Below are 103,713 nucleotides of genomic sequence, written 5' to 3'. Positions count from 1 at the left end.
GCGCCATGGCCTCTGCGTTGGTCGGCGCATCCTGGACAAGGGGAGAAACATTGGAGCTCAGCCGCGTGTACAGAATCTGGAGCTTCTGTGCTTCTGAGATTGGGTCTGGCGCAGACCTGATGTATGCTTCAAAGCAAGCTAGCCAATGTTGGAAGTCATTTTTGGCGTTGTCTGCTTGAGGATGCAGCTGATGCGGAGGTCCATCTCTGAAAAACCTCTGTGTAATAAATTGATGCACTATCAATTCCGATGAGATGAGAGTTGAATGTAATCGAGACTTTATTACACAGAGATGTGTGGCCTCCTACAGCAGCTGATGAAATGGCTGCTGTTCGGAGAGCACACACATTTATACTCCGCCTACTGGGCGTAATACCTTACCGTAATACCCATATATACAATATAATACAACTGTGGTGACTACCACACAAACCACGGCTCTGTTCACGCAAGGACCAGCCTCAATATCCCCCCACTCTGCTCTACCCTAGCCCTCCCCCCCCCCCCCCCCCCCCCCCCCTGCTGACGCTTACTCCTCTGCGGAGAAGTCAATAAATGGCTGCCACCTTCGGGCGAACCCTAATAACGAATCTCTCAAGGCGAACTTGACTTTCTCTCGGCCAAGAAAGCTTGCCATGTCCGATAGCCATACCTGAGCCCTCGGGGGGCCTTGAGTCCCTCCATGTATTCGTATTCGTCGCCGGGCTACCAGGGAAGCAAAAGCCAGAACGTCGGCCTCTCTCTCTTCCTGGACTCCCGGGTCCTCCGAAACCCCAACGATTGCCACCTCAGGACTCATTACCACCCCAGTTTTCAATACCCGGGACATGACATCTGCGAATCCCTGCCAATACCCCCTGAGTTCAGGGCACGACCAGAACATGTGTACATGGTCAGCCGGCCCTCCGGCGCATCTAGCACACTTGTCCTCTTGCCCGAAGAATTTGCTCATCCGGGCCACCGTCATGTGGGCCCGGTGCACGACCTTAAACTGGATCAGGCTGAGCCTGGCGCATGTTGCGGTTGTGTTTACTCTGCTCAGGGCCTCTGCCCAGATACCGTCCTCCATCTTCCCCCCCGAGCTCCTCTTCCCACTTAAGCTTCAAGTCCTCGGTCTGCATATCCTCAGCTCCCATTCGTTCCTTGTAGACATCTGAGACGCTACCCTCTCCGACCTCTCCCCTAGAAACTACCCTGTCCTGCCTCCCCTTCGGCAGGAGACGTGGGAAGGACGGCACCAGTCTGCGTACAAAATCCCGCACCTGTAAGTATCTAAATTCGTTCCCCCTCACCAGCCCAAACTTCTCCAGCGCCCTCACGCTCGGAAAGCTCCCTTCCAGGAACAGATCCCCCATCCTCACAATCCCCGCCCTCCTCCACAGTCGATACCCCCCGTCCATGTTCCCCGGGGCAAATCGGTGGTTGCCGCAGATTGGGGTCCACACCGATGCTCTTACCTCCCCTACATGCCTCCTCCACTGGCCCCAGATCCGAAGAGCCGCCACCACTATTGGGCTGGTGGAGAAGTCAACAGCTTTACATGTAAGAGAGTCACCAATAAATCCAATGGGGGACTTCCGGTGGCGGCCATGGGCTGATTGGTCGCACACAGGGTAGCTCCAATTTGAAGGTTTCGGTTTTGGCCCTTTCTGCTCAATTAATGAGCTCTTTGGTCGGAATATTTGTGGAATAAGTGTTGGGGAGTGAATTCTCTGAGGTGGGATGCTGGCGGGTTACTACACTCAACAGACGTCGAAGAAGGCGACGATGTTAGAGGTGGAGGGTCTGCGTGGCAGAAGGCATGGTGGAGACGGGGGCATCATCACCTTCGTCCACTCCATTGCCAGTGGAACAATTGGTGGGCTGATTAATGGAGAACCTCAGCAGCATTGGCTAGAGATGCAGAAAGATTGGTCGATGCGATTGAGGGAGCGGTTGTCTCTCTTCCGGGCGCTATGGAGCAGGCAGAGAAGTGCCTGGAGCCATAAGGTCCGACAATCCAAGAGGTGGAAAGGTCAGTCACAGACCACAGTGATCAGATTGTGGAGTTGGTGGCAGAAATGGCGATGCTGGGGACGGTCTGCAAGGAGCTGAAAATGAGTGTGGATGATCAGGAGAATCTCTCCAGGCAGCATAGTCTACGCATTGTAAGCCTGCCGGAGGGGGTGGCGGGAACATGTGCCACGGCCTAAGCGTTGAAGTTATTGATGAAGCTGGTGGACGAAGGGTTTGTGAGAAGGCCCCCGGAGGTGGACCGGGCACATCAATTGTTAAGGCAGAGGCCGAGAGCAGGGGAGCCACCGAGTGCCGTGGTGGTGAGAAAGCACTGATTCCAAGTGATGGAGCAGATCTTGAGAAGGGTGAGGACTACGAGAGATTATACTTGGGAGGGCCAGCGGATTCAAATATACAAAGACATTGGTGCTGACCTGGCCAAATAGCAGGCTGGCTTTAATCAGGCTAAGGCTAAATAAGGTGTGGTTTGGCGTGTTGTACCTGGCCAAACATTGGGTGACCTTTAAGGGGAAGGAGCATTATGTTGCGATGCCTGAAGAGGCACACAGCTTTATTAAAGAGCATGGTTTGGAGGAGGGTTAATTCGGCGAATGTTTTCTGATGCTTTCGGTTTTTTGAAATGTGGGTAGGCAATGTGGGGGGAGGGCCTGTTTGGGTGAAATGTGCGGGGACCTTTCTTTTAGTCTTCAGGTGGAAGTTGGAATGCTAACAAGCATGCTGATAAACAGAAACAATGTGGGGGTGGAGGCTGCGACGGGTAGCCAGGGGGGGGCGGGAAGTAGGTGCGGTGGGATTGGTCGGAGGGAAGGGATTTTGGGAGGGGGAGGGTGCTGGTGACGCAGTGGGCTGGATAGTTCATTTGCAAAAGCAGGGCAAAGGGGAGTGAGCGGCCATTTTGCGCGGACTTGGACAAGAAAGGAAAATGTGGGTAGAAATGGTTTGGTGATGGATTGGGATGTCATATGAGGAATGGTTGAGGACTCTGGGTCTGTACTCAGTGGAATTTAGAAGGATGAGGAGGGGATCTCATTGAAACTTACAGGAAACTGAGAGGTCTAGATAGAGTGGACGTAGAGAGGATGTTTCCACTAGTAGGAGAAACTAGAACCCGAGGGCACAATCTCAGACTGAAGGGACAATCCTTTAAAACAGACGTAAGGAGGAATTTCTTCAGCCAGAGGGTGGTGAATCTGTGGAACTCTTTGCCGCAGAAGGCTATGGAGGTCAAGTCATTGAGTGGCTTTAAGACAGAGATAGATATGTTCTTGATTAATAAGGAGATCAGAGGTAATGGGGAGAAGGCAGGAGAATGAGGATGAGAAATATATCAGCCATGATTGAATGGTGGAGCAGACCCGATGGGTCGACTGACCTAACTCTGCTCCAATGTCTTATGGTCTTATAGATTTAAATGTGTGGATGGGGGGGCAGAAACCCCGGGTGAGGAAAATTACTTGAAATGTGCGAGGGGGTTGAATAGGCTGATGAAGTGTTCGAGGGTATTTGCACATTTGAGAAGTCCGACGGTGGACGTGGTGTTTCTTCAGGAGACACACTTGCAGATTAAGGACCAGGTGAAGTTGCGAAAGGGGAGGATGGTGTAGCCACCTGAGTTGGCCAAGTCCCGATTTAAAATGAGGCCATAGAAGAAGTGCTCACCGGGTCAGGGAATGGAAAGCAACGCAGTTATGTGATCCTTCACGCTTCGCGTTAGGATCACAAGGAGGGTGTGTAGCCACCTGAGTTGGCCAAGTCCCGATTTTAAAATGCCGAACGGCAAAGGCTGAAGGGAAATTCAGCCAACACAGGCAGAAACCAGTAGGTGCAGATTTGCTGTGTATTTAACTCTGCAAAAGCCCAGACAGCATCGATACCAGCAACCATCAGCATAATAGTGTAGCAGCCATCTACATACTAATGAGCGATCCCCGGGAACAATAGCAACATTTGGGATGCACAAAACTAAGCCAGACTCCCCGGCGCCAGCAGGAGCCAACACAAAAGAGGTTAACGAACACCTCAAGACCGTCCATCGATCAGGGAACCGCTCCAGTATTGGCGAAATCGAACCAAGCAATTGGAACGAAGTCCAATCACTTGGAACCAGGTACAGGGTCTGCCCCGAAAGGTGGGAAGCCCCTGGGGACTATAAAAGTTAAGCCCCAAGTTCAGATCGTTCTCCTTGACCGGGTCACTCAGCAACGCGAAGCAACCCCTGAGAGTGAACGGTCCAAGCTGCCGCACCTCTGAAGTAAGTCTCAAGTCAACGCTCGCTACGAGATAGGCGCTCCTAGCTACCAGTTCATACCGGCTTTGAATCCCGCAATTGCAGATTCCGAACGAAAGGCCATTTGTTTCCCTGACCTGGTGGGCCAGTCCGAAGTTAGGTATAGGCCTGTTAGTTGTCGAAGTAGCTTAGACGTAGAATTTGTGCATGAGTAGCGATTACAGTGTATAATAAATGTGCTTTGATTTGAATCTTACTAATTGGTGTGTTGAGTTATTGGTCATTACTTGGACTTGAACCTCGTGGCGGTATCATAAAGATACCTGGGTACTCGAGAGCAAAGGTTATAAAACAGAGCCAATTGAACCAACCAAAAGTTAGCAACATATTACTGGCGACATTCTGATGGGACCCGATCTCGAAGTGGCTTAACCACTCCGGGAGAACCCAAAAATTTGAATTAGAAATCCAATTGGGAACAGAAAACCACAAGTGTGAAAGCAGTTCTGATTAATCCTCATAAATCGGAAGTATGTGTATGCATGCGTAACTAACAGGGCTATAAGGTAATACTGATAGATTTTTTGTTGCGACAAAACTGTCGGGAGTTTGTATTTCGGAAATTAGCGAAAGCCGTACCCGTAATTACAGCACCGCCTTAGTCCCCCTGTTCCAAATTTAAAAGAAGCATTCGGATAAGAAAGATGGCAATGCAGGAAATGCAGCGCCTCATGAACCCAGAGGAATTTGCGGTCGCAGCGACCAGCAGCAGTAGAGTAGGACAGTGTCCCATATGGGAGGAAGAAATCAGGAAGTACCTCAAAGGGAAAGGATGGCCCCTTTGGAGCGAATTCTGTAACAACGAGGAAACAGGTTCCTGGAGTATAGGACATACTTGGTGGGAAAACCTGAGCGAGATTCACAAGAAGAGCTTAGGGAAAGCTCGCAAGCTGATGGCAATCGTGTCTTGCTTGGCACAATTGCGAGGCGCAGAGGAAGTCGTTAGAGGTAGAACGAATACATTGAATGAGTAAGGTCGATGTTAGTGAGGTAGAAAGAGAGAACTTAGAGTTGAGGAGGAAGTTGGCTGCAAAAGACGGAGATGTGGACGATGCCAAGAGGGCACACCAGTCTTGTCTGGCGCACTTAACCAGCTTCCAGTCCCAGTATGAAAAGGCCCATCAGGACACGCAACGTGCAGTACTGGTACGAGAAGAAACCGAGAAGCAGGTAGAGACATTGCAGAGGCAGTGTAGTGACCTGAAGGCAGCGTTAAGAGCACTCCATGCTGCCACCACGGAGCAAAGACAAAGCTCGTTAGAACACGCAAAGTGCCGGAAGCAGATTGCACAGCTGCAATCGCTGCTTTCAGTCCAAAAAGGATTCCAGGAAACCTTTGGAGCAAAATTAGATAAGGAAGACGGCCTTGATTGGGAAGAATTAAACGAGACAGCGCAGAGATATGTTCAGGGAAAATGTGCGCAGGGAAAGCCCCAAAAGAGGAAAGCGCCCCAAACCCCCATAGAGCAGATTGTTCAGGCTCCAATGAACCCAGTAACCACCCACCGCACAGCCACATCGGACGACATGGAATTTCTGTACACCACCCCGTTAACAGTGACCCAATTACAGGACGCGTGCGAGAAAATCACACCGTTCCTCCCCACCTCAGACCCCCACCATTTCTTTGCCAGATAACGCAGCAGGCGACCATGTACGGCCTGGATGAGCGAGAGCACGTGAAGCTCACAGTTTTGAGTCTCGACCCTTCAGTCGTAGCAGCCCTTCCCGACCCACAGAATGTAGGAGGAGGCACCCTTGCAGAAATGCATACCGCGATCCTGGATACGATCGGGTATAACCGGGGTGACCCCGTAGATGGCCTCAATAAATGCTGGCAAAAGAAAACAGAGCACCCCACAGCGTTCGCTGGATGCTTGTGGATCCATTTTGCAGCAGTTTTCGGGGACTTAGACCGCGCCCATTTGTCCCCAGACAACATGGCCAAATGGACCTGCACCCTTATCTCCCATGCCACAGAAACAGGACAAAAAGCTTGCGCAAATTATGATCCCTCAGAGGAGGTTCATAACGGGAAATGGGTTGTAAAAAGATTGTCCCGCGCCTGGGAGCAGTCTACAAAACAAACCCGCAGTTAAAAATCCCGAAGAAAAGCAGGCCGACGCAGACATACAAGCAGTTAAAACACACCAGAACCCCGCATGGGTAAATGAAGGAAAGAACAGCCCCCCACAAAAGTCACAGGAGTGTTACAACTGTGGACAGTTGGGACACTTTGCAAGAGAGTGCAATGCCCCACGAAAGCCACAGAGAGTCCAGCAGACGGGCACTCTAAGTAGGAATAAGACAGAGCCCATTCATAGTGTGAGCACCCGTTCAGATCAGACGGACCTGACCGGAACGGACTGACGGTGTTCGGGCTCCCCCAGTTGGGTCTGCGACACCCTTTGGGATAGGTCCCACTGTCACCAGACTCCTAAATGACCCTCTTATGGACTGACCTCGTTAACACTACACCCTGTATGCTTCATCCGATGCCAGTGCTTATGTAGTTACATTGTATATGTTGTGTTGCCCTGTTATGTATTTTCTTTTATTCCCTTTTCTTCTCATGTACTTAATGACCTGTTGAGCTGCTCGCAGAAAAATACTTTTCACTGTACCTCGGTACACGTGACAATAAACAAATCCAATCCAATCCAATCCAGGTCCAGACGACCGGTAGTTGCAGTGAAAATTCGGGGACAGCCCATCGAGTTTCTATGGGAACAGGAGGGTCCCGCACCACAATAAATTCCTCCACCATGTTTCCAAAAGACACGTGGCCCACTACAGCCACTATCACCCTCAGCGGCTTTACAGGCCACTCACAGCAGGGACACATCACAGCCCCTGTACCCATTCAAATCGGCAACATCACCACCAAGCACCCCGTGGTTTTAGTTGACCTGCCCCCCACAGCCGAACACATTCTGGGAATAGACTTCATGAATTCCCACAATCTATCATTTGATCCAGTCAACCAGTGTGTCTGGAAAATGGCAAAGTCTGCAAGAGCCCCCGCAACGCTCACAATAGGTGAAGACGCCAACAAAATCAGCGCAGTCGGCGAATTTTGGTTCAACCCGAACACACTTAGCACGGACAAGAAGGTTAGGCAGTTTTTGAGGTAGCAAGCACAGACCGCACCCTTTCAGCCGTGCTCCTTCAGGAACGGCACGAACAGTTAAGACCCGTGGCTTACGCCTCCAGAGTTTTAGATGCTGTGGAGCAGGGATTTTCAGCCTGTGAGAGGCACCTGCTCGCAGTTTTCTGGGCAGTTCAGTATTTTTCGTACATTACTGGACTGAACCCCATCACAATCCTCACAGAACACACCCCCACCCAACTTTTACTGGACCGACGACTCAAGGACGGTACAGTTAGTCAGATTAGAGCAGCTAGATGGACCCTTTTGCAGGGACGGGGCATCACTGTTAAAAGGACAAAGACCCACACTTTTTTAGCCGACAACCTACAGTACCCCAGAACCCCCCATGAATGTGAAATTATCTCTCCACACCACAACACAGGCCCCTTTATTGCTAAAACACCCCCCAGAAAGATAGGTAGTTCAACCCAGAGCCCAAGCACACAGACACGTGCAAACCCATAAAGATATATGTGGATGGATCTTCCACGATATTGGAAGGGAAGCGCATAACAGGATGCGGTATTTATGTCAGGGACGCGCCCTAGAAGAAATAGCAATAAAACTTCCAGGACACTTAGGCGCGCAGGCAGCAGAACTTGCGGCCATCGCATACATAGTGGAACACCCAGATTCCTTCCCCAGCCCAGCAGACATATACTCGGACAGCCTCTATGTCTGCAACAGCCTTACGGAATTCCTACCCCTGTGGAAAGCAAGAGGATTTGTTTCCGCAGACGGAAAACCCCTCCCTTCAGCTCCATTGCTCCGTCACATCTTAGAGAGAGCACAGAACAGGACTTTTGGTATAGTCAAAGTTCGTAGTCACCATCGTTCCTCCCCCCCCCTGGAAATGTAAAGGCCGATGCACTGGCTAAGGCAGGTTCCAGGCATGGATATTTTTGGACACGCCCCGAAAGCGCACCTGTGAATGCAGTTCAGGTCTCGCTGACTAGTATTGAAGATTTAGTGCAGGCCCAGAAGCAGGACAGCAATCTCAGGGAGATTTTAAAAGGAAACTATCCAGCACCCTACGAGAGATTTAAAAATGCTCTGACCACACATGATGGTGTGGTGTTAAAAGACACCCTTTATGTGGTTCCTGAACAGGACAGGAATCAACTGATTTGTTTATTCCATGACGGTCATGGACATCAGGACATCAGGGAATCGATCCCACTACAGCCCACCTCAGGCAGCTCTGTTGGTGGCCAAGTTTAAAAGAAGACGTAACGCACTACGTTGAGAATTGTCTTATCTGCGCCCAGAATAATCCGGACAGAGATGCCAAAAAAGCTCAACTCAGTCACACCCGACCCGTTAATGGCCCCTGGACTAACTTCCAAATTGATTTTATAGGACCATTGCCCCCTTGCAGGAATGGTTACAAATATGTACTCGTGGTGATAGACACGTTTACAAAATGGGTGGAAGCATTCCCATCCAGAACAAACACGGCAAAGACCACAGCCAAGAGTTTGACCCATCACATCTTTACAAGATGGGGACCCCCCCGCAGCATTGAATCCGACCAAGGTTCCCATTTTACGGGACGTGTCATGAAGAACGTCCTCACGATATTTGGCATTACCCAAAAATTCCACATAGCATACCACCCCCAGTCGAGTGGTATCGTGGAGCGCATGAATCAGACCCTAAAATCCACCCTCAGAAAAATGGTCCAGCAAAACAACACCACTTGGGACTCAGTCCTCCCTTTTGCGCTGATGTTTTTGCGGAATACAGTTTCCACATCCACAGGTTACACCCCACACACTCTCATGACCTGACGCCCCATGAAAGGCACAGAATTTTTATTAGGTTTGACTTGACCAGCCCCGAAGTGATGGCCCTCACACACGAGAATGCAGTCAAACAATTAGTAGAAAATGTAAAAACGGCTCAGCTAGCAGCTGCAGTGAAATTGGGCACAAGAAAGAAACAGAGCAAGGCCTATTTTGATAAGACAGTGCATGCGACTGAGTTCAGTGTAGGACAGCAAGTCATGCTCTCCGTATACAACCGCAGCACGTTCCTGTCACCAAAGTACCCAGGTCCGTACTCCATTGCGGACAAAGTAAGCCCTTCCGTCTACAAAATAAAGTACCCCAATGGAAAGACTGCGTGGTTCCATATCAACCAGCTAAAGGCATATGGAACACAGTCTAACCACGCACACCACGTCATGCTCGACGCAGCACACCACACCCCGCCCACACCCAACGTAACCCTACCGCCCCCCCCCCCAACACGTCCAGCCCAGCCACGGACTCAACCTCGACTCCACCCCCGAAATATACACTCCTCCCCGGAACGCCCACAGACTGCAGCAGCAGCGACAGCGACTGTGACTCGGCCAATAGCCACAGCACACCTCCCATGCAACAGGACCCACACCCAGCGAATCTGACCACGATTCAAGTGATCCCTTCATGATCACTTTCCTAAACAAACCCCACCACCGACCACCGACCTACAATGACGACCCCAATTCCGTCCCCACAGAACTAGACACCACCTATTGGCACAGAGACAATTCGGACAGACACCCAAACCGAGAACCCCTTTGCGACCCTGTTCGCAACCGATAACTGAGGTGTCCCGATGATGTTTTAAAAGGAACGGCTTGGGAGAAACGGTGTCCTTTCTGATGGAACCTGCAGCATGTTTTATGTTGTTTGTAGTGTTTTGTTAAATGTTGTATGTCAGACCGGAAAAAGTTTTTCCCACGGCCTCAAGACACCCACTGGCAGTCAGAGAAACTGGTTTGGCCAGAGGCTAGTTCAGAGGAACTAGTTTGTCTGCAGAGACTTGTAAATGTCCCAGACTCCAGTTCAGCGGAACTCATCTGTCGACAGAAACACAGACCCCCGTTCATAACTGCTCTTCTGGTTCGAGGAAGGAACCAATACGGCAACCCCCCACAATGACTACATTTCTTGCCCGTTCTTGTCGGTTGCTCAGGCAGTGGAGAAACGGCTTGGAACCCGCCCTGCCTGGGAACCCCCCTCTGGTCAGCTACGCTCGGGTAGGGCACACACGGCATTGGTTGCCGTCCTACCCGGGGACTCCCATACCCGTCGCGGCCCATACGCACCTCATTTCGGAAAGTTTGGTTCAAAAAGTTTTGTTTTGTTTCAGGTAACCCTTAGGTTGCCAACCCTCTGTTATTTACATCCTCAATCATTTGGATGGTAAACCGCACAGCCTGCGAGACGGCTCGCACTGGTTCAGTATTTGTAAGTGTGTCTTATCCTGAAATTCGGTTTTTGAAAAAAAAATGAGAGAGTCACACATAGTGACCAATTATAAAGGGAGTAATTGGCACTAAAGGACAGACAGACTATCGTACGAGATGTTAAACCAAGATAGTAACAGACACTATGCTTGATCCCACAGAACTCCAGAAGCTCCAGAGAAGAGAAGAGAAGTGAAAGAAGAAGAACCATGAGGCCATCCTCCGCGTGGTTCATCGTTATAATGGACATTTGGTTGCGTGCGAACGCGAACCCCCTGACCTCAACCCCCCCCAGCCGTTAATGATTCACGTCCCCACAGTACCCAGAGCCCAGTCACAAGCGACACCACACTATCTTGGTGTGACAGGTTTCTAACCTGGTATTCCCTGTCCTACGTGATAGAACCCTTATTGGTATTGGCGATACTCTGCTGCATCGTGCAGACCGTCCGTCTGAGAAAATGGAGAAGGAGAGTTACCGCGCTCGCACCACGGTATATAGGATCAGATCCCCTATTTTTGGAAATGACCAGACCCCCGACCCCCGCGATCTATAATAAAGAGCATTCATTTGCGATTTGTTGTAAATAAAGAAATGTTCATGAGCAATTGTACAGCCCTGAGCTTGACTGCCAAGCCAGGAAAATGTGTATAAAACTGCTATGATTTTGTTTGTATGGTTGAGGACGTTAGAGTGATGAAATGTTTAAGTGAGTGTAGTTTATTAAGGATAGTTAGAGGTTCCTATTTTCTTGTTTTGTAATGCATGTCCCTGTTTGACATAGCGCCCCTCATAATTGTTAGTTAAAATTTTTTTGCATAGTTATGGTCAGTGTAGAGGCCATAGAAGAAGTGCTCACCGGGTCAGGGAATGGAAAGCAACGCAGTTATGTGATCCTTCACGCTTTGCGTTAGGATCACAAGGAGGGAGTGCAGCCACTTGAGTTGGCCAAGTCCCGATTTAAAATGCCGAACGGCAAAGGCTGAAGGGAAATTCAGCCAACACAGGCAGAAACCAGCAGGTGTAGGTTTGCTGTGTATTTAACTCTGCAAAAGCCCAGACAGCATCGATACCAGCGACCATCAGCATAATAATGTAGCAGCCATCTACATGCTAATGAGCAATCCCCAGGAACAATAGCAACATTTGGGACACACAAAACTAAGCCAGACTCCCCGGAGCCAGCAGGAGCCAACACAAAAGAGATTAACGAACACCTCAAGACCGCCCATCGATCAGGGAACCGCTCCAGTATTGGAGAAATCGAACCAAGCGATTGGAACGAAGTCCAATCACCTAGAACCAGGTACAGGGTCTGCCCCGAAAGGCGGGAAGACCCTGGGGACTATAAAAGTTAAGCCCCAAGTTCAAATCGTTCTCCTTGACCGGGTCACTCAGCAACGCGAAGCAACCCCTGAGAGTGAACGGTCCAAGCTGCCGCATCTCTGAAGTAAGTCTCAAGTCAACGCTCACTACGAGATAGGCGCTCCTAGCTACCAGTCCATACCGGCTTTGAATCCCGCAGTTGCAGATTCCGAACGAAAGGCCATTTGTTTCCCTGACCTGGTGGGCCAGTCCGAAGTTACGTATAGGCCTGTTAATTGTCGAAGTAGCTTAGACGTAGAATTTGTGCATGAGTAGCGATTACTGTGTATAATAAATGTGCTTTGATTTGAATCTTACTAATTGGTGTGTTGAGTTATTGGTCATTACTTGGACTTGAACCTCGTGGCTGTATCATAAAGATACCTGGGTACTCGAGAGCAAAGGTTATAAAACAGAGCTAATTGAACCAACCAAAAGTTAGCAACAATGGTCAGACATTCCATTCAGGATTTGACTCCAAGTCGAGACAGGTTCCTATTCTCTTTAGTAAGAGAGGGACATTTGTGACGACTAGGGAGGTGCAGGAACTGTGAGGTAGGTTTGTACTGGTCAGTGGTCTTTTGGAGGGTGCCCTGGTAGTGCTAATAAATGTTTATGTTTATATTGGGATGGCGGGGAATTTGTTAAGCAGATGGTGGCAGACGTCTCAGATCCGGACTCGCATAAATTAATACTAGGTGATGATTTAAACTGTGATGGAGCCTCAGTTGGACCGACCGAGGTCAAGGACACTGGTTAGGTCGGGAATGGTGAAGGGACTAGGGGTGTTTATGGACCAAATGGGGAAGGAGGGGGGTTTCAGCATCCGGGAAGGAGGGAGGTCTCATTTCTCCCATGTGCATCGGGTGTACCTCCGTATGGAGTTTCTCGTGGTGGGCATCTCGATTCTCCCAGGGATAGTGGGGGTGGCATATGGGTATATCGGACCATGCACTGCATTTTATGGATGTGAGGTTGGGTGTGGGCCAATCACAGGGTCGCCCCATGGAGGATGGACTTGGCGCTACTGGCGGATGAAACATTTTACGGAAAGATGGCTTTGGTAATTAAGGAGTATAGAGAGTTCAATCAGAACCGGGAGGGCTCATCCTCCCATGTTTTGGGAGGTGTTGAAGGTGGTGGTGCGGCGGGAGGTGATTTTCTACAAGGTCCATTGGGAGAAGGTGGAGAGGCGGTGATTGGTGGTGCTATTTTGGAGGCGGATCGGCGGTACTCTATGGCCCTGACCAGGGAACTCTTGGTGGAGCAGAAGAAGCTGCAAGGGGAATTTGATTTGTTCGTGACAGGGAAGGCAGTGGGTCTGCCTCGGAGAGCGAGGCAAGCCCTGTTTGAGTATGTGGAGAAGGCCAGCCACCTGCTCGCACACCAACTGAAGCGACAGCTGCCGCACGGGAGACAGTACAAGTGAGGGAGGAAGGGGGTGAGTTGGTGACGGCGCCAGAGTGCATTAATAAAGTATGGCAGGGATTGGAGGCTCAGCTGGGGCTACAAGAGGTGATGGTTGGTACAGTCAGGGGAGGTGCCAGAACCTGACGGTTTCCCGGTTGATTTTAAAAAACGGATTGCGATGGAATTGTCCCCAAATCTGCTGGAAATTTTTTCCAACTCCTTGGCACGGGGGGGCTGCCAGCCATGCTGGCTCAGACATTTATTTTGTTAATCCCCAAGAAGGATAAGGACCTGGTGGAGTGTGGGTTGTGTCGGCCCACCTCCATATTAAATATGGATGTGAAGCTGCTGGCTAAGGTAGTCGCGAGGCGGCTCGAGGGGTCAGACGTGTTTTGTGAAGGGACGGCAGCTGTATAGTAATGTTAGACGTTTATTGAATGTGGTCATGATGCTGCCTAAGACCAGGGTGCTGGAGATTGTTGTGGTTATGGATGCGATAGGGTAGAGTGGAGATATTTGGTTTTAGGGAGGTTTGGGTTAAGACCCATGTTTATCTCATGGATGAGGTTGTAATATCCAGCCCCCACGACTAGTGTTAGGATGAATCCGATTAGCTTGGGAGGTATCCAGCTGTACAGGGGTACGAGGCAGGGGTGCCCATTATCCTCACTTCCATTCACGTTGGCTACTGAGCCCTTGGCTATTGCCCTCTGGGCATCAGTGGAGTGGTCAGGTATTGTAAGGGGAGGCAGGGAACATAGAGTCTCGCTGTATGCAGATGACTTGTTGCTTTATGTTTCTAACCCGTTGGATTGTGTGGATAGTATTAATAATAAACTTTTATTGTCACAAGTATGAAGTTACTGTGAAACGCCCATAGTCACCACATTCCGGCACCTGTTCGGGTAAGCCAGTACGGGAATTGCACCCGCGCTGCTGCCCTTGTTCTGCATTACAAATCGGCTGTCTAGCCCACTGAGCTAAACCGGCTATTATGGGCATATTGGAGAGATTTGGCACTTTTTCAGGCTACAAATCGAATATGACCAAAAGTGAAGTGTTTGCGGTGAATTCCCTGGGGAGGGGGGCAGATCTGAGTGTCCTACCATGCAAGCTGGCTACAAGTAGGTTCGGGTCTTTGGGTATTCAGGTGGCTCATGATTGGGCCACGATGTATCAATGGAAGCTGGCCTGCTTGGTAGAGGGGGTGAAAGGGATCTGAAGGCCTCCCACTTTCCTTAGCTGGGTAGGTGCAGACGGTCAAGATGAACGTCCTGCCAAGATTTCTGTTTGTGTTTCAATCCCTCCTGATATTCTTGCCAAAGGTGTTCTTTTGTACGGTGGACAGGTTAATTTTGGCTTTTGTATGGGCTGGGAAGACGCCGCGGATTCGACGGATGTTTTTTTACAAAGGAATTAAATGAAATGAAAATCGCTTATTGTCACAAGTAGGCTTCAATGAAGTTACTGTGAAAAGCCAATCCACCTATCCTGTACATCTTTGGGTTGTGGGGGCGAAACCCACGCAAACACGCGGAGAATGTGCAAACTCCACAAAGACAGTGTCCCAGAGCCAGGATCGAACCTGGGACCTCGGTGCCGTGAGGCAGCAATGCTATCCACTGTGCCACCGTGCTGCCCCGGCTTCATCCTTAAAGGTTTGGAATCGGCATTTTGATGTGGGGGGCATGTCAGTGCTAGTCCCTATATCTGGGAATTACCGGTTTGCCCCCGGAGGGATGGATGCGACACATAAGTGGTGATGGATGGAAGGGGTGGAACGGGGGAGGGTCTTGGTTGTGGAAGGAAGGTTTTCAAGCTTGGGGGAGGGGGAGGTTCAGATATATACAAAATACAAGAGATTCTGTGCGGAAGGAGGTGCCCTCGGTCCCTCAGTATCGGAGCACACTCTGTTGAACAGGTTGTTATCGCCAGGTGAGTTGGGCGACGGGTGGATTGTGGGCATCTACGGATGGCTGGTGGGCACAGGGAAAGCGCCAATTGAGGATGAGCTGGGCATGGAGATGGGATGGGGGTGTGGAGTGAGATTCTGCACCAGGTCAATGCAACATCATCCTGTGCCAGGATGAACTTGGTACAGTTCAAGCTGGTGCATATGATATGGGTGTGGATCAGTGGGTTATTTGCAGAGGCAGAGGATAAGTGTGAGAGATGTGGAGGGGGGGCCGGCTAATCATGTCCACATGTTTTGGTCATGTCTGTGATTGGTGGAGTTCTGGGGCTCAATATTTGAAACATTATTCAAAATTTTGGTGATGGAGATGTCGCCGGGCCCTCTGGTGGCGATCTTTGGGATGTCGGAGCTGCTGGAGTTGAGGGGAGGGGATATAATGATCTGCATAAGCAATTCTGTATGTTAATATTTCAGACCTCCAAACAGCAGGTGGCAGAAGAACTAGACCATGTGACACTGCAACCTCAGGGAGTCTGAGTGAGGAGTCGTCGTGGATAGTCGTGATGAATGAAAAATAGCATTGATGCTCACTGTAGGAGGTCCACAGGCAATCAAAATCTTTCACATGTTTGTATTTGAGCGAGAGGCAGATAGTGAGAACTTTGATGCCATAGTTAAAAAGTTTCATTAGCATTGTACCCCGAAGAAGAACAAAACATTTGAAAGGTACATTTTCAGAACGCTCACGTGGTGGACAAGCGAGTTGTTGAACAGTTTTCGCACGGATCTAAAATTAAAGGCACAGACTTGTAATTTTGCCACATTAAAATCATCAATGATCAGGGATCAGATCGTATTTGGCATAAAAAACGAGGGAGAATGAGCTCCAGCTCTAAGACGCAATAAAAATTTGCCACGCCAGCAAGTTAGCTGTGCAGCAATGAACACGTTAAATATGAGAAGTTTCGGCATGAAAATTGGGAATAAAGCTGGCGCCAAAGATGTGGTGATGCACCCAAAAGTATAACGTGGGCTCAACAGTGGTGCCCATTTTAAACGATTACCAGACGCCACCATTTTGTCTAAGCGGTGTGGAAATAGGCATTTACAGAGGCAATGTCCAATGGGAAAATTTGTGCAAAGTGCAAAGCAAAAACCACTTTGCCAAGCAATGTTTTTCCAACAAAAAAGTCGACTCACAAAAACCTATAAACATTGTTAAACAAATTAATTTAGAGGATACATTCTTCATTGATGTTGTTATTAATGAACAGTAAGAAATCTTACAACACCAGGTTAACGTCCAAGAGGTTTGTTTCAAACACTAGCTTTCGGAGCACTGCTCCTTCCTCAGGTGAGCAGGAGCAGTGCTCCGAAAGCTAGTGTTTGAAACAAACCTGTTGGACTTTAACTTGGTGTTGTAAGACATTTTACTGAGCTCACCCCAGTCCAACGCCGGCATCTCCACATCATGGTTACTAATGAAGATAGGGCAAACGTCGCCAAGCAAATTGAAATGTCTTTGACGAGCATAAGAAGTAGTAATAATGAAGAATGAACTGTAAATAAAGATAACTGGACAGTTTCTTTACTCATAAATCAAATGTTTATAAATGTCAAACTCGACACAGGAGCGAGAGCGCATCTCTTCAGTATCACGGATATTGAAGCGATGAGAATCAAGCCCAAGATTTTGAACAGACCTGTATTTTTAAAAGATTATAATGGTCAAAGGATTAATTCTTTAGCCGTGTGTGAGCTTGAAGTTCAAGTCAAAGATAGAATCCATAAAGTGAAATTTTCAGTTGTAGCCACAGATCGTGAATCGTTACTAGGTGTGGAAGCTTGTGAAGCTCTTCAGTTAGTCAAGAGAGTATATAGTGCTGACTATGCTTTGAATGTGCACGGTGGATTCAATAGTACAAGCATTTCCAGAGATTTTTCGAGGTTTCGGTGTCTTGCCATTTACTTAGCGAATTCAACTAAAGGATAATACGTACCCCACAATACATGCTTTGGGGAGTACCAGCACCATTAAGGGGTCGGTTGAAAGCTGAACTTGATAGAATGATGAATTTGGTGGTCATTAAGAAAATTGAAGAACCAACAGATTTTGTAAATTCAATGGTGTGTGTTAAGAAACGCAATAACGATTTAAGAATATGCATGGATCCTAAAGACCTCAATGCCAACTTCAAGCGAGAACACTATCCAATACCAAAACGTGAAGAAATAACGAACAAAATGTCAGGTGCTTCAGTAAACTGGATGCATCGCAGGGTTTTTGGCAACCCAAATTGGATGAAGAGAGTACAAAGTATTGGATGTTTAACGCTCCATTTGGGCGCTTCTGTTTTCTTCGAATGCCTTTTAGGATAATATGCGCATCTGAAATCTTTCACAGGGCAATGGAGCACATTGTGGAAGGTATTCAAGGGGTTTGTGTGTATGTTGACAATATAATAGTATGGAGTTCTACGAAGGGAGAACACAACGACCGACTCATCAAAGTACTACAGATGTTAAGAAGTATGGGCTATGGTTGAACAAAGCCAAATGTCAATTTGGCGTTAGCAAAATCATGTTTCTGGGGGGCAAGTTGTCTCGGTACAACCCGATCAAATGAAAATACAGGCAATAATGAATATGCCATGACCATCAGACAAGAAAGGAGTTCTGAGGATATTAGGAATGATCAACTTTATAGGCAAATTTATTCTGAATTTGTCAGCCAAGACAACATGTCTGAGAGAACTTATCAAGATGATGAATACTTTTGAATGGACAGATAAGCATGAGCAAGAATGGCTTACTCTCCAGACAGCTTTGACAACAGCTTCAGTGCTAGCATTTTTCGACCCAAGAAAACAAAAATCTCGACTGATGCGTCGAAGGATGGGTCAGGTGCAGTTTTGTTACAGCAGGGAGATGGAGAGTCAGTTGCCTATGCGTCTAGGTCCATGACCGACTTTCAGTGTCGATACGCACAAATTGAAAAGGACTGTCTTGGACTAGTTAATGGCTTAGAAATGTTTCATAGCTAAGTGTATGGCCTACCTGGCCTTTCTGGTAGAAACGGATCACAGACCATTGGTAGCAATTGGGGAAAAAAACCTAAGTGAGATGTAACCACGCATCCAGGGAATGATGATGAAGGTCCAGCAGTACGATTTTGATCTAATATACACTCCAGGCAAGCACATTGCAGTTGCAGATGCGCTATTAAGAGCTACAGCTGTGCTGGAAGACAATCAAATGGAAGAAGATGTGCAAGTGCATGTTGATATGATAACGGAGACATTGCTGGTGTTTGATGAAAAATCAAAACTAATAGTGGCAGAAACCAAAAAGGATGGAGCTCTGCGGATGGTAATCAAGAATCTCAATGAGGGATGGCCAAAAGGGTCATGTTCAAAGTACCGCAGCATCAGAGTAGAACTAAGTGTAGCCAATGGATTCCTACTAAGGCAACAAAGAATAATAATACCACAGTCTTTGTGAGCCAAAATTTTACAAAAACGTCATGAAGGTCACCTCGGAATTGAAAAGTGTAAAAGGAGAGCATGAGACACGGTATATTGGCCAGGGATCAACAAGGATATTCAGAGGATGGTAGAGGAATGTGCGACATGTTAAATATTCCAACATACACAAATTCAAGAAACAATACAGGTGGGTGAAATAGTGACACTCCATGGCAGAAAGTAGGGATAGACTTGTTTTATCTCGAAGGGAAAGAGTAGTTACTGGTCGTAGATTACTTTTTCAATTTCCCTGAACTGGCACAGTTATCCTGCTCATCAGCCAAATGTGTTATAATGCACACTAAAGCTATCTTTGCTCGTCATGGCATTCCACAGGTTGTCATGAGTGACAATGGTCCATGTATCAGTTGTCAGGAATAGAGGAAATTTGCGCAGAAGTACGACTTCAAGCATGTCACATCCAGTCCTTTATGTCCACAGTCAAATGGAAAGGCAGAGAAAGGTATACAAATAGTATAACAATTATTTAAAAAAACGACGGACAGCCAGGCTGATCGATATCTGATCAGTTATCGAGCATCACCTTTGAGCAATGGTTTGTCACCATCATAACTATTGATGGGCATGAAGATAAGAACAAAGTTGCCATGTCTTTCAAATCAACAAGCAAGTCACAAAATAACACATCAACTGCAGTCTCCAAAGAGGAAGCAGAAGAGATACTATGACAGGTCAACCAAGTTTCTATGGGCTGGTTTAGCTCAGTGGGCTAGACAGCTGGTTTGTAATGCAGAACAAGGCCAGCAGCATGGGTTCAATTCCCGTACCGGCTTACCCGAACAGGTGCCGGAATGTGGCGACTAGGGGTTTTTCACAGTAACTTCATACTTGTGACAATAAAAGATTATTATTATTACAACCTTTAGAACATAATGATGTCGTAAGGCTGGAGGATCCTGATGGCTGGTCAAAGTGTGTGAAAGTGATACAGAAGATAGGTCTGAGATCCTACACAGTCATCACAGAACAAGGACAGGTACTCAGAAGGGATGGAAGAGCTTTGTTAAAATTTCAGCAACCTTTTACTTCACTGTCAGCAGATTATGTGTGAAAACTTCTGTCTATCTAAACTAACACAACCTGAACAAGAATCAAGTGTACAACCTGATGATGCACAGAGTAATGGAGTTCCAACAGAGGCATCTTCAAAGCCACTAGAATGTCAAGCAGATTCAACGGATCAACAAAAGCTCAGAAGGTCAACGCGACATCGAAAGAAGCCTGACAGACTGGATCTGTAGTGGACACTGTAATTGTAAATAATCTGAATTGTTATGCTATAGAACATACAGTGCAGAAGGAGGCCATTCGGCTCATCGAGTCTGCACCGACTCATTTAAGCCCTCACTTCCACCCTATCCCAGTAACCCAATAACCCCGCCCACCCTTTTTGGACACGAAGGGCAATTTAGCATGCCCAATCCATCTAACCTGCACATCTTGGGACTGTGTGAGGAAACCGGAGCGCCCAGAGGAAACCCATGCAGACACGGGGAGAACGTGCAGACTCCACACAAACAGTAACACAGCGGGGAATCAAACCTGGGACCCTATGCTCGGGCTGGTTTAGCACAGGGCTAAATAGTTGGCATTTAAAGCAGACCAAGGCAGGCCAGCAGCACGGGTTCAATTCCCGTACCAGCCTCCCCAAACAGGCGCCGGAATGTGGCGACTAGGGGCTTTTCACAGTAACTTCATTTGAAGCCTACTTGTGACAATAGGCAATTTTCATTTAATTTTTTTTCATTTCATTTAATTTCATTTTCTATGCATATCATATGTATGATAACTGGTTGAAATGATGTATATTATATTTTTGTTAATATGTAAAGGAAAGGGGATGTAATGATATGCACAAGCACTTCTGTATGTTAATATTTTAGACTTCCAACCAGCAGGTGGCAGTAGAACTACATCACATGACACTGCAACCTCGAGGAGTCTGAGTGAGGAGTCGTCGTGGATAGTTGTGTTTAGTATTAGCTCTCGTATTCCAGTTGTTAACAGTTTACAGTTCATTAGCAGTATTAGTATTGTTTTCTACCCACGTTATTGCAATTTAATAAATCTTAACTAGTCATGAACTAGACATTCTTTGGTGTACTGACTCAATCATTGCAAAGCACTAGAACATGACAGGGGGATGATGTAGTGGTTTTTGCCACTCTGATGGCCCAGTGGTGAATTCTACTGGAGTGGAGCCCCCGAGAGTGTTGGTGTGGTTGGAAGATGTTGTAGAATTCCTTAAACTGGAGAAGATTAAGCTCACACTTCGGGGCTCGGAGGGGGTGTTCTGGGTGAGATGGAGGTTGGTTTTGTCCCTGTTTGAGGACCTGTTCAATGCCAGAAGATGGGGAGTGGGGGGTATTAAGGGGTGAAAATGACGGACGGTGTGGATTGTGTTAGGATTTTTCATTGATTATCTGTTTATGTGTGCCCTCGTTTGAATAAAAATATTAATTCAAAAAAGATCCAATAGGAAAGTCAGGAGAAACCCTTTTACCCAGAGAGTGCTGAGAATGTGGAAATTGCCACAAGGAGATGGAGTATATGGGGATAGAGAGATGGAATTCCATTCAGGTACAGTGTTGTTTAAATAATTAATCAGCCCCGGCCTGCTCTCAGTGGAGAGGGATGGTTTGGAAATGGTCTCTGATTCCCCACGAGTATCATTCCCCTGCTTCTTCTCTGGCATTCCTGATGTCGGAGGTCCTTCTCGCTGAGCCATTTATATTCAAATTAATCTACTCATGTTGCCCTTCCAGCACTGCAAATGTCCAGTGCTGCCACCCCACCTCCCTCTGTTACCTTTTGATAAGTGGGGACATTTGCAAGCAAAGCATTGTAACTATGGAAGTACATTAAATTATCGCTAGTCAGCAACACTATCAATCTGAGAGTGAATCATACAAATAACAAAAACCCAAGTATAAGGAGAGGAACATCGCCATGGTGGAGAGCGTTTGAAACCATAGGCCCAAAGGCACCTGTCACCTGCTACCCCTCGCCCACTCCCCCAAAAGCAAACCAGATCACACGCAAGTTCTCAAAGAACATACCCCTCAAATTGTTATTCTCTAAAACAATTTCTTGTTTTGATTGGAAAATACAATTGGCATCAACATTTCCCAAAGGAATCTACTCACTATATCACTAAAGCTCTCTTTCCCCAAAATCTTTAGCCAATTGGGAAAGTCTGGAGGAAACTGAAGGACAATGAGGATAACCTAAGAGGAGAGTGGGAGTCATTGGACAGCTCATTTCACAGAGCTAGCAGAGGCAATGTGGGCCGAATGATCACCTTTTGTGTTGTAAAACTGTGAACCCTGTGCTATCTGAGTGAATTTAACTTGGATTCACTCAAGGTCTTGGGATTCCCAGTGAACTGACCTCAAACTTCCCTAAATCTGTAGCCTCACCAAGTCCTGCAGCTCTCGGAGATATCTCTGCTCCTCTAATTCCAACCTCTTTCCCACATCTGGGGCTGGATTCTCCGGTCGCCTATCCGTGTGTTTCTCAGCGGCGCGCCGTTCGCTGGCAGCGGGAATCTCTATTCCTGCCACTTGTCATTGGGATTCCCATTGAAGCCACTCTACGCCGCTGGGAAACGCACGGGCGGGAGTCCGATGCCGGCAGGGACAGAGAATCCCGACGGCTTGAGAATTCCGGCCTCGATTTCAGTTGCTCCACCTTTGGCGACCATTCCTTTAGCTCCTAAGGCCCTGAACTCTGGAATCCCCATGTGAACGTCTCCGTCTTTCTCTCCTCCTTTACAAGTCGAATTAAACCTTCCACTTTGGCCAAGCTTTAGTCACTTGTCCCTAATATCTGCTGATGTGACTCAGTGTTAGATTGTGTTGATAACATTCCTGTGAAGTGCCTCTGGGTGTTTTACTATGTGACAGGTGCTCTATAAACACAAGTTGTTGTAAATAATGAAAGAAAGTCTGACTTGTCGCAATACAGATTCTGATAACAAATGAGACACAGAACGGATGTTAAAGAGATTCCTTTATTATTGATCCAAAATTAAAAGATTAGGAAATAATGAAGCACAGACCAAAAATTGTTGATTCCACAATCCTGACATTAACCCTTAAACAGCCTGAACTATGACAGTACAATGGCCTGACCCAGATTGCACAGTGAGTGATAGTGATGCCCAGCTCTCAGGAGCCCAGATTGACATTGGGATATTTAATCTCCTTCAGATCCGGAAGATGTCTCAACAGAGATGATAAGGGATCAGCCTGAGGATATCTCGGAGGAGAGCAGTGGTGATCTTTGTGAGGTTGACTTCAGGATGAAAAGCGTAGTTTTCACAAAGACACTTGAAGCTCTTTCCATGAACAAAACTAAACTTATTTACATTACTTGATTTAGAGTTTGATACTTATTCCTATGGGAAACAAATAGATTATTACATTGCACTTACTAACACTATCTCTCATTCTAACTATAAGAGTCATGAACATTCATGCAACTTTCCCGAGAGAGTTTTTCGGAGCATCTATTTTTGGTTAGTTTCTTTTCTCTGAGCATTTTTGTTTTACGCAGGTTTTCATTTATGTGAGGCTCACAGGGATGATTACATTTTTCAATTACCACATCAAGGCTATTATTATCATCTTCATTTTCAAAGTTAAATGAATTAAACAAGTCCAGAGCTTGTGGTCCAGCTAGATTTAGGAGGATCGCGATTTTATGCCGATCAGGAGCTGATTCTTGCACGTAGGCAGATCGAAAAACTTCAAATTGTTTCTTCCAATTCTTCCAATTTAAGCTTAGTTTACCGGACATTTTGAAGTGTTCTGGTTTCTTCAGATCTTCCATGTTGCTCTCGGTATTTTCTTGCTGATTAAGAGATTTATGTAGCGGTGTGATGATTTTTCTTTCTTCTTGTCTTGAATTTCCTCTCTATTCTTACTGCTTACTATCTAAGAATACACTTCCTGGTACCATGTTGTGATTGTTTAAATTTCCACACCTGGTAGCATGTGATGATCTTTGTGAGGTTGACTTCAGGATGGAAAGCGTAGTTTTCACAAAGACATTTGAAGCTCTTCTCATGAACTCTACTAATTTTATTTACACTACTTGATTTTGAGTTCAACTTATTCTTATGTTAAACAAATAGATTATTAAACTACACTCACTAACACTATCTCTATATTATAACTGTAACTATATTCTATCTTCTCTAGCTTTACAATGCACTTTACTCCAGTCTCTTCTATCTCTATTCCACTCTCTCCTCTAATCCACTTTCTCCTCCAGAAGCCTAAGTGTCAGTGCCTTTTATAGTACTGTCCCTAGCTCCATCTAGTGGCTAATTGTAACTTGACATTAACTATTCACATGCTCTATAATGTCACAAGAGCGAGTACTCTGAAGATGCACCATGATGTGAATCCTACTCACTATCTACCGGTGTAGATTCACACAGCTTAGTGGGTCCTTCATTAGAAATACTGGGGCTGTCATCTGGTGAGAAACATATCACATGAACTTGTGACAGGAACAGCAGTGCTTGAGACAGGAACAGCAGTGGACACTTCCCATCAGAGCACGCTGAAAAATCCAAGTTCAACTGGATCCAGAGAATGACTCTCAGTTTTCGACAACGAGAAAGTATCTTGCAAAGCAGCAACGAGAAATGTGTGTGCTACTGTCAGCATTTCGAGGGGAGGTGCATATCCTTGAGGAAGAATGGAGGAGTCTGTGTAAGACATGAGTGTCTTTATGTGTCACACACATGCCAGGATGTCTGCTTCCGTGGAAAGAGTAGCTACTTGCAGGAGAGTCAGTCAGAGCCGGGCATTGAGTGTATCGAGACCAATGACCTTCACAATTAGATTACCACTTTACAGTGGATTGAGCAGAGCCTCACCTTGATGGTTCAACACCACACTGAAATATATCCAATCACATCCCAGTCTTGACTAGCGAGGAAGTGCAGCTGGGTCCGATGATGAAAATGGAGTAATGGCATGTGGCAGTGTGACTGTTCTCAGTGTGCTCCCACTTCTGAACACTTGTGCCCCTCCCACTGTCAGACCTGTGCAAGCTGCCTCCTGTCACAATGACCAAGTCTCTCTAACACACTACTGCCTCACAGTGCCGAGGACCTGGGTTCGATCCCGGCCTCGGGTCACTGTCCGACTCTAATTTGCACATTCTCCCCGTGACTGTGTGGGTTCCACCCTCAAAACCCAAAGATGTGCAGGATAGGTGGATTGGCCACGCTAAATTGCCTGTTAATTGGAAAAATTTTAAAAATGTCTCTCAAACATTCTTCAACTCCTTCAGCGGTCCATGTCTCTGTCACTATCCCCAGCTCTTACAACCCTCCCCATCACTGTAACATGATACAGAGCCAACGATCCTCAACAACTGTGTCAGCTTCTTCAGCCCTCATTACACTTCCTGGGTTGCATTCTCCAACTTTAAGACTAAGTGCTGACGCCGGCATGGAAACAGTGGTGTTTTATGACAGCAAAAACAGCGCAACAGGTGCACCGATTCAGCAACTCTAAATGCACATCGCCACGTGGAACGCAACCAGTTCCAAGTGAAACGGCGCCGGATTTGCCGGGTCCGTGATTGGTGCACATGAGACTCGTACGCCGCAGCCGCACTTAAACGATCCATCCCCCCCACACACAGCGTCCCAGCCAACAAGATATCTGGAAGGAGAGCAGTGCCACGGTCAGGGACGCTGAGCTGGACACCCTCATGGACGGCATGGAGGAGAGAAGGATGACCCTGTACCCTGGCCAGGGAGGAAGGCCACCAGGCCGCGCCGTTCGCTGTGCCTGGGCGCAGGTGGCAGAGGCGGTCAGCGCCGTGGGCAACGTCGTCCAGACTGGCCAGCAGTGCAGGGAGAGATTGTGCGACCGCCTCAGCGCGGCCAGGGTGAGTCGGCTGCTCCGTGCCCCTGGCACTAACCCTGCACCGCCTCCCCCACACACCCGTAACTCGGCCCCTCCCTCCCCGCCCAAGAGAAGGCCACGCACAACCACCGCCAGCGGGAGATGACAGGAGGGGGACCAGCAGATCTGCGGCCCCTCACAGTATACGGTGGACAGATGACCACAAGTTGTTCAATGCGGTAATAGTTTATTACACGCACATATAGTCAACACACACATACAAGTTGCACTCTAAACTAACACAGAAGAACGACCCTAACTTCACATCCAGGTGACTGGCAAGTACAGAGCACATATGGCCTTGTCTGGAACCTGTCGTCTGGCAGTGCTGGATGTCTGTTGTTGGTCGTCTGTGTCCCCGGCTCTGCTCCCTCTGTGGATTGCGTGGATGTTCCCCTCCCCAGCTGGTGAAGGTATCACCGCTGTTGCCGTTGGTGTTCGCGAGAGAGCGAATGGCAGAGCAGACTCAAGGGTCCGAATCGCCCCCTCCTGCGTTCAACCGCTATGTCCCGAGGCATCATCTGGCCTGCAGCCTTTGTACATTTGCAAGATGCAGCCCGTCCGTGTCCATGTGGTGCCCAGTATCTTTGCGGGCGGCCATTTCAGAAGTCCACAGATCCCCCTCCTGATCCTTAAGGCGCAGTGTGGTGGATCACACACTCGGACCAATACATGCCCTGTCTTAGGGCAGCATGGCAGTACACGTGGTTAGCACTGTGGCTTCACAGCGCCAGGGTCCCAAGTTCGATTCCCCACTGGGTCACTGTCTGTGCGGAATCTGCACGTTCTCCCCTTGTCTGTGTGGGTTTCCTCCGGGTGCTCTGGTTTCCTCCCACAGTCCAAAGACATGCAGGTTAGGTGGATTGGCCATGATAAATTGCCCTTCGTGTCCAAAAAGGTTAGGAGGGGTTATTGGGTTATGGGGATAGGGTGGAAGTGAGGGCTTAAGTGGGTCGGTGCAGACTCGATGGGCCGAATGGCCTCCTTCTGCATTGTATGTTCTATGTATCTATGTATCCCCAGTCACCTGTCCATCAGGTAAGACCCTAACTCTACCTGAACAACTCCCTAATACAGAATACACGAATAACAAAGACAAATATAAATATACCTTCCATAACGGACCTAATACGGTCAAAGAAATGGAAGTGTCCGTACTGTAAGATACAATTGGCAGTCTAATGCAGAGGTGGGACAATATTGAAAACCTGATACAGAAGTGGAGGAATACTGTCCGGTACAAACTGCAGACATACAGACGGTGCAGATCAATGTAAACAGGCTGGCCTTAGGAATTTACAGTTCTACAAAGGTCATATACTAGACAACCTGGATACTCAGTGCAAAGCAAGTACCAGTTCTCAGGGATCGTTGGTCTGGCTGGGTTAATGGGGCAGTGCAGTAAACATGAGTCCAATGTCCTGGCGCTCCGTGATCTCTGCTGTTCACCTACGGAATTGGACCGTGAGGATGATGAGGTAGATCAAGGCAAACAGGATCATCATGACAGCCAGGTGGGAGAGGAGTCGAACAATGGGGTGTCTCTGAAGGTTGGAGCCCCAAACCCACGAATCATCCCACCAAGTTCTGGCCTTGCGATCTGCATCTGCCGAGTGACATCCTGGGGTTGCTGTCTCCAGGCGTCCTGGGGGACCAAGCACAGTTTCTGTTATTCTCTCACACCTAATGCCTGCATTTATTCGATCACATTGTCACCACCCGTGCCCCCCCCCCCCTTTCCACATTCCACCTAAACATGTTCAAACCCAACACAGTCTCCTCTTGGCTGAGGCCTGGAATGGTCGGATCCTGACTTCGACCACCTCCTTCTTAACACAACTGTGGTTGTCACCACTAGTTGTATTACATGTATTACGGCACTGCCCGTATAGTAGAGGTACATGGGTAAATCCCTGCCTGCTGGCTCCGCCCAGTAGGCGGAGTATAAATGTGTGTGCTCGCCGGTGCTGCAGCCATTCTGGTTCCAGCTACAGGAGGCACAACATCTTTGCTCAATAAAGCCTCGATTATTCCACTACTCCCGTCTTTGTGGTAATTGATAGTGCATCAATTTATTGAGCAAAGATTTTTAAACGATGGATCTCCGCATCAAGCCTGATCGCCTGCAGCTGAGCCCTCAAGCAGCCAACGCTACGTCTGCCTTTGACCACTGGCTAGCCTGCTTCGAAAGCTACCTCCGAACATCCGCTGAGGAACCCTCGGACTCGCAGAAGCTCCAAGTTCTTTATTCATGGGTGAGTCCTGACATTTTTCCTCTCATCCGGGATGCGCCCACTTATTCCGAAGCGATGGAGCTCCTGAAGGGACATTACGTTCAACCAGTAAATCAACAATAAGCCAGGCACCTTCTGGCCACGAGACAGCAACTCCCCAGGGAGTCTCTGGACAATTTCCGGCATGCCCTGCACATCCTAGGTAGGAACTGTGACTGCCAGGCAGTTTCGGCAGTCCAGCACACAGAACGTTTAATTCAAGACACTTTTGTTACGGGCATGACGTCTGCGTACGTCCGCCAGCGGCTACTGGAAGGGGGTACGCTTGATCTTGCGGAACTAGGCAGCTCGCTAACCCGTTAGAAGTGGCCTTCCGTAACGTTCAGGCATACGCCCCCTACCGCGCGGCACCCTCGTAGGCATCGTGGGCCCCACCAGCTGCTGATTCCAGCTCACCACAAGCCTGCGCCGCACGGCAGCCAACCATCCCTGGGGGGTCAAAGTGCTATTTTTGCGGGCAGAACAAACACCCCAGGCAGCGCTGCCCGGCGCGGAGCGCGACCTACAACGGATGTGGGAAGAAAGGACACTTTGTTTCTGTTTGCCAGGCCCGGTCGGTCGCCGCTGTTTCCAGGCCCGGCGTTCCTGCACAAACCACGTGCGACCCAGGGGCGCCGCCATCTTCCTCATCGCCAGCCACGTGCGGCCCGTGGGCGCCGCCATCTTTGATGCCCCCCGCCATTTGCGCCCCATGGGCGCCACCACCTTCGGCGCCATTTTGGACGCCGCCTCAGGACCCCTGCTCATCTGGCCGTTCATCGCCTGCCGCTACCTGCACCACCGCTGACCAGCCCGGGGCCTCCCAGCCTCTGCCGTAGCTCGCCTCGATCACTCTGGACTAGTCCCGGCCCTGCAACCTCGTGACCGCAACAACGACAGTGAAGATCGATGGGCACGAGACGACCTGCCTTATTGACTCCGGGAGCACAGAGAGGTTCATCCACCCCACTACGGTAAGTCGACGACACCCAGTCACCCAGAAAATCTCCCTGGCCTCGGGATCCCATTCCGTGGAAATAAGACCACAAGACGATAAGACATAGGAGCGGAAGTAAGGCCATTCGGCCCATCGAGTCCACTCCACCATTCAATCATGGCTGATTTCAACTCCATTTACCCGCTCTCTCTCCAGAGCCCTTAATTCCTCGAGAAATCAAGAATTCATCAACTTCTGTCTTAAAGACACTCAACGTCCCGGCCTCCACCACCCTCTTGTGGTGTTGGGTGCTCTGGTGCGCAGATGAGCCAACACAGTTGTATGTGGTACAACTCTATTTTATTTGAACTCTTATATACAGTTCGTTCTGGATACTCTGCACGTGCTGTCTCCCTGAGTGTGTCGTGTAACAGGTCTGTCCTGGTCCTCGTCTCCAGCTAATACTGACCACCAGGTGTCGTGTTTGTGCTTTTATATCTTTCTGTGATTGGTTGTGGTGTTGTGTGTTCTGATTTGTCTGTTGGTGTGTCTATCATGATATGTGTGTTTGAATATCATGACATCCCCCCTTTTTACAAAGATATGTGCCTACGTGGTTATAAATATAATCGTGTCGTGAGTGCATCTAAGAGTGTGTGTGTGTGTTGTGTACAGCGTGTGTTTATGACGTAACTATTTACATGGGGCGATGTCGGGTGCGTCACACTAACAAGGTTGTACCATAACAAAACATGAATGCGAGAAAAAAAAACAACTTGAACAGTGGTCCGGTCAGACGAAAGCTGGAACGATAAACAACAACAAGTTATAATACAGAAGTGTTTGACTTTTTGAACGTATGAACAGCGTTATAAGTCCAGTCTAATGGGTGACCGCCTCAAGAATAGGCTGGTCCTCAAGCCGATTCAGCTGTGGAGATTTGGGGTCACACTGGTTCACCTTGGACTGTTGGAGGTGATGCTGCTGCCGAAGTCTCTACTTTTCCATTTGTTGTACTTCGTGCAGTGCTTGGTTTTTCATTCGTGCAAATATAACATTCAACATCTTTGTTAGTGTTGCCTTGGCTGTGGTTTGGTTCTGGTGGCGATGGAAGGGGCATGATCCGTGGCATCTCCACGAAGTCATCCTTGGGAACCAGTGGAGGATCCGGCGTGTGCGTACGGTTCAATTGCGAGCGTGGAAGGCGGCGCAAAGCTTGCTGATTGCTCCTACGCACCAATCCATCCGCCCTGCATGCCAGGAACAAGGTGGAGTCTTTTTTCTTTTTATGTTTGTGGTGGACGGCATCTTGTAGCCGATGGGTCGTTGCCATCGAAGAAGCACCATCACTAATATCATGCAAGGCGATGACTGTGCCAGATGTGGAAGTTGGCCGAGACCGTGCACGCTGGTTCGGGCCACCTGCTGTGCCGGAAGGGCGACTCCGCAGAGAAACGTCGAAGCATGTCGCCTTGGAGAGAGAATTGTTGCTCGCATCAACGTCTGGCGATGGCGCGAATTGGTGTGTCCGTCTTGGACCGTCGGTGCTGGTCGCCACTGCCGACCCAGTGGGACTGCCACGCGATCCATTCCCTGTCGCCGTGGCATCCGCCGTCACCCTGAGCGTGCCATCACCGAGGCCGCGACACCGCCCGTCCGGAGCAAGGTCTGGCGTGCGTGAATCAGAGTCGGCGCTTGGCTGCTCCCCATCTGGAGTCCGGTCTGCCTTCCGTCGATGCTCCCCGTCCGGAGTCCCAACAGGTTCACTGGAGGCAGCCGAGATTCCCTGAAGCTGCACTTCTGGAGTCGGAAAATGCAGGAATGCACCGACCAGTGGAGAGGCTCGAGCCATCGAGGGTGGAAGCGGTGCGCCGCCACCGCAGTCGTCAGTGGTCCCACCGTGATCGTCGAGTGCCTCGGTACGCACTAGGCGAGGTCTGTCACCTTGCACCTTTTGCATGGGAAGTGGGATGCTGTCGTCACTCGTCTCACATCCCGTGGATAGATCCTCATTAGCAGCTTGCTGTTCACTAGGGTTGGGTAAATTGTCAGAGTTTTCATCTAGTGGTGCACACCATGTCGGTGGACTGTCATTGTCTTGCCGTTGTCCTTCATTTGGGCTTTTCTTCTTTGGAATTTTAAATCTTCCCCCAGACATTGCAGAACCTTGTTTATTACCCCCAAATTCTCCCATATGTATGGTCTCGAATATAGGATCCAATGTTTCTATCGACATTGTACTATTTTCCAAAGAACATTCCGTTTCACTTTTCTTCTCAGGTACCTCATATGTATCTTTGTCTAATGTACATGCCTTCATGGTCTCTGGGTCGGATTTTGCTGGGACTGGCATGGTCACAGTCTCTCTTTTACTGTTCTCAATTGCCCACATTATACTCCCCAGACATAACTGCTTAATCTCTGGGGTTAGTGTGGTACAATGGATAATCGGGTCGACCTTATCTGCATCTTCACCATTAGTGGAAAGCACACTTGGTTCACTTGAAACTGCTGCGGGTTTTAAATTTGTTATCTGGCTACTCGATGTCGGTGTCCTCAGGATTCTTGCTCCAATGTTCTGCTCATTTATCAGTGGAGTGTGTATAGGTTCAATGCAATTAATGTTCCCCTCAAGGTTTGAAGAGTCATTACTGACTCACTGCTGGTCTCCGAAGTTGGGACTTTGCGGCGTTGTGTTGAAGGGAGACATTTGTCCCTGCTGTAGATATGATTCAGGTTGTGTTATTTCCATTACCTGAGGATCAATGTCTTGTCCATTTTTTCGATCCGTACTAAAACACTGGCAATTCTCAGTCTGCTCCTTGCAAGTTAAACATTCAATTAATTTCTTTAGCAAATCCTCAGCATCCTTCTGTGACCGTGCAGCATTATTAATCTCTGTTCGGCTATAATGATCCTGAAGGTCAGCGCATAAACCTTTTTTCTTCGGGCTTGGAAGAGGCGATTCCTTTGGCTTGTCTTCAGTTGGGCTGGAACAGTCTTCAGCGCTGTGCCCTTCATTGTAGCATGAGAGACCGTCATGGTCATGCTGCTGTGTAGTGGAGCATGGTAGGCTGTTATAGCCTTCTTGCTGTTCACGTGAGCATGGCAGACTTGCATCGTCTGCCGCTGGTTGGTCAGGAGAGGTTGCTAGACCCTCATGGTCTTGTTCCTGCAAGGACCGCACATTGGAGTCTTGCGTTGCTTCTATCGTGGAGGCTGTCCACGAGCTCTCTGTGGAGGCTTGTGACACTGGAGTCACTTCTTGTTCGTGCAAGGACTGCGCTCTGGAGTCTTGCGTTGCTTCTATCGTGGAGGCTGTCCACGAGCTCTCTGTGGAGGCTTGTGACACTGGAGTCACTTCTTGTTCGTGCAAGGACTGCGCTCTGGAGTCTTGCGTTTCTGCAATTGTGGAGTCTGTCCACGAGCTCTGTGTGGAGGCTTGTGACTCTGGAGTCACTTCTTGTTCATGCAAGGACTGCGCTCTGGAGTCTTGCGTTGCTTCTATCGTGGAGGCTGTCCACGAGCTCTCTGTGGAGGCTTGTGACACTGGAGTCACTTCTTGTTCGTGCAAGGACTACGCTCTGGAGTCTTGCGTTTCTGCAATTGTGGAGTCTGCCCACGAGCTTGCTGTGGAGGCTTGTGACTCTGGAGTCACTTCTGGTTCATGCGAGGACTGCGCTCTGGAGTCTTGCATGTCTTCTTTCATAGAGTCGGGAACGTTGAGCGGGACGTGGACCACGCTCTGTGTGGCAGCAGGGCGCTCTCCGCGTGCTTGCACCGCTCCCTGTCTGTTAATGTCAGGCTGCAGCATCATCCGGCACTGATAAGTTGGGACGTCATATCTGCTGGGTTGAAGATCCTCAAATCCGAAAAATGAATCCGCATCTGTGTCGGATTCAATGTGGGGGCCGCCAATGTGCAACACGAAAGGTTCGTCCGAGTCATAGTCGTATAGGACCACGGAGCTATCATTGGGCTCGCGAGGCCCGGAAACACTGTAAAGATCGTCATCGAAGTATTCGAGGTCGGAATCATCAGCTTGTGCGTAGGTAACTGCTTGTCGGAGGGTTCTTCGGAGGTCAAATTCATCTCCTGGGTCAATTTGCGGCAATGTGCTGTCATTCCAGGTGAGGGAAGGTTGTTTTACAGCTTTAACAGATTTTTGTTTTTTTGATTTGGGACGTTTCCCTTTTAAATTGGATTTGGGACGTTTCCCCTTTAAATTGGTGCGGTCTGGGGCCTCTGACATCCTGACGCTCGGTATGTAGCACGTAGGAAGTGACTGCGCATGCTCAGATCGCTGTTCCTTTACCGATGGCCGTTTTCTTGACTGCGCATGCGCAGCATCTCGCGCATGCGCAAACTAAACTTCCGGTTCTGCGCACTGCTCGCGAAACTGTGCTAGCGTGATACCTTTAGCAAGATGGCCGCTGACCTCGACCCAGCCCTCTCTCAGGCCCGGGATTTCGGCCCCTGGGAATTCGGGCTCCGGGATCCCGGCCACGAGGTGAGTACTGCCGCTTTTCTTACCTTTACTTGCCGATTGGATTGCGTTTTCTTCACAGTACTTGGAGAATTTGTCCAGGACTGCCTGGTAATCGTACCTTTGCTGCCTCCTGAAGAACCTGAACCTTGTGAACATTTCTCTTGCCCTTGCACCGGCGATGGTGAGGAGAAATTCAATTTTTTCGCTATCATCCAGGTCTTGGAGTTCAGCTGCCACCAGGAACAATTCGAACACTTGCCGGAATCGCCGCCAGTTTTCGCGGAGATCGCCGTGGCACTGGAGCAGCTGCGGAACCGGGAGCTCTATCATTTTGCCTGGGCACTGCTGGTTGTCTGTGTACACTGAGGTATGCCGGCAGGTATCGATCCACTCCTGTACCATGTGGTGTTGGGTGCTCTGGTGCACAGATGAGCCAACACAGTTGTATGTGGTACAACTCTATTTTATTTTAACTCCTATATACAGTTCGTTCTGGATACTCTGCACGTGCTGTCTCCCTGAGTGTATCGTGTAGCAGGTCTGTCCTGGTCCTCGTCTCCAGCTAATACTGACCACCAGGTGTCGTGTTTGTGCTTTTATATCTTTCTGTGATTGGTTGTGGTGTTGTGTGTTCTGATTTGTCTGTTGGTGTGTCTATCATGATGTGTGTGTTTGAATATCATGACACCTCTGTGGCAATGAATTCCACAGACCAACCACTCTCTGGCTGAAGAAATTTCTCCTCATCTCTGTTCTGAAGTGACTCCCATTTATTCTAAGGCTGTGCCCCCGGGTCCTAGTCTCCCCTGCTAATGGAAACAACTTCCCTACATCCACCCTATCTAATCCATTCATTATCTTGTAAATTTCTATTAGATCTCCCCTCAATCTCCTAAACTCCAATGAATATAATCCCAGGATCCTCAGATGTTCATCGTATGTTCGGCCTACCATTCCTGGGATCATCCGTGTGAATCTCCGCTGGACCCGCTCCAGTGCCAGTATATCCTTCCTGAGGTGTGGGGCCCAAAATTGCTCACAGTATTCTAAATGGGGCCTAACTAATGCTTTATAAAGCTTCAGAAGTACATCCCTGCTTTTATATTCCAAGCCTCTTGAGATAAATGACAACATTGCATTTGCTTTCTTAATTACGGACTCAACCTGCAAGTTTACCTTTAGAGAATCCTGGACTTGGACTCCCAAGTCCCTTTGCACTTCAGCATTATGAATTTTGTCACAGTTTAGGAAATAGTCCATGCCCCTATTCTTTTTTCCAAAGTGCAAGACCTCGCACTTGCCCACGTTGAATTTCATCAGCCATTTCTTGGACCACTCTCCTAAACTGTCTAAATCTTTCTGCAGCTTCCCCACCTCCTCCATACTACCGGCCCCTCCACTTATCTTTGTATCATCGGCAAACCTAGCCAGAATACCTCCAGTCATAGATCATAGATCACAGATCATAGAATTTACAGTGCAGAAGGAGGCCATTCAGCCCATCGAGTCTGCACCGGCTCTTGGAAAGAGCACCCTACCCAAGGTCAACACCTCCACCCTATCCCCATAACCCAGTAACCCCACCCAACACTAAGGGCAATTTTGGACATTAAGGGCAATTTATCATAGCCTATCCACCTAACCTGCACATCTTTGGACTGTGGGAGGAAACCGGAGCACCCGGAGGAAACCCATGCACACACGGGGAGGATGTGCAGACTCCTCACAGACAGTGATCCAAGCCGGAATCGAACCTGGGACCCTGGAGCTGTGAAGCAATTGTGCTATCCACAATGCTACCGTGCTGCCCCGTCATCTAGATCGTTAATATATAAAGAGAACAGCTGTGGCCCCAACACTGAACCCTGCGGGACACCACTCATCACCGGTTGCCATTCCGAAAAAGAACCTTTTATCCCAACACTCTGCCTTCTGCCTGACAGCCAATCATCAATCCATGTTAGTACCTTGCCTCGAATACCATGGGCCCTTATTTTACTCAGCAGTCTCTCGTGAGGCACCTTATCAAAGGCCTTTTGGAAGTCAAGATAGATAACATCCATTGTCTCTCCTTGGTCTAACCTATTTGTTATCTCTTCAAAGAACTCTAACAGGTTTGTCAGGCACGACCTCCCCTTACTAAATCCATGCTGACTTGTCCTAATCCGACCCTGCACTTCCAAGAATTTAGAAATCTCATCCTTAACAATGGATTCTAGAATCTTGCCAACAACCAAGGTTAGGCTAATTGGCCTATAGTTTTCCATCTTTTTCCTTGTTCCCTTCTTGAACAGGGGGGTTACAACAGCGATTTCCCAATTCTCTGGGACTTTCCATGACTCCAGTGACTTTTGAAAGATCATAACTAACGCCTCCACTATTTCTTCAGCTATCTCCTTGAGAACTCTAGGATGTAGCCCATCTGGGCCCGGAGATTTATCAATTTTTAGACCTCTTAGTTTCTCTTGCACTTTCTCCTTTGTGATGGCTACCATATTCAACTCTGCCCCCTGACTCTCCTGAATTGTTGGGATATTACTCATGTCTTCTACTGTGAAGACTGACGCAAAATACTTATTTAGTTCCTCAGCTATTTCCTTGTCTCCCATCACTAGATTACCAGCGTCATTTTGGAGCGGCCCAATGCCTACTTTTGCCTCCCGTTTGTTTTTAATGTATTTAAAGAAACTTTTACTATCATTCCTAATGTTACTGGCTAGCCTACCTTCATAATTTATCCTCTCTTTCCTTATTTCTCTCTTTGTTATCCTCTGTTTGTTTTTGTAGCCTTCCCAATCTTCTGACTTCCCACTACTCTTTGCCACATTATAGGCTTTTTCTTTTGCTTTGATGCATTCCCTACCTTCCTTTGTCAGCCATGGCTGCCTAATCCCCCCCTCTGATAACCTTTCTTTTCTTTGGGATGAACCTCTGTACTGTGTCCTCAATAGCTCCCAGAAACTCCTGCCATTGCTGTTCTACTGTCTTTCCCACTAGGCTCTGCTCCCAGTCGATTTTCGTCAGTTCCTCCCTCATGCCCCTGTAGTTATAGAATCATAGAATCATAGAAGTTTACAGCATGGAAACAGGCCCTTCGGACCAACCAGTCCATGCTGCCCAGTTTTTACCATTAAGCTAGTCCCAGTTGCCCGCACTTGGCCCATAACCCTCTATACCCATCTTACCCATGTAACTATCTAAATGTTTTTTAAAAGACACAATTGTACCCGCCTCTACTACTACCTCTGGCAGCCCGTTCCAGACACTCACTACCCTCTAAGTGAAGAAATTGCCCCTCTGGGCCCTTCTGAATCTCTCCCCTCTCACCTTAAACCTATGCCCTCTAGTTTTAGACTCCCCTACCTTTGGGAAAAGATGTTGACTATCTACCTTATCTATGCCCCTCATTATTTTATAGACCTCTATAAGATCGCCCCTAAGCCTCCTACGCTCCAGGGAAAAAAGTCCTAGTCTATCCAGCCTCTCCTCATAACTCAAACCATCAAGTCCCGGCAACATCCTAGTAAATCTTTTCTGCACTCTTTCCAGTTTAATAATACCCTTTCTATAATAGGGTGACCAGAACTGCACACAGTATTCCAAGTGTGGCCGTACCAATGTCTTGTACAACTTCAACAAGACGTCCCAACTCCTGTATTCAATGTTCTGACCAATGAAACCAAGCATGCCGAATGCCTTCTTCACCACCCTGTCCACCTGCGACTCCACCTTCAAGGAGCTATGAACCTGTACTCCTAGATCTCTTTGTTCTATAACTCTCCCCAACGCCATACCATTAACTGAGTATGTCCTGGCCTGGTTCGATCTGCCAATTTCATCACCTCACGTTTATCTAAATTAAACTCCATCTGCCATTCGTCGGCCCACTGGCCTAATTGATCAAGATCCCGTTGCAATCCTAGATAACCTTCTTCACTATCCACTGTGCCACCAATCTTGGTGTCATCTGCAAACTTACTAACCATGCCTCCTAAATTCTCATCCAAATCATTAATATAAATCACAAATAACAGTGGACCCAGCACCGATCCCTGAGGCACACCACTGGTCACAGGCCTCCAGTTTGAAAAACAACCCTCTACAACCACCCTCTGTCTTCTGTCGTCCAGCCAATTTTGAATCCAATTGGCAACCTCACCCTGGATCCCGTGAGCTTTAACCTTCTGCAACAACCTACCATGCGGTACCTTGTCAAAGGCTTTGCTAAAGTCCATGTAGACAACGTCTACTGCACTGCCCTCATCTACCTTCTTGGTCACCCCCTCAAAAAACGCAATCAAATTTGTGAGACATGATTTTCCACGCACAAAGCCATGCTGACTGCCCCGAATCAGTCCTTGCCTCTCTAAATGCTTGTAGATCCTGTCTCTCAGAATACCTTCTAGCAACTTACCTACTACAGACGTTAGGCTCACCGGTCTGTAGTTCCCAGGCTTTTCCCTACTGCCCTTCTTAAACAAGGGCACAACATTCGCCACTCTCCAATCTTCAGGCACCTCACCTGTGGCTGCCGATGATTCAAATATCTCTGTTAGGGGACACGCAATTTCCTCCCTAGCCTCCCACAACATCCTGGGATACATTTCATCAGGTCCCGGGGATTTATCTACCTTGATGCGCTTTAAGACTTCCAGCACCTCCTCCTCTGTAATATGCACACTTCTCAAGACATCACTATTTATTTCCCTTAGTTTCCTAACATCCATGCCTTTCTCCACCGTGAATACCGATGAGAAATATTCATTCAGGATCTCACCCAACTCTTGTGGCTCTGCACATAGATGCCCTTGTTGATCCTTAAGAGACCCTACTCTGTCCCTAGTTACTCTTTTCCCCTTTATGTATCTGTAGAATCTCTTTGGATTCTCCCTTGCATTATTTGCCAAAGCAATTTCATGTCCCCTTTTTGCCCTCCTGATTTCCCTCTTAACTCTATTTCGACAATCTCTATACTCTTCAAGGGATCCACTTGATCCCAGTTGCTTATGTACGTCATATGCCTCCTTCTTCTTTTTGACCAGAGTCTCAATATCTCGAGTCATCCAGGGTTCCCTACTTCTACCAGCCTTGCCCTTCACTCTAAAGGGAATGTGCTTACCCTGCACCCTGGTTAACACATTTTTAAAAGCCTCCCATTTACCAGCCGTCCCTTTGCCTGCCAACAGTCTACCCCAATCTACCTCTGCAAGTTCCTGTCTGATACCATCAAAATTGGCCTTGTCCCAATTAAGAATTTTAACTCTTGGGCCAGACCTATCATTCTCCATAGCTATCTTAAAACTAATGGAGTTATGGTCACTTGTCCCAAAGTGATCTCTCACTAGCACTTCTGTCACTTTCCCTTCCTTATTTCCCAAGACGAGGTCAAGTTTTGCCCCCTCTCTAGTCGGTCCATCCACATACTGAATGAGAAATTCCTCCTGAAAACACTCAACAAATTTCCCTCCATCCAAGCCCCTAATGCTATGGCTGTCCCAGTCAATGTTAGGAAAGTTAAAGTCCCCTACTACTACCACCCTATTATTCTTGCAGCTATCTGTAATCTCCTTACATATTTGCTCCTCAATTTCCCGCTGACTATTTGGGGGCCTGTAGTACTGTCCTACCAAGGTGATCTCTCCCTTCTTATTTTTCAGTTCCACCCATATAGACTCAGTGGGCGAACCCTCGGATATATCCCCTCTAAGTACTGCCGTGATGTTCTCCCTAATCAAAAACGCCACTCCCCCTCCTCTCTTACCTCCTGTTCTATCCTTTCTATAGCATCTGTACCCCGGAACATTGAGCTGCCAGTCCTGCCCCTCCCTTAGCCATGTTTCAGTCATAGCTATAATATCCCAGTCCCATGTGCCCGTCCATGCCCTGAGTTCATCCGCTTTGCCCGTCAGGCCCCTTGCATTGAAATAAATGCAGTTTAATGTAGACCTTCCTTGCTCTCTGCCCTACTTTCTCTGGTCATGCTTTACACACTCTCTCTTCCTGCCTTTTGTTTCTTTCCCCACTGACTTCCTACATCGGTTCCCATCCCCCTGCCACATTAGTTTAAACCCTCCCCAACTGCACTAGCAAACACACCCCCGAGAACATTGGTTCCGGTCCCACCCAGATGCAGACCGTCCGATTTGTACAGGTCCCACCTCCCCCAGAACCGGTCCCAATGTCCCAGGAATTTGAAACCCTCCCTCTTGCACCATCTCTCAAGCCACGTATTCATCCTAGCTATCCTGTCATTCCTACTCTGACTATCACGTGGCACTGGTAGCAATCCTGAGATTACTACCTTTGAGGTCCTACTTTTTAGTTTAACTCCTAACTCCCTAAATTCAGCTTGTAGGACCTCATCCCGTTTTTTACCTATATCGTTGGTGCCTATATGCACCACGACAGCTGGCTGTTCACCCTCCCCCTCCAGAATGCCCTGCAGCCGCTCCGAGACATCCTTGACCCTTGCACCAGGGAGGCAACATACCAACCTGGATTCTCGTTTGCGTCCACAGAAACACCCCTTACAATTGAATCCCCTATCACTATAGCTCTGCCACTCTTTTTCCCGCCCTTCTGTGCAGCAGAGCCAGCCACGGTGCCATGAACCTGGCTGCTGCCACCTTCCCCTGGTGAGCCATCTCCCCCAACAGTTTCCAAAACGGTAAATCTGTTTTGGAGGGAGATGACCGCAGGGGATCCCTGCACTGCCTTCCTACTCTTCCTCTGTCTGTTGGTCACCCATTCCCTATCTGCCTCAGTCATTTTAATCTGCGGTGTGACCAACTCACTGAATGTGCTATCCACAACTTCCTCAGCATCGCGGATGCTCCAAAGTGAGTCCATCCGCAGCTCCAGAGCCGTCAAGCGGTCTAACAGGAGCTGCAGTTGGACACACTTCTTGCAGATGAAGGAATCAGGGACACCAGAAGGGTCCCTGACTTGCCACATCTCACAAGAGGAGCATGACACGGGTCTGAGCTCTCCTGCCATGACTTAAACCTGAAGTTAAATTTGAACTACACTACACAGCTAAGAGAAAGTCAAAGAGAGAGAAATCACTTACCAGTTACAAGCCAATCACTTACCTGCTGGCTGTGATGTAATCGCTCCCGAGGCTCCCTCACAGGTCTGCTTCTCTGCACCTCCTTAAGATGAGCACCAAATTCCCTTAACCAGTTAATTAATTTACTTAATTAATTGGATTTTTTTTTTTTGGGAGGGGGAAACTCAACCCCAAACACCAAACTCCAAAAAACAAACACAGCCCTCACTCACCTCTTACCCGAACTCAGCCTTACCCAAACTTAGATACACTCTGTTTGCCTCCAGCACTCCTTTTCTATAGGCACTTCAGCCACACCCTTTGTATCCTTCCTGATTTACAGTCAGCCAATAGGCCTGCTCCCGAAACTGATCTCCCGAAACTAACAGCTGACCTGCAAGGTAAGGCAGTGGTTAAGCAGTACTTACCTCACCCACGCCGCGACCTTTTAAACTGTCCCCTCTGCCTCGCAGGTCCCACGCTTTTTCAAACTCCCGCGCTGTTTCCAAGGTCCCGGCTCTCTCTCTCCCGAACAGCTGACCTGCAAGGTAAGGAAGTGGTTAAGCAGTACTTACCTCACCCACGCCGCGACCTTTTAAACTGTCCCCTCTGCCTCGCAGCTCCCGCGCTTTTTCAAACTCCCGCGCTGTTTCCAAGGTTCCGGCTCTCTCTCTCTCCCGAACAGCTGACCTGCAAGGTAAGGAAGTGGTTAAGCAGTACTTATCTCACCCACGCCGCGACCTTTTAAACTGTCCCCTCTGCCTCGCAGCTCCCGCGCTTTTTCAAACTCCCGCGCTGTTTCCAAGGTCCCGGCTCTCTCTCTCTCCCGAACAGCTGACCTGCAAGGAAAGGAAGTGGTTACCTTTATTTAACTGTAACACCTTTACATCTGATTCTACCTTCTTTCTTTCAAATTGGAGATTGAATTCTACCATATTATGATCACTGCCTCCGAAGTGTTCCCTTACTTTAAGATCTTTAATCAAGTCTGGCTCATTACATAACACTAAGTCCAGAATGGCCTGTTCCCTCGTGGACTCCATCACAAGCTGTTCCAAAAAGCCCTCCTGTAAACATTCAATGAATTCCCTTCCCTTGGGTTCACTGGCAGCATTATTTACCCAGTCCACCTGCATATTGAAGTCCCCCATGATCACTGTGACCTTGCCTTTCTGACATGCCCTTTCTATCTCGTGGTGCATTTTGTGCCCCTGGTCCTGACCACTGTTAGGAGGCCTGTACATAACTCCCATTATTGTTTTTTTGCATTTGTAGTTCCTCAACTCTACCCACACAGACTCCACATCATCTGACCCTATGTCGTTTAGTGCTATTGATTTAATTTTATTCCTAATTAACAAGGCAACCCCGCCCCCTCTGCCCACCTCTCTGTCTTTTCGGTAGGTTGTGAATCCCTGGATGTTTAAATGCCAGTCCTGAACCCCCTGCAACCACGCCTCTGTGATGCCTACCACATCATACCTGCCAGTCACAATCTGGCCCACAAGCTCATCTACCTTGTTCCGTACACTGCGTGCATTTAAATATAGCACCTTTAATTCTCTATTGACCGTCCCTTTTGCTTTTCTCAGTGCGGTGGACCTTGGTTTACTGAGCCTTTCCATACACTGTGTCATATTTTGTGGGATGGGGACTATCGTAACCTCTCCTGAGTTCTGTCTTTTCATGCTTTTTTGTATTCCTAAGCAGCTATGCTTCCCACTGATTACTTCACCTCTTGGTTCCCTGACTTTCCCTTCCCCCCCCAATCTCTAGTTTAAAGTCCTATTAACCACCCTATTTACTCTTTTCGCCAGAACACTGGTTCCAGCTCGGTTCAGGTGGAGACCATCCCAACGGTATAGGTCCCCCCTGTCCCAAAACTGATGCCAGTGTCCCATGAAAAGGAACCCCTCTTTCCCACACCACTCTTTCAGCCACGTGTTAACTTCCCTTATTCTTGCCTCCCTCTGCTAATTTGCACGTGGCTCGTGCAGTAATCCGGAGATTGTGACCCTTGAGGACCTGTTTTTTAATTTGAATCCTATATCTTTATAATCTCTAAACAGGTCCTCTTTTCTAGACTTGCCTATGTTGTTGGTACTGACATGGACCACAACAACTGGATCCTCCCCCTCCCTCTCCAGTATCCTTTCAAGCCGGCTAGAGATGTCCCGCACCCTAGCACCGGGCAGGCAACGTACCATGCGGGACTCTTTATCCTGCTCACAAAGGATACTATCTATCCCCCTGATAATAGAATCCCCTACAACTACAACTTGCCTATTTACTCCCTCCCCTTGAATGGCCTGCTGAACCATGGTGCCTTGGTCAGCTGACTCATCGTTCCTGCAGCCCTGTTCGCCATCCACACAGGGAAATCCGGCGTTACTGCATCGCGACCCTCACTGTCCAGGGCGTAGAGTTTAGCAACTTCCGGCTCTACATCCTCCCCCACCTCTGCGCTGCCCTGTTACTCGGCCTTGATTTTTAATGCCACCTCCAAAGCTTAACCTTAAAATTCGGCGGACACCTACCCCCCTCACTGTGTGCGGCCTCACATCCCTTAAGGTCGACCAACCTTCCCTGTTTGCGAACCTCACCCCGGATTGCAAACCCGTTGCCACCAAGAGCAGACGATGCAGTGCCTAGGACAGGACCTTCATCAGGTCGGAGGTCCAATGGCTTCTGCGGGAAGGGGTCATTGAGGCCAGCAACAGCCCCTGGAGAGCTCAAGTGGTAGTAGTAAATGGCCACCTCTATCACTTCCTTAGAGTACCCTTCGGCGTCACTAATGGGTCTCGGTCTTCCAGTGAGAGATGGACCGAATGGCTGACCGGTACGGACAGCGGGCCACCATCCCGTACCTAGATAATGTCACCATCTGCGGCCACGATCAGCAGGACCACGATGCAAACCTTCAAAACTTCCTCCAGACCACCAAACTCCTAAATCCCACGTACAATAAGGAGAAATGCGTGTTCCGCACCAAACGCTTAGCCATCCTTGGCTATGTCGTGGAAAATGGAGTTCTAGGGCCCGACCCCGACCGCATGCGCCCCCTCATGGAGCTCCCACTTCCCCACTGCCCCTAGGCCCTGAAACGATGCCTGGGGTTTTTCTCCTACTCTGCCCAGTGGGTCCCTAATTATGCGGACAAGGCACGCCCACTCATTCAGTCTACAGTTTTTCCCCTGACGGCTGAGGCCCGCCAGGCCTTCAACCGCATCAAGGCAGACATCGCCAAGGCCACGATGCATGCGGTCGACAAGTCCCTCCCCTTTCAGGTCGAGAGCGATGCATCGGATGTAGCTCTGGCCGCCACCCTCAACCGGGCGGGCAGGCCCGTGGCCTTCTTCTCCCGCACCCTCCATGCCACCGAAATTCGGCACTCCTCTTTCGAAAATGAGGCCCATGCCATGTGGAAGCTGTGAGATATTGGAGGCATTACCTCGCCGGCAGGAGATTCACTCTCCTCACTGACCAATGGTCGGTTGCCTTCCTGTTCAATAACACACAGTGGGGCAAGATCAAAAACGACAAGGTCCTGAGGTGGAGGATCGAGCTCTCCACCTATAATTACGAGATTTTGTATCGCCTGGGGAAGCTCAACGAGCCACCTGATGCCCTATCCCGCGGTACATGTGCCAGTGCACAAGTGGACCGACTCCGGGCTCTCCACTATGACCTCTGCCACCCGGGGGTCACCCGGTTCTTCCATTCCGACAAGGCCCGCAACCTGCCCTACTCCATTGAGGTGGTCAGGACTGTCACCAGAGACTGACAGGTCTACGCAGAGTGCGTGCCCACTTCTACCGGCCAGATCGAGTGCACCTGGTGAAGGCTCCCACCCTTTTGAACGCCTCAGCGTGGACTTCAAAGACCCCCTCCCCTCACCGACCGCAACACGTACTTTCTGAACGTGATTGACGAGTACCCCCGGTTCCCTTTCGCCATCCCATGCCCCGATAAGACTGCTGCCACGGTCATTAAAGCCCTCCACAGTATCTTCACTCTGTTCGGTTTCCTCACCTATATCCACAGTGATTGGGGATCCTCTTTTATGAGTGATGAGCTGCGTCAGTTCCTGCTCAGCAAGGGCATTGCCCAGCTACAACCCCCGAGGAAACGGGCAGGTGGAGAGGGAGAACGGGACGGTCTGGAAGGCCGTCCTGCTGGCCCTGTGGTCTAAAAATCTCCCGGTCTCCTGCTGGCAGGAGGTCCTCCCCGACACGCTCCACTCCCATCTGTTTGCTCCTCTGCACCGCGACTAACGAGACCCCTCACGAACGTGTGGTTGCCTTCCCCAGGAAGTCCACCTCTGGGTTCTCACTCCCAACATGGCTGACAGTTCCTGGACCCATCCTCCTTCGCAAGCATGTGCAGACCCATAAGTCGGACTCCTTGGTCGAAAGAGTCCACATCCTACACGCGAACCCACAGTACGCCTACATGGCACACCTCGACGGGCGGCAGGACACAGTCTCCCTCCGGGACCTGGCACCCGCTGGATCCCCACCCACAGCCCCCGACCTGGCACCGCCCCCCCCCCCCCCCCCCCCTCCACCCCGGTTGCCTCATTCACCCCTGCGCCACTCACCCTCCCTCCAGCGAACCTCACCGCTGCCCCCGCCCCAGTAGGATCCGTCCTCCCACTGGTTCCACTCAGGGGCGATGAAGACGACGACAACACGCTCCCGGAGTCACAGGTGACCACGTCGGTGCCCACATCAGCACCAGGACTGAGGCGATCGCAGAGGAGGATCAAAGCCCCCAACAGACTGAACTTGTAATGTTTTTCCACCACCCCCGCCGGACTCTTTTTTAACAGGGGGTGAATGTGGTAGTCACCACTAAGTAGTATTACATGTATTACGGCACTGCCCGTATAGTAGAGGTACAAGGGTAACTCCCTGCCTGCTGGCTCCGCCCAGTAGGCGGCGTATAAATGTGTGTGCTTGCCGGTGCTGCAGCCATTCTGGTTCCAGCTACAGGAAGCACAACATCTTTGCTCAATAAAGCCTTGATTATTCCACTACTCTCGTCTTTGTGGTAATTGATAGTGCATAAACAACCATATATTGGTTGTGGTCTGGCTTAACCAGCGGAACTTCAAGGTGGCCAGCTGTATAGTTTCGTCCCAGGAGCACAGAGGTCTGACCTGAGTGGGGAGAGGGGGTGAATTGTAGGGCAGCCCGATTCCTTCACAGCAGCAATCATCATAGGGTTGCTAAGCGTAAATAGGGTGTGGGATTCTCCCCTACCCGGCAGGAATCCTCCGCACCTTCAGGGACTAGGCTGGCGCCGGCAGGGTTGGCGCCGTGCCAACTGGCACGGAAGGGGCTTGGTGCCGCACCAACAGGCGGCGAAGGGCCTCCGCCGGCCGGCGCAGGTTGGCGCATGCGCGAGAGCGCCAGCGTGTGCTGGCGTCATCCCAGCGCATGCACAGGGGTGGTTCATCTCCGCACCGGCCATGGCGGAGGTCCACAGCAGCCGGTGCGATGGGAAAGAGTGCCCCCACGGCACAGGCCCGCCCGTGGATCTGTGGGCCCCGATCGCGGGCCAGGCCACCGTGGGGGCACCCCCCGGGGCCAGATCCCCCCGCACCTCTCGAGGACCCCGGAGGCCGCCCGCAGAGCCAGGTCCCGCCGGTAGGTACCAGGTCTAATTTACGCCGGCGGGACCGGCCTAAAACGGGCGGCCGCTCGGCCCACCACGGGCCGGAGAATCGCCGGGGCAGCCGCTATTAGCGGCTGCCGACTGGCGCGGCGCGATTCCCGCATCCACAAAAACCCCGGCGCCGGAGAATTCGGCAGCCAGTGGGGGGGGATTCACGCCGCCCCCCCGCCTATTCTCCGACCCGGCGGGGGTCGGAGAATCCCGCCCAGGATGTGGGATCAGTCCAAAGGGACCTCTGCAGGAGAGTGAAGAAGAGGATGAGTTGTGACCTGAGTCACTGAATACATTGTCCGTCCCACAACCAAACGGTGGGATGTGGGGCAACGGTTTTGGTCTGAGACCTGTGTTTGGTGTGTAAGTAGCCGTTCCAGATAGTGGGGGTTGGAGGGAAGGCGAGGTTAGTGATGAGAGAGGTGCGTATGATCCTCAGCGGGCGAAGAATGTGTGGGAAATGCCGTTACTCCACTACCCGAGTGTGTTGAACAACAGGATGAGTGTGTATTCTGGGGATGGGGCTACTCCCTAGGTCTGGATAGACTGGTGGGTTAGAACCAGCAACAACAGATACGGCAATATGTTGGGTGTCCAAGGACTGATGACAGGACGAGGATGTGTGGTTGGTGAGGGGCCACCCCCTATTCTGTGGAAGGTGGGCTGATCTTCACGCACAGCGACGGTGAAGATCGGACTCTGGTCGAGTGGGGGGGGGAGAGAAGATGGTCAGGGGGTGAATATAATAATTGCTCTGAGTACTGGGGTCAATCGTGGGGTTGTGTGGTGGGCACACAATGTAGTATTGGTTGGTAGTCTGTCATCGATGGGCGGAGAGATGGCTCAGCGTGAGCCCTGATGATGAAGGTGCTCTCAGAGTCTGATCAGTGAGAGGTGAGGGACAGTTCGAATTGCAAATAACATTCAGGGAGGAGAAGAAGGGATGGGGAGATGAGGATGAAACAATGCACAAACAAAGAAGACTAGCGTGCGTGGAGCACACATGATGGTGCAGGTTCCATCAGAAACCGTGTACCATGCTTATTGGGAGGCGTCCGATTGTCATCATCTGGGCACCTCAGAATGTTTGTGCTCCACACACCTCAGAACACTGCGCTCCTCAGTTGTTCTTGTAATACCCCCATGGGAGGTTCATCCATGGAATCATCTACCTCCGCTGGTCGCCAGACCCGCGTCTGCCCGTTGCTTGCTTTCATTGGGTTCAGGGTTACCGTGTCCTGGTCCTTGAATCATTCGGCTAGTCTGACCAACCGTCCAGCGTGGCTCCACGTCCAATAAGGGGACTGGGGAGTTTGAGTGGTTGTGGGGCGGTCGCGTTGCGGGTGGGAACTGCTTCGTGAAGGTGTCATCCTTAAATGCATTTCTGCATGGTGAGGGTGGGCCGATGCAATCCACATGGGGATTCATCCAGGGGCCCTCCGCAGGACTGGCGTGTCTCATATGTCCTTCACTGGCATCACCGCCGGGAATATTCTGGGCACAAATGAGGCAATCCTTAATGTAGTGAGTGACATCCTCCTTTAGTTCCGGCCACCAACATAATGGTGGTCTGGAGTGGTCTCCATACCCTGGTGTCCGTGTCCGTCATGAGATTGGTATCTGAGCTGGTTTCGGTACTGGGTAGGGACACACATCATTCCCATCCTTTAAACAAATCCGTCCTGTATGGTTAGCCTATCCTCCCATGTTTCGTAGGGGGCCGGGAATCGCCGTTCAGAATCTGTCCTGGGGAATCGTCTGTGTATTGAGACTGAGTTACGTCAGGTACGTTAGTCTGGGAGATGCCAATCACATTCATCGGCTCACCTCTGGGTGGCTGTCACAGATGTCCGTAACGGGCACTGGCCCTGGCTAGGGCGTCGGCCGTGCCGTTGCCACCCGGTGCGGGGCTGGCTCTTCACCGCAATGATGCTGTTGGTGCAGCAAGTGGTTACCTTTAGTTCGGCGGATGTTTCTGTGCACTGTGCTCACGTCCTCCCACCAAGTGTGCCCTGCCGCTCCGGGGCCTGTCTCGGTACCTGATAAAGTCTGATCACATGGGCCATCCTCTCCCTTTGATATATCCCATACCACCCTCTCTCATATGGGACATCTCTCTGCTTCTGTCTTCTGCGCCTCTACATCTCTCCCTGCTGTCTGAGCTGTCATATTGACTTTGAGGGGCAGAGGGCCGATTGGACAGCAGGTACGGCTTGTGGCTGTTTTCCGGCCCTAATCCCTCAGAAGCTGCGCGCAAATCTGCTGGGTTGACCCTATCGTTCCTTGTTCGGCACGCATGCAGTTAGTTACACTTCCAAAATTTAGTGATTTGTCCAATACAGAGTTCACACCTGTGGTTTATGTTTGATCTGTGAATAATCCTCAAGAATAGGGACCTATATATCTCGTTTTGGTGAAATTGGAATACTGACCATTACGTGGGTTGTTTGCCTCCCTAAGTCGGGCTCATGCGGAATCTCCAAGACTGCCCTGTGGGATCTTTCGGAGCAACAATTGTAACTCCCAGCCGAATAGTACCGGGGTCGCCAGATTTGTTGTACTTTCTGAACCACAGTGTGTCTCCAACCCGTATACGATGGACAAATGACCACACAAGCTGCATGCGATAATACTAGATCAATACACACACAGAGTTAATATTAGTCAATCACACACACATACAGGTTGGACTCTAAACTAACACACATGAAAGACCAACTTAACTTCCAGGTGACTGGCATGTGCAGAGCAGATATGGCCTCATCAGGAATCCATCGTCTGGCAGTGCTGGATGTCTGTTGCTGGTCATCACTATCCCCGGCTCGGGTCCCTCTGTGGATGGCGTGGATGGTCCCCTCCTTGGCTGGTGCAGGTATCACCACTGTTGTCCTCGGTGGTCGAGTGAGCGAGTGGAGGGCTGTGCAGCACCTTTTATCCCTTGCAGGCTTTGCATGCTTTTGGGCAGTCCCAGATAGATATCCAATAGATTGATCAGGCTCGATCACCCTGATCGATCCCAAACAATTGGTGGTGGACAACCCGATGGCGGGGTGGGTCCCAGTCAGCCAGGGGCGTTAATGTCCGAGGCACGTAGGTCTTCCCAAATAAGGAAACCAACACCACCAAGTCTGCCACATATTCTTACTCTATACCTGGAGCCCATTGTCCCTGGTTGTCCTTTCAACAGCCTTTTCCCTGTGTTGGTTTCTGCAAGGTCTGGGCTGCAGCCCTTGTGTATTTGCAAGCTGCAGCCTGTCTGCGCCTCTGTGTTGACCAATTTCCCATCGATCAATGCCGGCGGCCATTTTGGATGCCCACACCCCTCATCCTCACCCCTACACCCCTCACCTCCGGCCTTTATCCGCCGGTGCCCCAGATCCTGCTCCCCCCCCCCTGCTGCCAGGAGCACAGTTGGCTGGCATTGCCCTCACTGGGGGTTACCGTTGGTGTGCCCTGGGTGGCCCCCTGGTGGGTGGCTGCTGGTTGGGCGGGGTGTTCGGTGCCGGGTGGGAGGGTGGTGAGGGGGTGGGTGCACCCATATGGCTGGTGCCACTGTGTAGAACTAGGGGCCGGGGTGGGTGGTCGGTCAGTGGGTGTTCAGCAGGATGGCGGTCGGAGCCTGGGCACTGTCCCAGTCCTGTGGAGGGGGGGACCCCGGCTGCTCGGCCTGTCCCCCTCCAGCAGCCCGCAGTCACTCGCGTCATTTCGTTCCGTCGCTCTCTCGCTCAGCAGCCAGGACGCCAGGTTCATGATTTGTGAGAGCAGAAGTGAACCACGTTGTCGGGAAATCCGCCCATCAGAGGCACTGAATCGCGGAGGCCCTGGAGCATCGGGCATCAGGCCTGCCAATGATATGCCCACTGTACTTTCAGCCTGCGCAGCGAGCGCCGCATTTATGTCATTTTGGGGGTGCCGGGGCATCTCGATTTGGCGTCAAATCAGTGTCTATCATGATTTCGGAGTCGGAAGCTATTCTCTGCTTCGTCAAATCGTGTTTCACGATTTCGGCGTAGGCAAACGGAGAATCCAGCCCCTATCTCTATTATAACCTCCAGACCATTGTGGCTACTCACCAGAACTGACTTTATATTAAATCATGTGTTAACTCTATATTAAAAACTGATGAAGTGTATTAATTCTATATTAAAAGCTGATGAAGCCATGTATTTCTTGTAAACCATCAAAATGATGCTACTTATCGCAATAATGTCTTTCACCAAGTACTGCAGACATTACCTTTGTAGATGCCCAGCTTCAGTGAGCTTATTAGTCTAGTGGCCTTGTCTAGTGGCCTTGTCAACTACGGGAGGCTTCTGTTTGTCTAGAAATGGCTGTTGGTGTTAATCTCGTATCTTCAGAAGCTGAGGTCTGCTAAAATCTCTCTAGAATTCCCGAAGTAAAAATCCTATAAAAGTTTAAGTAAAAAGCTGCAGAGGCAATCGCTTCAAGAGCTGTTTAGAAGATTGCTGAGCATTTACCTGACCAAGCCGCTGCCTCTATCTCGACTCGTAGAGTTCTGCTCTTGGTTGAGTATTGAATTCCGAGACTACTAGCCGTTGTAAGTATGAATTGTTCATAGCTTAAGTAACTATGTAGTTAGGGAATTCAAGGGCTAACTCATCTTAGATCTTTGGTAGAATACTCCTCGACTGTCACACCATCTAACTCTCCCTATCTCTGTTACCAACTCCAACCACTGCAACCCTCCCAATCAATCAATATTTTCCACCATTGAGCCCTCCATTTCTCTTTAAGATTCACCAAACCTATGGCCCTTCTGATCTGCGTTTGACATTCAGAGCCTACAACCTATATCCTCCAGCTCCTCTCTCTGTAAAATCCTTCAATCCCTACAACTGTCCCTATTTCTGTAACCTCATTCAGAGACTATAACCCTCTCTATCTTTGTAATATTCTACAGCTCCTACAACCGTTACAACATCTGTAACACAGAAGAAAACCCCCAGTTGTTTTAAGATCTTCCAGCTTGCTATGTGTATTTTCTGATAGCTCTCCTCTGAGATAGTACATCCTGTCTCAGCAATCTCCTTCAGACCCTACAACCCTCCAGCCCCTCTAACCTTCTCTATCTCCCATAAAATCCTCGATTCCCCCACAATGCACACAGTGCTGTAATCTTCCCCAACCTCTAAAAATACTCACTATTGTTGTGTCTCCTCAATTGCTTCCAAATGCTCCCCTTTGTCTGAAATCCCCAATAGCCATAAAACTCTCTCCATTCCAGTAACTGTCTTGAGACTCTTAATACCACCCCATGTCTGTAACCTTCTCCCAACTGTACAATTCTCCCTGTCTCTGTAACATCCTCCAGCCCCAACAATTCTCTTCATCTCTGTGGCTTCCCCCCCATCCCTACAACGCTTCCTATCTTTGAAACCTCCTACAGGTGTTACACCCCACCTGAACTTTCAAACATCATACAGCCCCAACAACCTTCCCCATCTCTGTAATAGTTCCCTCCTCTACAGTAAAATAAGTAAAGTCACAATAGTTCCCGATGACCAAAGGCTACTTTCCCCTTTGAGGGGGAGAGCTGACTGGTGGTGAATTAACCTGAGGATCATGCAGTAGACGAAGAAAGAGACTTTATGGAACACACAGGAGACTGGATATGAACAAGGTGCATTTACACTGTACACAATGAGCACAAGTGCAACAACTCCTCACCCAGAAGGGACACCCTCCCCGACCTGTATCCAGGCCGGGGTTTATACACTGTGAAGCTCCTCCCAGTCAGGGGGAGGCTCCGTCTACTCAATTACTGGGCGTTCATATTCCATGGTGTAGGAGGGGAATCGGATACAATAAAGGGCTTGGCCCCTGAGTGGGTCGTGACAGATCACCAAACCTCAAGCAAGGGGCAAGGTTGAATGAAGAGCTTAAAATTCTGAAAATGTTTTCAAACGTATGTATCAAGAAGATGTTTTATTTTGATGCAGTGTGGGGATGATCCGGGGAGTTCATCAGAGAAAACTAATACTAAATAATAATAATCTTTATTAGTGTCACAAGTAGGCTTACATTAACACAGCAATGAAGTTACTATGAAAAGCCCCTAGTCGCCACACTCCACCGCCTGTTCGGGTACACTGTGCGAGAATTCAGAATGTCCAATTCACCTAACAAGCATATCTTTCGGGACTTGTGAGAGGAAACCGGAGCACCGGGAGGAAACACACGCAGACACGGGGAGAACGTGCAGACTCCGCACAGACAGTGACCCAAGCCTGGAATTGAACCCGGGTCCCTGACACTGCGAAGTGACAGTGCTAACCACTGTGCTACCATGACGACCAGACATTCGCTATTAAATCCAATAAGAATTGAAAAAGTTGTGATCAGCCAAGATGAAGGTGGGAGGGAGGAGGCTCGTGTGGATCATAGAGGCCAGCACAGATTAGTTGGGTCCAATGGCATGTTTCTATGCTGTAAATGTAAAACAACAGGCGTGGTGAAAATGCAACCCAGACTCTGGTGAAAAATTCCAGAGACTATCGGGCAAGACATGATATAGCAAGAGTAGAGAAAAAGAATATTAAATATAATCCCAGAACAACCAAGATTACAATCAAGCTCAGAGTTCTTGCCTTGGCCAATATTCCTCTCTCAGGTAATGCTCCCCAAAATGTTTACAATACCTATACAAACGCAATAAATTGAGAGTAAAGAAGAGACATTAGAAATTAAAAATTACGTTAACTTCCCTCTGTTGGGCTTTTAGCTTTTCCAATCTGGGCCAGTGGTCTGTTTAATCTGATGGTCCTTTTCCCTGCCACTTGTGTAATGTAGTTTGAATTCCTGTCTTCCAGGTTTTGAAGTGAGTGGAGATAATGGCTGATTACTCTAATTGGCAGGAAGTGACTAGCGGTGTACCATAGAGATTTGTGTTATTCATTAATGACTTAGATGATGACATAGAAAGTCATATATCCAAATTTGCTGATGATACAAAGTTAGATGGCATTGTAGACAGGTGACAGCATGAAATTGCAAGGAGATATCGACAGATTAGGTAAACGGGCAAAATTGTGCCAGATGGCATTCAATGTAAGCAAGTGTGAGGTTATACATTTTGGACCAAAAAAGGATAGAGCAGAGTACTTTCTAAATGGGAAGATGTTAGCTACAGTGGATGTCCAAAGAGATTTGGGGGTTCAGCTGCATAGGTCCTTTAAATGCCACAAACGAGTGCAGAACATAATTAAAAAGGCTAATGGAATGCTAGCCTTTAACATAGAATCATAGAATACTTACATTGCAGAAGGAGACCATTCGGCCCATCAAGTCTTTACCGATCCACTCTGCCCTATTCTCATAACCCTGCAACATAACCTGCACATCTCTGGACACTAAGGGACAATTTAGCAAAGCCAGTTCACCTAACTTACACATCTTTGGACTGTGAGAGAAAACCGGAGCACCCAGAGGAAACTCACGGAGACAGGGGAAGAACATACAAACTCCACACAGACAGTCACCCAAGGCTGGAATTGAACCCCATGGCCCTGGCGCTGTGAGGCAGCAGTGCTAACCACTGTGCCACCATTTCACTCTTATATCTGGAGGATTCAAGTATAAAGACACCAACGTTATGCTGCAGCTCTACAAAACCCTGGTTAGACTCCACTGGAGCAGTTCTGGGCACCACATTTAGGAAGGATATTTTGAGCTTGGAAGGAGTGCAGCGTAGGTTTACAATAATGATACCTGGATTACAGGTGTTACGTTATGAGGAGAGATTACAAATTAGGCCTGATTTCACCAGAATTTAAAAGGTTAACGGATGATCTGATCAAAGTATTTAAGATAATAACAGGGCAAGACAGCGTAGATAAAGATAAACAATTTCCACCGGTTGGAGATTCTAAAACTAGGGGGCATAGTCTAAAAATTATACTCTGGGTATACCATGATGCAGCCAAGGGTATTCAGGGTGTAACTCCCTGCAGCCGTCTCTACCCTGGGGTATAACTCATTGCAGTCCAGTCTATGTGGGTGTAACTCACTGCACGCATGCTTACCTCAGCTATAAATCATTGCCGTCCAACCAATCTGGGTATAAAAAACCTTGGGCTGGATTCTCCGTCCGGTGACGGCGAAATCGCGAAACGCGATCGACCAGAGAATTGGCTCTGACGCCAAAAGCGGGCTTGATGCTGGTTTTGTGCCAATTCAGCATACTCCGGACCCCTCAACTCGACAGAATCGCGGCGCCTGCCGCGTGGCCCCGAAATACAGTGTACATTTCATTATCTGCCCTGACGACCGATTCTCCGGGGCGTCAGCCATTCTGCGCCCCAGATGGGTCGATTTCCCGACGGCTTGTTTCTAACCGGGATGGGGGTTGCTCGGCAGGGGCATGGACACCACAGTACCACACACCTTCACAACCGAACACCATCATCTCGCACCACCGAACACCCTCACCTCCCACACCACCAAACCACCCCCATGCACCCCCCCCCTCTGTTATATATACCTGCGGCACTACGAGCCGGGGGCATTGGGTTGGCAGTGACAGCGGACCTGGTCCATGGGATGGAGGATGATGACAGGCCGCTCTGCGATGAACTCCATGCTCAATATCGTTAGACAATGTCTGACCCATGCCCACAGTAGCACCTTCCACCTGGGTGATCCCTGCATGCGAGCTGGCCAGTCCATCACATGGCTCTGTTGAATAGCTGGGGACAGGGTGATGGGGACAGTCAGGGGAGGGGGTGCTGCACGGTCCACCCACTGGGCCTCACTCGTCCACCACCTCTCACTCCCAGTGGCCATCTGTTATAACCTGCCTGCTTACCATTGGCTGGGGACTAATGACAATCCCACAATCCTGTGGGAGTATGAGCTTCCCCAAAGGGGGCAGAGAAACCATTAGTAAACTCCAAGTATAAATAAAGCTGGCCAGTTTAGGAACCAGCAGGAAGGAGTGTGCAGCAAGGGAAGTTGCTGCTGCTGTTATATATATATATGTTAGAGTAAATAAATGTTATTACTTTGTATCCTTAAAACTCGTGCTGGATTCTTCGTGGCCCTCACAAAACTGGCGACGAGGGTTAAAGTGAATAGCTGTCTACACTGCTGAAGTCACCTCCCTGGAATTTTGTTGGATACAGGTTGTAAGTTGTTTTCTATTATACCATGCCTCTGTACGGACGTTTGGATGTTTTTGATGCTGCGCTGGAAAGCTGGAACCAGTATGCACAACGGATGCGTTACTATTTCCGGGCAAACAATATCACCGAAAACGAGCGCCAGGTGGTCATATTGCTCACCGCCTGCGTCCCGCATACGTTTGGGGTGATTAGGAGCCTTACGTACCCAGCTGCGCCGGACACCAAAACGTTTAATGAACTTGTGAATATAGTGGGGCAACAAATTAACCCAACCCCGTCCACGATAGTCCAGCGTTACCGGTTTAATACCGCTGAGAGGACCCCTGGAGAATCCCTTGCCGATTTTCTATCCAGGCTACGCAGGATTGCGGAGTACTGTGACTATGGTGAGACCTTGTCAGAAATGTTACGCGACCATTTGGTTTGCGGTATTAACAATGCGGCCACCCAGAGAAAGTTGTTAGCTGAGCCAACATTGACTTTTCAACAGGCCATTCAAATAGTATTGTCCCGAGAGAGCGCAGAACGAGGAATGCAGGAGCTACAGGGAATGGAAGTGCATGCCTTGGGGCGCAACCCCTTCCGTCCGAAAACGTCCCCCCGCACTCCTGCGGTACCTTGGGCGAGGCGACGTCCGGACCGACGCCAGTGGCTGTCGGACATTCCTCCCCGAAGGGAGCCTTCTCCAGAACCAATGGATGAGGAGCCATGTCCGTGTCAGACTTGTAGGCGCCGACCCCGTCGTGGACGCCGGTCCTGGGGGCGCCAGCCGTCGTTCCGACCGAAACTGGGACCAGCCCAGGGGCCGTACCTTCCATGTGGATGAACCTGCGGCGACTACTCCTGAGGACATGGAGATGGAGGACGACTGCCTTCAGCTGCAATGTGTGGCAGCTCCCCGTGTGGCCCCCATTAAGGTGACAGTACGGGTCAATGGTCACCTGCTTGAGATGGAGTTGGACACTGGCGCAGCGGTCTCCGTGATCGCCCAGAGGACATTCGACCGCATCAAGCAGGGTATACAGACCCTTACATTAACCGACTCACAGGCCAGGTTGGCCACCTACACGGGGGAACCACTGGACATTGCAGGAACTACAATGACCCCTGTTGTTTATGGCTGCCATTTCACTATTGTGACTGATCACAAGCCTCTGCTGGGACTTTTCAGAGAGGATAAGCCAATACCGCCCATTGCTTCCGCACGGATCCAGCGCTGGGCTTTGTTGCTTGCTGCATACGAGTATTCTCTGGAGCACAAACCAGGAACGCAGATAGCAAATGCCGACGCACTGAGCCGATTGCCTTTATCGAACGGCCCCATGTCGACCCCCATGACTGGTGAGGTGGTTGCAACCCTACATTTTATGGACACCTTGCCTGTCACGGCATCACAGATCCGTGAATGGACCCAGACGGAGCCAGTCCTGTCAAAGGTTCGGCACATAGTCCTGTATGGTGGGCAGCATAGACAGCTCCCAGGCGAGTTGCGGGCATTTTCCTCCAAGCTGTCAGAATTCAGCGTGGAAGACGGCATCCTCTTGTGGGGGACGAGTGTGATTGTCCCGGAAAAAGGCCAGGAGCTGATACTAAGAGACTTGCACAATGGGCATCCAGGTGTGACCAAAATGAAAATGTTGGCCCGGAGTTATGTCTGGTGGCCAGGCACCGACATTGAGAAGGTGGCCCAAAACTGCTCCATTTGCCAGGAGCATCAGAAGCTTCCGCCGGCCGCACCCCTACATCACTGGGAATGGCCAGGGTGGCCTTGGGCACGCTTGCATGCAGATTTGGCAGGCCCTTTTCAAGGATCCATGTTCCTTCTATTAATCGACGCCCAGTCTAAATGGCTGGAGGTGCATAAGATGCAGGGGACAACGTCCTGCGCAACAATTGAAAAGATGCGTTTGTCCTTTAGCACGCATGGCCTCCCCGAGGTGCTGGTCACGGATAACGGCACTCCATTCACGAGTGAGGAGTTTGCGAGGTTCATGAAGATGAACGGCATACACCATATCCTCACTGCCCCTTACCACCCGGCTTCAAATGGGTTGGCGGAGCGCGCAGTGCAGACATTCAAAAGAGGCCTAAAGAAGCAGTCGTCAGGATCAATGGACAGGAGACTGGCTCGCTTTTTGTTTACGTATAGGACCACCCCCCTTGCGGTGACTGGGGTAGCTCCCGCAGAACTCCTAATGGGCCGGAGACTTCGCACCCGCCTTAGTATGGTTTTCCCGGACATTGGCGCAAATGTATGCTGCACACAAGAACGGCAGGGACAGGGATTTTCTAGGCATCGGCCGATTCGGCAGTTTGCGCCCGGTGACCCAGTGTTCGTTCGGAATTTTGCTGGTGGTGCCCAGTGGGTTCCTGGCGTAATCTTTCACCAAACGGGCCCTATATCTTACCAGGTGCAAGCCCAGGGTCATCTCCAGCTCAAACACGTAGACCACGTTCGGTCCAGAAGACTATCCCCTCCAAGGATTCCCAGCCCCCGGAGCTCATTTCTACAGCCGCAGAGACCAGAGACAAGGGAAGGTAGTCCTCACAATCTTCCACTGGTGCCTCACTCAAAGCCTGTGCAGGTCGTTACAGAACCGAATGGAGATAGAGACGCTGACATGACGGAGGCAGCAGACTCTGACTCCGAGATGGAGATACAGGACGCATCAGAGGGGGAATCCTCGGGTCCATGGGCCGTGGATGTACAACCGTTACGCCGTTCATCACGGAAGCGCCGGTCTCCATCTCGTTACATGCCGCCTGATCCAGCGCCGCGTGCAAATGGTATCCGGCCTGCGGCACAACGAGCCCGACGCCCTCCTTCGCCAGGTTTTTCGGTGGATTCCTTGGACTTTGGGGGGGAGGGATGTTATAACCTGCCTGCTTACCATTGGCTGGGGACTAATGACAATCCCACAATCCTGTGGGAGTATGAGCTTCCCCAATGAGGGGGGCGGAGAAACCATTAGTAAACTCCAAGTATAAATAAAGCTGGCCAGTTTGGAACCAGCAGGAAGGAGTGTGCAGCAAGGGAAGTTGCTGCTGCTGTTATATATATATGTTATTGTAAATAAATGTTATTACTTTGTATCCTTAAAACTCGTGCTGATTCTTCGTGGCCCTCACAAAACCATCACTGACCGCTCACCCCCACACCCATCAGACAGAGCACAGAGGCAGGTTTCAACGGTGTTAACAGGTGTTTAACGTAAAGAGTGTGGTAGTATGCATTAGGGGTCATGTGGGACTGTGAAGCCGTGATGTCATTGGCTGACAGATCCCGGGTCCTGGTTGGCTGTTGACCTCTAGCTCCGCCCGGAAGGCGTAGTATAAGAACCTGGAATTCTCCCCCACAGGCCAGTCAGCTACTGAACTGCGGGGAACTAAGTCACGCTTAATAAAGCCTCATCGACTTCATCTCTATTCGTCTCTCGTGAGTCTTTGTGCGCTACAATTTATTAAGCGTGCTTAAAAGAACTATGGAGCTCAGGATCATCCCGGAATGCCTGAGGATCAGCCCCAACGCAGTGAACTCAGCAGCAGTTTTCAAACACTGGCAGACTTGTTTTGAGGCCTACCTCAGAACGGCCCCCGGCCGGGTCACAGAAGACCAGAAACTACAGGTCCTGCACTCGAGGGTAAGCCCGGAAATTTTCCCTCTCATCGAAGACGCAGAGGATTACCAGACGGCGTTCGCAGCACTAAAAAGCATCTACGTTCGCCCAGTGAACCAGATCTACGCACGCTACCAACTCGCAACGAGACGGCAAAGTCCCGGAGAATCGATAGATGATTTCTACGCCGCGCTACTAATTTTGGGACGGGCCTGCGGCTGCCCGCCGGTAAACGCGATGGAACACACGGACATGTTGATGCGTGATGCTTTTGTGGCTGGTATGAACTCTTCCCAAATCCGCCAAAGACTTTTAGAAAACGAGTCGCTAGGACTCAGAGGCACGGGCCCTTGCAGCCTCACTAGATGTGGCCACGCGAAACGCCCGCGCCTACGGCCCCGACCGCGCGGCAGCCCCTTGGGCTCCGTGGACCCCCGTCGCGACAAACCCCCCCCTCCCCCCACCCCACAGGCTTGCGCGGTTCAGACGCCAAGTCGTCCCGGGGGAGCCCGCTGCTATTTCTGTGGCCAGGCGAAACACCCCCGGCAGCGATGCCCGGCCCGCGCAGCGACTTGTAAGAGCTGCGGGAAAAAGGGCCATTTCGCGGCTGTGTGCCGGTCCCGGGAGGTCGCCGCGGTCCCCGGCGAACAAGGATTCTTGCGCGCTTCTAACGCGGGAGCATGTAAAGCTCACAGTTTTAAGATTAGACCCTTCAGTAGCAGCAGCCCTGCCCGACCCACAGAATGTAGGAGGAGGCACCCTTGCAGAAATGCATACCGCGATCCTGGATGCGATCGGGTATAACCGGGGTGACCCCGTAGATGGCCTCAACAAATGTAGGCAAAAGAAATCCGAGCACCCCACAGCGTTTGCTGGATGCCTGTGGATCCACTTTGCAGCAGTCTTTGGAGACTTAGACTGTGCCCATTTGTCCCCAGACAACATGGCCAAATGGACCCGCACCCTTATCTCCCATGCCACAGAAACAGGACAGAAAGCTTGCACGAGTTATGATCCCTCAGAGGAGGCCCATAACGAGAAGTGGGTAGTGAAAACATCGTCCCGTGCTTGGGAGCAATCTGTTCAAAGTAAACCCGCAGTCAAGAATCCCGAGGAAAAGCAGGCCGGAGCAGATATGCAGGCAGTAAAAACACACCAGAATCCCGCATGGGTGAATGTGGGAAAGAACAGCCCCCCACCCAAGTCACAGGAGTGTTACAACTGCGGACAGTTGGGACACTTCGCAAGAGAGTGCAATGCCCCTAAAAAACCACAGAGAGCCCAGCAGACGGGCACTCTGAGTAAGAAAAAGACAGAGCCCATTCATAGCATTAGCGCCCGTTCAGATCAGACGGACTTGACCGGAATGGACTGACGGTGTAAGGGCTCCCCTAGTTGGGTCTGCGACACCCTTTGGGATAGGTCCGGACGACCGGTAGTTGCAGCGAAAATTCGGGGACAGCCCATCGAATTTCTATGGGACACAGGAGGGTCCCGCACCACGATAAATTCCTCCACCCTGTTTCAAAAAGACACGTGGCCCACTACAGCCACTATCACCCTTAGCGGCTTTACAGGCCACTCACAGCAGGGACACATCACAGCCCCTGTATCCATTCAAATCGGTACCATCACCACCAAGCACCCTGTAGTTTTAGTTGACCTGCCCCACACAGCAGAACACATTCTGGGAATCGATTTCATGAATTCCCATAATCTTTCATTCGATCCAGTCAACCAGTGTGTCTGGAAGATGGCAAAATCCGCAAGAGCCCCCGCAACGCTCAACATAGGAGAGTACGTGAACACAATTAGCGCCGTAGGTGACTTTTGGTTCAACCCAACCACGCTTAGCACGGACAAGCAGGTTAAGGCAGTTCTGCAAAAAACAGGGCAGCATTCGCGACCCACAAGCACGACTGTGGACAGATGACTGGCTCCGTACAAATAACAGGACCTGACCCTAGACCCCAAAAGCAGTATGGATTTCCCCAAGAGGCAGAGGGAGAAATCTCCAAGGTAACAGAAAGCTTATTAGAGTAGGGTGTACTTAGACCTCCACTAATAATGCCCCGATTTGGCCAGTGAGAAAGCCCGATGGATCATGGTGACTGACCATCGATTACCGGGAACTCAACAAAATCACCCCCGCAGCAGCCCCCACAGTAGCAACAAGTCCCGAGACCATGCTCAAGCAGAGACTCAATTTCCGATTCTTTACGGTTTTGGACGTCAGTAATGGATTCTGGTCCATTCCATTGGCAAAGGCGTGCCAGTACAAATTTGCCTTCACCTTTAAAGCGCAGCAGTACACGTGGACATGCCTGCCACAAGGATTCCACAATTCCCCCTCCATTTTCCACTGACAGCTGGCAAATGGTTTAGCCAAATTCTCTCGCCCCGAATGTCTGGTTCAGTATGTAGACGACCTACTACAGCAGACAGACACCAAGGAACAGCACATTGAGCTTCTGTCCGAACTCCTGGAACTCTTACACTCAATCGGTTGTAAAGTCAACCCCAAAAAGGCCCAGATTTTGGAAGATAAGGTGATATATTTGGGAACAATTATCACACTTGGTAAATGCGAGATCGAACGTAAAAGGATTGACTCGATTGTTAAATTGCCCCTTCCCCAGAATGTTTCAGCCCTCCGGTCATTTTTAGGACTGGTTGGCTACTGCCGAAACCACATTGACGGTTTCGCCAGCAAGGCAGCGCCCCTCTCAGACCTCCTAAAGAAAGGAGCCCCCTGGGAATGGCTTCCGCAGCATACGGATGCTGTGGACTCTTTAAAACAGGCACTCATAGCAGCCCCCGCACTACAAGTTCCAGACCCGCTTTCCCCTTACACCATAGAGGTGGCGACCACAGACCGCACCCTTTCAGCCGTGCTCCTCCAGGAACGGCACGACCAACTAAGGCCCGTAGCTTACGCCTCCAGAATTTTAGATGCTGTGGAGCAGGGGTTTTCAGCCTGTGAGAGGCACCTGCTCGCAGTATTTTGGGCAGTGCAGTATTTTTCGTATATTACCGGACTGAACCCCATAACAATTCTCACCGAAGACCCCCCCACCCAACGTTTACTGGACGGACGACTCAAGGACGGTACAGTAAGCCAGACTAGAGCAGCTAGATGGACCCTTCTCTTGTAGGGACGGGACATCACTGTTCAAAGGACAAAGACGCACACCTATTTAGCCGACAACTTACAGTACCCCAGAACTCCCCATGAATGTGAGATTATCTCTCCACACCACAACACAGGCCCCTTTATTGCTAAGACACCCCCCAGAAAGATAGGTAGTTCAACCCAGAGCTCCCAGCACATGGACACGTGTGAGCCCAGAAAGATCTATGTGGATGGATCTTCCACAGTCTTGGATGGGAAGCGCATAACAGGTTGCGGTATCTATGTCGAGGACGCGCAGGGTCGCGCCCTTGAGGAAATATCATTGAAACTGCCAGGCCACTTAGGCGCGCAGGCAGCAAAGCTCGCGGCCATCGCGTATGTAGTGGAACACCCAGATTCCTTCCCCAGCCCAGCAGACATATACTCGGGCAGCCTCTATGTCTGCAACAGCCTCACGGAATTTCTGCCCCTGTGGAAAGCAAGAGGATTTGTTTCCGCAGACGGAAAACCCCTCCCCTCAGCCCCATTGCTCCGTCACATTTTAGAAAGAGCCCAGAACAGGGCTTTTGGGATAATCAAAGTCCGCAGTCACCATCGTTCCTCCCCCCTGGAAATGTGAAAGCCGACGCACTGGCTAAAGCAGGTTCCAGGCATGGATATTTTTGGACACCCCCCCGAAAGCGCTCCAGTGAGTGCAGTTCAGGTCTCACAGACAAAGATCGAGGATCTAGTAGAGGCCCAGAAGCAGGACAGCAATCTCAAGGAGATTGTAAAAGGAAAATATCCAGCTCCCTGTGAGAGATTTAGAAATGCACTGACCACACATGACGGTGTGGTGTTAAAAGACACCCTTTATGTGGTTCCTGGACAGGACATGAATCAACTGATTTGTTTGTTCCATGATGGTCATGGACATCAGGGAATTGATCCCACTACAGCCCATCTCAAGCAGCTTTGTTGGTGGCCAAATTTAAAGGAAGATGTAAACCACTACATCGAGAATTGTCTTATCTGTGCCCAGAATAATCTGGACAGATATGCCAAAAAATCCACACCCGACCCGTTAATGGCCCCTGGACTAACCTCCAGATCGATTTTATAGGACCATTGCCCCCTTGCAGGAATGGCTATAAATATGTAATTGTGGTAATTGACACATTTACGAAATGGGTGGAAGCATTCCCAGCCCGCACCAACACGGCAAAAACCACAGCCAAGATTTTGACCCACCACATTTTTACAAGATGGGGACTCCCCCGCAGTATTGAATCAGACCAAGGCTCCCATTTTACAGGACGTGTCATGCAGAATGTCCTCACGATATTTGGCATCACCCAAATATTCCCCATAGCATACCACCCACAGTCGAGTGGTATCATGGAGCGCATGAATCGGACCCTAAAATCCACCCTCAGAAAAATGGTCCAGCAGAACAACACCACTTGGGACTCAGTCCTCCCTTTTGCGCTGATGTTTTTGCGACATACAGTTTCAACTTCCACAGGTTACACCCTACACACTCTCATGACCGGACGCCCCATGAAAGGCACAGAATATTTGTTAGGTTTAGACTTGACCAGCCCAAAGTGACGGCCCTCACACACGAGAAAGCAGTGGAGCAATTAGCTCAAAATGTTAAAACGGCTCAGCTAGCAGCCGCAGTAAAATTGGGCACCAGAAAGAAACAGAGCAAGGCTTGTTTCGATAAGACAGTGCATGCGACTGAGTACAGTATAGGACAGCAAGTTATGCTCTCTGTATATAACCCCAGCACATTCCTGTCACCAAAATACTCGGGTCTGTACTCCATTGCGGACAAAGTAAGCCCTTCCGTATGTAAAATAAAGGAGCCCAACGGTAAGACTGCATGGTTCCATATAAACCAGCTGAAGGCATATGGAACACAGTCTAACCACTCACACCACGTCATGCTCGACGCAGCACACCACGCCCCGCCCACAGCCAACGTAACCCTACCATCCCCCAACACGTCCAGCCCAGCCACGAACTCGACCTCGACTCCACCCCCGAAATATACACTCCGCCCCAGAACGCCCACAGACTGCAGCAGCAGAGACAGCGACTGTGACTCGGACGATAGCCACAGCACGCCTCCCTACTATCCCCATGCAACAGGCCCCACACCCAACGATTCCGACTACGATCCAAGTGATCCCTTCATGATCACTTTCCTAAATAAACCCCACCACCGACCACCGAACTACCATGACGACCCGATTCTGTCCCCACACAGCTAGACACCAACTATTGGCACCGAGATAACTCGTTCCGACTCGTCCGCAACGACGAGAGCGACCCCACCTCACACCATGCAGCCCTTTCAGCCCTGATACACTCAAGAGTTTGGCACCCGGGAGAAGATGACGATCTTGGGTCTGACTCCCAAACCGAGAACCCCTTTGCGACCCTGTTCGCAACCAAGAACTGAGGTGTCCAGATGATGTTTTAAAAGGAACCGCTTGGGAGAAGTGGTGTCCTTTCTGATGGAACCTGCAGAATGTTTTATGTTGTTTGTAAGTTTGTTAAATGTTGTATGTCCGACAGGAAAAATGTTTTTCACGGCCCCACGCCTTTTCGGCCGAAACCTCTGAGGACTTGCCCACAGAGACTCACTATTGCCAGACGCTAGTTCAGCGGAACTAGCTTGTCTGCAGAAACTTGTTAAGGTACCAGACGCCCGTTCATAACTGCCCTTCTGGTTCGAAGGTAGAACCACTACGGCAGCCCCCCCACGATGACTGCATTTCTTGCCCGTTCTTGTCGGTTGCTCAGGCAGTGGAAAAATGGCTTGGGACCCGCCCTGCCTGGGAACCCCCCTCTGGTCAACTACGCTCGGGATGGGGAGATACGGCATTGGTAGCCGTCCTACCCGGGGACTCCATCCAACTCTTACCCGGCGCGGCCCATACGCACCTCATTTTGGCAATTTCAGTTCAAAAAGTTTTGTTTTGTTTCAGGTAACCCCTAGGTTGCCAACCACATGCTATTTACATCCTGAAACATTTGGATGGTAAATCGCACAGTCTGCGAGGCGGCTTGCACTGGTTCATTATTGGGAAGTGTGTCTTGTCCTAAAATTCAGTTTTTGAAAAAAAAATGAGGGAGTTACACATAGTGACCAATTATAAAGGGAGTAATTGGCACTAAAGGACAGACAGACTATCGTACGAGATGTTAAACAACGATAGTTACAGACACTAAGCTTGTTTCCACAGAACTCCAGAAGCTCCAGAACCGGAGAAGAAAAGAAAAGAAGAGCCATGAGGACTTCCCTCACATGGATCATCATCTTTATGGACATTTGGTTGCGCGTGAACGCGAACCCCATGACTTCAAGCCCCCAGCCGTTAATGTTCCACTTCCCCGCAGTACCCAGAGCCCAGTCATCAGCGACACCACAGCATCTTGGTGTGCCGGGTTTATAACCTGGTACTCTCTGTCCTATGTAATAGAAATCTTACTGGTATTAGCGATACTCTGCTGCATCGTGCAGACTATGCATCTAAGGAAATGGAGAACGAGAGCCTACCGCGCTCGCACCCCGGTATATAGGATCAGATCCCCTATTTTCGGATACGACCAGACCCCCGACCACCGCGATCTATAATAAAGAGCATTCACTTGCGCTTTATTGTAAATAAAGAAATGTAAAGAACTGTTCATGAGCAAATTGTACGATCCTGAGCTTGACTGCCAAGCCAGGAAAACTGTGTATAAACTGCTATGATTTTGTTGTATAGTTGAGGAAGTTAGGATAATGAAATGTTTAAGTGAGTGTAGTGTGTTAAGAATAGTTAGAGGTTCCCAGTTTATTGTTTTGTAATGCATGTCCCTGTTTGACATAGCGCCCTTAGAATTGTCAGATAAAAAATTTTTTTGCATAGCTATGGTCAGTGCAGAGGCCATGAAGGAAGTGCCCCCCCCCCCCAAGATCAGGGAATGGAAAGCAACATAGTTATGTGATCCTTCACGCTTCGCGTTAGGATCACAAGGAGGGTTTGTAGCCACTTAAAATGGCCAACTCCCGATTCAAAATGGCGAACGGCAAAGGCTGAAGGGAAACTCAGCCAACAAGACACAAATGAGCAGCTGCAGGTTGGCTGTGTATTTACCTCTGGAAAGGCCAGACACTATCGATACCAGCAACCATCAGCCTAGCAAAACAACAGCCATCTGCATACTAATGAGCAATCCCCGGGAACAATAAGCAACATTTAGACACACAAAGCAAAACCAGACTCTTCGGCGCCAGCAGGAGCCAAAACAAAGGAGGTGAACGAGCACCTCAAGACCGCCCATCGATCAGGGAACCACTCCAGTATTGGAGAAAACCGAACCAAGCGATTGGGACAAAGTCCAATCACTTGGGACCAGGTACAGGGTCCGCCCAGAAAGGCGGGAAGCCCCTGGGGACTATAAGAATTGAGCCCCAAGTTCAAGTCGCTCTCTTCTCTCTTTTCCACCGCTTCTCCAGCTCTTCACTCTTCAGCAGCTGCTCGAAACTGTAAGTCTTAATTCAACACTCGCTACGAGATAAGCGCTCCTAGCTACCAATCTGTACCAACTTCGAATCCCGCAGGCTCAGAACCCGAACGAAAGGCCATTTGTTTCGCTGACCTGCTGGGCCAGTTCCAAGTTAAGTATAGGCCTGTTAGTTGTAGAAGTAGCTTAAACGTAGAATTTGTGCATGAGTAGTGATTATTGTGTATAATAAATGTGCTTTGATTTAAATCTTTCTAATCGGTGTATTGGATTATTGATCATTACTCGGACTTGAACCACGTGGCGGTATCATAAAGATATCTGGCGACTCAAGAGCAAAGGTAATAAAACAGGGCAATTGAACAAAGGAGAAAATTAGCAACAAGGGCAATGCCACCGATGCTCTCAGCATTGGCCTGCTGTGACTGGACTATGCTGAGGAGCACCGCTGCAATCTCCAGGTGGCTCTGGCACATGGTGGCCTGTGAGTGGGCAGCCCAGTCCTGGGCCATAGCCACGCCGTCACAGAATGCCCCAGGTCTTGCACACGCTGACCCATGTCTGACACCGTCGCCCCCCATTGCCTCCACCGCGAACGCCACCTGTGCGGTTTCAGCCTGGGTGACATGCATGACCGGCACCACTCCCTGCTCCTGCACGCGGATGGACTCCTCCACCTGCTCCTGCAGGTTCTGGAAGCTGGCCGTCATCTCTTCCTCTAGTCCCTGGGTCTCTGACTACACCTACACTCTGGGTGGGTCTGGATGTGCCAGAAACTCAGGACCCGTCTGGGCGGCAGCTGGTTCCTGGAGCCAGACTGCCCTCCGACCGTCCAGCCCCTCGGCTGCTCCTAACGCCACCTGCTGTACTGGAACGACAGTGTGGTGCGCACCTGTGAGTGTCCCAGAAGCCACTTCACTAATTTGCCCAACCGAGGTGATAGTCTCTGAGATGGTGGAGGGTGTTGGAGACAGCAGTGACGTAAAGTCTGTGTCCTCCTTCGACCTAAACTCCGGAGTCTCCTGGTCATGGTGTCCTGGGTTCTGGTGTCCTGGGTCGTCTCGGGCAGAGGGCTTGTGTTCCAGTTGCTCTTCCCGTCAATGCTCGGCTGTCTGGGGGGGCACCGGCTCCGGCACTGGCTGGGGTCAGGTGGCCCCCAGATTGGCTGAGACCATCCCCAGCTGTTCCTGTAAGGCACAAGACGGCATGTATGGTTAGACAGCGGGACGCTGGTCAGGCGTGAGGTGGTGAGGGCTGGGGTGAGGGGGGTTGAGGTATGGGGTGAGGGGGGTGGGGTGCGGGGGGGGGTTGGGGTGTGGGGTGAGGGGGGTTGGGGTGAGGGGGGGTTGAGGTATGGGGTGAGGCGGGTTGGGGTGTAGGGTGAGGGGGATGGGGTGAGGGGGGTTGGGGTGTGGGGTGAGGGGGGTTGAGGTATGGGGTGAGGGGGGTGTGGAGTGAGGGGGGTTGGGGTGAGAGGGTTAGGATGTGGGGTGAGGGGGGTTGGGGTGTGGGGGGTTGGGGTGTGGGATGATGGGGGGGTGGGGTGAGGGGGGTGAGGGATGTGGGGTGAGGGGGGTTGGGGTGTGGGGGGGTTGGGGTGTGGGGTGAGAGGGTTAGGGTGTGGGGTGTGGGGTGAGGGGGGTTGGGGTGTGGAGTGAGGGGGGGTTGAGGTATGGGGTGAGGGGGTTCGGGTGTGGGATGATGGGGGGGGTGGGGTGAGAGGGGTTCGGGGTGTGGGGTGAGGGGGGTTGGGGTGTGGGATGATGGGGGGTTGGGGTGTGGGGTGAGGGGGGTTTGGGGTGTGGGGTGAGGGGGGTTTGGGGTGGGTAATCAGGCAGGGGGGTCTCACTTTGTGGTGTGCCGACGCCATCCACATCAGCGACCTCCCTCTCCTCCGGGCCGCCGACCACGTCCAGTGCCCTCTGCTCGGGCACGGTGAGGGGACGCAAACCTTCCAGTCCCTCTCCGTTCTTCTCCCACTCCCGGCGGTTGTGTGCAGCCTTGTCATGGAGGCGAGGGGCAAACACAAACAGCAACCGTGTTAGATGGCCCAGCGCATGCAGCACAGGGGTTGGGTTTCTGATGGCATCAGTGGCCAGGGCACACGGCCATTGTGGCTGTCATGGGTGCTGGCATGTGGGGCAGGGTGGAGGTCCGGCCGTACCGTGGGGGGGGGGGGGGGAGCTCCGGGTCACATGTGTGTTCTGGGGTAGGGGGGTGAGGGCCAGGGGCACAACGCTGGGTACTCACCTGGCCGCCCTGAGGAGGTTGTGCAGTTTATTTCTGCACTGGTCTGCAGTCCGGGCAACTTCGCTGACGATGGCTTCCACCTCCTCCCAGGCACGGCGAACGATGGTGCCTGATGACCCCCGGCCCGGCCCGGGGTATAGTATCAGCCTCTTATCCTCCACGGATCCAAGGAGAGTCTCCAGTTCTGCTTGCCGGAAGCACGGCTCGGCCCTCCTTGCGGCCATGTTGGCTATGACTTTTGTGTGTGTGTGTGTGTGTGGGGGGGGGGGGGGGGGGGAGAATGAATTATGTGCAGCCGCAGCGTCGCATCAATCACGGAATCGGCGAATCGGCCGCCGGTCCGTTAACAGCATGTGTGGTTCCCGATATGCCTGTGCTAGCCCTTTGGGAGCAGTTGAATCTCTGCAGCTGTGGACCCGATGACGCCGTCGTGAAACTCCAGCGTTTTCAGGACGGCGTCAACACGTAGTCTCCAGAATGGAGAATTCAGCCCCTTGACTATGCCACGTACACAAAAACATAAGAAATAGAAGCAGGAGTAGGCCATTCAGCCCCATGAGTCTGCGCCACCGTGTAACAAGATCTAATTGTGTCCTCAACTCCATTTTCCTGCCTGACCCCCATAACCCTTGTCTTCCTTATAGATGGAAAAACTGTCTCACTCAGCTATGAGTCTATTCAATGACCTAGTCTCCACAGCTCCCTGGGTCAAGAGAATTCCAAAGGTGAATGACCCTCTGAGGGAAGAAATTCCTTTTCATCTCCCTCTTAAATTGGAGACCCCTCATTCTGAAACTGTTCCCCAGAGCTCCAGATGCCCGCAGAGGAGGAAACACCCTCTCATGACGTACCCTGCCAAGTCTCCTCACAGAATTTGTTTCAATAAAATCACCTCTCTTTCTTCTAAACTCCAATTTCATCCTTTTTTGTTCTTTATTCTTTTATAGGATGTAGGCATTGTTGGCAAGGATAGCTTTTGTTCCCCACATTGATGTGCTAGGCCAGGCCAGGTAAAGGTGGCAGATTTCCTTGCCGAAATGACATTTGGTGAACCAGATAGGTTCAATCGAACAACCAACAGTGGTTTCATGGTCACCATTAGCCGAGGCTAGCCTTTAATTCCAGATTTATTAAATAAATTTAAATTCCACCAGCTCTGGTGAGATTTGAACCCATGCCCCCAGAGCACTGGCTTGGATTTCTGGACTGTTAACCTCGTGAAATTACCACAATGCCACTGTTTCGTACTCACTCAGTCACCAGCATCATACAACAAGCCCCACCCCAAAGCCCAGCCATTGTATTTCTCTCCCTTGTTTGCAGTGTGACTATCTTAAATAACAGGGCTGGAATTTTACAGGAAGGCAGTGACCCCGACCACAGACCCGAAATCTGGGCGCAATCTTCCATCGTGGAAGCCCGGGATGCAATTCACACTCATCTAGCAATTAATTGCACATTGTTGGGCCTTCCATCCCTTAAGACCCACCTCCGAGTGCTGCCAGCCAATTGGAAGGCTAGCAGCTCTGCAGTCCCAACAGCACCACCAGGAGCGATGGCAACTGTTGTTATTGCAGCCAGACAGGAGCAGGTACATGGAGAAGGGCCCAGAATGGAGGCAAGACGGGCTTGCTGGCATCAATCAAGCTGGCTCAGGAGAGGGTTCAGACAGACTTTCAACGGGGGTGGCCCTTACTGCCAGAGATTCATTTGTGGGGCATAGGGTGCCCAATCAGGATGGTACCTCTTAAGCCTACAGGTAGTCCGCCAGTTCACCTGGCAGGCTCCCCAGTGCAGTGAAGTGCTCACCTGCCACTGTGAAAGTATCAGTAGCAGTGGGAAGAGAACCTTAACTGGCCATTTAAGGAACCTCAATTAGCCTAGGGTCAGAATCTTCCCCCTTACTGGTAAAATAATTCCAACGGTGGTGGTAAGGCAATGGACATGCCACCCCCAACATTTCTCCAGGACTCCATAAAATCCATATCTCAGTCCAAACCTGGGACAGTGCGTGACCAGCATTGTGGGGATTGGCAGGATTGTTAATAATCCTTCACTGATGAAATTAGTGAAACAAGGCTTCCAGAAACAGAAGGCTAATACAAATACATATCATGGTTATTCTTTGTTTAGCACTATTTTACTTTTTGGGTTATCAAATTGTTCCATCAACATGTTTTCATAATCTCACTTATCGGATTTACAAATGACTGTGATCTTTATTTATTTTGTTCAGCAATCCTTCACCATGGGCTCAATTGTTGTCTGTTGGGAACATCAAGCAATCTGAGACACAAAGAGCCACTGTTAGTAAATAACTCCAGTCCTCCATTTCCTGCCCGTGCAATCAGTGTATTTCGTTCATTACAGTCATGTGCTAGGTTTGTTTTCTCAGCATTAAAAAAAAAGCGTCCATTTAAGTGAAATGCGAGATGGATAATCTGCAACGAAATTGGGATTGCTGGAACGTGCACCTGGATTATTGTCCTGGCGAATATAGAAAACCCTGCACTTGATATGATGGACTCACATCAACTCTTTGTGATAAATCATTAACATGACTAATACAGAAACCTTAATGAAAACTTTGATTGCGTTTCTGACTGTTTGAGATATGTTGCACATTAGGAAACATGGAACTAAACTGAAATGTAATGAGTAAACTAACTTTATATCACTGTTTTCAGCAAAACAAAGTGGATGGAGGTCTGAAAAGTATTACAAAAGAAATCACATCAGAATTTCCCATTTCAAATCAGTTACAACAAATCTGAATTGACTTTCACAATATTTTATTAATTTTATTTCTATTTCAATCTCTTCACTTGGGCTTTTAGGTGCCCAACAGAATTGTTCTTTTTGCTGTCTTCACATTTTCACTCCTCTTCAGCGGAAGGACATTGTTTTCCACTCCCCTGCAAACTACTTTGAGATATAATTCTGTGCATCAATGTGCCGTATGCAAGGAGCTCTATTTACAATATTCCTGCCTCAGTTATAAATGCGAAATATATCTTTATTACATTAATTTAGAAAAGTTATTAAGCTCAGGAATTTCAGCGAGTTCAATTAATTCGCAATTTTGAAGTTACAAAATGACCAAACCATCATAGGTTAATGATATCTGTGTGGGAATCAGATCGATAGTGCACTGTTTTCAGTTCAATAACATTTCCAAGCCAGGTCAGCTAGTAATGTGATCTTGGGGCGTAATTCTCCGACCCCCCCGCCGGGTTGGAGAATCGCCGGGGGCTGCCGTGAATCCCGCCCCCGCCGGTTGCCGAAGTCTCCGGTACCGGATATTCGGCGGGGGGCGGGAATCGGGCAGCGCAGGTTGGCGGGCCCCCCCCGCTGGATTCTCCGGCCCGGGTGGGCCGAAGTCCCGCCGATAAATTGCCTGTCCCGCTGGCGTGGATTAAACCATCCTTTTGAACGGCGGGACAAGGCGGCGTGGGCGGGCTTCAGGGTCCTGGGGGGGCGATCTGGCCCCGGGGGTGCCCCCACGGTGGCCTGGCCCGTGATCGGGGCCCACCGATCCGCGGGCGGGCCTGTGCCGTGGGGACACTCTTTCCTTTCCGCCTCCGCCACGGTCTCCACCATGGCGGAGACGGAAGAGGCTCCCTCCACTGCGCATGCGTGGGAAACTGTCAGCGGCCGCTGACGCTCCCGCGCTTGTGCCGCCTGGGGATGTCATTTCCGCGCCAGCTGGCGGGGCAATAAAGGCCATTTCCGCCAGCTGGCGGGGCGGAAATTCCTCCGCCGTCGGCCTAGCCCCTCAATGTTGGGGCGGCGCGATGCCCGTCCGATTGGCGCCGTTTTGGGCGCCAGTTGGCAGACATCGCGCCGTTTCGGGAGAATTTCGCCCCAGCACTCACTGTTGTAACAAAAATAAGCAGCAAACACAAATGATCACTAAATTAATCAGGGCTCTATCCCACTATCTGATTTTTAATATGGAATATTGGTCCTCTATATCTAAAATATATCAAAAGTCTAGCCGAACATCTCTGTCCTCGCCTACAGCTGTGATTCTCCAGTGCTGCCGAAATTGAATGGAGTTTTGGCTGGAACGTCAAATTCTCTGGGCGCGATTCTTCGCTCCTGCAACTAAGTGCTCACGCCGTCGTGAACGCCGTCGAGTTTCATGACGGCGCGAAACGCCCCTGATCGATTCAGGGCCCGAAAATGGGCTAGGAGCGGGGCCGCGACGAACTCGGGGGGCGTGGCGCGAAAGCAGCGTCGTAAGCGCTTGACGCCCGAAAGATGCGGCGCTGCGCCATAAATGGCACGATCCGCGCACAGAAGGACCCAGAAGGAGGAGAGATGGCTGAACCCCGACGAGCCGCACCAAGGTTCCGGGACACGGACCTGGACACCCTCCTCGATGAGGTTGAAAAACCGAAGGACCACCCTCTGCCCAAGACGTGGGCATCGGCAGCCGTCCAGCACGGTGAGGCACGGTTGGCGTGAAGTTGGCACCGATGTGAGTGCTGTGGGGCACACCCCCCGGTCCAGGGGAGCAGTGTCGGAAGAAGCTGCACAACCTCACTCGGGCTGCCAGGGTAAGTGCCATGAGGGTGCCCCCGGGTCACAACCAACCCCCCCCCCCCGGGCACAAGGGGGGGAGGTGGGATGGGGGGGTGGGCGGGGGGGGGGGGGGTGGTTCAGGGTGCACAACGTTGTACTCGATCCACATGAGCACCGGGACCCCCCCCGATACCGTGGCGTAGCTCCAACTGTCTCCTCACCCAGCATTAATATAGCCTATATCTGCACGCCCTGATGATACCCACCTAATTGTGATGCTTTATCCAACCCCCCCCCCCCCCCCCACCCCCCCCCCCCCCAGGACAAGACATCCCCAGGGCCCTGGACCTCGCTGGGGGATCCGCCACCCGAGAGGTCGCGACAGGCCAGGTCGGAGGCGCAGAAGCAAGTGAGACAATCCTGCATGTCCTCACCCACCCCCCCGCCCCCCCCCCCGCACCCCCCAGCCCGTCATCGCCCCGCTCACACTCTGGCCACTGCACCCTTGATCCCCTCCCCCCTCACACTCATGCCCACTGCACCCTCGATCCCCAACCCCCTCACACTCTGGCCACTGCACCCTCGATCCCCTCCCCCCCTCACACACTGGCCACTGCACCCTCGATCCCCTCCCCCCTCACACTCTGGCCACTGAACCCTCGATCCCCTCCCCCCTCACACATGCCACTGCACCCTCGATCCCCTCCCCCCTCACACACTGGCCACTGCACCCTCGATCCCCTCCCCCCTCACACTCTGGCCACTGAACCCTCGATCCCCTCCCCCCTCACACATGCCACTGCACCCTCGATCCCCTCCCCCCCTCACACACTACCCCCACCACTTCCATACACCCGGCCCAGTGTGTCTAACGAACCCTGTATCGTTGTGTTCCCCAGGGCCAGCTGCCGAACGTCCAGGGTCGTCTCGGCCAAGACACAGCCGACCATCTCCAACCTCAAGCGCACCCAGGGACGCACGGCAAAGGGTGGGCAGTTGGTCGGACAGGAGGGCCATCCTCTCAGTATGGGACGCTGGGACGGGGACGCACATACGACGGACAGAGACAGTACTGAGGGGCACAGGATGGACAGTGACGATGACGCACAGAGAACGGCCACACAGTCCACGGATTCATCTGGAGGGCAACATGACATGGGCCGCATGCACCTTGCGCCGGGCCATGAGGGGGACCAGTACACACCAGTCTTCCTAACGGCCGATGACCTCGAGCTAGCGGCACTGCTGTCTCACACACCATCCACCATCGCAGAGACACTCACCTCGGTTGGGCATATAAGTGATGAGGCTCCCGGGTCACTGTCTGGTGCGCACCCCATAGCCGAGCCGGTGCAGCAGGTGGAGTTTGGAGCAGCCGAGGGGCTGGATGGCCGGAGGGCAGCCCAGGCCCAGCCACCAGCTGCCACCCAGACGGTTCCTGGGTCCCTGGATGTATTTGACCCACCCGGACAACCGATGCATGTGGACACCCAGGGACTGAATAACGGGATGAGGGCCATCTTCCGGGACCTGCACACGCAGTTGGAGGAGTCCATTCACGTCCAGGAGCAGGGAGTGGTGCGCTCATCGCAGCCACCCAGGCCGACACCGCACGGGTGACGTCCGCGGTGGAGGCAATGGGTGAAACGGTTTCGGCCATTGGTCAGGTTCTGCAAGGCGTTGGGCTTCACGTGCACAGCGTCATCCATGGCCCAGGAGAGGGCTGCCCTCTCACAGGTAGCCATGCGCCAGAGCCAACACGACATTGCTGCCGCTCTCCGGGCCCTGGACGAGTTTCACCATGCCATGGCCCGGTCCCAGCAGGCGATGGCACAGTCCCCAGCAGTCAGTCGCGGAGAGCATAGACCGCCTGGCACACGTGATGGATGGCGTAGCGCACTCACAGGTTGAGATAGCACAGTCCCTGGCAGGAATGTCGCACTCCCTGGGCTCCATCTCTGCGAACATTCGGACCGTGGTCGATACCGCTGCAGGCCTCCAGGACTGGCAGCGCCAGGTGTCGGTGGTGCGACGGGCCCTGTCTCCGATCGCACCTCCATCCTACAGGGCTCCCCGAGGGAGGAGGAGGTTCTGGGGCCCATCCCGGTACCTCCAGCAAGGGACATCCCGGTACACTCGGACTCCACCGGTTCGTCCCTGGCGCATCTGGTGGGCAGCGGACAGGACAGGGTGGCACCACGCCATCCAGCACGCCCGCAGAGCTGCCTGGCCCATCGAAGCCGGGCCACCACAGGAAACGCGTGCCGACGGGGAGCAATGTCGCAGGGCGTGATTCTCAGCAGTCCACCTCCACTCCTGCTGTACCACCTGGGAACACACCTAGACGTAGTGGCAGGGCTCGTAAGGGCAACAAAGTTAGACACATAATAAGTTGGCTCGGGTGCAGGGCACAGTTTAGTTGTAGGGGGTAGGGCATCTGTATGTGAATGTCAGAAATAAACTCACTGTTGCACTTAACTTGCAAGACTCTGTGCTATGTCCGGTGCCAGGGAGCTCGTGAGGGTGACCGAGTGGCGCTGTGGTTAACGAGCGGTTTCAACGTCGGTGCCGGATGTGCTGTCCCTTTCCCCCGCCTCCCAAAATCGGACACCGTAGTCCTCGGCACTCGAACGGCAGCTACCCCACACGGGCACGTGATAAAATGTCCGTTACGAAGGCTGTGACAACCAGAGTGCATGGTTCAGCTATAGCCATGAGTCAGACCTTGGCTGGCGAATCTGAGCTCACAGCTCATCGCAGAGCGGGCTGTCATCATTCAACATGGCACTGATCACACCCGCTTACCCAATCATCACTGTTGTGCAATCCCGTAGTGCCGCAGTGGTAAGGTGATGTGGAATTGGTGCCATGAACGCGGTGCGGGGGTATGGGGGGTGGGGGTGGGGTGGGGGGGTGCCCATGTGCAGGACTGACGGTGCAAGTGGCAGTGTTCAGCGAATCCCACCCCCCACGGTGCGTGAACCGTGCAGCCACCAACGCGTCGCGTGCCCGCTGTCCCTGGCGGTGCCGTCGTGCAGCCTCCTGGACGTAACGAGCAGCCGGGCAGTGTCTGTGTCCTGCGCCCCTCCCCCAACCTGATGCATGCCATCCTCCTCCCCTTCGTTTGCGTTAGCTCCGGTACCGTCGGGTCCTCCCTCCGACTCCTCCACCAGTGCATCTCCCCTCTGCATGGCAATGTTGTGCAGCGCACAGCAGACCACAACTATGCGACCGACCCTGTCGGGCCGGTACTGCAGGGCCCCTCCGGAGCGGTCCAGGCATCTGAATCTCATCTTCAGCAGGCCGAAGCACCGCTCCACCACACCCCTGGTTGCTGCATGTGCCTCGTTGTATAGGCTCTCCGCGTTGGTCTGAGGCCTCCGTATTGGCATCATCAGCCATGACCTCAACGGATAGCCCTTATCGCCCAGCAACCAACCCCTCAGCCGGGGGGGGGGGGGGGGGGATCCATCGAACATTGCGGGGATGAATGACTGTGCCAGAATGTAGGCGTCATGCAAACTCCCGGGGTACCTTGCACACACGTGCATGATCTTCATGTGGGGGTCGCACATCACCTGAGTGTTCATGGAGTATTCGCTCTTCCTGTTCATGAACACTTCCCTGTTGTCTGCAGGTGGGCGCATGGGGACGTGCACACCATCGATGACACCCTGGACCATCGGTATCCTGGCCACCTTGGTGAATCCACGTGCCTGTGCTTCCTGCTGTGCTCGGTCCTCTGTGAATTTAATGTACCTGTCCGCGACGGCCCTGATGCACCTGTGGACCGATGCCTGTGAGATCCCAGATAGGTCCCCGCTCGGCACCTGGAAGGAACCGGTAGCGTAAAAGCTTAGGGCCACCGTCACCTTGACGGAGACTGGTATCGCGTGTCCTCCTCCCCACGTGGTGCAAGGTGCGCCACAAGGTGGCATATATGTGTGGCATCCCTGCTGAACCGTAGTCTCCTCCTGCATGTGATGTCCGGTAGGGCCTTGAACGATATTCTGTCGCGGTACCCCCCTAGGCCTTGCTGGACGCCTGTGGCGTCCTGGCACCACCATCAGTGGCTCCTCCTCCTCCTCCTCCCCCCCCCCCCCCCCCCCACCACCAATCACTTCAATATCAGTGCCCGCTTTCTGTGCATTCCTCGCCGTCTGGGGGTCAATGTTCCCCTCGGCATCCCCCTGGACATTCCGGGCCTGAGCACCTGTGGCCTGCGCGGCGACGACGGCCACTCCGCGGCCATCCCCTCTGCTGCAGCAGCCGCTGCATCTGCAGCCACTGTGGGCCGTCGCAGTCTACGCTGCCGGATGGCCACCTGCATTGCTGCGACTCCAACCACGGCAGTGAACATCGCTCTCTGGTTGGCATGCATGGAGACCTGCAGGAGGGTGGTGGGGGGCAGAGAAACGACATGTTACAGGAGGTTCTTCCACACCCCTCCAGCCGGGTTGCATGGGATACCTGTGTGCCCCGGTGGGATGGTCGCGCTGCAGATACGCAGCCAGCCTAACACCTGGTCACTGTCTGCGTTCAACGGTCACTTCACACCGTACTGCTCACCAGTGTGCCACTCGCCTGTGCCCATCAGCCACACGGCAACCTGCGGCCGTGTCTTCACCACCGTCCTGCCATATCAGGGCGGCTGACATGTGGCATCCGCGAATGGACGACACCCTCCACACTCTCCCTCACCCCCCCCCACCTCCACTCCCTCCCTCACCCCCTCCCACCTCCACTACCTCCATCACCCCCCTCCCACCTCCACACTCTCCCTCCCACATCCCACCTCCACACTCCCCCTCACCCCCTCCCCACCTCCACTCTCTCCCTCTCCCCCTCCCACCTCCACACTCTCCCTCCCCCCCACCTCCACACTCTCCCTCCCCCCTCCCACCTCCACACTCTCCCTCCCACGTCCCACCTCCACACTCTCCCTCACCCCCCCACCTCCACTCCCTCCCTCACCCCCCTCCCACCTCCACTCCCTCCATCACCCCCTCCCACCTCCACACTCCTCCCTCCCACATCCCACCTCCACACTCTCCCTCACCCCCTCCCACCTCCACTCTCTCCCTCACCCCCTCCCACCTCCACTCTCTCCCTCACCCCCTACCACCTCCACTCTCTCCCTCACCCCCCTCCCACCTCCACACTCTCCCTCCCACGTCCCACCCCCACACTCTCCCTCACCCCCTCCCACCACCACTCTCTCCCTCCCCCCCCTCCCACCTCCACACTCTCCCTCCCCCCTCCCACCTCCACACTCTCCCTCCCCCCCTCCCACCTCCACACTCTCCCTCCCACGTCCTACCTCCACACTCTCCCTCACCCCCCCCCCACCCCCTCCCACTCCCCCGTTGGCCGCAGGATTCTCGGGGAAGCCGACCCGGTCTGCAGAAGCTCCGGAACAGTCCGCTCACCTCCTCACTGCTCAGCGTCAGCCAGCACGACTGGCTTCGGCCCATCTGGGCCGGAGAATAGCGGGGGTAGCGGAGAATCACCATTTTGGGTGTCTCGGGCGATTCTCCAGCCTGCGCCGCTCAGAACTCGACGGGGCCGATCTCGCCGCTTGGGTGAATCGCGGGAGGGCGTTGGACCGGCGTCGCGTGGAAAAATGGCCGATCGGCGATCTTCCCAACCGGCGCGGCATCGGAGAATCGCGCCCCCTGTTCTCAATTTTAGGCGGTCAGCGATGGACGAGGGGCTGGATTCTCTGGTTTTCAGGCTATGTCCTGACGTCAGTGTGGGAACAGTGGCATTTTATGACCGAAAAGCAGCACAAAACGGCCACTGATCCTCCATTTGTTGGGGGGCTAGCAGGCAGGCAGCATAGAGCACCCGGCTCTAGCCACTGATAGGGCCGGAGAATTACCGTGGCCGCGCTTGCGCACGGCGGCAGCCTGCAGCTGCAGCGGCCACACCGTGCAACATGGCAGCAGCCGCGCGCGGACCTGGCGTGCCAAATAGTTTCCCCCTTTGGCCAGGCTCGCAACCCCCGGACCACCCCGCAACAGTGCCCCCAGCCCCTGCTAAAGTCACCCCTGCCCGCGGACAGCCCTCTCCTGACTGGCGGCGCTGGACTGAGTCCGCAGCTGCCATGCCAACTTCCTGACAAATAATAGCATGAGAGACCCACGCCGTCGGGAACTCGACCGATTGGGGGCGGGGCACGGGGCGTGGGCCTCAGGTAACGTCCTGAGGCCGTCGATGTGGCGTGCGGCGTACTCCTAGAGCAGGCGGAGGGGGCGGAGCATCATGAAAGCGGCGCCGCGTCCGATTCCGCCGTCAATGTTGATTCTCTGGCCGACCGCCAAACGAGATTTTGCCGACCTGAGAATCCCACCTGAGATCGGGGGATCGTGCCCCTTTCCATACATTTCTTGGGCTGAATTCTCCCTTTCTGGCCACCAGCAGTGAGAATTGTGATCGGGCAGAGAATAGTGAACAATGGAAAAACCGCGATTTGAGCCCGGCGCCGATTCCGTCGCCATGCTCCGGTCCCTCACTGGCGCTGTTCGCGAGGTTTGCAGTTCTGGTGGGCCCCCGCAAAACTGTCATTTGCATGGATTTGAAAATCATTAGCGGGTTGGATACTTCATGCTCCACCCCTCCACGATGCTCCGCCCCTCTTAGGCAGAAATCTCACGGGCACGAATTGACGTATTTACGCATTTGTTGTCGCATTTCAACCCTTCTAAACTATTATACGTCACATGCGATGCATCGGCAAATGGGATTGAGGCAGGCCTGTCTCATTGCATGAGCGATGGCCATGATCATCCAATCGGCATTGCCTCATGAATGTTGGCTGTGGCTGAGAGAAAGTACGCTCAAATCAAAAAAGAGGGTCTGGCGGTTGTATTAGGTGTAACGCGGTTTCATCAGTACAACTATGGTCCCCAATTCTTTTTTGTCACGGATTACAAGCCATTGCTGGGCCTCTTCCATGAAGACAAAGCAATCCCACCAATTGCTTCCGCAAGGATTCCGCGCTGGGCCTTGTTATTGGCTGATTATAAATACTCTTTTGAACACCGCCCAGGGACCCAGATTGTGCATGCTGATGCATTGAGTCATCTTTCTCTGCAGGCTAAATCCAGAAATCCCCCTACGGTGAACAAACTGGTAGCTGTCCTGAATTTCATGGACCCCTTGCCAGTCATTGCATCATGTATTCGTGACTGAAAGCAAACAGAACCGATCCTTGCCAAGGTGCGGTCTCTGGTGGCCATCATCGACAGCGACCAGGGGAGTAGAAGCTTTTTCCTCAAAGTTCTCGGAGCTGTCCACGGAAGCTTGTACCCTCCTGTGGGGCACCAGAGTTGTCCCAGCGAAGAGCCAGGCAATTGTGTTGAAGGTCCTTCACAACGAGCACCTTGGAGTGCCCAAAATGAAGATGCAGCGAGATGTTACATCTGGTGGCTGGGTTTGGGCACAGATATCGAGAAGTTGGCCCAACAGTGCCCCATGTCAAGAGCATCAGAAACTCACGCGCAGCACCCCTGCACCCTTGTATGTGGCTGGGGTGCCCTTGGGCTTGCGTACACACCGTTTCTGCAGGCCTATTCCTGGGTTCGATGTTTCTCGTCCTGGTGGACCCCCACTCCAAAGGCTGGAGGTCCACAAGATGGCGACGATCACCTTCCAGGCGACCATCAAGTGATTGAGCATTTTCTTTCCACCCATGGGACCACCGAGGTATTCGTAATGGATAACGGGGCCTCTTTTACAAGCAAAGTATTTGCCGCTTTTGTGAAAATTAACGGGGTCGTTATGTCCATACTGCCCCATACCATTCAGCATCGAATGACTTGACAGAGAGGGCCGTGCAGACAGTTAAATGGGTGCTAAAGGAACAGACTTTCGGCTGGCTGGACACCAGGCTGGCACGATTTATATTCTCATACAAGACCACACCGCACGCAGTAACTGGTGCAGCCCCCGCTGAGATGATAATGGGTTGCAGGCTTCGTACCTGACTGAATTTGATTCTCCCGGACAGCGGCGTGAAGATGCACAGTAACAAAGATTTGCAAGGGCGCTGCCCAGTTCAATGTCGACCTCTCTGACATTTCATTCGTAACTTCAATGATGGTGCTCGCTAGCTCTCTGGGCTTGTCGTCCGTCAAACAGAACCAATTTCTTACCAAGTTTGGGTCCAGGGGCAACTGATCAGATGGCATTTGAATCACATTCGCTCATGGCAGTTTCTCTCTCGTGCGGTCTTTCGGAAGAACCTGTTCTGGATCCTCTGACTCCATTGGCGAACTAGCCTGCTGTGTTGCCTCCAGTACCTCTCGAGGCTGATATGCCCGACGTTGTATCTTCCGATTCTGAAATGGAGATGCAAACGTCAGGTCTCAGACGCCGTTTGAACAGTTCAGCCATCTCCTGCCGATCTTCCACTGTGACGTTGCTGCTGCAGACTACGTTCACCAGCGAGGTGAACTGATCCAGCGCATTAGCTACATGATGATTTGCTGGAATAGAAGAGAGTCTGACATCCTCCACCTATTCCTCCACATCGGTTGTTTCGGACTTTGTGGGGGGGGGGGGAGGGTGCAGGAATGTAATATCCCGCATGGGACTTAACGGATGGGAATGGTTATCTTCCCCATGGCCCTCACGGAATATGAACTCCCCTACTGAGGGGCGGGGGAACTCTATTAGCTATTGTATAAAGGTCGGCCAGCAAGATACTGACAGACAGAAGGAAGGGGGAGGGGAGGGGGAAAGGGGGAGGGGAGGGGGAGGAGGGGGGGACTTCGGCCCATCGCAGGCCGGAGAATCGAATGAACATAAGATGGGTCTTCAGACATAAATAGAAGTAAAGAAAAAAACTCATTCAAATTTTAGTTCAGTATTTTCGGAATGTAGGAACAGTCATAGACGTCATCGTAATTTTAAAATTATGCCCTCTTGATTTTGATTCTTCCAGCAGAGAAAATAATTTCTTTGTCTCTACCTTTGTGAATCCCTGTATTATTTTAAATGCCTCAATCAAATTAACCTTCAATCGTCTGAACTCAAGGGAGTAGAAAGCAAAGTTATGCAACCTGCCCAAAGGTTTTAACCCTTTAAGTCATGGTATCCTTGATAAATCAGTGCTCCAGTTCCTCCGTGGCCAATAGATCTTTCCTGTGCAAACTACCACAGAATTCGGAAATTTAAAAGAAACAGAAAATGGTCATTGACATGAGATGCTGGGGTAAATCTGGACCCACCTGCCATGGGCAGGATGGACAATTGGAGGGTCCATTGGTCTGGGGCAGGTGTTTCAGATCCCGAGGGGATGGGACCGAAAAATACCACCCATTGACTCTGTTTCTCTTTTGATAATATGTCCAGCATTTTCTGTTTTAATAGCTTTCCTGAGGGTCAGTGCGTAACCCATGTTTAGCTCAATTTATCAACCCTGTTTATTCGTGGCTAAACTCTATTCAAAAGGTTTGAAGTATAATATGGGCTTCTTTCTCATGAGCCATTGTACCAGGTGAAATAAGATTAAGGTGACCCATTACATGGCAAGTTTGACCTTAAGATCAAAAGCGGTCATCTTAAGATATGTATTCAATTCACAATTATTATTTTGTCCATTAGACTTTTGGGGTTAGTTATAATTTTTTCTGTCTAATTTAATGCAATGCAATATTCAAAGAATGGCAATAAAGCATCTGTGAGAATCTGAGTTGCCTGAATTGGAATATGTGGTCATTTTCAAAGTGCGCAATGGTAATAAGGGCACTAACCTGGTGGAAGTGCATACTGGAAATTTGGGGATGTGCTGTTCATAATTTTCTATATAGGATTACAAAGTCTCTTCAAACCAGAAACAGGCCATTTTCACGAGCTTGCCCTCTCATAACCAACTCAGAGTTGTTTCCATCCTTCATCATTGAACGTGATTAGCATAACCCCTCTGTTCTCTTCTCCCTCACATGCTTATCGACTTCCCCTTAAATACATCTATACTATTTCCCTGATTATTCCCTGTGTTAGTGAATGCCCTAATCTCACCACACTCTGGATAAAGAGGTTTCTTGCAAACTCCCTGTTTGATTTCTTGACAACTATGCTGAATTGATGGGCCCTAGTTTGCTCTTCTCCACAAGTAGAAACACTCCTTCTAATTTTAATTTAAAGCCTTCCCTTTTCAAGTGAAAAGAGACCCCAACATGTTCACCCTTTTTTGATAGGTATAACTTCACATTTTTGCATCATTCTTGTAAATCGCTTGTGCGTGCTCTTCCAGTCCTTCTATTTTCCTTTCATAATATGAAAACAAAATTGTGCACAGTACTCCAAAAAGGGTCCAACCAAGGTTTGATACAAGTTTAGGGTAACGTCTCTACGTTTTAATGCCAGTCGCGTAAAAACAAACCATACGGTTGATTTGTTTTTCTTTTTGAGGCCTTATTAACCTGTTGCACTATCACTGAACTGTGCATTTGTACTCGATTCAATTTATTTTATTTCCAAGTATTATACACCCTCCTCACTTAACAGAATGAAGTACCTCACTTCCTAGTGTTGAGACTCATTTGTCAATTAAATGCTTATTCTACAAGTTTATTAGTCTCTTCTTGTAATTTATTGTAATACTCCTCACCATTGACTATTCTCAATCCCTAATTGGGTGTGTTGCTAATTGTGTTTCTCTTAATTTGGCTCTGAAGATGGCGGCCAATATGGTCGCCTTCCTTAATTCTAATTACGTTCGCTCTAGAGTCGCCAGGTATCTCTCGATACCGCCACAAGGTTCAAATCCGAATACTGACCAAAGACTCGAAACATAAGTTAGTAAGTTCAAACGCAATGCTCATTTATTTACACACAAGTCAAATATACTCATTCATAAAACTCGACAAACTAAACTATTACTACTGCTAAAAGCCTATACTTAGCTTCGGGCGCCCACTCAGTCCGAGGAACAATGGCTATTGTTTGGTTCTGAGGCTGCTGGGGTTGAGTTGGTACAGAATAACAGCCAGGAGTGTCTGTCTTGTAGCGTGCGTTGACCTTGGACTTACTTGTTCTGATGTTGCTGTTGGGCAGGTCTCTCCTTGGTGAGAGCCGGGGCTGCAAGAGAGTGATTCTCTCTTGGGAGATTCTTCTCATACCCTAAAGGGGCTTCGCGCACTTTTGGGCAGGCCTTGAACTTGGCCCCAGTTGATTGGGCCATTTCCCAATCATTCTCATCGATTTCCTCCAATAGAGGGGTGGGTGCCCTGATTGCTGGGCGTGTCCTCGGTGGCCGTTGGCCTGCTTTGTTCTGGTCTCCTCTGGCACCGGGGTGTCTGTCTTGGTATTGTTTACTTAAATGTTACTCTTTTGTCCCCGGGGATGGCTCATTAGTATGGAAATGGTTTGCAGTATCGGTCTTGGCTGGGAGCTATGGCTCCAATCAACAGACAAACCTTGCACCTGCTTGCTTTCTTAGGATTGTCCATTTTCCCTGCAATCTTTGCAAAGTGTCCATTTTGTAATCGGGACGTGGCCATCCCAGATAGCTACACTCCCTCCTTGTCATCCTCAAAGCGAAGCGTGAAGAATCACATTACTGCGTCGACTTCGTTCTCTGACCAAGCGGAACACCCGTAAGCAGTTCATGGGCTCTACACTGCCCTATCCTATGAAACGCTATTCTTTACCTAAAATCATTTTACTTACATACATCAGTATAAAACTCTACGGGGCGCTATGACATTCAGGCATGCATTACAAAATAAAAAAAACTGGAACCACTAACTATCCTCAATAAACTATCCTTACTCAAACAATCAAAAATAATCTATAACACTTTAAATGTACAAATAGCAGCAACACAAGTTTCTCTGGCCTGGCAGTCAGACACAGAGGTTTACATTCCTTTATTAAACAAAACACACATAAAGAGAAGCGGATGCACTTTAATTCATGTTAAGGGGTTCGGGGGTTTGGTGAAGTCCAAAAATAGGGGACCTAAACGTGTATACCGGGGCGCGAGAGCGGTAGGCTCGCCTTCGCCATTTTCTGATTCTAAGTGTCTGCACAACACTGCAAAGTATCGCCAGTACTAAGAGGGCTTCTTCTATGTAGGATAGTGAATACCAGGCAATAAACTTATCACACCAGGTCGGGGTATCGTTAACTGTTTTAGGACTAACAATCTCGGGGTTCTGTGTATGGTGGGTGTGGGAATCATTCGCGGCCTGTGTGGTAGGGGTCAGGGGGGTAGCGTCCGTGCGCCACTGAAGGGATCCCACTAAGATCCAGGTGAAAAAGATGGAGGTCGCCTTCATCTTTCCTCTTTCTGTCTTCCTCTTTGTCTTCCTCTGGGGTTCCTGAGGTTCCGGAGTTCTATGGACATAAGCATAATATCTGTTATTATCTTGCTTAAGATCTCGTATGTCTGTCTGTCTGTCCTTTGTTGCCAATTACAAAGAACAAAGAACAAAGAAATGTACAGCACAGGAACAGGCCCTTCGGCCCTCCAAGCCCGTGCCGACCATGCTGCCCGACTAAACTACAATCTTCTACACTTCCTGGGTCGGTATCCTTCTATTCCCATCCTATTCATATATTTGTCAAGATGCCCCTTAAATGTCCCTATCGTCCCTGCTTCCACTACCTCCTCCGGTAGCGAGTTCCAGGCACCCACTACCCTCTGCGTAAAAAACTTGCCTCATACATCTACTCTAAACCTTGCCCCTCTCACCTAAACCTATGCCCCCTAGTAATTGACCCCTCTACCCTGGGGAAAAGCCTCTGACTATCCACTCTGTCTATGCCCCTCATAATTTTGTATACCTCTATCAGGTCTCCCCTCAACCTCCTTCGTTCCAGTGAGAACAAACCGAGTTTATTCAATCGCTCCTCATAGCTAATGCCCTCCATACCAGGCAACATTCTGGTAAATCTCTTCTGCACCCTCTCTAAAGCCTCCACATCCTTCTGGTAGTGTGGCAACCAGAATTGAACACTATACTCCAAGTGTGGCCTAACTAAGGTTCTATACAGCTGCAACATGACTTGCCAATTCTTATACTCAATGCCCCGGCAAATGAAGGCAAGCATGCCGTATGCCTTCTTGACTACCTTCTCCACCTGTGTTGCCCCTTTCAATGACCTGTGGACCTGTACTCCTAGATCTCTTTGACTTTCAATACTCTTGAGGGTTCTACCATTCACTGTATATTCCCTACCTGCATTAGACCTTCCAAAATGCATTACCTCACATTTGTCCGGATTAAACTCCATCTGCCATCTCTCCGCCCAAGTCTCCAGACAATCTAAATCCTGCTGTATCCTCCGACAGTCCTCATCGCTATCCGCAATTCCACCAACCTTTGTGTCGTCTGCAAACTTACTAATCAGACCAGTTACATTTTCCTCCAAATCATTTATATATACTACAAAGAGCAAAGGTCCCAGCACTGATCCCTGTGGAACACCACTGGTCACAGCCCTCCAATTAGAAAAGCATCCCTCCATTGCTACTCTCTGCCTTCTATGGCCTAGCCAGTTCTGTATCCACCTTGCCAGCTCACCCCTGATCCCGTGTGACTTCACCTTTTGTACTAGTCTACCATGAGGGACCTTGTCAAAGGCCTTACTGAAGTCCATATAGACAACATCTACTGCCCTACCTACATCAATCATCTTAGTGACCTCCTCGAAAAACTCTATCAAGTTAGTGAGACACGACCTCCCCTTCACAAAACCGTGCTGCCTCTCACTAATACGTCCATTTGCTTCCAAATGGGAGTAGATCCTGTCTCGACGAATTCTCTCCAGTAATTTCCCTACCACTGAAGTAAGGCTCACCGGCCTGTAGTTCCCGGGATTATCCTTGCTACCCTTCTTAAACAGAGGAACAACATTGGCTATTCTCCAGTCCTCCAGGACATCCCCTGAAGACAGCGAGGATCCAAAGATTTCTGTCAAGGCCTCAGCAATTTCCTCTCCAGCCTCCTTCAGTATTCTGGGGTAGATCCCATCAGGCCCTGGGGACTTATCTACCTTAATATTTTTTAAGACACCCAACACCTCGTCTTTTTGGATCTCAATGTGACCCAGGCTATCTACACCCCCTTCTCCAGACTCAACATCTACCAATTCCTTCTCTTTGGTGAATACTGATGCAAAGTATTCATTTAGTACTTCGCCCATTTCCTCTGGCTCCACACATAGATTCCCTTGCCTATCCTTCAGTGGGCCAACCCTTTCCCTGGCTACCCTCTTGCTTTTTATGTACGTGCAAAAAGGCTTGGGATTTTCCTTAACCCTATTTGCCAATGACTTTTCGTGACCCCTTCTAGCCCTCCTGACTCCTTGCTTAAGTTCCTTCCTACTTTCCTTATATTCCACGCAGGCTTCGTCTGTTCCCAGCCTTTTAGCCCTGACAAATGCCTCCTTTTTCTTTTTGACGAGGCCTACAATATCACTCGCCATCCAAGGTTCCTGAAAATTGCCGTATTTATCTTTCTTCCTCACAGGAACATGCCGGTCCTGTATTCCTTTCAACTGCCACTTGAAAGCCTCCCACATGTCAGATGTTGATTTGCCCTCAAACATCCGCCCCCAATCTATGTTCTTCAGTTCCCGCCTAATATTGTTATAATTAGCCTTCCCCCAATTTAGCACATTCATCCTCGGACCACTCTTATCCTTGTCCACCAGTACTTTAAAACTTACTGAATTGTGGTCACTGTTACCGAAATGCTCCCCTACTGAAACATCTACCACCTGGCCGGGCTCATTCCCCAATACCAGGTCCAGTACCGCCGCTTCCCTAGTTGGACTGTCTACATATTGTTTTAAGAAGCCCTCCTGGATGATCCTTACAAACTCCGCCCCGTCTAAGCCCCTGGCACTAAGTGAGTCCCAGTCAATATTGGGGAAGTTGAAGTCTCCCATCACCACAACCCTGTTGTTTTTACTCTTTTCCAAAATCTGTCTACCTATCTGCTCCTCTATCTCCCGCTGACTGTTGGGAGGCCTGTAGTATACCCCCAACATTGTGACTGCACCCTTCTTATTCCTGATCTCTACCCATATAGCCTCACTACCCTCTGAGGTGTCCTCTCGCAGTACAGCTGTGATATTCTCCCGAACAAGTAGCGCAACTCCGCCTCCCCTTTTACATCCCCCTCTATCCCGCCTGAAACATCTAAATCCTGGAACGTTTAGCTGCCAATCCTGCCCTTCCCTCAACCAGGTCTCTGTAATGGCAACAACATCATAGTTCCAAGTACTAATCCAAGCTCTAAGCTCATCTGCCTTACCCGTAATGCTCCTTGCATTAAAACATATGCACTTCAGGCCACCAGACCCGCTGTGTTCAGCAACTTCTCCCCGTCTGCTCTGCCTCAGAGCCACACTGTCCCCATTCCCTAGTTCTCCCTCAATGCTCTCACCTCCTGACCTATTGCTCCCGTGCCCACCCCCCTGCCATACTAGTTTAAACCCTCCCGTGTGACACTAGCAAACCTCGCGACCAGGATATTTATGCCTCTCCGGTTTAGATGCAACCCGTCCTTCTTATACAGGTCACACCTGCCCCGGAAGAGCTCCCAGTGGTCCAGATAATGGAAACCCTCCCTCCTACACCAGCTGTTTAGCCATGTGTTTATCTGCTCTATCTTCCTATTTCTAGCCTCACTGGCACGTGGCACAGGGAGTAATCCCGAGATTACAACCCTCGAGGTCCTGTCTTTTAACTTTCTGCCTAACTCCCTGAACTCCTGCTGCAGGACCTCATGCCCCTTCCTGCCTATGTTGTTAGTAGCAATATGTACAACGACCTCTGCCTGTTTGCCCTCCCCCTTCAGGATTCCCTCTACCCGTTCGGAGACATCCTGGACCCTGGCACCAGGGAGGCAACATACCATCCTGGAGTCTCTTTCACGTCCACAGAAGCGCCTATCTGTGCCCCTGACTATAGAGTCCCCTATTACTATTACTCTTCTGCGCTTTGACCCTCCCTTCTGAACATCAGAGCCAGCCGTGGTGCCACTGATCTGGCTGCTGCTGTTTTCCCCTGATAGGCTATCCCCCCCGACAGTATCCAAAGGGGTATATCTGTTCGAGAGGGGGACAACCACAGGGGATTCCTGCACTGACTGCCTGCCCTTTCTGGTGGTCACCCATTTCTCTGCCTGCACCTTGGGTGTGACCACATTTACATAACTGCAATCTATGACGCTTTCCGCCACCTGCATGCTCCTAAGTGCATCCAATTGCTGCTCCAACCGAACCATGCGGTCTGTGAGGAGCTCCAGTTGGGTGCACTTTCTGCGGATGAAGCCATCCGGGACGCTGGAAGCCTCCCGGACCTGCCACATCTCACAGTCAGAGCACAGCACCCCTCTAACTGACATTGCGTCAATTAATTAAAATTAAAATTAAAATTTGTCTTTTTAAAAAAAAATATTTTTAAAAAATTTCAAAGTTACTGTCAACTATCTGTTTCCTAGCACTAGATTTCTAATAGAAATGCGATAGCTAACTATAATACTCTCCGATCTCTGGCTTAGATATCCCTCTAAATTATAATTAAGTTATTATGTTTAATTAGTTACCAAATACTCAAAAAAATTTTTTAATTTAGGGTAGAATCCCAACCAACCACTCTGGCCACAGCTTTTCTGTGATGCCACTTCAGTTTCCCCCCGACACACACAATTTGAAAAAAGGTACAAAAGTGAAAATAAGTAAAAATCACTTACTTACCTTCTTACCTTCTGAGTGTCTTAGATGTTCTCAGGTTCTCTCGCTGACAGAGACTGCTCCTCCACCTCCGAACCTTGACCTGCACAATGCTAATAATATAATAATAATATAATATGGCACTTACCTTACACCAATGGGTCTTATTATTAGGTTAGAGGAGGAGGGCGGGTGGGAGACACTACACGTGTAGTGTCTCGGGTTTCCTCTCCACCAGAATTTATTGGTTGGGGGGGGGGACTTCCCAGAGGTCCGCGGGTCGAACTTCCGGTTCCCGCCTTATATAAAAACAAATAAAACAGAAAAGAAGAACAGACACGGGACCAGGTAAGGCTTTTTAAAGTAAGTACTCACCTCCCAGAGGGCCCCTGCGCACCGCTGCCGCCGAAATCCAAAGGGCTGCGCCTGTAAAGGCAAGGCTTTTTAAAGTAAGTACTCACCTCCCAGAAGGCCCCTGTGCACCGCTGTCGCCGAAATCCAAAGGGCTGCTCCTGTAAAGGTAAGAGTTTTTAAATTCACTACTCACCTCCCAGAGGGCCCCTGCGCACCGCTGCCGCCGAAATCCAAAGGGCTGCTCCTGTAAAGGCAAGGCTTTTTAAAGTAAGTACTCACCTCCCAGAAGGCCCCTGCGCACCGCTGCCGCCGAAATCCAAAGGGCTGCTCCTGTAAAGGTAAGAGTTTTTAAATTCACTACTCACCTCCCAGAGGGACCCTGCGCACCGCTGCCGCCGAAATCCAAAGGGCTGCTCCTGTAAAGGCAAGGCTTTTTAAAGTAAGTACGCACCTCCCAGAAGGCCCCTGCGCACCGCTGCCGCCGAAATCCAAAGGGCTGCTCCTGTAAAGGTAAGAGTTTTTAAATTCACTACTCACCTCCCAGAGGGCCCCTGCGCACCGCTGCCGCCGAAATCCAAAGGGCTGCTCCTGTAAAGGCAAGGCTTTTTAAAGTAAGTACTCACCTCCCAGAAGGCCCCTGCGCACCGCTGCCGCCGAAATCCAAAGGGTTGCTCCTGTAAAGGCAAGGCTTTTTAAAGTAAGTACTCACCTCCCAGAAGGCCCCTGCGCACCGCTGCCGCCGAAATCCAAAGGGTTGCTCCTGTAAAGGCAAGGCTTTTTAAAGCAAGTACTCACCTCCCAGAAGGCCCCTGCGCACCGCTGCCGCCGAAATCCAAAGGGCTGCTCCTGTAAAGGTAAGAGTTATTAAATTCACTACTCACCTCCCAGAGGGCCCCTGCGCACCGCTGCCGCCGAAATCCAAAGGGCTGCTCCTGTAAAGGCAAGGCTTTTTAAAGTAAGTACTCACCTCCCAGAAGGCCCCTGCACACCGCTGCCGCCGAAATCCAAAGGGCTGCTCCTGTAAAGGCAAGGCTTTTTAAAGTAAGTACTCACCTCCCAGAAGGCCCCTGCGCACCGCTGCCGCCGAAATCCAAAGGGCTGCTCCTGTAAAGGTAAGAGTTATTAAATTCACTACTCACCTCCCAGAGGGCCCCTGCGCACCGCTGCCGCCGAAATCCAAAGGGCTGCTCCTGTAAAGGCAAGGCTTTTTAAAGTAAGTACTCACCTCCCAGAAGGCCCCTGCACACCGCTGCCGCCGAAATCCAAAGGGCTGCTCCTGTAAAGGCAAGGCTTTTTAAAGTAAGTACTCACCTCCCAGAAGGCCCCTGCGCACCGCTGCCGCCGAAATCCAAAGGGCTGCTCCTGTAAAGGCAAGGCTTTTTAAAGTAAGTACTCACCTCCCAGAAGGCCCCTGCGCACCGCTGCCGCCGAAATCCAAAGGGCTGCTCCTGTAAAGGTAAGAGTTTTTAAATTCACTACTCACCTCCCAGAAGGCCCCTGCGCACCGCTGCTGCCGAAATCCAAAGGGCTGCTCCTGTAAAGGTAAGAGTTTTTAAATTCACTACTCACCTCCCAGAAGGCCCCTGCGCACCGCTGCCACCAAAATCCAAAGGGCTGCTCCTCTAAAGGTCAGAGTTTTTAAATTCACTGCTCTCCTCCCAGAGGGCCCCATCATTACCCATTATGATTGGTCACCATCTGTGACTCCCTCATTTAAAAAAAAAAAAAATATTTGGGACAAGGTATCCGAGAAAAATACTGACATAGTGCGAGCTGTCTCGCAGCCTGTGTGATCTACCATCTTAGCGTTTGAGGATGTAAATAGCATACGGAAGCAACCTAAGCGTTGCCAAAATCAAACTAAAGAATTTTGAACAGAACGAGCCAAAATGGGGTGCGTATGGGCCGCGGCGGGTAAGAAGTGGGTGAAATCCCCGGGTAGGACAGTGGTCAGTGCCGTATGTGCGCTACCCGAGCGTAGCTGACCAGAGGGGGGGTCCTCAGGCAGGACGGGGACCAGTGCCGTTTCTCCACTGCCTGAGTAACCAGCAAGAACGGGTAAGAATGTGGTCGTCGTGAGGGGCTGCCTCTCGTGATCGAATCAGGAGAGTGTTCTGTCGACAAACTAGTTCCTCTGAACGGTTGTCTGGGGACAAACTTGTTCCATTAACAGGCATTGGGCGTCTAAAGGGTGGTGTCGTGGGGCCATGAAAAACTTCAAATTTACCCACAACAAACATGTACATTAAACGAACAAACATACAACAAAAATGGTGCAGGTTCCATCAGAAAGGACACTGTATCTCTCCATCGGTTCCTTTTTACCATCATGTGGACACCTCATTGCTCAGTAGCGAACAGGGTCGCAAAGGGATTTGTTTGGTGGGAGTCAGACTCTATGTCATCATCTTCTCCCGGATGCCACACTCTTGACTGGAGTAGTTTGGCTAAAGCTGCTTGGGGTGAATTGGGGTCCATCTCATCATTCCGGATGAGCCTGAACGAATTGTCTCCGTGCCAGAACCGTGTGTCAAGGTTGGAGCTACTAGGTTTTACTCCGCAATTGTCAGGCAGTGGGTCTGGGTCAGGGGCTTTGATGTACGTCATCTCGAAGGGGTCACTGGAACCATGCTCGGATTCGCTTGGAGTGGGGCCAGATGCAGGGGTATAATCATAGCGTGGTGTGCTGTGGCTGTCGTCATCGCTATCACCGTCGCTGTCACTGCTGGTTGAAGGATGGGAGAGGCAGAGTCGTGCCTCTGGGGGTGGAGTTGAAGATGTGTCTGAGGATGTGTTGGACTGGCTGGGGGAGGGTAGGAATACGTCATCTGTGGGCGGGGCTGCTGCGAGCAAGATGTGGTGTGAATGGTTCTGCGAGCCATAAGCCTTAAGCCGGTTTATGTGGAACCACGCCGACTTGCCATTGGGATATGTGATTTTGTATACAGAGGGGCTGACTTTGTCCGAAATGGAGAAAGGTTCCGAGAATTTGGGGGAAAGGAATGAACTGGGGTTGTATAGGGAAAGCATCACTTGCTGCCGTACTACAAATTCAGTGGCGTGTACCTTTTTGTTGAAACAAGCCTTGCTTTGTTTTTTCCTGGTGCCAAGTCTCACAGCTGCTGCGAGTTGGGCTGCCTTTATGTTCTCTAATAACTGTTATACAGCATTTTCATGCGTGAGGGCGGTGACTGCGGGGCTGGCCAAATCCAGTCCTAATAAATACTCTGTCCCTTTCATGGGGCGTCCGGTCATGAGGGTGTGGCGGGTGTATCCTGTGGACGTGGATACCGTGTTTCTTAGGAACATTAAAACAAATGGGAGAACTGAATCCCAGGTGCTGTTGTTCTGTTGTACCATTTTCCTGAGGGTGGCTTTTAGAGTCCTGTTCATCCTCTCTACAATGCTGCTTGACTGGGGGTGGTAGGCTATATGAAACTTCTACCTAATTCCGAAAATTGTGAGGACGTTCTTCATTACTCGTCCTGTACAATGGGAGCCTTGATCGGATTCTATACTGCGGGAGGCCCCATCTTGTAAAGATGTGCTGTGTTAGGATTTTAGCTGTTGTCTTAGCCGTATTTGTTCTGGATGGAAAAGCTTCCACCCATTTTGCGAAGGTGTCGATGACCACCAACACATACTTATAACCATTTCTGCAGGGGGGTAGAGGTCCTATGTAGTCTATCTGCAAATTCGTCCAGGGGCCATTAACGGGGCGGGTGTGACTAAGCTGAGCCGTTCTTGCATATCTGTCCGGATTGTTCTGGGCACAGATCAAGCAATTTTCTATGTAGTGAGTGACATCGGCTTTTAAATCAGGCCACCAGCAGAGCGGTCTGAGGTGGGCTAGGGTGGGTTCAATGCCTTGGTGTCCATGATTGTCATGGAACTGACAAATAATCTGGTCCCTGTCCTGGCTGGGAACTACATAAATGCCTTCTTTTAAAATCACACCGTCGTGTGTGGTGATTGCGTTTTTAAACTTGTCATATGGGGCTGGGAAGGTTCCTGTTAAAACTTCCCTGAGTTTTTCATCTTCCTGCTGTGCCTTTGCTAGATCCTGAATGTTGGTCTGTGAGACCTGAACCGCGTGTACTGGGGTGCTCTCGGGGGGGGTTCCAAAAGTAACCATGCCTGGAACCTGCCTTCGCTAGTGCATCTGCTTTAACGTTACCAGGGGGGGAAGAACGGTGGTGACTGCGAACTTTAATTATGCCGTATTTCCTATTTTTGGCTGTCTCTAGGATATGTTGGAGTAATGGGGCTGAGGGTAGGGGTTTTCCGTCTGCGGAAACAAATCCTCTAGTTTCCCACAGGGGTAGGAATTCCATCAAACTATTACAGACATACAAGCTGTCCGAATAGATGTCTGCTGGGGTCGGGAACGAGTCGGGGTGGTCTACAATATAAGTGATTGCTGCCAGTTCTGCTGCCTGCGAGCCTAAGTGTCCTGGCAACTTAAGTGAAATCTCTTCTGGGGCGCGTCCCTGCGCGTCCTCTACATAAATACTGCAACCGGTAATTCTCTTTCCGTTCAAAACTGTGGAGGAGCCATCCACATAAATTTTCAGGGGTGCGCATGTGTCTGTGGGCTGCGGTCTCTGGGGTGTACTACCTGTTTTGCTGGGAGGTGTTTTATGTATAAATGGGCCTGTGTTGTGTTTTGTGATGATGATCTCACACTCGTGAGAGGTTCCTGCATATTGCAAATTGTTGGCTAGGAAGGTGTGAGTCTTGATTCTTTTGACTGTAATGTCCCGTCCCTGTAAAAGAAGGATCAACGGGCTGCGCGGATTTGGCTGACTGTGCCATCTTTAAGTCGACCGTCTAAGAATAGCTGTGTTGGGGTGTGTTCAGTGAGGATGGTGATGGGGTTGAGTCCTGTAATGTAGGCGAAGTACTGTACTGCCCAAAAAACTGCGAGCAGGTGCCTTTCACAGGCAGAAAATCCTTGCTCGACAGGATCTAACACGCGTGAGGCGTATGCCACAGGGCGTAATTGGTCATGGCGTTCCTGGAGGAGTACGGCTGAAAGGGTTCGGTCGGTGCTTGCAACTTCAATTGCGTACGGGGAAAGTGGATCTGGGAGCTGTAATGTTGTGCTGAGGGCTTTTTTAAAAGCATCCACGGCATCTGTGTGCTGTGGAAGCCATACCCAACGTGCCTTTTTCGTGAGAAGGTCGGATAGGGGCGCTGCTTTTATGGCGAAACCATCGATATGGTTTCGGCAGTAGCCAACCAGTCCTAAAAATGACCGGAGGGCTGAGACATTGTGGGAAGGAGCAATTTGATGATCTAGTCAATTCTCTTTTGCTCGATCTCGCGTTTACCATGTGTGACTACTGTACCCAAGTAAATCACTTTTTCCTGCAAAATATGGGCCTTCTTGGGGTTGACTTTACAACCAATTTCTTTTAGGAGTACTAGGAGTTCGGCGAGAAGCGGAATTTGCTCTCCCTTTGCGTCTGTCTGTAGTAGCAAGCATCGACATACTGGACTAGAGAGTCGGGGCGGGAAAATTTTGTTAGTCCATTTGCCAGCTGTCGGTGGAAAATGGAGGGGGAGTTGTGGAAGCCTTGTGAAAGGCACGTCCACATATATTGTTGTCCCTGGAATGTGAAGGCGAATTTGTACTGGCACGCTTTATCCAATGGAATGGACCAAAAGCCATTACTAATGTCCAAAACCGAAAAAGATTTTGACTGGAGTCCCTGTTTGAACATGGTCTCGGGACTCGTGGCTATGGTGGGGGCTGCTACTGGGGTTACTTTGTTCAGTTCCCGGTAATCAATGATCAGTCGCCATGATCCAACGGGTTTCCTGACAGGCCAAATTGGTGCGTTGTTTGTGGAGGCTACTGATATGAGTACGCCTTGATCAAGCAAACTCTCTATTACTTTTGGGATTTCTCCCTCTGCCTCTTGGGGAAACCCATACTGCTTTTGGGGTCTGGGGTTGGGACCTGTAATATTTACCAAGCCAGCTATTTTGCCACAGTCGTGCTTGTGTTGTGCAAATGCTGCTTTGTATTCCTGCAGGACTGCCCTAACCTGTTTGGCTGCACTAATGGCTCGAGGGTTGAACCAGAAGTCTCCTACTGAGGTAATACTGTTTTCATACTCTCCAACTGTGAGCGTGGCGGGGGCTCGTGCTGCCTTTGCCATTTTCCAAACACACTTGTTTACCGGATCAAAAGAAAGGTTGTGGGAGCTCATAAAATCGATTCCTAGGATATGTTCAGCTGTCTGGGGCTGGTCAACTAAAACTACGGTGTCCGGTGGTGGCGGCAACGCTAAAGATCTGGGGCCAGTGGAGATGGCACAGGGGTGCAATGGGAGCCTCGGTGTGGTCCCCGATCAGGAGTAACCACCGGTTTGTCCCGGGGAGGATGGACGGGGGGTTTCAGAGCTGGCATCAGGCGGGGATTAGAAGAATGGGGGGCCTGTTCATTGATGGGACGTTTGCGAGCCTAGGGGCACTAGAGGAGAAGTTTGGGATACCCCCGGGAAATGCTTTCAGATACATGCAGGTGAGGGCATTTGTGAGGCGGCAGGTGAGGGAATTCCCGTTGCTCCCGGCACAGGAAATTCAAGACAGGGTGATCTCGGGCGTATGGGTGGGAGAGGGCAAGGTGTCGGCAATATACCAGGAGATGAAAGAAGAGGGGGAGGCGTTGGTAGAGGAGCTGAAGGGTAAATGGGAGGAGGAGCTGGGGGAGGAGATTGAGGAGGGGCTATGGGTTGATGCCCTAGGTAGGGTTAATTCCTCCTCCTCGTGTGCCAGGCTTAGCCTGATACAGTTTAAGGTGGTTCACAGAGCGCACTTGACGGAGGCGAGGCTGAGTAGGTTCTTTGGGGTAGAGGACAGATGTGGGAGGTGCTCAGGAAGTCCGGCGAACCATGTCCATATGTTTTGGTCATGCCCGGCACTGGAGGGGTTCTGGAGGGGAGTGGCGGGAACAATATCTAAGATGGTGAAAGCCCGGGTCAAACCAAGCTGGGGGCTAGCAATATTTGGAGCAGTGGACGAGCCGGGAGTGCAGGAGGCGAAAGAGGCCGGCATTCTGGCCTTTGCGTCCCTAGTAGCTCAGCGAAGGATCTTGCTAATGTGGAAGGAGGTGAAGCCCCCCAGCGTGGAGGCCTGGATAAACGACATGGCTGGGTTCATTAAGCTGGAGAGGATAAAGTTTGCCTTGAGAGGGTCTGTGCAGGGGTTCTACAGGCGGTGGCAACCGTTCCTAGACTATCTCGCGGAGCGTTAGACGAAGGTCGGTCAGCAGCAGCAGCAGCAACCCGGGGGGGGGGGGGGGGAGGTGGGGGGGATGTCTTGTGAAGGGGGGGGGAGGGAGGGAGGGGGGAAGGGGGGTCTGCCTGGGGGGTATTTGAGCAAGAGAACACATGAAAGATCTGGAAAACTGGCATGTATGGGAGGAATCCAGTGTACAAAGCTCTGTAACATATCGTTTTACCATGTTTATATCTTGCTATGTGCGTTTTCTTTCTATTTTGTTACGAGGGGGAGGGGTTTGTGTTTGTAAGGGTGAAAAATTGTGTTAAAAAACTTCAATAAATATAATTTTTTTTTAAAAAACTAAAACTACGGGGTGCTTAGTTGTGATATTCCCTATTTGTATCGCTACAGGGGCTGTGATGTGTCCCTGTTGTGAATGACCTGTAAAGCCGCTGAGTGTGATGGTGTCTGTTGTGGGCCACGTGTCTCGCTGAAACATCGTGGAGGAATTGAGTGTGGTGCTCCTGTGTCCCAAAGAAATTCTACGGGGTGTCACCGGACTGTGCCTGCTACGACCGGTCTACCGGACTTGTCCCAAAGCGTGTCGCAGACCCAGGTTGGGGAGCCCGAATGCCGTCAGTCGGTGCCGTTCATGTCTATGTTCTCTGAAGGGGCACTAACGCTGTGGATTGGCTTTACCCTATTCCTATTTAGGGTGCCTGTCTGTTGACTTCTTTGCTGCTTTTGGGGCGTGTTGCACTCTCGCGCAAAGTGTCCTAATTGTCCAAAGTTGTAACATTCCTGGAATTTAGGCTGTGGTGGGCTGTTCCTGCCCTCATTTACCCATGCGGGGTTCTGGTGCGCTTTAACTGTATTGATAACTGCCTGCTCTTCATCTGGTTTTACAAATGCGGTTTTGCCTTGAACTGATTGTTCCCAAGTGCGGGACACTCTTCAAAACCCATTTCTCGTTGTGGGCCTCGTCTGAGGGGTTGTAATTTGCGCAAGCTCTCTGTTCTGCGTCTGTCGCGTGAGAGACTAGGATGCAAGTCCATTTGGCCACGTTATCTGCGACAAATGGGCGCGGGCTAACTCTCCGAAAACTGCTGTGAAATGTATCCACAAGCGTCCAGCAAACGCTGTGGGGTGCTCTGTCTTCTTTTGCCTACACTTGTTTCGGCCTTCTACAGGGTCTCCTCTGTTATAGCCGATCGCATCTGGGATCGCTGTGTGCATCTCTTGGAGTGTGCCCCCTTCTACATTCTGTGGGTCGGGAAGGGCTACCACGACTGAAGGGTCGAGGCTTAAAACTGTGAGCTTCACTTGCTCCTTTTCGTCCAGGCCGTACATGGTAGCCTGCTGTTTAACTCTAGCGAAAAACTGGTGGGGGTCTGATGTGGGAAGGAACGGTGTAATTGTTCCACACGCGTCCTGTAATTGGGTCACGGTTAACGGGGTTGTATACAGGAAATCTGCGTTTCCTTCTGCTGCGGCCCTGCGGTGTGTGGTTACAGGGTTCATGGGGGGGTGTTCTGCCTGCTCAGTCGGGGGTTGGGGTGCTTTCATTTTCTGGGGTTTTTCTTGCGTACATGTCCCATGTACATATCTGTGGGCAGTCTCATTTAACTCCTGCCAATCAGGGCCTTTTTCCTGGTCTAATTGGGTCCAAACGTACTTTGAAAACCATTCTGGACGGAAAGCAGGGATTGCAATTCTGAAATTTGCTTCCAGCACTTTGCGTGATCTACCGAGCTCTGCATTTGTTCCGTCGTGGAAGTGTGGAGCGCTCGTAGGGCTGCTTTCAAATCATTGTACTGTTTCTGCAATTTCTCTACCTGTTGCTCGGTTTCTTGTCTTACCAAGACTGCACGTTGCGTGTCCTGATAGGCCTTATCATATTGGGCCTGAAAACTACTCAAATGGGCGAGACAAGACTGGTGTGCCCCCTTGGCATCATCCACCTCTCTGGCCCTCGCTGCTAACTGCTCTTTTAAATCTTTATTCTCTTTCTCAAACTCGCTCACATCTCCCTCACTACTTCTGTCTCTCTCCTCTATCTCTCTACGGAGCGTCCTAATGACCTCCTCTGTGCCTTGCAATTGTGCCAAGCAGGACACGATTTCCATCGGCTTGCGAGCTTTCCCTAAGCTCTTCTTGTGGATCTCTGACAGGGTCTCCCACCAAGTATGTCCTATACTTCCGGGACCTGTTTCATCATACGCGCAGAATTCGCTCCAATTCCCTTTGAGGTACTTTCTGATTTCCTCTTCCCATACGGGACACTGTCCTACTCTACTGGTCGCTGTGACCTCGAATTCCTGGGGGTTCATTAGGCGTTCCATTGCCTTCATTGCAATTTTCTCTATCTGGGTTCTCTACTGAATTTGGAACACGGGGTGATAAAGTGGTGATGTAAACACGGGTACGGCTTACGCTAATTTCCAGCCTACAAAACTCCCGACAGTATTACGCAACAAAATCTCTCAGGTTTACCTTATATCCCTGTTAGTACGCATGCATTAACACACTTCCGAATCTCGGAGGTTTGATCAGTATTTTTCTTACACTTGTGGTTTTTCTGTTTCTAATTGGATTCCAATTCAAATTTGGGTTCTCGCGGAGTGATTAGGCCACTTCTAAGGCGAGTCACATCAGGAGTCGCCAGTAAATGTTGCTAATTGTGTTTCTACTAATTTGGCTCTGAAGATGGCGGCCAATATGGTCGCCTTCCTTAATTCTAATTACATTTTGCTCTAGAGTCGCCAGGTATCTCTCGATACCGCCACAAGGTTCAAAACCGAATACTGATCAAAGACTCGATATACCAGTTAGTAAGTTCAAACTCAATGCTCATTTATTTACACACACGGTCAGATATACTCATGCATAAAACTCTACAAACTAAACTATCACTACTGCTAAAAGCCTATACTTAGCTTCGGGCGCCCACTCAGTCAGAGGAACAATGGCCGTTGTTCGATTCTGAGGCTGCTGGGATCAAATTGGTACAGAATAACAGCTAGGAGCGTCTGTCTCGTAGCGTGCATTGACCTTGGACTTACTTGTTCTGATGTTGCTGTTGGGCAGGTCTCTCCTTGGTGAGAGCCGGAGCCAAGAGAGCGATTCTCTCTTGGGAGATTCTTCTTATACCCAAAAGGGGCTTCGCGTGCTTTTGGGTGGACCTTGAACTTGGCCCCAATTAAGTGGGCCATTTCCCAATCGCTCTCATCGATTTCCTCCAATAGAGGGGTGGGTGCACTGATTGCTGGGCGTGTCCTAGGTGGTCGTTGGCCTGCTTTGTTCTGGTCTCCTCTGGCGCCGGGGTGTCTGTCTTGATATTGTTTACTTAAATGTTGCCTTTTTGTTCCCGGAGATGGCTCAGTAGTATGGAAATGGTTTACAGTATCGGTCTTGTCTGGGAGCTATGGCTCCAATCAACAGACAAACCTTGCGCCTGCTTGCTTTCTTAGGATTGTCCATTTTCTCTGCAATCTTTGCAAAGTGTCCATTTTGCAATCGGGAAGTGGCCATCCCAGATGGCTACAGGTGTCATCTGCAAATTTAGAAATTTTGTTCATGATTCCAATGTCTAAATCGTTAATGGAAATTGTGACCCACTCTGGTATCAGCACTGATCTTTGTGGTACCCCATTTTACACCTTCCGCTACTCAGATAGACGACCTTTTACCCTTATTCTCTGCTACCTTAAAAAAAAATTTAGACTACCCAATTCATTTTTTCCAATTAAAGAGCAATTTAGCGTGGCCAATCCACCTACCCTGCATATCTTTTGGGTTGTGGGGGCGAAACTCACGCAAACACGGGGAGAATGTGCAATCTCCACACGGACAGTAACCCAGAGCCAGGGTCGAACCTGGGACCTCGGCGCCGTGAGGCAGCAATGTTAACCACTGCGCCACTGTGCTGCCCTACTCTCTGCTGCCGTGACTGTGTACACATAACCTCATTCATTCATTATGTGCTGCCTTATCAAAGGTACTGCGCATGTGCGCCCGCTCATCATTGCGCATGCGCAGAGTTTTGCACATGCGCACTGATGAGCGGGCACACATGTGCAGTGCGGCCGCATTTTTAAAATATGGTCGCAGCCTTTTTGAAGGCCGCTCGCAGCCGGCATTGTTAAAAGCCGGCTGCAAAAAGTTTGGGGATAATGATGTGATTGGTTGCTTTCTGAACTTTGATACTGATGAAGTGGAAGTCTCTTACTCCAAGAATGGTCAGGATCTGGGTGTCGCATTTAAGGTTGGGAAGAGACAGTCTCGCTGACAGAGCCTTATTTCCACATGTTCTGTGCCACAACTGTGCTGTGGAGCTTAACTTTGGACAGATGGAGACTCCATACTTTCCGACACCAGAAGGCTTCACCTTCATCCAACAGGTTCCATTGGAGGAGTGTGTACGAGGGCCAAAGGGACCCAAAACCAAAGGAGAATGTGAGGTTTTGATGATGGTTGGCTTGCCTGGGCCTGGCAAATCAGTTTGGGTTTCAAAGCATGCAGCAGAGTATCCAGGTAAATATAATATTTTGGGGACAAACAATATCATAGATATAATGAAAGTTGTGAGCTTCAAGCGTCAGAAGACTGACGGGGGTAAATTAACTACATTGATTCAGCAAGCTACACAATGTTTGAGTAAGTTCATTGAGATTGTGGCTCACAAGAAGTGCAACTACATTCTCGATCAGACAAATGTGTGTGCAGCTGCACAGAGAAGTAAGATGTGCCTGTTCGCAGGCTTCCAGCGTAAAACGGTTATCATTTGCCCGTCAGATGAAGAATATAAGGAGCGTTCAAAGAAGAAAGCTGAGGAAGAGGGAAAGGATGTCCCAGAGCATGCTGTTCTGAAAGTGAAAGGTATCTTCACACTGCCTGAGTCAGGTGACTTTCTGGATGAGGTGAACCATGCAGAGCTGCAAAAGGAAGGTGCTCAGAAATTGCTCGAGAAATACAAGGAGGAAAGTAAAACCGCCCTACCACCAGAGAAAAAACCCAATACCAGTACTGGGAAGAGAGCTATGAATTGGGGTTGAAGTGGTCAACCGGGTGGAATGAACCAGTACAATAGAGGTGGCGAGAGAGGAGGGCGAGGTGGATATCAGAACCGCAGCAATTAACGAGGGGGTTCAAACCGTGGACAATATAATAGAAGAGGAAATCAACAGAGTCGTGGCTATGTTCACAAGTAGCGTTTCACTCCGATGGTAGGCTACAACAGGGGTAGTTTTGTCGAAAGACCCTCTTACAGTGGCAGAGGAGGTGCCTACAACCACAGGGGGGCAGCAGACAACCATAGGGGTCCTGGCAGCAACCGAGGAGGCTATGGACAAAATTTCAGGGGCAGGGGAAATCGTGGCTTTAACCAAGGCTACAGATACGAAAACTTCCATCAAGGTCAGGGCTTTGAAGAGAACTGGAGCCGTCAGCAGCAGGCGGGACTTCAACAGTTCTGGAGTCAGTACAGCAATCAGTATAACAAAGACTACTACTAGGATTTGCAGTGAGAGATCCAACGAAGGTTTCACCGCAGCTGTAACTTCAACCAGGAGATGTCAACTTTTTTAATCTTGATTTTTAAACATTCCAAAACAAAGTGCCTGCAGGTCGTATTTGGAACCTTTATCAATTAATTGATTTTTAAGTGTCTTTTTTTTAACATTTTTAATTGTAATGTTTAGGTGAATTGTGGTGAATCTCCAATTTCTAGAGGATGAAAACATTTTCAGTTTCTTCTATTTTTTCCTGTAAAATGTTATCAAATAAAAACGCCTCCCTGACCTTGTAAAAACAAGCCGGCTGCTGCGGCTGTTGCCCGCGAATTTGCGCAATCGGAGACGCAGAAGACTTTTTAAAAAATTATATGTAGTCTTCTTGCCTGAAGGGAGGCAGAGAGCAGGTCACGCCCCTTGAATATTGACATCACGTGCTTTGGGCGCGATTGAGATTCCTCCATTTTGTCA

At 50.4% G+C, this 103,713-nt stretch overlaps 1 pseudogene; it reads left to right on the top strand.

Moving 5' to 3' along the window:
• Positions 1–18,530: 18,530 nt before the first annotated feature.
• On the top strand, positions 18,531–103,387 carry LOC140409388 (uncharacterized; annotated as a pseudogene).
• Positions 103,388–103,713: the final 326 nt, after the last annotated feature.

Source organism: Scyliorhinus torazame, chromosome 3 (genome assembly GCF_047496885.1).
Source record: "Scyliorhinus torazame isolate Kashiwa2021f chromosome 3, sScyTor2.1, whole genome shotgun sequence".
Lineage (NCBI taxonomy): Eukaryota > Metazoa > Chordata > Chondrichthyes > Carcharhiniformes > Scyliorhinidae > Scyliorhinus > Scyliorhinus torazame.
Note: the sequence above shows the minus strand (reverse complement) of the source record. Positions and strands in the feature narration are given on the sequence as shown.